Source organism: Cupressus sempervirens, chromosome 1, assembly GCF_028749045.1.
Source record: "Cupressus sempervirens isolate cs-2001-9-10 chromosome 1, ASM2874904v1, whole genome shotgun sequence".
Taxonomy (NCBI): domain Eukaryota; kingdom Viridiplantae; phylum Streptophyta; class Pinopsida; order Cupressales; family Cupressaceae; genus Cupressus; species Cupressus sempervirens.
This window is the reverse complement of record NC_143118.1, coordinates 172,914,105-173,058,283: the sequence shown is the minus strand read 5'-3', so window position 1 is coordinate 173,058,283 and position 144,179 is coordinate 172,914,105. Positions and strand designations below refer to the sequence as shown.

The 144,179-nt window shown below is 36.1% G+C and overlaps 2 protein-coding genes across 3 annotated transcripts; one reads left to right on the top strand and one right to left on the bottom strand.

The window, feature by feature from the left end:
* Positions 1 to 34,297: 34,297 nt before the first annotated feature.
* LOC149576689 (PGR5-like A protein) lies at positions 34,298 to 136,400 on the bottom strand. Of its 2 annotated transcripts, none has more exons than XM_089819189.1 (7): positions 135,934 to 136,400; positions 68,025 to 68,087; positions 67,821 to 67,907; positions 67,447 to 67,684; positions 35,150 to 35,223; positions 34,862 to 34,960; positions 34,298 to 34,715 (listed from the first exon to the last, which is right to left on the bottom strand). In XM_089819189.1, the coding sequence occupies exons 1-7, from the start codon at positions 136,195 to 136,197 to the stop codon at positions 34,608 to 34,610; spliced, it is 933 nt and encodes a 310-aa protein (XP_089675315.1). In that variant the 5' UTR covers positions 136,198 to 136,400; the 3' UTR covers positions 34,298 to 34,607. The 2 variants fall into 2 exon arrangements, with proteins under 2 accessions (XP_089675315.1, XP_089675323.1); XM_089819197.1 differs by lacking the exon at positions 135,934 to 136,400 and adding an exon at positions 134,934 to 135,531.
* Positions 128,640 to 130,739, top strand: LOC149576690 (uncharacterized). The gene is made up of 3 exons (XM_089814874.1): positions 128,640 to 128,765; positions 129,521 to 130,225; positions 130,359 to 130,739. Exons 1-3 carry the CDS (start codon positions 128,640 to 128,642, stop codon positions 130,737 to 130,739), a joined length of 1,212 nt encoding a protein of 403 aa, XP_089671000.1.
* Positions 136,401 to 144,179: the final 7,779 nt, after the last annotated feature.

Here is a 144,179-nt window from a genome sequence, read left to right as displayed (position 1 = left end):
TCTCTAAGATACTTTCTTCCATAGCATCACTATGATCATCAATTTTCCTAGATTCCAATATTCTTAGAGGCATCTTCCAAAATTTTAGCAAACCCTAAGCAACAGATCCACCAATTAAGAAGATCAATCAGCCACAAGATCAACCATCTTTGCAAGTCTTGGTGTAAACTACCACAACTTTGGAGATCTATCCACACACTCTGGAAAACCTTCGCTTTGATACCATCTAATACTATATAAGGTAGGAGAATCACCAAAGGAGATGTTCAAACCCCCACCAAATTACTACACAGCAAAAACTCAACAATAAAATAACAATAATGCAAGATCTGATACCAAATCACAACTCTTTATTCATAAATATAACTGATTGCATGCAATATGCCCAATTGTAAAGCCTTTCGGGCTAGGGCCAAATACAAATAGCAATTACAAAATCAGTTCTGCAAGATCCAATAAGATCCATTTAAAAATTCAATCCTAGCTAGTCCAAATACACAAGTGGATAAGAACAGCAAGAAGGATCCACACTTGTACCCTCAAGTCCACCAAGCAATCCTCTATTTTTCACACCACAACCCTAGCTCTTTAAATTTCACATCTACCCTTCATCCCCTTCTCAAAGCTGGAATGATCACTACTACCTAAAGACTCCACAAAACCCCTTACTTATACCCAACTAACCCACAAGTCAACCCAACTCATTAAAAACTAAATTAAATCCCTTGCATTAAATATAGGTTGAGCCAAAAGTTGGCTAAAACACTAAATTAAATATCCATACATAAATTAAATGCCAAAATTTGACTTACAAAAAACTCAGCACCAACAGAAACCAAGACCAAGCTGAGTGTCAACAAAACAAAGCCAAGCACTAGTAAATTCCCAAGCATTGCCAAGCTCCATAGACCATGTTGAGCTGCCAGATCATATCGAGCTCCCAAACCATGTCGAGCTCCCAGTGTATGTTGAATACCAATTCTACCAAGCTCCACAACACTTAACCAAAAATCCCTCCAAACATGCAGGATTGCAAGCAAGCCTAGGATGCTCCTACATCAAGAAGTTTGTTCAAGACTAGATGTAAGATCGCTGGATAATGTTACAAAGTAATATTGATAGTGGAAGTTCTAATAATTTGGCATCTGAGGAGTTGATTAACAAATTACAGTTGCAAAGATTGAGACATCCTAAACCATACCATGTTGCTTGGATTTAGGAGGAGCACAATTTTCTTGTAAGTGAGAAATGTCTTGTAAGTTAAAAATTGGGAATTATCATGATGAAGTCTTGTGTGATATTATGACTATGGATTGTTATCATATTCTTTTGATAGACCTTGGTCATATGATAGAAAAGCTTTGTATGATGGTAGATTTCAAATCAGTATACTATTTAGGTTAATAGGAAGAAGCAAATTTTGTTACCTTTGGTAGAAACATCTAATGAGAACTATTGTACCATAGTTAGAGTACGTTTGGTTGAAGGAAAATAGTTTGCTAAGGATATGAAGGAATACAATGTTTGTTTGTTTTTTTTTTCTAGAAGGATTGAGAAACAAAATGAACTAGAAAATGCACCTAAGGTATCTTTGTTGGTGAAGTTTCAAGACATCATTTATGATAATGTGCTTTATAGTTTACCTCCTATAAAAAGCATAAGTCATTGTATGGATTTAATTCCTAGAGCTAGTTTTCCTAACAAAGCACCACATGGATTACACCTGTTGAAAATGTTGAATTGAACAAACAAGTGCAAGAATTCTTGAGAAAGGTTTGATTAGAGAAAGTTTGAGTCCTTGTGCAATACCTATTGTGTTATCTCGTAAGAGGAAGAGAATGGAGAAGGTGCACTAATTCCAGAGCTATTAATAAGATCACAATGAAGTATAGGTTTCCTTTGCCTAGGATGGATGGCATAATGGATTGTTTGAGTGGAGAAAGATATTTTACCAAGATTGATTTCAAAAGTGGCCACTATCACCATATCAAAATTAGAGAAGGATATGAGTGAAAAATGCTCTTACGACTAATGAAAGTTTATATCAATGGATGGTCATGCCTTTTGGTTTAGCCAACACACCTAGTACTTTCATGAGACCGGTGAATGAAGTTTTAAATAAATTCTTGGATAAACTTATGGTTGTATATCTTGATGACATTCTAATATTTAGTAAGACTAAAGAAGAACACCTTGAGCATATCAGAAAATTATTGCAAAGATTAAAGGAAGAGAAGTTGCTGATTAATTTGAAGAAATGTTCGTTCATGAAGGAGGAAATTGTGCATCTTGGTGTTGTCATTTCAGCTAATGGTCTGAAGATGGATCCTAAAAAGGTAAAAGTTATTCTTGATTGGCCTGCACCTGAGAATGTTAGAGAAGTAAGATCATTTCATGGATTGGCAAGTTTTTATAGGAAGTTTAGTAGAAATTTTACTTCTATTTGTAATGCTATGAGTAAGACTATGAGAGGGATAAAAATAATTTCAAGCAGACGCATGGAGAAAATAAAAATTTTGAGACATTGAAACGAAGAGTTATAGAATTACCTACACTTGATTTGCCTAATTTCAGTAAAGTGTTTCAAGTTGAATGTGATGCTAGTGGAAGTTTTATTGAAGATGTTGTTAGTCAAGAAGGAAGAACTATAGCTTTCTTTAGTGAGAATTTTAATGATGCTAAGAAAATATATTTAGTCTATGGTCAAGAATTCTATGTTGTTGTTTAAGATTCAAGAAGAAATGGAGACATTATTTTAAGCCTAAAGATTGTGTGCTATACATTGACCATAAAGCTTTGCAATATTTGGAAAGTCAAAACAAGTTGAATCAGAGACTTGTGAAGTAGGTTGAGTATTTGCAAAAATTTTCTTTTTCATTGAAGCATAAGAGTGGATAGTCAAAAAAATTGCTAATTCTTTGAGCCAAAGAAAGAATTTACTGACAGAAATGAGAGTTGAGGTACTTGATTTTAATGATTTGAAGTACTTGTATTCAAAACTTATCCTAATTTTCCTGAACATTAGAAATCTTGTAAAGATCAAATGGTAACAGATAAGTGGGCTCATTATTTCATTTAGGAAGATATGTTATTTAAAGGAATTCATTTGTGCATACCTAGAGGATCTATGAGAGGTAACGTCATGAAGGAGAAGCATAATGGAAAACTAGCTAGACACTTTCAGATTGATAAGACATTAAAATTGATTTCAGACAAGTACTATTGTCCCAAATTTATTAAGATGTGCAGAGGTTGGTTAGAGGTTATGAATTTGTCAAACAAAAATATGAACTAGACACAATTTGGGTTGTATTCACCATTGCCTATAATTAATAACCCCTAGGAAGATATCAGCATGGACTTTGTTCTTGGTTTTCTTAGAACTCAGAGAGGTAATGATTCTATATTGGTAGTGGTTGACAAATTCTTGAAGATGACTCATTTCATACCTTGTAAGAAGATATCTAATGTAGTATATGTGGTTGAATTATTCTTCAAGGAGATAGCGAGATTGCATGGTTTTCCTAAGACTATTTTTTCAGACAAATATACTAAGTTCATTGGTTATTTCTAGAGGAAACTTTGGAAGAAGCTATATATAGAGTTGAGGTTTAGTTCTATATTTCATCCACAAACACATGGACAAATTGAGGTTTTAAATAGAAGTTTGGGTAACTTGTTGAGATGTTTGGTTGGGGATAAGCTTGATAATTGGGATTTGATTCTACCATAAGAAGAGTTTGCATACAAAAACTTTGTTAATAGAAGCACCAAGAAGACACCTTTTGAGATTGTTAATGGCTTGAACCCTAAAGGGACTACTAAATTAAAGGATTTGGCTACTAAAGAAATAGAAGTGTTGAAGTTGAAGAATTTGCAAATTTCATGAAGACTTTACATGATGAAGTAAGAAATAATCTAGAGAATAGTAATCTTGGATATAAACAAGGAGAAGATAACGGGAGAAGACATAAATCTTTTAAGGTTGGAGATGAAGTGATGATCCATTTGAAGAAGAACATATTTCCTATTGGCACATGTAGTAAGCTAAAGTAAAATAACTTTGGTCCTTGTTAGATTTTGAGATTATTTGATAGTGGAAATACTTTTGAAGTTGAATTACCTAGAGACATGGATATTTTTCCTATCTTCAACATTGTAGACATCTTTTAGTAATTTGAAGTAGATGAGGAATTAAAAGATAAACTAGCTTATCCTAAGAAAAAGGCTAACATCATTGAGAAGATTTTGAATAGTAGAATACATAAAAGTACTTGAGGAAAAGACTATATGGAATACCTAGTTTAGTGGAAAGACAAATCAGTTGAAGAAAGTTCATGGATTAGACAAGTTGAGTTGGATCTTTATAATTTAGGTCTGAATATCAAGAATTCCTAATATGGACATTAATTCTTTATTAACCCCAGGTATCTGATGTAGGAGCATCTTGCTTCTTTGAGCAATCTTGCATCAACCAAAAATATTAGTCACAAATTAGTCATTGATGCTTTCAGTTTCATGATGTGCATGGTTGATATCATGTGGAGGACCTATTCTAGATCCTTTTCCTAAGTGCACATATTCTAATGTTTCATATTCTTCAAGTTTTGTCTTGTTCTTTATAGTCTATATTTCCTACATTTTTCATCCAGCAAGACGTGGTGTTTCTCTTGGTGCAGTTTCCCATGCAGATATGGTGACTTTTGTGATTGGGATCCAACTCCTAAATTATGTTTGGACCTATTACTAAGAGTGCATGATCTTATATTTTCCTTTTCTTGGGTTTTGTTTTACTCTTCCAAGACTAGGCCTATAATGTAATTAAATGCTTCACTAGCTGACTATATACGAAGCTTGGTTAGGTGTAGGAAATTAGAATCTTAGATATCTTAGAGGGAAGATAGAATATGTGATCTTGGACTCTGATTTTGAAATTTTCCTTATATATGGTTGCAACCTAGGAGGCATCACGGTTAGGCATATTGTCCCTTAAAATGTGAAGTGAAATAATTACACTATTGATCTGTTGCATATGGCTTTTACGTTCTCTATTGATCTTAATGAGTAAATCTTCCATGTAACTCTAAGAAAGGGTGTGAGTAGGTTTAAGTTGGGTTTATTTCTTCTTATCCCTCCTCCTTTGTGTCCAAATGACTCAACTATGTAATTAGTCTAGATATATAATCAAGTAATGAAATAATATCATGTAATTGTAAATCCAATATCTATGCAACTAACACATGCATGGAATTAGGCCTAAAAGATTTTTTCAATCATAAAAGAAAAGTAAACTATGGGTGGGCACTACACTTTCCTTAAAAACATATCCTCCTTCCTCTCCTTGTTGACTTGTAAGGGAGCTTATCTTCGCTTAGGTCATTTATTTGATAGATCCCTTATTAGGTACGCTTTCCTTAAGGGCATGTTCTTGATAGTTGATAGATTGACTAGCATGGCACACAAACATACTAGAACTTTCAACGTCATCTTTTGGTGTGCCTTGTTTGCATTTTTCATAATAAGATAGAGAATCCTATTGGAATAAGGTGAAAACACACTTTTATACATACATACATACATACATATATATAGAGAGAGAGAGAGAGTTGTCTCTCTTATCTTATTTTTGGATTTTATGAGGGCTTAAGTCATTTGAGAGATTGATGTTTCCTTGTCTCCTTGACCTTGATAAGATCATCTTATGTTTTTTATCTACTTTACAGTGAGCATGAGTTTTCCACGTACTCCAGCTAAAGTGGGGACTAAATATATTGTCCTACAAAGTTTGCACCTATTTATTTGAAATCTCTAAGATGTATTAGGCCTCATTTTAGCTATTTCTACAATAAGAATGTGTTTATACTTGATTTCACATTTTTATCTTCTTTCCCCAAACTCTTCTCAAACCCCAAGACCACTTTTGAAAATTAGCCTCTTTAAGCCTAGACCAAAGTTAATCTTGTCCTTGTGGAATATTTCTTAGTGGGGGGGAATATTTCTTAGTAGAGTCTAGTACCAATGTGGGGGTGTTTCATTTCTGATCTTACATGTAGGCTCCTCATTGTTACATCCACAATTATCAATCCACTCTTATTAAATTACATCCACATATTATGTGAGCAACTTTGGTGATTTTAAGTGCAGTCAAGCTCTTTTGGGTTCAAGATTTTAATGCAACCATCCAATTCAAGTTCTCCAAGTCTTATTTCAATTGAAGATCCATTTAAAGGTGATCTTTTCTCATTGATGCAAGTTTCTCTCTCTCATGGTGGTCAAGTAGAGGAATTCACAATCAACCCAGAAGTTTTTCATCCATCATTCTTTCATTTTCTTCTCCATTGACATGATCAAGCATAAATTTATTCAAGATCTAGTATTTGGGAACTATATATTCATTTTAGTTTTGAAGAAATTATTGATTCTACACATCTCAAGCAAGCATACATGTATATTCATGTAGTTATCAAATACTAGCATCCATCTATGAGGGTTTTACGAGTGATATGAATACTTATATTTTTATTATTCTACATGCTTTCATTATTTAATTTCATGTTTAATTCCTATATAGAGGATTGACTAAGTAAATCTCCTTTCTGCAACAATTTTCCCTTCTCTCTTGGTGTAGAAAAGGTGGCAAAGTTACAAATCCAAATTTTTCAGAACCAGGCATTAACCCACCACAGAATTTAGAAACATTTATTCTCTAATGACTAGGTTGAATCAGGTCCCTAATCAACATCCTCTTGAAGGTTTTCAAATTTCATAGTCAGGAGTTATAGGTCTCAACATTCCTTGTCCAGAATTGTTCCTGATTCTAATAAGTTTTTGATAGTCATGCCCATATCTAAAGTTCACTTGTCCTCTACTTTCCCTTAAGGTGAGTGCATAATTTGTGTTTCCTTTAGCATTTACTTTGATACATTAGATATATTATCATATCTTGTTGGCTATTATTTCCTTTATCATAGCATAAGCCTTTTAATTTATATCTCATATACATGTACATTTCTATCTATGTAAGGAATGCCCCAAAATCCCCTTGTATCTAGACCATGCATTAGCACACCTTCATCCTCTTGGTTTTCTTTAATCAAATTTGGCCTAAGGGTGGGTTTTGTTTTCCAATTTATATGGGAAGTGGGATCTACCCTTGATAATCATTTCCCATATCATAAGATGAAAGGTTAAGTATGGATTAGTTGCCTCATTGGGCGTGTGCATAGAGTTGTAGTTGTAAAGAAACTTGCAACAAAGAATATAACAATTTTCACATAACCCATAATAGATATGAAATAAATACGAAATTAAAATCAACATGCAAAAGAATAGACAACATACCCACAAAATTGTGACACAAGATATACCCTGGGAAACCCTCATTGAGGGAAAAAATCAGCCTCCAAAAGCATCCATCACCATGTATTATTCAGCAAAAATACTATTGCAATACAACCATGGAAGCCTTCAAAGCCATAGCCACTACCAAGCAATCTATGTGAACAAGCATGAATCCACATATCCCATGCCATGCTTCAAACCTTCATAAATGCTCCCTTGGCTAACCTATCAAGCCTTGTCCCGCTTGACTCTTGTCTTTTGTCTTCTCTTTATTACTACCAACAAATACCCTTGTGGTTGCTTATATAATAGCAAGTCCTACAAAATCGTCAAGTGGTATTACATAAATCGTGTGCTAAAACCATGTGCTATCTAACCCACTGACCTCACATTTAATATTGAAAATTTAATTCTTTTCTCTAATATTAAATAATTACATGAAATATTATCACAATGTTACAATACAACTCATCAAATATATCCTATGGGAATCTTTCCATGTTGCACATCCATCTAGGTACAACATTACATAATAAAATAAAATAATACAATATAACAACATTATGCAATGTGTGCAACACCCATTAGCTCAACAATCTCCCACTTGTTGTATCATTGCATAGGGTCAATCTATAGCCACATAAATGAACAAGGGAATAATCCCTCCCAGCACATCCACCATCATGGATCAAAGTATCTAGCATCTCAAACATGATCAATCTCACCTCATATTATGCCACTGCCACTAGACATACATAGAAGCCATCCAAAGAGAAAGCCACCCAACATGTCGCATTAGAAGATCATAAAATCCTATACCAACTAAAATTTCAAGCACAAAAACTTGATCCAAAGGTAATCATAAGTATATGTGGTTGTCAAAATATCCATAGCTGAAATGGCACCCACAACAAGTGCCAAATCCATCCAACTATCCACACCTCCAAAGGTATATACCAAGTGAATCTCACATCATCAACATATCCAATCTGCAACCTGCAATCACAAGCCTCAAGAGCAATACCTGCCACATATATACCAAGAAGCTCCCACTGCAAAAGATAATGTCAAATCTATAACCAATCCACTCACAACATCTCAAAGAAGTGAGTCCAAGAAGTCTCAAGGACATCCACAACACATAAACTAATAACCTACAATAACTCTCATAACAAGTCTCCAACACTCTCTCAAGCTCTCGACAACAAACAGAGGAAAGAGATAAAGGAATAGCCATGTCATCTCTCACATGACATACATGAGCATAAACCAGTGATCACAATCTCTAACCAATCTCAAATCCAATGTAAGTGAAACTAAACCTCCAAGAAGATAACCAAAACCAAAGAAACCATGCAAATCATACCTTGTATCATGCCCTTCCACACACACCTCTAGATGTAAACTATGCAAGTATGATCTCCTCCCAAAAACCCCAACAAGAAGCTTCAACAACACCCAAACCATACCACATAACTAATCATGGATGTAAGCCACTCACAAGAAGATCAAACTCATAAACCATTCCTAAACCAAGGAATATGCCCAATATAAAACCATCTCCCAAACTCAAACTCAACTAGTATGACAACATATGCAAATGGAGATAACCAATGCTAAACCATCTCTCAAATGAACCCTCAAAAACTAACTCATGTACCATAGCTCAAGATCCATATCCATGAAAGACAAGCATAAATATAATGCACTTGAGAAAAATTATGGGCTATACCTCTCAAGTAGAAAAACTACTGAGTAGACCAAGAGTGGGTGGGGAATGAGAATTCTCATCAAGATATCCAAGTCTCCAACCAAGACTCATCTAAGAACAATCTCCTCTCAAGTCCATATCAGGTGACTACCCCTCAAACTTCCTGTTGAAACCAAACAACTATCCCAACAAATACTTCTCTAATCCAAGAGAAACTAGCATCACCACTGTCTCTACATATCCATGAGCACCTGTAACCAATCAATCCATGCCAACTCCAAATGCAAAATAAAAATATCATGAAGTATCCATCTTATGATCAATGTACTAAATACCAAGAAACTAAACCAAGATCAATGTCAAATTTCCAACTATGGCCTCAAGAACATAAACATGACAACATGATCTTACCATCTCAACCAAAGAGATAACATGCTTCATATGAACATACTATAACATGTCACAACTCTAAATGTGTATCAAGAGTATACCATGACATAAAAATAAAAACCATCCTTACACCAAAGATAACATGCCAAATAAAATCATAAACTACACATTTACCAAGAACCCCATTAGTCCTCAAGATGCAACCATCTCCACACACCATGAAGAAAACCATCTCCAAATACCATGAAGAACAATCTCCACACACCATGAAGATAACCAAGAACTCCATGAGTCCTCAAGATCTAACCATCTTCACACACCATAAAGATAACAAGTGCACCATGAAAATGTCAAAGATGCTTCTGCAGCAACAGGATCTAAGACAAACCTCCAACTTCTGCAAACACTCAATAAATACATCAATACCAAAAACTCTCACTCAACTGTGGTACCAACTCACCTATGGCACATAAAATCCATCTGCTACATGAAGATCATGTAAGTCTACACTTACACAACCAAAGTGTCAGCACCAAATGAAACCAAGATCTCCAAACCAAGAAGATACAAACCAAACCAAGAAATAACCTTGCACTGTCACAAGCTCCCACTAAGCCATGTATCCAAGCTATCCATGAAATCGTGATGAAAAACCATCCTCTAACCATGAGAATCAACTAAGGCATCAAACTATCAAAGAAATCAAATTGTAGATTATGAGCTTCTCAAAAGAAACCAGATAACCATGATCCTCAACCAAGAAGATATACCATCAGGAATCCAGGCCAATGAACATCAAGGATGTACCTATCTATCTAATCATGTCATACCAAAATCCATGACACAATGATTACATCCATGAACCGAGCATCTGACTCTCAAAAGTGTCCAACCTATCAGCATAAAATAGTCAACCACAATCATCCACCATGATTATACCTAATAAGAATATCTCATCCCTTCTACATGAAGAAAAATCAGCAAATAATGTGACTTAGGGCATAGACAACCCAAATCTAAGCCACCAATATGAATATACATCAATAATGAAAGATCAATGGGCAAAGAAAACCCATATCCAAGCCATAAATGCAACTTGTAAGTATAGATCGCTTACAAAACTACACAACTTGTAGATCAACAAGTCATCATACATATCCAAATCAAACATTGATAACCATATCATCATGAGACCAATTTGGCATATGAACTGAGTATACAATGACATCAAATCTTAAATCTCCAAAATATACAATGTCATAAACTCACAATGCTACCATAGTCAATATATATCATAAACTATTTAGATCAATATATCACCAAATAAATCATGCCAAACCTATACTAAATCTAAGCTAACGTGTAGATCTTTCCAAGAGCTTTCCGTTGACTACTCAAAGTGATGCAGGAGCATCCAGAGGTATAAGGGCAATCCTGTGTCACCCAAAAAAAATGTACTTAGACTTAGTTTCTGTTTTATGTGTTTTTATTTTTGGATACCCATTTGGGTCAAATAAAGCTTCCAACTCTCATAGTTCCACTATCAGTGTTCTAGGATAGAGTATTTGAACACCTTGGGATACGTGTAAATGCCAAAAAAATAGGAGTATGTAGTTGGGCCATCATTTTGGTAAACTAGAAGGTGTAAATTGGCCAGATGAATGTAATTGTAATTTAGAGCATTCCAGAAAAAGAATCAGGTCAAAAGGCCCCACGGTTTGAAAGTTACTGCAATTTTTCGAGTTTTGGAAACCTCCTAAGAATGCTTCAAAGTTAGGTTAGGGGCATTAAATGACTTCAAAAAGGGCCAAAAAATGGGTACAAGCAAAGCTCGTCCATAGGGCTATAAAGCGCTTCGAGAGCTCTCTGAAAATGTAAACGGCTCGTCAATCGGAGCTACGGTTCAAAAGTTATGCCTCCCAGAAGTTTGATTACCATTTTTGGATTCTTCTAAATTTGCGTCGACTTCTAACGCAGCTTTTGGAGCCTTCTATTTAGTCGATGGATGCCTACTAGCACTTTCTAGAATGTATTCCTAGTCCTTAACCCTCTAGGGTCTATTTAAGGAGATTTCTGGCATTGTAAAACGCAATTCGGAGTGGAGTTTGAGAAGAGGTACTGAAAGGAGAAATTATCTCCAGGTTTATGCTATTGTAAGCCCTTAGGGCATGTGTTGAAATTTATTTTCTCTGTACTGTATGTACTAGCTTATTTTCCCAGTTAATACAATTTTCCCTTTTCTGTTGTGTCCATTCTCACCTTGGGTTGTGTCCCCATCAAGTGGTATTAGAGCTGGCTTTCCTGAGTGTGTAGATAGAGCGCTGACTGTGAGGCAGTTTGCACCAGGACTGTGTGGTTGTGGGTTCAAGTTAGAAAATGCCTCCATGAAGAGAGCGTGGCGAAAGGGATAGAGGTATTAATCCTAAGGAGGTTGGAGCCCTCCAAAGGCAGGTACAAGCATTGCAGGAAGAGCTTCGTAGAGGAACAAATGTGGCCACAGGTGATGAAAGTGAGGATGACAATGAAGAAGACGAAATTGGATCAGAAGGGGAACTTGATGGGGAAGTTCTAAATCAGGCAGAGGAAAGGCTTTTTAGGGCCATTACTAAGTTTGGGAAAAGACCTACAATTGAAGTGGGTATATTTTCAGGAAATCTGAAACCAGATGAGTTGATCGATTGGATCAACGAAATGGAAGAATACTTTGAGTATGAGGATATCAAGGACCCAGATAGGGTTAAGTTTGCAAAGGCCATGCCAAAATCTGGTGGCAAGAGGTTCAATTGGAAAGAAATAGAAGAGGAAAGGAGAAGATCACAAGATGGGATCGCATGGTGGACAAATTGAAGAAGCAGTTCATTCCTGTGGACTACGAGCTTGATCTGTTTAAGAAGATGCATGGGTTAAAGCAAGCAGGAAGATTAGTCCAAGAATATACAGAGGAGTTTTTCCGACTCTTGATTAGAGCGGGGCATGCAGAAGCAAATAAGGAGAAGGTTGCTCGTTATATCAATGGGTTGCGACCTAGCATCCAGGAGGAATTAAGTCTGGTAAGAATGACCAGCGTTGAAGTGGCATACCAGTTTGCCCTACGAGTTGAAGAGAAGTTGAATAAAAGGTTTGAAGGAAGACAAAGAGGGCGCGGTCAAGGAGGAAGGGGAAGCGGTAGATCATCTGGAGGCTGCAATGAAACCCAAAGAAAAAATGAAGATGTGGGTACTAGCAAGAACCAGAGGAATGAGGGTTTCAACCGCTCCCATGATCAAGACTTTGGAAATCAAAGAGGAAGAGGTAGAGGACGTGGACAAGGAAGAGGAGGCTTCTGTGGTACCTGTTTCCATTGCAATGAAGAAGGTCATCGTGCCTTTGAATGCCCTCAACAACAAGGAAGGACAGATAGGAGGGTTGAGGGTCAAGCTAGGGTTGCTCATGTGGATGAGGATGCACAATCATCACATTCAAAAGATGCAGAAAGAGGAGAGACCTTGGTAAATGAAAGGGTCCTACTAAGTGGTGAGATAGAACTTGGACAAAGGAGGAGTTTGTTTCGTACTAGATGCAAGTGTGAGGATAAATGTTGTGACGTGATCATTGATGGTGGTAGCACAGATAACTTGGTGTCAGAGGAGATGGTCTCTAAGCTGAAGCTCAAGAGGGAGAGACATCCCTAGCCCTATTGGACTGCTTGGGTGAAATATGATCATAAAGTCTTGGTAAGTGAACAATGTTTAGTGAAATTCAAAATTGGGGTTTACCATGATGAAGTTCTCTGTGATGTTATTCCAATGGATGTTTGCCATCTATTGTTGGGTAGACCGTGGCAATTTGATAGGCATGCAATGCATGATGGTCATGCAAACACATACTCTCTAACAAAGGATGGAGTTCGCCACAAACTAAAGCCCATGAAAAAGGAAGGTGAAAAGGTATGTAGCAGTGCTAGGATTTGTCTTGTTGATGGAAGAAAGTTTTTAGATGGCATGAAACACTAGCGTATGTGCTATGCTTTGATTCTTAGGAAAGATAAAGAAGGTAGTAGTGAAATACCACTTGAAGTTTCAGATTTACTAGGTGAGTTTGGAGATATTATCTCTGATAATGTTTCAAAAGGATTGCCACTAATAAGGCAAATTAGTCATCAGATAGATCTGATTCCAGGAGCTAGTTTTCCTAACAAGGCTTCTCACAGGATGACTCCTACTGAAACAGAGGAGCTAAATAGACAGGTTCAGGAGCTATTGAGGAAGGGCTTGATTCGGGAGAGCCTAAGTCCATGTGCAGTACCTGCAGTACTCGCACCAAAGAAGGATGGAGAGTCGAGGATGTGTACAGACTCTCGAGCTATAAATAGGATAACTATCAAGTACCGGTTTCCTTTGCCAAGAATGGATGATCTTATAAACTGCTTGAGTGGAGCTCAGTACTTCACAAAGATAGATCTCAAGAGTGGTTATCACCAGATATGGATTCGAGAAGGAGATGAGTGGAAAACAGCCTTCAAGACCAAGGAGGGTCTTTATGAGTGGTTAGTCATGCCCTTTGGATTGACAAATGCCCCAAGCACCTTCATGCGGCTCATGAATGAGGTACTTAAGAAGTTCTTGGGAAATTTTGTTATTGTCTATTTGGATGATATTTTAATTTTCAGCAAGACTTTGGAAGAACATTTATTGCATATTCGCAGTGTCCTTGAAAGGCTAAGGGAAGAGAAACTATTAATTAATTTGAAGAAGTGTATCTTTGCAAAAAGGGAGTTAGTCTATTTGGGGTTTGTTATATCACCTGAAGGTCTCAAAATGGATCCAGAGAAGGTAAAAGCCATCTTGGAATGGCCTACTCCAAGGTCTGCTACTGAGGTAAGATCATTTCATGGTCTGGTAAGTTTTTACAGAAAGTTTATTAAGAATTTCAGTGGCATATGTGCACCCCTAACTGATACAATAAAAGAGGATAGAAAAGAGTTCAAATGGACTGCAGCAGCTGCGAGAAGTTTTGAATTGTTGAAGAAGAAGGTGACAGAACAGCCTGTGTTGGCACTTCTAGATTTTAGAAAAGTGTTCCAAGTGGATTGTGATGCTAGTGGTAGTGCTATTGGGGCTGTATTAAGCCAAGAAGGTAAGCCTATTGCATATTTTAGTAAAAAATTGAATGATGCAAAGAAGAAGTATTATGTTTATGATCAAGAGTTCTATGCAATAGTTCAGGCCTTAAAGAAATGGAGGCATTATTTATTGCCAAAGGAATTTGTTTTGTATACTGATCATCAGGCATTACAGGACCTAAATAGCCAAGGTAAATTGAATCAAAGGCATATGAAGTGGGTAGAGTTCTTGTAGAGCTATACATTTGTGTTGAAGCATAGAAGCGAAAAATCTAAAAGGGTTGCAGATGCACTAAGTAGGAGACAGTTGTTGCTTATAGTAATGCAGGTTGAAGTAGTTGGGTTTGATGAACTCAAGAATCTATATCCTGAAGATCCTGATTTTGCTGAAGCATGGAAAGCTTGTAAAGAGCCCGTTGCTGTAGATAGAACTAAGTGGTTAGACTATCTGATTCAGGATGGTATGTTATTCAAGGGCAGTCAATTGTGCATTCCAAGGAGATCCATGAGGGAAAATCTGATTAAAGAGAAACACAGTGGAGGGATGGCAGGCCATTTTGGTCGAGATAAAACCATTGCCATTCTTAGAGAACATTATTTTTGACCTCAGATTTCACAGGATGTGAAGAAGTATGTATAGAGTTGCCAGGTTTGTCAAGTTGCCAAGGGATTTAGCCACAATACTGGACTATATCAACCATTGCCTGTTCCATCAAAGCCATGGGAGGACATAAGTATGGATTTTTTTCTTGGATTGTCGAGGACACAAAGGGATAATGACTCAGTATTTGTGGTGGTTGATAGGTTCTCCAAAATGGCACATTTCATTCCATGCCACAAAACTCATGATGTTGTCCAAATTGCAGACTTGTTTTTCAGAGAAGTGGTGAGACTACATGGTCTCCCAAGGAGTATAGTTTCTAACAGAGCTACTAAATTTGTGGAGTATTTCTGGAGGACATTGTGGAAGAAATTGAAAATAAACTTGAAATTCAGTTCCACACATCACCTGCAGACTGACGGCCAAACAGAAGTGGTAAACAGAAGTCTGGGCAATTTGTTGAGATGTTTAGTTGGGGATAAGCCCAAGGGATGGGATTTGATTCTACCACAGGCAGAGTTTGCTTATAATAACTCTGTAAATAGGAGTACTAGAAAATCATCATTCCTTATTGTATATGGAAGTAGCCCAAGGACTGCACCAGAATTGAGGAAGATAGAACAAGAAGGGAGGACAAGTGTTGAAGCTGAAGAATTTTCTGAACATATCAAGCGTCTACATGAGGAGGTTCAAGCACACATTACCAAGATGAATCAAGAGTATAGAACTAGGGCTGATCAAAGGAGAAGATATAAGGAATTCCAAGCAAGGGATCTAGTCATGGTACACTTACGAAAAGAAAGATTTACAGCCAGTACTTACAACAAGCTGAAAATGAAAAAATTTGGCCCCTGCAAAATTTTGAAGAAACATGACTCAGAAAATGCATATGAGGTGGAGCTACCAGATGGTATTCACATTTCTCCTATTTTCAACATTGCAGATTTAACAAAGTATCATGATGATGGTGCAGATGAGGAGTTGGTGTTAGAGCCATGTCCAATTCCTGCTTCTAAGAAAGAGGAGATAGAAGACATTCTAGATCATCGTGTGGGTAGGAGTACCAGAAATAGGCAATATGAAGAGTATTTGGTCAAGTGGAAAGGACGACCGATAGAGGACTCAACTTGGATTTCAGCAGCTGAGGTTTCCCATTTGGGATTTCCTCTACCATTCATAAAGTGACAAGGTCACTTTTCAATCTACCCTGGGTGTCTGATGCAGGAGCATCCAGAGGTATAAGGGCAATCTTGTGTCACCCAAAAAAAATGTACTTAGACTTAGTTTTTGTTTCATGTGTTTTCATTTTTGGATACCCATTTGGGTCAAATAAAGGTTCCAACTCTCACAGTTCCACTATCAGTGTTCTAGGATAGAGTATTTGAACACCTTGGGATATGTGTAAATGTTGAAAAAATAGGAGTATGTAATTGGTAGATAATTTTGGTAAACTAGAAGGTGTAAATTGGTCAGATGAATGTAATTGTAATTTAGAGCATTCCAAAAAAAGAATCAGGTCAAAAGCCCCCACGGTTTGAAAGTTATTGCAATTTTTCGAGTTTTGGAGATCTCTTAAGAATGCTTCAAAGTCAGGTTAGGGGCATTAAATGACCTTGAAAAGGGCCAAAAAATGGAGGATGAGCAAATCTCGTCCATAGGGCTATAAAGCGCTTCGAGAGCTTTCCGAAAATGTAAACGATTCATCAATCGAAGCTACGGTTCAAAAGTTATGCCTCTCGAAAGTTTGGTTACCGTTTATAGATTCTTCTAGATTTGCGTCGACTTCTAATGCAGCTTTTGGAGCCTTCTATTTTGTCGGTGGATGCCTACTAGCACTTTCTAGAATGTATTCCTAGTCCTTAACCCTCCGAGGTCTATTTAAGGAGATTTCTGGCATTGTAAAAGGCAGTTCGGAGTGGAGTTTGAGAAAAGGTACTGAAAGGATAAATTATCTCCAGGTTTATGCTATTGTAAGCCCTTAGGGCATGTTTTGAAGTTTATTTTCTCTGTACTGTATGTACTAGCTTATTTTCCCAGTTAATACAATTTCCCCTTTTCTGTTGTGTCCATTCTCACCTTGGGTTGTGTCCCCATCACGAAGTCCAAAATCTGACTCTGTATGCCCAAGTTATGCCCTAATCTGTGCTCAAAATAAATAACATCTAACTTTTGGGCTCTTGATATCTAACAAAATGTCAAAATAATAGAACCAAACCTACACCAAGTTTTAGTGCTCTGAATTAGCTTTCCAACACCTATAAGAAGTCTAAAATTTGATATCTTGAGATAAAGTTATGTTTGTTTTACTAAGACAATCTTTTTACCATTTTCCCTGCGATTTTATTTTTTTTGTGAAGAAAATTTTGATGGGATTAATTTTGACGGCCATCACAAGCTAAAACTAAAAAACTCTTTCATTTTCTCTAAACATGGCTAAACTAGGGCATATTATATATCAAAATTCATAGAAACATCAACCCAGATCCAATGGTGAGATCTTTTTTTACCTAGGAGGTCATTTCTACAAGCTACCCCCTAAAAACCTTCAATTAAATGAAACATCCAAAAAACCCTTTTGTCAAAAAAAATTCACATGCCCAAAATCTACCAACATCCCATCATAACAACAAACCCAAAACCCTCAGATTTGCAATATCACTCATATATCTTGCCCTTTCTTTTATCCTCTCATGCATTCCCATGGATTCAATCTAGGGTTACAATAATAAAACCATAGCTCTGATACCACTTGTAAGGAAACTTGCAACAAAGAATATAATCGTTTCGACATGACCCATAATAGATCTAAAATAAACACGGAATTAAAATCCATATGCAAGAGAACAGAAAACATACCAACAAAATTGTGACACAAGATATACCCTAGGAAACCCTCATTGAGAGAAAAACCTAGCCTCCAAAAGCATCCATCACCGTGTATTATTCAAAAAAAATACCATTGCAATACAACTATGGAAGCCTTCAAAGTCATAGCCACTACCAAGAAATCTATGTGAACAAGGATGAATCCACACATTCCATGTCATGCTTCCAACCTTCACAAATGCTCCCTTAGCTAACTTGTCAAGCCTTGTCCTACTCGACTCTTGCCTTTTGTCTTCTCCTTATCACTACCAACAACTACCCTTGTGGCTACTTATATAGTAGCAAGTCCCACAAAACCACCAAGTGGTATTACATAAACCATGTGATGAAACCATGTGCTACCTAACCCATTGACCCCACATTTAATATTGGAAATTTAATTTTTTTTCCAATATTAAATAATTACATGAAATATTATTACAATGTTACAATACAACACATCAAGTATATCCCATGGAAATCTTTCCATGTTGCACATCCATCTAGGTACAACATTACATAACAAAATAAAATAAGACAATATAACAATATTATACAATGTGTACAACGCCCATTATCTCAACAGTAGTCACATTTGTGAGTGTTATATATGTTTGGATGCATAATCATTCTAAGATTCGCTTGCATATTAAAGTGGAGGAAAATATAATGCTAAAATTCTCATGCCCATGTCCTTCTCCATCTAGTACTGTGCCTTTTGAGAGTTCTATAGTGCATAGACACATTGACAAATAGCATAATATTGTGCAGTCAATTGATTCATATACTACTCACCATTTTACTATTTGTATTTCCGCGTTCTTATCCCATACTCCAATTATATGTTAACGCATTCACATACATTTTTGTACATTACATCCTCATACTTCCATATTCCATTATTCTATCTATTTTTATGTTCATGAGTGTCTCTACAATCATAGTTTGAACCATACAATCATAAAACTTGACCCTCAAATTTGGCTAGCTCTACCATTCTTTTTAAGGTCCAATTAATTTTTTTAAATGCATAGTTTATATCATTTATTTGTAATTAATGAGATTTAATGCAATCATTTTCATCATATTTTAATCCAATATTTTTTCACATGACAACACCTCAATTGGTAGAATCAAAGGAATTTAGATCTCCAGTATCCTCAAAGGAGCATATATAAATGAATGATATATTTTATTTTTATTATTTCCTCACATCCTCAAAGGGTTGTAGAATGTCCTAGACCACTTGGAGGGGTAAATTGGTTGTAGATTAAATTTTTCTCACTTCCATAGATCTCGATCTAGTAAATCAAATCTTTAACCATTCACCAAAAAAAATGTAAACATGAAAGAGAATACACATGAACCGTATACAAAGAACATCATTCTTTTATGTGGGAACCTCAAGATGGGAATAGCCCATAGAGAAGATAATTCTCATCAATATTAGTACTGATTAAGGTGATTTTTACACAAGGTGTTTCACTGCCATAATGCTTGCTACGAGCAGACTAGCTAGCCTAATAAAGAAGAAAGAAAAAGGATATCCACCATTCAAGTATGATGACTAGAAGAAACTTTGGCTCGCCATCACTGGTGTCTAACAACATGCACAGGAACTTCTCATAACCCAACTTTGCAACTTCACATAGTATTTGACAAATCTTTCCAATCACTTCCCTTACCAATCCGTCATACACATCCTCTTATTTATCTTGATCTTTTAAAATATCTAGTCATTGAGTCTTAAAAAAACCATAGGTCAAAACTAAACATTAATGTGGTAGGAAGAAATTAAAAGTAGACCACATCACACACACTACCTTGACCAAACCACATGTTATCCATATGTCACACATGTCAAAGCCCAAGAAGAAATGATATTGTTAGCAACCATGCCTCTAGACCACATGGACACAACCCAAACATTGAATATTGCAAATTAAAGTTGTAAAAGATATGAAACCAAGCAAACAATACCATATTTGAAATAATAGAGTTGTGGACTAGTCAAACACACACATCACCAAAAACCTCATTGGAACACATTTTTTTAAAGCACCAACCTCTAAAAGAATGGACCCACAAACTTAAATCTGTAATAAACAAACCAACTATCAATTAAATAATATGTTTCCATCAATGAAAAGCATTATAAAATCAATAATTTCAATTATTAAGCAACATCAATAACTCTTCACCAATAAGTCTGCAAGCAACACCATCATCTCTACAACAATAACAATAACAACCATATTGATAAGTATAACAACATCAACAACTTTGCAACAAGGGTTGTCCTAGGAGATCATGCCCCTTTGCATGATAAGTATCCTCAAGAATTATTATGTAGATAATATCATTTGATGTCTAAATATTTAACTTGTGTGCATATTTCTAAGTATTACATACTTTTCAATGAACAATTATTTTAAGAATTTCACGCATCTTAAAGTGGAGACAAAATATAATGGTGTGATTTATATATACATACAGTGCTTTCTCTGGGTTGTGTATATTTTTAGAATTCCTTGACATATAAAGAGTTGTAAAATTTATATAATATCAAGTTTCCCTATGTCACTTGCTTTTACATTACATGTACCCTTATGCATTAATCACTCAATATTCAAATGTTCACACATTATCAATTGGCCTTATCTATCATTTATGACATATATGTAGTCTCGTACTTTTTAACTCCCCCATACTTCTAAATACCCACTATCACTGCTAATTTAGACCGTTTTGCATCTATGAATGTCTTTATGATCAAAAATTAGTCTATGAAAATGAAATTGACTCTTTCAAGTTCAAAGTTTAGCTAGTTATTGCATATAACTTTCTTGCCAATGGATGACTAAAAAGAAAATTGAACAATTCATTTGTCTTTGTATTGAAAGGCATCCAACTACATTCATTTTGATCATCTCCTAATCTAATATTTACAACACTTTTTATAACTATAATATAATGCATCTAGATCTACATTAGTATCATAAGAGCATCTACATAATTAAAACATGTTTTTTTTATGTCCTAAATTTTTCCTAAGGGTTGATCTAAGAGAACATTTCCCCTTGTTACCACTAGTGACAATCATGCCAAGTATTCTTAAATAATGACAACATCTTTTGATGTTTGAGCTACTTACATGAATACTTATGAGTGACATACTTTTAGATGGATGGTCATTTTAAAATTCGCCTATACCTTAAAGTGGAGGGATTACGTAACAATGATATTTGCATATCTATGGCATTTACCATCTAGTTTTGCACCTATTTTCAAAATCTTAAAACATCGATTAGCAAATGATCTATTTTTTTACAAAGTCAATGTTCTATATGCCACTTTTTTATTTATTTTTACATGTTTCCCTAAACACTTATTTCTTATATTTGTGTATGTTCACATATTCCCTTATGTTTTCCTTACTACACATTTGTTACATGCATTAAATACACATGCTTATGTATTCCATTGTCCACTCTAGTCTAACCTTTTTATGCTAGCAATCATTTATGTAATCAAGGAGTTAACCAACCATCATGAAATTGACCCTTTTGAATTACCAAATCTTGACTACACTTTCTTGAAAAAGGCTAACTAGATGTTAATTTATAACATTTTATAGTCACTTCCTTCATCTCCTAATTTGATATTCATTAACATTATAATACTTTGATTGATAAACTAAAAGGAATCTAGATCTACATTGTCATTATTGTTGCATTCTATGACCAAAGGTTTTCCAATCATTCCTCCTAACTTTCTAAGGATATATTCGAGAAATATATTCTTCCAAGATATTCTAAAATATCAATTATATATCCTTCCAAAATATTATTAAATACCAACTATACATATCCTTCCAAAATATTCTTAAATGCCAATTTATCTTTTGATGTCTTAATACCATACATCCATTTGCTCTTTACCCCATTCATATATTCACTCTTTTCTATGCAGTTTCCTTATCCACACATTTATTACAAATATTACATGTATATATTTCCATATGCCCACTATCTATCACAATCTAACCCTTACTTTATGTCCAACATCATCTCTATTTATTGTGTGGTCATAAAAATGGTGATATTTTTTCATTTGCTCAATATTTTTAAGGGCTGGCCTGAAAGAACAACACATCTAGCCTGCAATTTAATGGGTGTAATGGTTGTTTTTGCACTTTTAGACCATATATGATAACTAAAAATTTATTAAGATTGTATAGATTGATATGCAGTATTTTTCTAAAACCATAAATATGACACTTTAAAATATTAGTAAACGTCAAAGGGCCCTTGGTCTACTAGTGAAGTTCAAAGGCTCACAAACAGCCCACCAGGGATCAAGTCTTGATGAGTGCAAGACCCTATCATCTAAAAGGGATGAGGCCGCAATAGTGCCTCGGACGAATTTGGCAGAATGGATACCCCTCAATCCTTGGTTCTTAACCAAAGAGACTAGGCAAAAAAAGTTAAATGTCCATCAGAATATATATATTAATAAACAGTAAAAATTCATTATAAACAATATAGTATTTTAATTTATAATATAAATATATATTATACTAAAATATTTATGATCGAAAAATAAATTTATTTAGATATTTCAAAATGATAGATAGAAATGTTTTTAAATTTGTAATGTATATATTTCTATTGTTTATTGTAATATATATATATATATATAAAGTAAATTAGACACATATTACTAATTTTACTATGTAATATATTATTTCTATTTATTTATTATATATTATATTAATATATAATCTACATTTAAATTTAGCAATTCCTTTAGTTGATTTGTAAATTTAGTAACTTGTTTGGTTGATTTAAGATTTTTGTATGCACTACTAATTTCAAAGTATTTTTCCATTCTTGACAATCATTATTTCATATAAAATAATAAAATTGTGAAGTTCGCTAAAAGTGCAAACTGAGAAAGAACATAATAGCAATAAAGAGGGGAAAAAAAACACATGATTTTATCATGGTTCACCACAAATTGTGGCTACGTCCAGACTACAAGGACGATCTCTTATTAATGTTAAAAACTGAACTTTACATCATAGTTGTAGCTTCAGCTCTTTGAATACAATATAAAAATAATGAACCTCCAATACGCAGATTTATAGAGTCTCAAGAGAAATGAAGAGACAAACAATTGGAGTGAAAACAATAATAAATTGTGAATAATAAATGGAAGATTGTTGGGCTTCACATATACACCCAACAAACCCCCACTTGAAGTCCAACTACTATAATGTATGAGTCTCCCCGAATTCCCCTACTATTATTTCTTTACAATACCATGAGAAGCTCGGCAGAACTCGAGCTTCTCTCGTGGAACAACCTTTGTAAGTGCATCAGCTAGATTCTCCTTGGTGTTAATCTTCAAGACCTGAAGTTTGCCCTCCTCAAGTTTACTTCGAATGAAATGATAATGTACCTCAATATGCTTAGTTCTGCTATGAAACATTGTATTTTTAGCTAAATCAATGGCACTTTTACTATCACAATACAAGGTTGTTCCTTTTTGAGGGAAATCAAAATCACCAAATAGATGTTGCAACAAAATAAACTCTTTTTCTCCTTCAGTGAGAGCAATGTATTCAGCCTCAGTAGTAGAAAGTGAGACTAGTTGTTACAACTTCGATGCCCAATTGGTCGCTACTCCAACAAAGGTAAATATATAACCAGTAGTAGATTTTCTATTATCTAAATTTCCAACCATATCTGAATTACTTATAACCTCTGAGTGAAGTGTCTTTGTCACCAATTCATTATACAAAATCAGGAGTGCCCTTAAGATATCTTAAGATCTACTTAACTGCATCCCAATGTTGTTTACCCGAATTACTCATAAATCTGCTGACAACCCCCATTGCTTGGGCAATATCTGGACGAGTGCAAACCATTGCATACATAAGACTACCCAGTGCTGAAGAATATGGGATTTTTTCTTCATGTAGTTTTGTTCTTCTTGTGTCTTGGGACACATGGCTAAAGATAATCTGAAATGATCAGCAAGAGGAGTGCTGACTAGTTTAGCATCTGCTATGCCAAATCTTTCTAATACCTTGAGAACATAGTGTTCTTGAGAAAGCTTTATTTCCCTCTTGTGTCTATCATAGATGATGCCCATGCCAAGCATTTGTTTCCTTGCCCCTAAGTCTTTCATGGCAAACCTTTTTGACATTTTCTCTTTCAATTATGAAATCAGCTTCATAGATGAACCAATAACTAGCATGTCATCAACATAGAGCAATAAAAGAACAAAGGAACCATCAGGTAACTTCTTGTAGTAGACACATGGATCAAATTCACACCAAATGAAGCTATTTTCAGTCATGAATCGATCAAACTCGAGGTACCACTACCTTGAAGCTTGCTTGAGACCATACAAACTCTTCCTCAATCTGCAATATAAGTTTTCTTTACCACATTTAATAAATCCCACGAGTTGCATCATGTAGATTTCTTCATTCAGATCACCATGGAGAAATGTCATTTTGACATCTAGTTGCTCAAGTTCAAGATCATGAGCAGCAACTAAACCAAGAATAGGTTGGATTGTAGTCATCTTGACCATGGGTGAGAAGATTTCATTGAAATCTCTACCCTTTTGCTAATCGAAACCTTTAACAACCAACCTGGCTTTATACCGCTTCTGATTTTTGCCTTCATCTTTCAACTGATAAATCCATCGATTTTTGAGTGCTTTCCAATTTGGTGGCAAAAGAACCAAATCCCAAGTTTTGTTTTGCAACAAAGAATCCATCTCTTCCTGCATCTTTGCCTCCCATTTATGCGAATCTGATGCTTTGCAAGCTTCTTTGAAGCTTGTTGGTTCAACTTGGTTTGAAAGCAAACATTCTAGCTTTGTTTCTTTGGAATGTAATAGTTCATAATCAGAGAATCTGATAGGAAGCCTTCTCTGTCTTGTAGATTTTATCAGCCCTTAAAAATTATCCCCATTATGTGCATCTAGATTTCCACTGTTATCAGCACTGTTGGTGTTTGCCCAAGAACTGAATTTTTGTAATTCATATGGGCTGCCCCTTGGCAAAGTGCGAATATTCCTAATTCTTACATCCATGTGAGATTTTTGTAAGTTTGAATTGAACTCTCTATTTCTATGATCAAAACTCATATGGTTATTGGTGAACATGTCATGATTTTGAACATGTTGAACTGCATTATCCCTATCAAAGACACTCCCTCTGCAATTTCCACTATGTGGTTCAAGCGGCTTGGATTGATTATCGGGCTCTGTGTGGAGACCATGCTGGCAGTAGTGACCAGGCTCGATGTGAGAAAGGAAGGGGATCCGAGTTGGAAACTCATTGGCGTGTGTCTGAGATTGCACTTCAGCTGTGTGTGTGAGAGACTCATGAACCTGTGGTTAAGTGTATTCAAGTTGTCCATGTGAATTGTCATCAATTTCAAGTCTATTTCCACAGTGATGTCATGTGTCTCCATTTGTAGGTAGGCGCAGTTCAATTCTTTGATCATGCTGGTAACCTAAGTCAATGTTTTGTTGTCCTCTAGTTTGACGGCAAGTGAGCTCCTCATGTGGTGGTCTGACCAAGTGTGAAGGTGAAGATACTTCATCATGGTGAAAGATGGAGTCATGCTTGTGATCCTCTGCAGTGTCCTAATGCCAAGTGTCAAGCCTATCATGGTCTTTGACAGTTTGAACCTCATGCTTAATGCGGTGTAGGGAAGACCACGGGTGAGGCTCCTGTGTGGAGTCCACCTCACCCATGAGTGACATGTGCTTTGTATTAACATGCTCGTGACTAAGTGCATCAGTAGGGAGAGGAACTTCATCAGCATAATTTCCATTTTCTTTGTACTCAGATAGAGGATTATCATCTATGTTCTAATTTAAATTTGAAACTAAAGTTTCATGAATATGACTACCTAATTCATCAATACTCTCTTCACCAGTAGTATTGGAATGACTCCACATGCTAGTGGATGAAGTGGAAAAAGGGGTAGGAGCTAGAACTGAATTGGGAGATAAAATACTAGAGGAAACATTGTTCTGATCTCTGTCACCATTAGAGTTATTATCAAAATTAGAGAAAGGGGCATATTCACATACTGTATTTTCTTCCTTGTGTAATGCTAGAAATACCTTCTCATTGAAGATGACATCTCTACTTCTAATAATTTTCTTCCCAACCAGATCGCAAATTCTGAAACCGAACTGGTCTTCACCATAGCCCACAAATATGTCTTTTGTGATTCTGGATCAAGCTTGCTTCTTTTCTCCTTCGAAACATGTACATAAGCTTCACATCCAAACACCTGGATGTGAGAATATGAGAGTTTCTTTCCCAATCATTCTTCCTTTGGTATGCCAAAGTCCAACCGAGAAGAGTGACTTCGGTTGATTAAGTATACTATTGTATTACATGCCTCTACCCAAAACTCCTTGCCTAAATTGGCATTAGAAAGCATACAACGAGATTTCTCAAGAAGTGTTCTGTTCATCCTCTCCGCTGCTTCATTTTCTTGTGGGGTGAATGGAACAATCTTAATTCTACGGATGTCATTATATCCGCAAAATGAATCAAACTCTAATGAGAAAAATTCTCCACCATTGTCCATTTGCAAGCACTTTATTTTGTGGCCAATCTGATTCTCAATTAAAACCTTAAAGATTTTAAACTTGTTGAAAACATCAAATTTCTTATGCAATATGTAAATCCATACCTTTCTTGTGCAATCATCAAGGAAAGTGAGGAGAAGTTTGCTCTTCCAATAAATCTTTCCTTGGTGGGTTTGAACACATCGAAATAGACAAGTGCCAAAGGAGTGTCTTTCTTTTCGTGTCCGATCCTTAAGAAGCTAACCACTTTTTTTTTCCATAGAGACAATGTTCACAAAATTGTAAATCAACTGATTTCAACCCCGATAATTGCTCCCTTTTATGCATAACAGCAAGCCCCTTTTTACTCATGTGACCGAGCCTTTGATGCCACAATACTAAATTGCTATCTTCAACTGTCATAGCAGCCCCCACTTTACCAATATTTTCTACAATATATAAACTCCCAATCTTGTCTCCTTTTGTGATTTTCCATGAATTAGTTAGAGAAGTGACAAAACCTTATGCATATAGTTGACTTATGGAAATCAAATTTCTCCTTAGTTTTGGAACATGATGCACATCTTTTAATAGTCATTTAACACCTTCTTCCAAAGATAATAAAATATCTCATTTGCCTACTATTTCACATGTTTTATTATCACCCAAGTATACTTCACCGAACTTACTTTCTTGATAATTCGAAAAGTATTCCATACATGAAGAGGCATGAAATGATTTGCCAGAATCCAAAACCCATTAGGCTGAAGTAGTTCCCATTGTAAATAAAATCAACACTATCATCTTTGTCATAGACTGTGTTGGTTTGACTTTCTCGCACTCGTTATTGTGCTCTTTTATAACCTCTACAATCCTTTTTTACTTGACCACTTTTGCCACAAAACCAGCAATCTCATCATTTCCTTTCCCTTGACTTCGAGCACTTAGCTGATTTTGATCTTCTATGATGATTGTTTCTTCCTCTATTTTGGCTTCTTCCTCTATTTTCGATGTTGACCACCATCAAGGCTTCACCGGATGAGGATTCCTTGTTGCTTCTTTGCATATCCTCACTAAGTAGAGTTGCCATAACTTCATCATAGACCAGCTTGCTCTTTGAGGAATTAGAAGTACTAACTACTGTAACAACAAGATCCCAACTATCAAGTAATGAACACAAGAAGACGATAGCTTTAGATTCATCATCTTTTGTCATGCCAACCAAGGTTGCTTGACATAATAAAGCATTCAAATCAGTGTTACGGGACTCGTCGAGTCAGACCAGGACTCTGTGAGTCTGAGGCAGTCTCAATTTTTGAGGCAATCTGCCTCTGGACTTAGACTCGGCCGAGTCTTGGCAAAGTCCACTTGGACTCGCCAAATCCAAGGACTTGCCAGACTTGCCGAGTCCCGAGCCATGGACTCTCACCGGCGGCCAAGAAGGAAAAAGGCAAAAAGAAAATTAAAATGTTTTGTTTTATGTTTACTTTTTTGGTTCTTATAACATGTTATTGACCTAAAAAGGTCATTCCACCATTTTCTTGTGCTCACAAGAGAGAAGAAAGAGTTAGAGAAGAATATTGAGGTTTTGAGAGAGAAATCAACAAATTGGTTGGCTCTCCCGTATTGATTGCTAATGGTATGTGCATCTTTGCAACTCTCATTAAAGCATTGAGAGGAGCTTAAGGGAGCATTTGGAGGAGGTTTCTACAAACTTGCATTTCCATTGTTTGACTTTGTGCAAATTTGAAGAGGTAAGCTACAAGTAGCATTTCTTTGTGTTATTTTGTAATATGTTTTAAACTTTTACATTCGTATTTTTTAGTATTTTTACTTCTCATTTTGTTTAAATTTGTTTGGTCTCTACTACTATCTACTACTATCTACTATTTTTTTACTTTTCATTTTGTTTACATTCATATTGCAGCAGGCTAGCAGCAAACATATTGAAATTTGACATAATGTCTTAAGGTGAGGGAAGTGGAACTAGGCCTCCATTTAACTCTAATGCAGACCCAAGTGCAATAGCAAGGGATAGGGCTTGGAAACACGCCATCTCGAGGCACAAAAAGAGAGTTGTTACATGTTGGCATTGTGGTGTAGTATATAATGGGGGATGAATAAATAGGTTGAAGTATCACCTAGCACATATACACGTGATGCTAAAAAATGCAAAGATATACCCCAAGATGTTATGTGAGACATGCAAACTATTGTAGAGAAAAAAATGGAGAAAAGAGAATTGAAAAAGAAGCAACATGAAGAAATGGCACAACTAGCCAGAGCCCAACAAGGATCTTTTAGTTTTCTCTCTCCATTATCCCCTACACCTACGGATGCCACTACTTCTACAAGTGTGACCATTGGGCCTCGCATTCGTAAAAAAAGATTGACACTTGATTCCATGTTTGCTCCACACACGGCTCCAGGTGCACAACCATCACTTGAGGGCATGGATTGGAACAAGGATAAACATGATTATGCAAAATTGGCACTTGGGGACTTTTTCATCTACAACAACATTTCATTCAATGCAGCAAGGTACTTATTTATTGAAATTTAAATTTATGTCTTCTTTTGCTTTCAAAGTATGAACTTTCAAGAGACAATAATATGCTTATTTTGTTTATTTTAATTTGTATTTTGTTTTCAAATTTATTTATAATATACTAATTTGTTTAACTTTAAATTTTATTCTATTTGTTTTAGGTCCCCTTATTGGCAATTGGAATTGATGTTGTTGTTGTTTGTGGTCCGAGGTTCAAAGCCCCTAGTGTTGAAGAGCTAGGAGGTCCTATTTTGAATCAAATGGTGGCTAATGTGGAAGTTGAAATCAAAGAACAACGTGAGGTGTGGAAGAGGAATGGTTGCACCATCATGACTGATGATTGGACTGATAGGAGTAGAACACTCCTCAACTTTATTGTCTCCTCATCAAGTAAACTGTAAGTGTACTTAGAGTTTTAGACATTAAAAATTTAGAAATAGAACTTGTACTTACATGATTAAGTTTATAAATTATGAATTTATAAATTATGATTCATCATTTAATCATTATGCTAATTTGTTTCTTTTTTTTCAAGTGCCACGATTTTTTGAAATCAATTGATGCCTTAGGAAAAACAAAGAATGTTGAATATATTTGTGGGATAATGGATGAAGTGATAAAAGACGTGGATTAGGAGAATGTGGTGCAGATAATTACAAATAATGCAGCAAATTATGTTGTTGTAGGAAAGTTTCTTATGGACAGACGCCCTCACTTATTTTGGAGCCCTTGCGCTGCTCACTACATTAACCTCATGTTAGAGAATCTTGGTAAAATCCTTTGAATAAAAATAGTTATAGAGCGAAGAAGGAGTGTATGCAAATTCATATATAATCATACATGGGTCCTCAACCTCATGAGGAAACACAATGAGCAAAAGGAGTTGTCTCGTCCAAGGGTCACAAGATTTGCAACCAATTTTTTCATATTGAAATCTTTGTTTAATTCAAAGGGAGGTTTAAGACGCATATTTGTTGGTGAGGAGTGGATTGCATCATCATATGCAAAGACCACTATGGGGATTGCTGTAGCTGATCATGTTTTTGATGAGGCCTCTTTTTGGACACCGATTGCTGATGTTGTGATGGTAATTTTCTTTTTTGTCCTTATTTCAACTTTATTTTGTTTATAAAATTATATTATAAATTATTGTTCATTTTTTAAAGAAAAAACTTAAAATTGATTATTTCTTTTCCAACTTCCATAATGATTGCAGTTTGTAAAGCCACTTCTTGTTCTCCTACGAACTGTTGATGGAGAGAAACCCTCAATGGGCTACATTTATGAGGGCATGGATAGGGTGAAGGAGGTCATTCGTTCTTTTTTTGCAGGGAATCGAGATAGGTATGGGCCTATATGGGATGTCATTGATAGACATTGGCACAATCTACATGCAACGGCCTATACATGCAAAGGCCTACTTCCTTAATCCAGCATACCAATTCAGCGCACATTTCAATGTTGATGAAATGTGGAGTGGCCTCTACGATCTTGTAGAGAGAATGTCACCTGATTCAGCAATTGGAACAATTATAGTCTGTGAGATTGAGTTGTTGAAGAAAGCTCGAGGGGACTTATTTACACGAGAGTTGTGCAAGAAAAATAGGACAGAATTGATGCCTGGTAAATATTAAAAATCTTTGATTCTACATCCTAATTTCTAATAGTAATTCTATTACAGTATTACCATTTCAATTTGATAAATTCAAAGTTATTGATATGATTCAAAAAAAAATTGTTTAAGATGCACGGTAGGAGATGTTTGGCACAAAAGTGCCAAATTTACAGAGGATTACGATTCACATCTTGAGCTAGCCATCCAGTGCATTAGGATGTGAATGTAATTGAAGCCTATTTCAACACATACACTCAAAGAAGCACAATAGGTTGGTAGTGAAAAAATTAAATGATCTTGTTTTTGTTCACTACAACCTTCGCCTTCACTATAGACAGATCTTTGGCACCGATACATCACCGATTGTATTAGAGAATGTTGATCCTCATGCAGAGTGGAACACAAAGATGGTTGATACTATCTTCAGTGATGAAGATGTGGAGTGGGTAGATCAGGTGGATCGGGACTGAAGATGTGGAGTGGGTAGATCAGGTGGATCGGGAGGCTAAGGCAGTAGCAATGGCAGTTGAGGAGGCTAAAGCGTGAGGAGCCAGAGTGCAGGACCCTGAGGCTAGGAGTGATGGATCTCAATCTGATGACGAGGATTATGTGGGTGAGGATGAGGTTCAGGCTTAGCCTCAAACACAGAGAGAGATGATGGCTCTAAAGTCTTCCATGACTTATCTTAGGCGCACTCATAGGAGGACATAGCCTACTATGAGCCTTAGTCTTCTAGTTGTTATTTTGATATATGTTTTGAACTTTTGAATTTGATACCATGGATTTTGTAATCCATGAATATTGTAGACATGAGTCTTTGACACTGGAGTGACACTATGTTTATTATTTTATAATTTATAATTTATATTGTGTTATTCACCTTTTTCCTTCAAAAATTCGCTTTTATACTTCTGTGATCTATGCAAAATTGTGTGTATTAAGTAACTTCTATTTATCTCAATTATTATGTATTTGATGTTAATTGGCTAAAAGATGCATAAAAAAATCTTAAAATCTTTGAATTTCATGGGTTTTTCAATTTTCCAAGTCCGGTCGCCGAGTCCAACTTCGAGTCGAATTTTGACTTTTCAAGTCAGAGGCGAGTTTGAGTCCCATAACACTAGTTCAAATCATTTATATGATTTGACATCACAGTCTCATCCTTCATTTTCAGCTTGTAGAGCTTCTTCATAATGAATATTTTGTTTGCAACTGAGGTCGTTTCGTACATACTTTGAAGTTTATCCCAAACTTCCTTGGTCGTAGATTTATTGTGAACATTGAATAAAACATTTTGTGATAAAAAAAATTAAAAAAAAAGATTGTCGCCTTTGTCTTCTTATCAGTTTTATCCCAGTCTTCATCCTTCATTGCAGCCGATTTCTTTACTTTTCCATCAATTGCTACTGCCTAGTCTTGCTTGACTAGCAACGAACACATCTAAACTTTCCACAAACTGAAATTCTGTCTTGGAAATTTTTACACTTGTAAATCTTCTATTACTCCGAATTTTCAAACACCGAAATCGATTCAAACGACTATGCCAAGCTCTGATACCAATTGTGGAATTCGCTGAAAGTGCAAACTGAGAAAGAACATAACAGCAATAAAGAGGAAAAAATCAAACACACGATTTTATCGTGGTTCACCACAAATTGTGGCTACATGCACAGTGCAGGGAAGATCTCTTATTAATGTTAAAGACTGAACTTTACGTCACAGCTATAGTTTCAGCTCTTCAAATACAATATAAAATAATGAACCTCCAATACACACATACAGTGTCAAGAGAACTGAAGAGACAAACAATTGGAGGGAAAACAATAATAAATTGTGAATAATAAATGGAAGACTGTTAGGCTTCACTTATACACCCAACAAAAATGACATCCATTCAAATGACCAAACCATCAAATAATAAAATGACCACCAAACCATCACATAAAAATCATGTGACGTCAAATTCCAGGTCTGACAGACAAACAAATAGAAATGAATTGGATAGAACCAAAAAAAACAAAATTCTACAAATTATCGAATCCTCAACTACAAGACATTTTTGCCAACTCTGGACTTGACCTAGATCCCTGGACTTCCCGCTAGATAGGGTATACAGATTATTCTGTAAACAAATAACTAACTATCATATCCTGTTTCTAATCTCAAGATACCATAAATTCTAAAATCTTCATTTGGATTGATCTTTCTTCAATTATAGAGCTGAATACCCTCATTTGTTACAACTTTATTTCTTACCCTCATTAATTGCATTTACATTTCCTAAAATAGCTGTTGCAATTAATCTAATTTATCAGTCCCAACTCCCATCATTTAATGTCAGATGATTTTTGCTTTACTGTTGCTTTAATTAAATTAGCCTAGGCAACGATGGTCAGAATGAGGAGTCCTGCTTGATACAGAGGTGGTCATTCTTACAAAAGGGAAATTCGTTAATAAATAAAGATAGAACAGATCAACGAGTTAATCCGACTACACAAGGAGGTGCTGGAAACAGTAGCAAAAGCAAACCAGCCATATCGAAATGTTTGTGTTTTCTAAGATGTCAACAATATAATCAGTGATACTACTCATTAGAAAAATGTGTTTGTCATGCAAACGAAAGCAGGTCTTCAAGATGCTTCTCTATCCTTGTAATTGTAATAATGATTCTCGAATCTTGATCATTTGACTGATGCAATTACAAAATCACTCTGCCTTTTCATAACATTATATTCAACAAACTGGCTCTTGATTTTAACAGATTTCGGAATGCTTACAAAAAATGGAGAAAGCAAGAAGGTTTGATATACATTGATGTCTCATTGTCTTACCTTTAAAAATTGGCTGCCCAATATAAAAAGATGCAATGGAATTCATGACCTGCCTTGCTTACTGGCATTAAATGCAAAAAGTTTTATGATTGCCTTAACATTTTATCTTTGTACTTCAGTTGGATCACCTATTCATTTTGCAAACTATAATGTTGCACATTACTTGTGGACTGTCTTTTAAAACATTTTTTCTCCTTAATCTGAAAGCAAATAGTAGAGACTCATGTGGGTGCTTCCTTGCATGGTTTGTGCTCCTATTTGATGAAACTCTCATTAGTCATAACGTTCGTCCATAAATCCAAAGTTCAAATTTTGTTGTGCCATATGCAACCATCCAAATGAGTTCTTTCGTTCACAATATTAGGGGTGTCACAAGGGCAAGTCGTCTTTATTTAATTTACTGAATTTGTCACATCTATTAAAAATGACCAACCATTGAGAGCCTAGTATTTTGCTCCACTGTACACTCGTCAGAAGAAAATAAGTGTCATGTATGACTTGATTGTCAAATCGACAAACGAGCATTCCTTGTGCAATATAATTTCATTACCAGATCTCACCCCACAAAGCCTTACTTGTTAAGCATTCTAAAGATAAAGCTAGCACAAATCTCATTTTCTGGATGTCTTCAATGCTCATCTCCAATTAAGGCACTAGATGCTTGATGATAAAAACTGTGTGTGCAAACAAAATAACTGTAATCATGCTTTCTTGAAATGTGAACAATTGTTTACATTAAGTTTAAATTAAATTTTCCATTCTTGAAAGAATGTTTACAGCTCATCTTTAAGCTAGCTATGTTGTTAAGATGGATCCCATTATATACTCCAGAAGCAAGCTCCCCCTCTAAATTAAATTTGTTTAGTTCTCAAGTGAAACTAGACCTAGTGATGCATTGATAAATATTTTTCAACATTTGTTGGAAAACTTCACAACAGTGAAGTGAACCAAGTAAGCCTGATCAATCAATTGCGACCAAGGTTATGGAGCTCTAATCAGTTAACCTTTGTCGAGAGCTTTGAGGACTCAAATCTTTGAGTCGTGCAACCAGGTAGACACGTCCATGTACCCATCGACTGCCAGGATTTGACATTGAATTCTGCAATAAAGATAACTATCCATTACCATGGCAAAAATTCCCATATTTAAATCCTTGAAAAGATCAACAAACAACAACTTAATTAAAAGCATGGCCATCATTACAACTGGAACAGGTGCAAATGCTAATGCCTATGAGCAGCTCACCTCCACCTTTGCATGGAAAACAAGAGGGCGTTCGCAGACATGGCATTCTGTTTTATGTCTAGGACGCACAGACTCATCTGCCCTGACAAATGCAAATACCTGCATCTCGAAGTTAAATCATCTCACACAATAATTCACTAAGTCGTGAAAAATGATCCAACAGGAGTCGCAATACCAATGCAGTAAAAGATAATTTCTAATATGGATTTGGACTTGGAAGTTTGATACTTGAGATGACAATGGAAAAAGAACTTCCAAACAAACAAATATCGAGGCAAGGCTTTGCACCTCTTCTCCGCAGCCAGGACATGAACCCTTCAGTGCCACCAAGTCATTCCTCCAGAGGCGTTGCAGCGCTCTAACTAGTAAATGGAACATACAGAAATGTCAGTCATTTTAAGTTGACATCTAAAAGTAATTAGTAATTACTATTACAATCCCCAGATACAATCTAACCAACAGATTTTTTAGTTAGATGAAAAGGTTACATTAAATCTTCCAATGAATCTAACCTTTTCTTTTACATGATAGAACGAGTTAAAGAAAAACAAATAAGTATGCATTTACAAACAGATCTAATCCACACACCTCTGCCCTTCATTGTTCTAAGAAGAGGTTCATTTACATATGAGTACAATGATCATTACATCATTTACTACAACAAATGCATGGAAGTTTCTCTTCAATGTATAAGCGAAAGCATATTGAATTTCTGCACATTTTAGAACAACCTAAGGAGCACAAACAGTATTTATTGAAGCAAAAAGAAACACCACAAATTATCAAATTCGGAATTGTCAGCTCATTTCTCTTGTTTTGATTAACCTGAACACCACCATTTCGAGAAGCAGTTTCCTTCCAATACAATTGAAGCAGGAGCAACATGCATAGGGTTACCCTTACAATCTTAGGTCAATTATATAATTTAATGTTATTATACTCATTTAAGTGCCGAATCTTGAAATGTCGATGCATAAGTTTTTGCTCACTATCAACTCTACCATGTCTATAACCAGGTGATGAAAACAGTAAATCAGGATATTACATTTCATTCATTTCCCAGTCATCTAGTTCAGAATAGTTTATTTGTTTATGAAAACGTGCTCTTAGAACTTAAATCATTTTATGGAGAAATTTTACTTATGGCTATGATCTGAGGAATATAATATGATTTAACCCTCAGCAGAATAGAAGACTCCATGTTCGGTGAAAACAATTTGGCTATGTTATCCCATGATTCGGGGAAAGGGTAGAGTGAGAACAAGGGACATGTTTCTGGGATGGCGCATGTGATGGTCATTTTTTAGGGGACATCTATCAAAATATAGAAAAATTCAAATATTGATATTAAGTCCTGCACACTCACAAAGAGACAAAGACTAAGGGCAGTGTATTTTCTATATTTGAAATTAAAATTTACGGAAATTTTCAAATATTCAAATATTTTCTTTTGTCAAAATGTAAAAGCCCCATCCTATCCCGTCCTGTCCCATCCCTGCATCCCCGTAAAATTTTCAGGATAGGGGCACCCACATTTTGGTTTTGCTAGCTCTTTCTAGGACCCCTTTGTTAATGTTTTGTAGCTTCTATCGGATCAAACTTATATATATATAAGTTATTATCGACTAGGTGAAAAGGAATTCTCAAAAACGAGCTCTGCAACTCGTACACCAGCCAGACACTTATGTGCCTTGGCTTCCATACCCTACTACGACATGTTCTTTGCAACTTTTTCTTCTTTTGTGCCCTGGTTTTCATTGCTTTTCTTGTTTTTGGCTCTTGTTTCTTCATTGCGGGTGTTCTTTACTAAGTATCTTTCATGTTTTTTTGGGTGACGTTTGGGATTCCATGTTTGTGATTGCTAATTCTTACCCCATCCTGCCATCATTTTCCCACCCTAGATCACTCATGAGGAATTAAGGGCCCGTTTGGTTGGAGGAATATGATTTTAGAATTGGCATCCGGAATCCTTGATTTGGGATTCGGGAACTTGAAATCCAGATTTCGGTTTTGGGAATTCAATTTGGGCCTGTTTGGTTCACCAAGAATTCAATATAAGAATACACATTTCCTCCATTTGGTTGCACATTTACGAATTGGAATTGGAATACCCACATGAACAAGTTATTTTTTTAAAGATGAATGAAATATATTTTTAATACATCATTTTAATGTGATTACATATCATATGATTTTAAAGCCATTTAATATATTTATTGTCATCAAAATTGTGGAAAATACTTACCAAAAGGTGTTAACAATTCATGTCTCAAAAAAAGTAGTACTTGTCATTGCACAACAAATATTGCCAGGTGTAAATAATGTAATTTGCGTTGATAATATTTAATTTAAAATGGATAATTTTAACTTATATGTAAAATTCAAAAGTACCAATTTTTTTGCAGTCTATATAATATGTGAATTTAGTGCTAAATATAAATAATAGTACTAATTTTTAATAATTATAACTAATTATTTTGAAGAAAATTGTAGAATCTAAAACCAATGAAATCTCAGACTTTATCTAAATTTTGTATTGTGAAATTTAATATAAAATAGAAAACGCAACTATGCTTCTAATAATACAAATATATAAAATGTAAGGTTCAAAAAAATAGATATAAATATAATATAACATTTGTGAAATATAAAATATCCTTTAATTTAACTAGAACAATTTAAGTACTAAGAAACAAATATAAAAATATTGTGCAATATTTAAACAAAATAATATTTACAATGAGTCAGAATATATAAGAATTGTTGAACATCTTATATTTATCTATATTTTTCAAATATTTTTGACACAACATAAGATACATTTTATTTATAATTTCTCATATTTCATTGTCTTGAGATTGTTAATTTTGGAAAAGAAAGTCTAATAATTTCAAAATTAAAACTAAGAACTCCAAGATACACACAAATGTTAAAAACCCTAGGTGGTTTTCTTGCATACCTCAAAGAATCATCAGAAGGAAACACTATCGGTGCAGACAAAAGACACTCGGCAGTGTCAAGCAGCACACACAGTGGGTAGACTGAAACTTCGACAACGTCAAGCAAGAACAGCGACAACAAAAGAGAACGGGCTGAGGAGTGAAAATGGCGACAACGAAAGATGAGCACGCGGGCAAATAGGTTTCGCGGATGCGACACAGGGAGTGAAAACGAACATAATCGCACTTCCCGCTTTCCCAAAAAAAGAATTAAAATGCGCATACCTCGAATTCCACCTATTTCGGTGGAAGACCGTATCCTCAATTCAGGGGGCAAATGAGGATACGGGATTCTTTTTTTTTTTTAATCCCCATTCGCATTTGGCAGGCCCAAACAGTGGATACGCATGTTTTAGGAGTGCGCTATCCTAATTCCTGCTGAAATCCACGGTCCAAACGGGCCCTAAGGGATGGTAATCATGGTCGATGGTGGAGGAGAGGCGTCTAGAGATATGATGAAAGTTGATTAGGTTTGCACCAATGAACATAATAAATCTAATGTCTAGCAGAAGGAAGTTTCAGAGAAATTGTCATATAACGCAATGGTGGAAGAGTCTTCAACTTCTTGCCTGCTAACTGCTTTCTTCTCTAGTAAAATTTGTAGGGTCATTCCAGATGGAATTTGAAGTGACAGAGACGGAGCCGCAACCAATGGAGATAGACTCGGGGATGGAGGCAATTCCGATTCTGGAGTCGGTGGAGTAAAAGAGGAAGGTAAGATCCCACCCCATGAACTGAAGACCCTTTCTCTTTCGCCGAATGAGGATATGGTAAGAGTTATTAAATCAGAGCAATCTTGATTAAAAAATGTTGTAGTATTCTTTGCATGTTTAGATAAAGAGTTCTTACCCTCTTGGAAATTTTTTGATGAATGGGTGGTCAATGTTTGGGGTAAGAAACTTGGGATTCATGTGACCTTCTATACAATGGTTCAAAGAGGGCTTTTTTTTGTATTTGTCAAGATTCGTAGTATGCAAGAAAGAATACTTAATAAGAAGTTTTGGAATGTGGGTAAATCTCTTTCCAGAGCCTTCCCATGGTCGTCGACTAGGAATGTAGAAGAAGTGTCTACTAGGGCTTCATCGAATTGGGTGAAGTTGAAAATTTGAATGTTGAATTTTGGCCCTTTATCCATCAGCTTTTGAAGCCTATTGGCTTGGTTCTGCAAATTGAGCAATCTAAGACCACCCTCCCACATTTAAATGCTAGGGTTATGGTTGCTCTCGAACTTGGACTTGTATTCCCTAATAATATCTCTCTTAATATTGATGCTGAAGCGTTTTCATGGAAAGTCTCTCATCTTTGTAATTTAGGTGCTTGTTTTCACTACAAAAGGAATGGACATGCAAGAAAGGATTGTCCAGAGTTATTAAGACCCCAAACTGCTTTGAGATTTCAAAAAATAATGCTCATAAAGTTTCTAGTTCTAATAATGAGAATCCCTCGGCATCCTCCTCAAGTAAGGCTGAAAGCATCCTGAGGATAGAGGAGCCTGTGGAAGATGATACTAATAAAATTTCTAATGATGTTCTAGGAGAGGAATTTGAGACTATTGTCAATCCCTTGTATGACATTGAGCTAACTCCTACCTATGATCCCATTTCTAGTTCTAAGATCATCCCAAGTGGTTCTACCCGGTTAAAATCTATTATTTGCCCTAAAGATAGTGTTCTTGTTGTCCCTCTAGTAGAAACCCCCACCAAACTTAATGTTCAGCAACTTGCTCTTAATTCTCTAGCTGAGAGAGAAGAGCTGGTTAAGAATGCCAATCACATTTTGACTGATAAGAATATGCACTTGAATGGCTCGAAGTCTTCAAGGATGAAAATTTCTCTAGATAAGAATAAAACCGAGCCCCCTTTTGTTGATGTCACCAATAAAAGGAATAAGAAAAGAAAGGGCAATGAGAATAAAATATTAACCAACTCTAGTGGTTATAAAAGTAAACAGAGAGATATCACTGATTATTTTAATAGATTGTATAACAATGGCAAGTGTAACCCTAAAAATCATGAACATGATCAACATCCATAGCTGGAATGTTAGAGGGTTGGAGATGAATGATAGGAAGTACATTGTCAGAAGATGGTGCAGTAATCTTAAAACAAAAGATTCCGTTTGTTTACAAGAAATTAAAGTAGTTGGATTTCAGGCTTACACTATTCTAAAAATGCTTTGGGATCATGCTACTGCATTCTACTCCAACCATGAAAAGGGAAAGGGGGGAGTTGCTATTCTTGTGGGATCTAATTGGGTGGACTATATTGTGAATAGAGGTGTCTCTCCTTGTCATAGGACTCTATGGATTGTATTTTGTAAAGATGGTCAAAGCTTTGGATTGTGTAACTTTTATACAACTAATGATTATAGAGACCGAGCTGAATTGTATGAATGGGCTTCAAAAAACTTGCCTAACACCAAGTGGATTTTTATTGGTGATTTTAATATGGTGGAGCATAGGGAGGATAAAGTTGGTAGTAACTCTTTCAGTTGGAAAGGTAATGAATTATTCTTTTGGAACAAATTGAAAAGGAAATTTAATATTTTAGATCCTCTTGAGGATAGAAAATCAGGGTTTCAAGATATTTGGTATCCTTGGTGCAATAATCAAAAAGGTTCTCAAAGGGTTTACTGTAGGTTGGATAGAGTTTATGCAAATTCTGCTCTCCTTTTTTTTTCTCTGATCTTGGCCACTCACCTATCACAGTTACTCCTGCTTCTCTTTCTGACCATTCTCCTATCTCTGCAAGGATTGGGTTACAAGGTGAAACTCCGGTTTCTAGAGTTAAGATTAACAAGCCATTTAAACTTAATCTCTCTCCTTAAAGATCAAGATACTATTAGTACTCTCAGGCAAGTCACCGACATTGTTAAATTGGTTAGTGGTGATGTGTTACCAAGAGAAATGTGGGAAGGATTAGTTGATGTCTAGCAAAAGATTTTCAGATTATTGGTAAATAAAAAGTATGGATTTAAATATTGAAGAAACTAGGGCACAGACTAAACTCAATAAGATTGAGAAAGATTTGTAGATCAGAATTCAAGATTTGGAATCAAAAGTTGAGTTGGTGAAGACTAAACACTCTTTGAGGAAGATCCAAAACTATAAGATTCAAGGGCAGAGAACCAGATCCAAATTGAAATGGAATCTAGAAGGTGATAGGGGGTCTAAATATTTCGTCAACATTATTAAGGTAAATAATAAAAGAGAGTTCATTGAACACTTTAATGTTAATGCTGACAAATCATTGGATCCAGAACTAATCCAGTCAGCCTTCTTTGAATATTATTCTCAATTTTTTTCATCTAAAATGTTGGATGCTGATTATGAGGCACTTGATAAATGTCTGCAACTGATTCCCAGAAAAGTGTCTGAAGAAGATAGTAACAGACTAAGCACTCCTATTACTTTGGATGAAGTTAAATGGGCTATTAATTCTCTTGCCAATGATAAATCACCAAGATGTGATGGTCTTCCTGCTGAGTTCTATAAAACTAATATTTATTGAATTTCTAGTGATTTGTTAGCACTCTAGAGGATCCCTAGGCAAAAGCATTAATAAAGGCATGATCAAATTGATCCCAAAGGCTGGTGACAGAGCTGAAGTTAAAAATTGGAGGCCAATAACATTATTAAACATCTCCTATAAGATTATTGCTATATTGTTGGCTAAAAGAATTGAGAATATGCTCAATAGATTTATCTCAATTACACAAGCAACTTTCATTAAAGGATATATACTGAAAAATCTAATAACTAGTTGGGAAGCAATGCATTGGGCTAAGAAGAGTAAGTAGAATGTTGCTATCGTATTGCTTGATTTTGAAAAAGCCTATGATAGAATTGAATGGGTTTTTGCTATTGGGATGCTACAAGCTTTTGGATTTCCTGAGTTTTTTTTGCAAATGGATTAAGGTGTTGTTCAAGCATTCTTCTACTGTTATAGATGTGAATGGCAATCTCTCCAACTCTATTCCTCTAGGAAGATCAATTAGACAAGGTTGTCCCATCGCCCCTACCCTATTTGTCATTGTTGTTGATGCTTTATTCTATGTGCTTAGAGAGCCCTCCCTTGGTCCTCTTGTGAAAGGCCTCCTCCTTCCTAACAATGATACTCTTCTAATTTCTCAATTTGCTGATGACGCTTCTTTGTTTTTGGAACTTGAGGAACTTAATTTTCATAACACCTTGGATAGACTTGACTTTTTTTGCTTAGCCTCTGATGCCAAAATCGCTCATAAATCTTCAATTTTAAGTTGGTCTGATTCTCCTCCCAATTGGGTTCAGTCAATGTCTTGGCAATGGAAAGGCCCTAATGAGATTGTTAGATACCTTGGTATCCCTTTTGCTGTTAATCCTTCTACTAAAGCCATGTGGGAGTGGGTCTTTGATAAATTCAAAAGAAACATGTGAAATGGCAGACTTACTTTTTGTCTTTTGGCAGGATGGGTACAAGTTGTGCAAAAACTTTTGGCATAACATCATCTTTACTTTGCTTCTACTTGGTTAATGACTAACCATCAAATGGATAAAATTGAAAAAAAAATTGAGAGATTTTCTGTGGTTTGATGGAATGGAAAATAAAAAGAGACACTATGTGAATTGGTAGTGGTGTTGTAAACACAAGCAATATGGTGGATTGGGCTTGAAGTACCTAAAAAAGTATGCTACTCCTCTTGCCTCTAAATGGATTCTTAAAGCCATTTATGGTAATGAACCTTGGAAAGTTCTGATCAGAAACAACATTCAATGCTCTATAGTTCCCAAAAGCAAAAGCTGGATGTACATACTATTTTGTGATTTTCTTTTAGGAGATTTTAAGATTAGGGTATTTGGTTCTAATGTTTTTAGTACTCTCTAGAAGGCTTGGACCCACTCAAGGATACTCTTACCAGTTAGAGGTGTTGTTGGCTCTTCTTCATCTTTTGTTGTCACGATAGATCAATTTGGTGGAGGCTATACCTAAATGGAAAACCTTTGGCACTTAAACAAAGTTGCTCAGCAAAACACTAGAATGTGATGGAAATCTATTTAATTAGTGACTTAGTGATTGATAATCGGATGGGTACTTGGCATGATCTTAGAGCTAGATATGAATCCCACAGACTCAAAAAAAACATATACTTTAATTTGCAAGGCACTTGGTTCATGTAACTTCTCCAAAACCATTGACTCGGATAGTTTTTTCAAACAACTGATGTGGAAAGATGGAACAGTATTTAATGAAGTATCAGTTAAGCAGTTATATTCTATGCTTGTTTCTGATGCTGTAATTTTTCAAACGGTGATGCAAGGATGGGATTTGTGTTCTCCCTTTTTTGAATGGTCTTTCTTTTTTCAGTACTTGTGGCAAGCTAAAGTGGAACCCAAAATAGTTTGTTTTAAATGGCTCTTGTTGCTTAAAAAATTTGCTTTAGGACCTAACTTGGAGTCTTTAGGTCTTTCCTTTGGCTGTTGTAAAATTTGTGATGCAGTTGAGTCTTTTGAGCATGTTTTCTTTCAATGTGATTTTTCTGTTATGATATGGTCATTTTTTTTGGGCAATCCTATTGTATGGAACTCAAAGCCAGATCTCTCATGGAGTGAAATTTTAGCTAGATATGATGAAGCTTTTGACTGTAAGCTTAATTCTTTTTGATCTGCTCTTACATGTGAAATCTTGTGGTTCCTTTGGAAAGCGAGGAACGAAGAGGTTTTTCAGCAGAAGGATAGAGGACTTACTAAGTTCACTCGTAAGCTCACATATTTTTCCATTATGTCACAGGTTTCACTCTCTTTGGAAATCTCTATGGTTCAATTTATGACACAAGTCAGGGATGGTATGTTACTTATTCACAAAGATGAAATCAAGGCTTTCAAATACTTTGATCAATTTAAGGATATGATGGACCCGGATGACATAAAACAAATTGTTAAAATGATGGAGGATCTGCACATTTCCCCTAGCACCCAACAATCTGCTTCACCAGTTTCTACTAGTGAAAAGGTTCAGCTAGCAAGTGATTTTGTTCTAGCAGGATGGAATGATGAGTTGTTTGATTATGCTTTTCTACAACCTCTAGATTCTAATGATGGATGGGGCCCGAATGTTAATCAATAGCATGTTTAAGTTTGATAATCAGTAATATATACAGCTCTTGATTATCAGTAAGATGTTACTCAACACCATAGTTTAAAAACTCGGTATCGGCAATATCTCGGCCGGCCCAAATATTTTGAAAAACTCGGAATCGGCAAAAACCCGGCGAAAAAATCAGCAATAAATCGGTACTTTTATCGAACATTTGAAAATATAATTTTTTTAAAAATAAACTTGATACACCAAATTTGAAGAACATATACGAGATTTCACTATATAATAATCAAAGTTTAGAGTTAAATACATATCAACACGAATATAGCAAATTAATACTCATAGTTGTGACTCCTGATGTTAGCTAGTTATTATTTACATTTTAAATTTAAGCAATAAATATATTTTAATTTTATATACAAATATTTATTATCTAAATATATTATCTATTAATGTTAATTTTTCAAATATGTGTAAATTTATGTGTTAGATAATATAAAGTATAAACAAATATTTAAGTCTATTGGTTAAAAACCCTTGTCAAATTTATTCTATAAATTTAGCTATACAAGAATAAGAGTTTTACTAAATGAATTTATAATAATTTAAATATAAATTTATAATAATTCAAATATAAATTTAATAAGAATTTAATTATAAATCTATAAATTTGTAAAACAAAATTTAAGAAGACTTTTCAATATTATCACAATTTATAAACTCATTACTAAACACCACAAATTAAGGTATAACTTTCATAATTAAAACTATATAAAAAATAAATCTAAATACCCTAATTTATAATGCCATAAAGATGCAGTATAAAATATACACCATAGTATTTTTAAAATCAATGTCGTCAGGTGCAATCTTCGCAACCTGCAGGTTCCATCGCAAGTGCCGACGAATTCAACAAGCCAACATCGCGATTTCTCGCAAGATTTTCTGCAAAACCATGCCACGCTATTTGGAAAAAATCGTCGCCGATATTTTCAGCGTTTTAATCGGCAGTTGGTTTGACCTGCGATATATCGCGATTATAGCGATATACCGCCGTTTTTTTGAACTATGCTCAACACTTGGTAAAACTTTTTGGTTATTCAGACTAACTTTGATACTGTTTTGATTTGTTGTAAAGTGAAACATATGTGCTGACTACCCTGTAAGCCATGCTTAGTAGTGATATGGTAGTCTTAAAAGTTTGTTATTATGGTAGCTTATGCTGAACAGTTCATTATGAACCTGATGTAATCAGTTTTTATTCTATTCTAATATAAAGTTATTATCACATTCTTAATCATAGTAAACAAATATTATTGATAACTAATGGAGACATGCCTCTTAAATGTCATATACATATGCATTGAGACTGTAATTAGGAAAACACAGAAATTACAAACAGTGTTAGTACATTTACATCCTCCAGGAAAATCCACATGGTATCAGAGCCATGATCCTTTTATAAAACTTACACAGCTTGAAGGTAGATCTACTATATTGCAACTTTGTTGAATGCAAACAGAACAATCCTCGACAATGAAGGAAAGGACTGAATGGAGATTGGAGGATTCACTACATACCAGTGAGATGAACAGAGATAAAAGAAAAGACAGGCGACAAATAAGACCATTGAAAGAAAATGAACATTACAATCTGACAAATCTTAACAGCCTGGACGGACAACAATGTACAGGAGAGGATAAAATAAAATATAATTACCAAAAGCCAGAAAAGAAACTGACAGCAATAAGAAACAAAAAGAGACTGGCATTGATAAGAAGGGGCACAGAAGTATTGTTAGAAGCCATTGCCAACTGGACCCAAAGACACATAACCTGTAAGAAGTATGACAAAACACAGTACACCTGTATATGATGTAGCCACGTGAATTTCTTGTGCAATCTTTGACTGTACCAACTAAGCAGCAGGCTTGAAAAATCTCAAGTCAAACATCAAGCAATATCTATCAATGATAGTCTTCATCCTTGCAAAATGTAAAAGACATTGTTTACTTTTCTTTGACCACATGTATGCACCCCCACGCTATAGCTGTTACTTTCTATGGTGATTCCACCAGCGGAGTCGTTCATCCACCGTCGTTGCCCGATTGTTGTGGAAATTCTCCACTTGCAAGCAACCTTTAAACCCTTATTCATGGTGGACAAGGATTCAAAACAATTGATTAAACGCAATTATAAACAACCACATAAGCTGAAAATGTTTTAAATAATGCAACACATAATATGGTTGATATATTATCAAATGCTAGAGAAGTGCCATCAGGAGTTTTGGAAAGCCGGCCAATGATGAAGTGCACTGATTAAATGATTAATGTCAAATGCCATCAGGAGTCTCCTAGCTTCGAATGCCCAACGTATCTAGTGTATTTGGTATCAAGACAAGCAAGGATCAGTTTGGATGTGCACCACCAACATCCGATTGGTTATATCATGTTCATGCCTTGATTCGTTACTGCCACGATCGATAAGTTAATTGTCAACAGAAAAATCACATATATTAAATTGTCATAGTATATAATTCAGCTAACATAGCCGATTAGTTTCTTATTTTGAAGGGACGTTTCTGTTGGGATATAACCACATGTCTCTTTGTTCAGATATATATATCCACCGACAGTATTAACAAGTGATTTTTTCTTTTGTAACTTGGAATATCAGAAAAGAGTCCTAATATACAATGAAATGGGTACAATCAACTCTTCAGGATTGATAAAGTATTCTTCCATTGTTCAATAGAAGCACAAAGATTATTTGAATGCAAGACTATTGCTTTGTATCCATCAAAGAGTAAAAGGTGAAAGGGGTAAAACAATAGTAAGAAGATCCCTTACATTAAAAGAAGAAAATATATGCAATTTACATTTTGGAAGGAAGAGAGATATAATTCACATAAAAGGATATAAGAGGTAAGTTCATGAATTATTTCATTTTTGTATAAATTTATGTTAACTTACATAGAGATGTAAATGTTCATACATAATTTTAAAAGGATAATATATATATATATATATATATATTCTAAATAATTTCTTATAAATATAAGTGAATATAAATTGAGATATTTATCATCTTAGAAAATAATATGTTGGAAATATAGGTCCCTCTCTTATTTATATTTCGAATATGTACTATAAGAGCTATGTGACTTCATATTTTCCTCTAAGATTCTTATTGTAGGGGAAGGGGGACTGATATTAGATTCAAAGGGAGTCTGACACATCCGTCTGAAGGAGCAGATATAGGATAAGCTTCAATTGATCCTTGAAGATTTTGATCACATCAGAATCACAAGTAAACCATGTTGAGATGGATTCTCCTATGATCAACAAATTGTAGCAATCAAGAAGACTGTGATTCATGGATATACATGATGACTATGTGATTTTAATGGGCCTACCCCTTGTGTACATCATGAGGAAATGACAACTTCCAAATGATGTCACTTGTATTTGCAAAAGTTATTGAAAGGTGGCTATCTTACAATAACTTGATTTTCTATTATGATGGATATCTTACAATGTCTATGCAGATCATGATAGACTATACTTTGCATGGTGGATGTTTATATGGTAAGCATTATGAGAATGCATGTGCACATACCTTATAAACGTTTTTTTTGGAGTTCGTGGTGAATGTTATGCAAATTGATGTTTTTTAAGTACATGGTGAATGTTATGCAAATTGATGTTCTGAAGGGCCATTATATAGAGTACTTGGTGAATATCATGTGACTTGATGTTCTGGAAGGCCATTACTCACAATACTTGGTGAATATCTTGTATCTCAACATTCTGGAAGGCCATTACTCAAAGAGTATTTGGTGAATATCATTCATTTTTTGGGAAACGAATACTCATGATATTAGATGTAATATCAAATATTTTTGAATAATTGGTGAATATCATGTATTCTAGGAGACCAATACTCATGATATCAGATTTGATATCAAATTTTTTGAGTAATTGGTGAATATCATATATTCTGGGAGACCAATACTCATGATATCAAACATGATATCAAAACTTTTTGAGTACTTGGTGAATATCAAATGTCGATATTCTAGGAGACCAATACTCGTGATATCAGATGTGATTTCAAACCTTATTTTAAGTACTTGGTGAATATCGATATTTGGGGAGACCAATACCCTTGATATCAAATGTGATATCAAAATGGTTAAGATCTTTTGATTCAAAGATGTCCTTAAAATTTGTCACTTCCTTATATTACCAATGGTGTAATATCTGTCTTGTGTTTATCCTCCCTAGCTAAGAGGGAGTGTTAATGTTTTGTAGCTTCTATAGGATAAAACTTATTTATATATATGAAAGTTATTATCACATTCTTAATCATAATAAACAAATGTTATTGATAACTAATGAGAGTTAAGGGGCATGTCTCTATGGAGATATATCTCTTAAATGTCATATACATATGCATTGAGAATGTAATTTGGAAAACGCAGAAATTACAAATAGTGTTAGTACATTTACATCCTCCAAGAAAATCAACACCTTTTTCCCAAACAATTCCTCTGCAACTGCTACCTATTGTGCCTTTTCAACGAGCATGCAACATTTGGCTTTTAGCAAACAAAGAACCTACTTTTTAGCTTAGATTTTAGCCCGCCTTGCTGTACTGGTACATTCCCCAAGGTCCTATAAAATTTTCAAAGTTCAGTCATCTCAATGGCCTAAAATTTCATAATAGGCAGAAAGAGAACTAAAAAATAAACCACATTCTTTTGAAAGCTTGTCAAAATTCCTTGAAACAATCAAGTTATTTGCTTGTGGATTTTACCTTCCTAACTGGCCCAAAATCATGACCTTTTCCTACATGATCGGGTGAGTTAAAAATTCCCATAGACAACCTTTTTGTGGAAAACCAGTTTGCAAGTAAGTTACATGCATTCATAGTAGTTAAGTTTCGGTGCACTTAAGCTTCCCGGCAGTCCAGAATCCATACATTGCATTTAATTTCTTAACAAAAATTTAAACTTCTTCTGGACTGTAACTGCTAACATTGATGTTCCATTTCAGCAAGGTTTCCCAAAATGGATTATTATATAGCCAATTTAATCCTATGGAAGAAGGAAACTTGTTTGAACCTGCCCAATGAATATTTGTCCAAAGATCCAATTCACTTGAAACCATCCACATGTTGTACATAAAGTCACCATGACACCATCCACCCTCAGCAAAGAATCATTGATATCGCTTCATGATGATATCACCCATTTGACCCTAATCCTTGACTCATGATGGCATTATGACGATGTTATTTTTCTAAGATGATGTCAGCATTGGTGTTATTCATCTGAAGCAAATCTTAAACCACAAATATTGTGGGTTCACTAAGATTTTCCCCCACCAAATGATAAGAAGAAATTCCACATTTGTGGAGAAATTATGCCCATCTGAACTAGATTTTTAAATATGAATCAAGCCACCAATTCATTTCAAAATTCCTGCACATGAATATTACAATGTATAAACAAAACCGTGTGAGGGAGGTCAGTAGCCAACCAAATGTGATATTTTGAACATTGAAAGGAAAAGGTGCAGTACCAACACAATTCTTGCAAAACAATATTCCTGACACTGCATTAATTGATAATGCTCACCTAACAATTTTGACATTGAATGCATCCTACTTTTATGGATTTTCAATACTTTAAAGCATTTCTTACCACTTTATTTCCTCAACAAAAGCGATCAAAGTGCGGAAAGAAAAATCTCAAGCAATTCTAATTTTCCAAGCATTCATTGTGCAAAGATGTCAAAGAAGTTGCTGATTGATAACTAGGAGATAATTTCCACAGCAAGTCAAATTCTGATATTGCTATCAGGATTTAACTATGTGATTTTTGAGTCAAGCTCATTGACCCATGTTTCATGAGTAGTGATTCAACATGAATCCATCTCTCATGAGAATAAATGGAACCCTTAGGACTCATTGGATCTAGGTGATGCTCACAAGGGTGAAGCACTAGGACTTCTCAGGAGGTCACCCATCCTAGTACTACTCCAGCTTGAGCACGCTTAACTATGGAGTTTCCTCCATGGTTAAACCCAAAGCTTGCAACCCCATTTGCAAAACCTTCACCAAGTGTTGTGCCTTATGAACCAGACATTAGAAAGCCCCTTAAGCTCCTCAATTCATAAGTTGCTGATGTTCACCGCTAACTCCAAGGAAGAATGATAACAAACGATAGTAAAAATTTCTTACAAAGCTTAAAACATTTGATCCTTTTGGAAAATCGTACATATGTATCCCATAGAACCTAGAGCAAAATAGATAGACATTTAACCAAGGTTGCATAGGTGCGGGGGTACTTGGGTACTTTGGGTAAGGATACGACTATTTTTTAAAAAGAGGGGATGGGGGTACTTTGGTGTGCCGAAATTTGTTTTTAAATATAATTTTGATATTTAGTAGAAAATCTGAAAATATGAGTCATGAGTCATAATACATATGCTGAATATTTAAACTTTAGATGGATAACAAAGAAGGCAAACTTAGAATATGAACACGAAGGTCATAAATCTTATAACGACATATTGCAAATAATAAACTTCTATTTCTCACTTGAACAGTGAAAATCAGAAAAATGTTAGTAGTCTACTGCTGATCAATATTGTATCAAAGTTTCAAAGTTCAAACAGATTACTATTACGATAATAATTAGCTTCTATTATTATTTAATAGTTATCTATTTGTAATCTATTGTAAATACTAGAATGGTTCTAATATTTAGTTAGTTGTTACTTAACTGTTAGCTAGAATAAAATGTTTCTATTCTTTATGATCATTTCATAAGAAACATCATTTATTCATTTGTATATATTGATCGATTGGTCACTATTAATAACAAGCATTTATTTTACCAATTACTTTGTAATTATTACATATTGAATTAACCATGATAAACAGAAAGCTGGTATGCAAATGAAAAAGTGAAACAAAAATTAGACGTAGTAATCTACGTGGCACTTTTTTTTAACATTTTGCATGAGGGAAAAAAAATTGCGAGCTGACGTGGTGTTTCTGGTTGCAGGGTACATACCCAATATGGGATACGCATACCACGGGTTTGGGTGAGCGTACCTGTGCAACCTTGTATTTAATGATTTTTTTATATTTGAACTTGAATCTCATCTTATGAATAGTTCAAAGTAAATCAGTTTGTAAAAATTTACAGTAGTCTTAACTATCAAAATATAAGAAACCCTAGTCGAAAGAATGTTAAACAAAGTAAAGCATGGTTTACTAATTTATTCACTATGATTGACTCTATTTAGCATTCGATAGTATCCTTTGCAATGGAAGATAGTACCCTAGCTTTTCATTTAATTTTTGATAGTACACCATAGTAGCTTCATTTGATAAGGAAAGGGCACCACAGGACTTCAATGTTGAGAGGAAAAGTGGTTTACTCTTTTAACATTCTTTCAACTAAAAAGAAAGCTAGGGTACTATCTTCCAACACATGGGATGCAACTAGGTCTAAAATTGCCCAAATTGCAATGCATGTTATGTAAAAGGACAAAATAGCCAAGGCCCTTTCCAAGGTAGGTTGGTGGAAACGCCCCAATTATTCACAACTAGAAAAATTGGGTCACCCCTATAAAATTGTTGCCTTGATGATTAGACACTGACAATCAACCTTCGACATTCTACAATAAAGCAACATATTGTGGAGTAAAAGGGCAACATTGATATAGAAAGAGCTTGAATGGAGAAAGATGAGAACAAGAAACAAGAACTAAAAAGGCAAGTCAACGAGATTTTGCAATACCTTAAGCAACCAATAAGTCCAATCCAAATTGTGTTACAATTTCTCACAATCATATCATCCTATCTCAAGATGAGATATTGAAATGTATCAAAATATAGCAGAAAATTGGATGAAGGTGGAATCAAAGGGAGGGGAGACTCTCATTATTGGTGTCAAGAGATGGAACAAAACACTGCACAAGGAAAATAAATTTATTCAAGAAAATTGTGCAAAATGATTTGAGCAAAATGAAATACAGTTGGAAAGATTGTTGGCCATTGAAAAATTTATTGGTAACGTATTCTTCAAAGAAAATGTATTGAAAAGTGAGACCATATCTAAAATAAGGACATGTATTTAACCATATTTTGGGCAAAGACTCCCAATTACACAAAAAAACTTAATGCATTTAGACAACAACAAAAACCTAATTTGACGATCCATTTATCATAGTTCAAATATTATATGTCATGTGCTCCTCAAACTCTCCAAAAAATCAAAAAAATATTTTTTTGACTTGAAACTTTGCCTAGGTACATTTCTCTACAAGTTGAGAGCTTGAGCTTGGGGCTTGGGAGTCCACACTTGAGACTCAAAGAGTTCTCAATATAGACTCAGCTCAAAAAATTGGTCCACTCGTCTCAACCTGCCAAAAGAATTGTAATTTTGGTGAGTTTTGTCAAGTTCTTAGCGAGTATACAAACTATGGATTGGACAACTAAGATTTCAAAAGCAATTGGTCAAAGAAAGTATTGATAAAATGCACAAGCTCAAGTAAAAGGTTATAGATTTAAAATTTAAAGACTTAACCATCATTGAAAAGATTATAGGTCCTTTTTGTGATCCTAACAACATTGAGGATGATGAGGCCTTGTAAGGTAGAGTTTCAAAAGGTGTTCAACACTATCCTTGATGCTCAATTATCTAATTTTAATGAAGACATAATGGATAGAGCTATGGACCAAATGCATTAATAAAAGATTAATTGGCTTAATTGAGTACAAGAGAAAAGAATCTGCCACAGAGGGTAGGTGTATCATTAAGAATGATAGTGAAGTGGATGCTCGAGGCCCCTTCATATATCACATGAACTCAATGTTGAAAACTATTCAAATACTTAGATTCTAATTAAAATATTTTGCCAATTGTATTTTAAAGGTCCAAATCATCGGAACACTAGGCAGCACATGTAACACCCTGCTCGGGAACCCAAGAGAAATAAACCTAACATGTTACAATGTTTACTGAACTATTTTTTTTTTTTTGTTTAAATAATATCAAATAACAATGCTGAAGCAATATACACATACACATCAAGTACACAAGAAATTACAAACCCGGTTTCGTTCCTCAATCCTTCACGCTGAGTCGCGTTTAAGGAGTTTATAATAATTAGTTTAAGTCTTCAGTACATGTTCATGAATCATAAGGAAATAACAGATACATTATCTTATAAGCAAATGCATAAGTACAAATACATCCAATGAATAACATCCACTACACATGTCGCAGGGTATGCGAGAATATATACAAGTACTTTAGAATACAAGATACATGATAACATACATACATCAAATGAATATAAGTCTCCCAGATAAGAATAAGAATGATAATGGTACAACTGCATCCATGAACATCCTAATAGCCAAAACTACCTCAAAGGTAACACAAACTACTCAAGAAGAAGAGATAATCAAAATCGAAAGGACACTCATTCCAATACCAACATCACACACCAAATCAACATCCAGATACCAAATGCAATACCGTATTAAATCACGATAAAGTCAATGAAAGATATCCATTTTAAGTAAAAGCCACATGTCCAAGAACAATAATCAACAAATGATAACCGTCATCAATAAAAGTAAACCACCAACAATAAGAACATCCAACAATAAGTACACCATCAAAAGTAATATCCCACAAGTACACCACTAGAGGCAAATATTAAAAAAACCATGAAGGAGACTCAAGTTACATACTAAGGAGTGTCATCACATGGTCAAACTACTTGAGTTACCCTGGATTAGCCACTCTCGACCTCGAACCCTCAACGTGACACATGCGGAGCCAGAATACCCTCTCATGAAGACAAGGAAAACTATTCATACCTCTCACTAGGTATCATCTAATTCCCATCCTTAGCATATACAAGCGCTCAAGGCATGGGCGAGGCAATATTTCTAACTTATCTTTTTAATGTGTGTCTAAATATTCTAAATTACTAAATTATCATTTGTTACACAACTTACAATGAGTTACCCTGGCAGCCATTTTGAGCCCCAACCCCCATTGCAAGTCACTCTGATAGACATGCACCTAGACTACCTTCCCAAAACTCACAAACCACATTTGTGTTCCATACCACAAAAGTAATATTGAACGAATTCGGTTCCTTAATAGGCAACCCGAAAATAACATTGGTTCTCAAAACACAAGTTCTCATAAATGCTCATCAAAAGATATCTCATAAAATAAATGTCAATTGGAATCATAAAATACATCATGACATCCAATCAAATAATTATAAAAGAAATCTCAAAAATGCCTCTGGCGCACATCCTAACTTGGCCAACTAAACAACCCACAAAGAAAACCATTACGAAAATAAACATCACAAGACTATAAATAGAATATAAGAAAACATAGTTTTCAGCCACATGATTTACTTTCATCAATTTCTCTTGTTAAGTTTAGGTCATAAGGATGTGCTTAGAAATAAAGTAAGAGTATACATTTTACTATAAATTTTTATGTTAATATACTTATTTAAATCAATAAGTATTTAAATGTCAAAGCTCTTTGTGCATATAAAATATCATGCAATATTATCATGTTATTAATTTAAATAATCTTAAAACATAAATGATCTAATTAATAACATAAATGTCTATTATAGATTAAATATTAATACCAATTTCATTTCTAAAATATTAATTTGACTTCTATTTAAGTCCAATATTAATATTTACTTTTCCTTTAATTCATGATGCAACTAGAGATAACTCAAACTTAAAATTTTAATTTTAATTATCTATAATTTCTCTCATAAATATTCATAACTTCTCTTAAAATATAACTAAATCACAATTATATATTTATTAATTTGTAACTCCACTTGCACTAATAAATATATAATATGTTATACCTCACAAAGAGTTTTAAAAGTAAATTATATTTAAAACCCACTTATAAGAAAATAAATAGTATTTATTTATTTAATTTGATGTTAGGGGTCAAACAAAATTTGGTTATTCCTTAAGGGGGAGTGTTAAAATAATGAATAACCAGCTGCACATGTGGCAACTCAAATTTGAGTTGTTGGCAGCAAGACTTTAGTTTAATTGTAGTTGTGTCACAAGGTTCTAGTTTGAAAAAATGACTAACTGTAGATCTTTATCTTAAATCTAGTTAGCTGTCTAGAGTAGTCCACTTGTCCATTACTCTTGTTGTGGTATCAAATCCTCTTAGTGTCTTGTCAAACTCTTAAAAGTTTGTTGTCAATCTGCTTTGCAATATCTTAGGTATGTAGGTTGTTCATTCAGTTGTATAAATAGGTTTCCATTATTCAATAATAAAAAGTCGCTAGTTCTTCTTCTCTTGTCTATTTTCTTCTTGAGTATTGCTTCTCTATTTTTTCAATATACAGTAAGTTGCAAACCTCTCATCTAGGAGGTCTAAGGTTCGAGTCTACTTGGGCTCCATGTTGATCTTGGCACTAGCCTATTATCAATCAAAAAAAGGGGTGCAAATCATTCAAGAGATTATGTTTCTATTCGAGTTAAAAGATGTTGATTCACAAAGGATATTTCATCATTCGAAGTTCATAAATGTTGATGCCTTTAAATATATTTTCGCACTTTTGAGTTTTGACCACTCATTGTCTTGATGTAGTCTTCACCATCAACCATATAATTTCGGCACCTTTTTGTTTATAAAAGGGCCATTGTTAGATTTGGAAGGGGACTAGAAATTTTTTATAATAGTGGGGCAAATAATTGAAGAACTATCATGGTTTCCTCTCAATAGACCAATGAATTGATTGTCTATACTTGTAAGGATTCTGAAATTGATACCAATTAAGGTCATATGCATTGTAAATCATCAGGGGCTTAATTGCTTGTCAATTTTTTGGAAATATCAAAGTGTTATGCAAATATTTGGGTGGATTTTGATCCCTTTTTGAATTTTGATTTTCCATCTAAAGATTTGTGCAGTTTATGTGTAACTATGAATAATTCTAACAATAGATAGAATGGTTTGAGGTGTATTCAGATGAAATCACTAAGAAATTGGAATTTCTTATCCTTTCCCTTTTCTTGTCTTTTTCATTTCTTTAAATTTGTTGGCCAAGTTTTAGAAGAATTAATAAAAGTTATTTGCAATTTCTATAAATCTTTAAAAAACTCATGATTATTTAAATCCTCTCATCCTAGACTCCAAAGAGTGTGAACAAGTATGCAAGTCCCTCATGAAAACAACCTATAATGAACTTTAAGTGAAAACTAGTGCACGATGACCTTACTGTCAAAGCCTTCCGATAGTAAAATTCTGTCTCAAGATTTAGATATATTTTAGGAGAGAAAATTATAGTGGATTTTGTCTATGTTGTGTGCACATATAAAACACATCAACACTATGCACAAAGGAAAGTATAAATTTATTTAGTACTAAATCATATTGACTAAAACTTGTTTACTATTAGATTCTAATCCTATTACTAATTGAGTACTTAATCATTTTGACTAGGGTTTAATTGTTGAATGATATGTCTAATTAAATCACATATTCCTCAAATTTTCAATATACATGAATAGAATAAGGTAATAAACATATATCTCTTGAGTAAATTTTCTTTAGTTCTCTATTTTGAAAAAATATAAAATTAATAATAGCTTACTTTTATTTTTTCAACATTAGACTAACATTAGTTATTTGAAGAAAAAATATTTAAAATTATTATTAAAATACTTTATGTAGAAATTGCATAAAGAATCTAAGTTTAAAACCACAACTAAAACTTATGAAATTATTCAAAAATAAAATAGTTAACATAGTGTTAGTATAGGTTTATATCATAGTTGCATGGAGACTCATCTCCAACCACGTAGGTGCATCCCAGTATCAAAGACCTTGCTTGAGACTTGTCTTGTTAGCTTGCATTGACTCTATGCCATGGTAGCAGCGAGATGGCTTCTACACAAAGTCAGGGGCATTTGTGGGGAGACAAGACCTCGATGATGTTGTCTATGCATAGAGTACAACACCAACACAACAAAGAAACAACAAATCCCCTCATCAAAGGATGTACTCGAGAATTTGAGAGTTTGTAGCAAGGTCAAATAAGGATGATGGTTCTTCATTCATCTTATATCATTGCCAAAGAAACTTTCAAAGGGAGGAAATTTGAAACGATAACATCTAGGCATCCATTTGAAAGATAAGAACGAACCATGTGGTCTCCTATAGAGTCAAAAAATCTGCCATTAAATGTAATATCCACACAAGGGCATTGGTTATCCCATGAAGGGGATTGTGCCAAGAATTTAATGATTCACCATCAAGCTCCAATTATGCCCACCAGCACTGAGACAAGGAGAAAAAGTCATCCATTAAAGCAATATTTCTAGCAAAATTTGTAAATATTTGAAATTATCCATTACTGTGATGTTTCATGTTGCCAAGGAATGAGCAAAGGCACTTCAAAATGAATAAAATCTTTTGATACCTATTTGAATTTGCACTCCATGGGCCACAAATTGGTACTCTGGGTCAAATTTCAAAGATAATGAAGGTTTATAGGCAATGATCCACTGGTCTTGAAAACACCCAATGCCAAATGTGTCATAGGAAATGTTCAAAGGAAATAAGGACCTCTACATGTTCATTGAAATATCCTCACGTCATAGAAAGGTCTTGAAATCTAAGACTGATATGCAAGCCCTTGACTACACAAAGTAATCTCAACGAAAAGTCGTGTGCACTTCCTAGCATCATCTCTCCATATTTGAGGATTGTTCATGATTGCAACTGAAGGTGACACAACTAAGACAACAAAATTAGGTTGTAGATAATCCAGAGGTTCTCATAGGCTGAACTTCAATGGCTTTAAGTGGGCGATAATGCCTCCAGAAGTTTTTCCAACCCCTTAAAGTTCATCTGACATCTCATGGCCTCAAATAGATCAAGGATGATCAAAAGTGTGCTCAAAAAATTGCGAAGTATTCTTAAAGATTTTGTTAAGCATTATAAATAAGTTTTTAGTACCAAGAAAATTCTCCTAAATGAGACCTTGCCCTTCAAGAATGCCTCTATGTTGTTGATTGTCAATTTTCTTCCTCACTGTTGGTTCCCAAAACCGCAGATTGGAAATTCAAGAGCCTGCCACTTCTCCGATAGGACTTCTCAATCAATTCTGGCCAATGAACGAGAATACTTCTCGATTCCCCTACACTTCAAGCTCCGCTACACCCAAGCGGGTAAACCTCTACCTCAAACGTTGACTATTTGTTTCAAGGCTTTTCTATAGCGAAATTAAACTTCTGGAGTTTTCCAATTGGCAAAGTCCTCAAACTCGATCATAATGAAATTGGATGTTGGATAATAGTTATATGCTTTGCATAAGGTTTTAAAAATGGATTTGATGCTTGTAGGAAAGAATATATAGATTTTCTGACTTCAATAATAAAAAACCAGTGCCTTTGCTCATCCGGGCAATAGAGTCAACTTAGTGAATTTTCATGTACAACTTCATAATGTTTTATGCACTTATAACTATCAACAATTAAATGATCAAGATGCGACAAATCAAATGTATATGCAATTTTAAATTAGTCCAGATTGAATTTTAACTCCTCTGGCAGGGAGACAAACTAGACACGGATGCGGAAACAAATATTTATTTCACAATATCTATGATGATCAAATTTAAATGATAGATGACCATGTCCACTTATCTGACATTTAAATTGTATAGAGAATTCCAAAAATAATAATAATTACAAAGGATGATTCGCCTGCAATTTAAATCTCCACACCTTTAATAATAAGCAAAAACATTTTATTTTATTATAAAAATAAAATAATGGAATTTGTATTACAAAATCATAATATAGCCCTTATCCCTCCGTACAAATAAAAATAAAAAAAATACTCCTTAGAGTGTATAAAATGTTCCAATATCTCTTTTTCATTTCATTATGTCCTCTTTTTATATCCTTATCAAGGATGTGACTTTTCAAAGTAAAGGGACATATTACTTGAAAATAATTACACCCTTTCAATTAATAATTCCTTAACCGCACCCTTTATTTCTATATTCTTGGTGATGATAATATTATTCAATACCGTTTGTATATTAAATAACATTACAAAACGAATGTAGATAAAAATCTTATCGGCATCTTTTATATCTTTCCTGTCAAGACGCGAAAATCATTCTCAGTTGAACTGACTTGCATCTTTTAATTAAATCTTTAATTGTATTTCAATGCGTCATGGCATTCATTTAATTGTGGGATATAGAGCTTAGATATAATATTTTGCCATCACTTTAACCTTCAGACCTTCGAATAACATGCCTGCCCATTCTCTAGGCGCGTTGGATTATTAAATTTCACAAATGCTTCATACTGCGCGTCTCTGTTCAAAGACTTCTACATGTGTCGTGTCATGTGTTCAACCTGATTAACAACATGAAGTCGCCCTATATCAATTCTTCAAACATCTGTTGGCATCACATACATTGTTGTTGCCTAGAGAATTAAAAAATTCACAAGTCAATTCATTTGATTCATATTTGTGCGCTATCGTGTTGTGTAATATTTCTTTATTTGCATTTTTATTGTACATTCATCTGTATTTCTGAACTGTGTGTTGCCCTGTCAATTTGTTATTCTGGGCTCCTTCCAAACTGATACGTGTGTGTAGAAATTGCATACTCTTTTGGTTTCTAAATCAACTGACACAATCTGTGCATAAAGTTTGTTGCTAATGGAATCCAATACTTCAAAAGATAAATTTGTTATCGGGATTTTGACTTCACTGCACTATTTTGGCTGACTGTAACTATACATTATTTGTTGTATTCATATATTCATCAGTTTATCTGCTGTAGATTACACATTCGCTTGTTATCCGGTGAGGCCCTTTCATATGTATTTCTAAATACAAATTCTCATGTATCAACCTCATAGAGAATCACTGATGTACCTGTATAGTTTGATGAACATTCTGATTATAGTGTTGTTTAGTCTACAGCCAGATGTGGTTGTTTCAGTTATATCATTCCTTTGTTCTGAAATATTCTTTTGGCTTCTTGTATAATGGTTTGGAAGCTCTTCATGACATGCTTGACAGGCAACTCTGTACATTTTTGTAATGCATGCCTACGTATATATAAACCAGCTTTCTCATACAACAATGCTATACAAGGGCTATCACAGTGACTGAAAACTCTTTTTGCCAAGAAGATTATCTTATGCTAGAGCAACTATTTCGTAATCATACTCTTCAAAAAAACAGAAATGGTTATGGAGGCTTTGATTTATGAAAATTAAAGTTTCATCAGTGGCTCTCTCTGGCGACGTATGCTCCCTATGAGCATAGCGAGATCTCAGTTATCTCTGGAGGAGCAGACCAAGCATCTAGGCTTAACGTGATGCAGGTGAAATTTGGATGGCCTCGGGCCCCCCAAAAGTGAACATCAATTCTTTCCTCTATCAAACACTTGATTCTGATCATGTAACAAATCCCTTCTTCTAGTCATGATAAGCTTTCCTTTCATCATTTCGATCTTCTGCCCATATGTCAAACTTGTATCAGGTGCATTGTAGTTTTTGCTTCTTCAAGAATTCTTTTGCATTTGATCAGTTATAACAGCATCTATATTAATTCCTTTTGTATGGATATCTCCTTGTACACAACCTGCCCTATCCCCACACTCAAGATAGTGTTTCTCCTCACAAGAAAGTTTCAAAGATGGTTCATATTCAGGAGATGCTACCTTTCTCTCATCAAGAATTCCATCAGATGTGACACTAAGAAAATTTTCAGAACTATTCAACACATCCTCCCCATTAGGCGTGGATAATTCCACCTCACCTTTGAATGTCTGATGTACTTCCTGCTGATGGGATGAGCTGAAAGGTATCTCATCTTCTATATGCATATCATGAGTTTCATCAACTTCAAAATCAGCCCTATTATCTTCATCATGATGCTAATGGACTTGATTGCAAATAAAATCCTCCTCAAACAACGGATTTGAGAATATAGTGAATTCAAATTTATCTTCTATTACTTCTTCAAACAATGGGTTTAGGAACATAGAATATTCAGGTATACCTTCATGAGAGCTTACATCAACAAATGGTGTCCTAATTTCATCCTTCTAGGAATCATCATCTTCTTGACTGGTAAGATAGATATCTTCATCAACAATATATCCTAAGACTTCTTCATGTTCATGTGCCATATGCAATTCCATATCATCTTCACTATACGATTCTTTAGAATGATCATCTCTTTCATCAAGTACCTCCTGAGTGTGCACTGATCCATCAACTTACGCATCATGGTGATTTGAGAAAAAATTTGGACCATTTTTCTCAACATGCTTCTGATATTCTAAATCTAACAAGGCTGAAATCTCCTCCACACTAAGAGAATCCTCTTTCTCATTTTCACATTCACCGTCATCTACAGGCATATATGTATCATCATGGGCTGATTCTTCTTCATAATGTTCAAAATTTTCATCTCCATTTGAATCTGAAACTTCATTTGACTCATATGTTATTTCAGTCTTACATTCATTCTCCTCTGCAACTAGCTCATTATCCATAAGTTTGAAAAAATTAATAAATTGATGATCATACAAGAGGCCTAATTCCCGCATCCTGTAGAGAAGATCAAATGATGGAGGTTTGTATTCTGAAGGTATTTCTTGATAAGCATTAAACATTCTCATGAAGAATTCTGTTGCAGATTCACCTTCTTGCTTTTCTAAATCCAAATATGCATCCAAAGGAGATATATAACTCGGACTTTCATCCAATATTTGGAAGAGAAGCATCAAATCAAGATCTTTTGTCGAGATTCCCAACTCACTAAACTTTCTTATCAATTCCTTGCATGAAGGCATGATGTTTGAAGGTACTTCCTAAAAAAATCCACCATCCTTATAAACAAATGTGCTGATGTCTCACCTTCATATCTTTCCAAATTAAAAAACGCATCTAAAGGGTGTATGTATTCTTCCTCCATGGTGTAACATAGATCCACCTCCTGGTCATAGTATACTTTCTCCATGTTAGGTAATCAAATCATTTCCTTCGAGTCTTCTCCCTCAGCAAAGTTACCAACTGAAACTTTATTCAATAGAGTCACCACCTCTTTCGAGGAATGTACTGATCTTCCGGGTTCTTACTTCTAGCAAAGTACACTTCCAATCAAATTGATACAACTTTTGATACTGATCTACGAACTTAGAAATTCTAGGTAACTTCGCAATATGTATTGCGAGCAACTCTCCCCAGTAGAGTCGCCAATCTGTTGGTTTCCAAAACCACAGATTGGAAATCCAAGAGCTTGCCACTTCTCCGATAGGACTTCTCAATCAGTTCTGGCCAACAAACAGGAATACTTCTCAATTCCCCTGCACTTCAGGCTCCGCTACACCCAAGCAGGTTAACCTTCACCTCGAACGCCAACTGTCTGGTTCAAGGTTTTTCTATAGCGAATTTAAACTTCTAGAGTTCTCCGATAGGCAAAGTCCTCAAACTCGATCAAAATCAAATTGGATGCTAAATAATAGTTGAATGTTTTGTATAAGGTTTTAAATAATTGATTTGATGTTTGCAGGAAGGAAATTATAGATTTTCTGACTTCGATAAAAAGACCAGTGCCTCTGCTCATCCAGGCAATAGAGTCAACTTCAGTGAATTATCACATACAACTTTATAATGTTTTACACACTTTACTGCCAACAATTAAATAATCGAGATGCAACAAATCAAATATTATGCCATCTTAAATTAGTCTAGATTGAATTTTAACTCCTCTGGCAGGGAGACAAACTAGACACAGATGCGAAAACAATTATTTATTTCACAATATCTATGATGATCAAACTTAAAATGCTAATGACCATGTCTACTTATCCGACATTTAAATTGATGCAAAATTCCAAAAAAAAAAAATTACAAAGGATGATTCACCTGCAGTTTAAATCTCCATGCCATTTAAAAATAAACAAAAGACTATTTATTTTATTATAAAAATAAAATAATAGAATTTTTATTACAATTTGCCTGCTACATGCCATTTAAAAATAAACAAAAGTCTATTTATTTTATTATAAAAATAAAATAATAGAATTTTTATTACAAAGTCATAATAAACTCCTTATCCCTCCATACAATAAAATAAATATAAAATACTCCTTTCAAGTGTCTATGTGAATGTTTGGATCTGTCCATTTACAAATAATTCATTTATCTTTTATATCCTCCTCTAATAGAGCGTGACTTTTCAAATGTAATAACTTATGTCTCTTCAGATATAAATTGCACTGATTAATTCCATTGGGTGCCTTTGTATTAGACTTTACATGATTTTAGACTAATATCTTCAAACTTTAAAACATTAACTTTGAAATCCTATAGTGTAATTGTTCTTAGTTTTTATCGCCTTAATAGAATTGGTTTTTATTCAACTCCATCCTTTCACTGCGTGGCAAATCTTGGTCACTTCATTCTGTGGGTAATGCCCAACTATTTCTGATTAAGGATACGTGATTCTTCTGAAATCTGGGTGCCGTATTTCCTCAGACATTTGATTGCAATCATAAAAATGTACACACGTCTACTTATTACCACTTCACCGTTGCCATGACTTGATATCCATTTGTATATCCTTTGAACAGTGCGTCAGTAGAGATGAGATGAACACATTTTGCAGGAATGAGTTTTCATTTACACTGTCGCAACAGGTATATGAAACGTTGGGTATCGAATTTAGGGTTGCTTGGTGTCTATTAACTCTGCATATACGGGTGACTGGCTGGAGGGCTCAAATTGCACACTGAAGGGCCAATATTGATGTGCGGCTGGATGATTTTGCTATATTCTATTTTGTTTAACACAAGATAGATCACATATTGAACCCTATCAGGTGCATGATTAATTCACCATAGTTGGACAAATATTATCTCTGTGACTGGGCGTCTTGACTTCAGCATCCCTGGTATCAATATTCTGATTAATCTCCATGATTGCGCTGCAATATTTTCCGCAACTTCAAGCCATTCGAGCCTGCTCCCTGGATGATGCTTGTCTATTCTCTGATGGGATTGCATGTTCGTTGCCACTGTTTCTATTCATGCTTTCAAGGATTCAGGAATACAATAGGCAGACTTTTAGTTTCGAATCTGGAGATGGATAGGTTTCATTCATTCAACTTCAGCGAAGCTGCAAGTGTAGCTAGATACATCAAAGAGTTACCCTGTCAAAATCTGACTAAAGGTGGACGATGGAATATGGAAGAAAGTGTTGAATAATGAGAATATCTCATGTTATTGTAGAACATGTTCTTGAGTGGGTCATATTGTATTAGAATTTAGAATGCAAATCTGGAAACCCTCATTCAACAAGCAACAGGGTGGAAATGAATTCAGAGTCTAATACAACTATAATAATTGCTTCAATACTGTATCCTGACAACAGTAATTTTCAGTGGACAATAAGCATTGCCTTTTATTGCTCACTTGTGTTGAATTTTGTTGTTCCAATCTGAACTTACTGTTTTTATTTCTATTTATTAACTGCTTGATATTCCCCATCTTTGTTTATCAATAACAAAACTTCATCAACTCTCAAAATTTATTCTTCAAGTGGAGGCTCTAATTGTTGTAAAAAAGTAGGGCTCCATCACTCACAACAAATCTTTTGTGATCAAATGCTATCCATTGTTAGTCTCAAGGAGACTATTCACACCAAAGATCCCAAAATCGCCGCGATGTTGGTGATTCTGGCAATACGAGCAAAAGCCAGGCGATTTTTTCTAACTCAGTAACTTGTCTCTGCGATTATTTCTCAGAAATCACCCAACTCGGCAATTTGGTCAAAAAAACACCAAAAATCGATCCCAAAAATTGGCAATTTGGTAAAAAATCACCGAAAAAATTATGTATGTTAGGCTTTAGCTTCTATTTGATGATGTTATAGTGTGTTTAAGTTATATTCAATAATAGGTGCATGAAATAAGTTTTAAATCATTAAAATCTCTAAATTTCAAGGGTTTTTTCACTTTGTCGATTCATGGCTGATTCATGGCCGATTCATGAGTCAAGTCAGCCTTGCGATTCCAATCCAATTCTGAGCTTTGGTTCTTTAATTCACAGCATGGCTAATGATAAAGCTCCTAGTTGTGATGCTTTTCCTTGAGAGTTTTCTATGGTTTTCTAGAATTGCATGAGGGAGAACCTACATAAGTATATCTAAATGCCTCCCAATCCAGATCTTTTGGAAATGTTATTTAGTATATCAAGCTCATACCCAAGGCTGACAATCCTAAGGACATTTGCAATTAAAGGCATATCACTTTTCTTAATATTTTTGAAAAGGTCATTCATTCCCAAATCTCTTCTTTGAAGGTGTGTCAACTCCCCTAGTAGGTAGTTTTTCCTAAGCAAATCAATTTCATCAAGCCCGTATATAATCAAGAAAAAATCATTTTTCTTTGGGAAGATACAAAATGGGCTCGATGCTCCAAACAAAAGGATCATTTCTAAAGATTTTTGGCCAAGTCCTACAATCATACTGAAATGTCATTAATTCTTCCAATGCTTAATGTTCTCAAAAATCAACCTCACATCATTCAATTGATCAAAATGCTTTCTGCTGATGTTTTTTCTTGCATAAGCATTAATGACCATCAATCAAATATCTTTGGTCTCTTTTTCTCTATTTGCCAAGGTTATCCTCTTGCCCTCACATTCTATGTCACCGTTGCTAGAGGGTTTGGCCAACTTTGAGCCCATTCGACTTCCCAAGAGTTGGTCAAGGGCATTGTCTTGCCTAGTTCATTAACTCAGCTTGTCCATGGCCATCTCAAAGATGACTTGTATCTCACTCTCATTAAAAAGTTGACTAGTTTCTCACTCAATGGGACAAGACCTGGTGCTACAAAAGGTGTCTTGTCTAATTCATTAATTAACTCAGCTTGTCCATGGCCATCTAAAAGATGACTTGTTTCTCACTCTCATTAAAAAGGATAAACCAACAAGGAATGCCCTCAAATGCTTGAACTGTCTATCAATCTTCCAGCTCAGCCATTCATTGGCACAAGACTCAGTGCTACAAAAATAAACTTTCTTCAGTCACCTCCTTAGCATCATGCTTACAACTGAAAATGGATTGGTCTTGGAAAAATATTCAATTTTTTTGGCTATCTCTTTGCATTCAAGGATTATCAAGTCGTTTTTTGGCAAGCGGTTCTTCTGAAAATTGAAATAGGCTTCTCTATTAGATTATGAAGCCCCTTTCTCGAAATGTATCTACTAGTGACCAATTATAGTTTCTTGTTATGATTTTCAACTTTCTTTCTTGTTAGCTAGGGGAAAGCATCTAACATTTGAACAATTTACAATAGTTGTTATAGCATTTGTTCATTTAATGCCGGATATTTTTAACAATACAACACCAACATTTGTGACTTTAACAATGCCACATGAACACATTAAATGAAGCATGACTTAGTGCACAATTACCAGTCTATTTTTTGAGACCTTGTTGGACATTTCAACAAAAACCATGCCAGTTTGACATTATATGTGACAATGGAGCCCTTAAACCTTAGTTATAAGTAGGGGATTTCTCAGGTAAGCTTCTGTAAAACAAATTGAGTGGTACGAAATTTTCATGTGGGGTTTTCAGAGGCAATAAGTTAGGATGAGCAACTACTGGGTCCTCTCACCTACATAGTTACTTGAGAAGATGACCTTCACAACACTAAGCATGTATGCATCCATTCTTTTCGTGCATTATGCTTAGTAATTTTTGCTTATGCAGGCCCAAGGTGTACCATACTTGTCTATCATAAATGAATGCAATTTTACTTCTATTGGCCTATCTTATAGTAATTTTCATAAAATGCCAATAGAAAATATCAGTGTTCATGACCTGATTCAGTCTTTAAGAGTTGAGAATGCAAAATTGGTGAATTTTTGTCTTTTCTGCCTTGTTGTATGCCCAAACAAGCACTCTATGTGTTTCCCTGTCATGTCTATGACAGCATATACATGAGATGGCTACTAAAGTTTGTCAATAGAATGCATCTCTCCTAGTTGAAAATCACTTTGTCAAATAACCATCACAACGCAGAATCTAGGAGATCCTAAGACAAATCTCACCCCTTCAAGGAAACAATGAGAAAAAAGAACCTGAGCTATAAGTTTTGCTTTAAGGTTCTCTGTTCCTTGTAGCCCTCTTCTTTAGGACAATAACATTTTTCTTTCTTGTTTGAAAAAGTTCAAAAGCTATTGATAAAAATAATCAAAAACCATAATATGTTTGATATGAGGAGATATTTTTATGCTATTTTAAATTCATAAGGTGCATTCTAGATGCATGCCTATTCAAGAATATGCTTCCCCTTCATCACAAAAACTGCATAAAAGGAAAACAGAAAGAGAATTGGAACCAGGTCATACCGGCAGCCATAGTAATAGGATATCCAATTGAGGAGCCTAGTGCTATTGCAAGAATCCCATTTGCTGATGTGATTGACTTGGATGAAATCATAGATGATTGAGAAGTCAATTGCATATTTACTGCATCTTGACAGATTACACTCACTGTACAGACAGGTGGAACAACTAAGGCTACAGTGCCAATTACAAGCAGAGATGCCCATATACCAGCCAATGCCCAAGTCTGAGAGTGATCAACCTGTTCCCCCTCCCTCCAGAGGCAAACACCAAGTCACATACTTAGCAATAAATATAAAAGTCAGAAATATAAAGCAGCTCCACTTATGGTATGGGATTCAATCCCAATCTCTTAGGCAACTGAAAAAAAAGCCTACCTCGGCATCAGAATATGTAGACTGACGCTTTAGGCTGCAGCGAGGATATTTTACAACTGACTTTGATCCATACCATCGGAGTTTTAGCTGCATTTAATTCCAGTTATTGAAAATGAAATCAGAATGTGATCAAACATCAAGAACTATTACATATATAGGTCATAAGATTTCCGAAATAAAAAGTGTGACTGTAATTTCTCTCACCTCCACTTTATCAAACATGTCATCAAGAATCAGGGGACGACCACTGTAATAAGAGTCCCGTGCCTGCAGGTGAATATAAAGGAGCTTGTAAATGGGGATTCCTAACCACAGTAGCATTATATTTACACGGTATTTTGACATGGTGTGGCAAAAGTGTAAATGGAATTCAATTACCAAGACTTAAAATGGGAAAAATCGTGATAATAACTCAGGTAAATAAGAAACTAATATTATTTTGAATTTTGATAGAAAAAGAAAAAAATGATTTGTTAATTCATGAAAAATAGTCCATAGAACATAGAGATTAGAAATAGACAAAAATATATTTTAAAAGATCCAAACAAGGAAAGGAAAATGTTCAGATTTTTGAAAACAAATATTTTACTTTTTACTAAGAATATAGGTTGCTCTAAGATATTAAGGCAAGTGATATTCTCATTGAACACAAGTGACACAACTATGAGTAACCCAAAGGTTTAGATCAAACTCTCATTAGGATATCATTACAGAAAACCACTTACAGTGTTTTAAATTTTAACTCAAAAAATAATTGATTCAAAGTTAAACTTGAAAAGTTAGAATGTTAAAGCCTTAACACTAAACTAAAAATATCCAATCTTTTTATGCTTTTATTTCTCTTCTTCAAAGTGTAAAATAAAATGAGCCAAAAAGGAAAGATGTATCGTAAAAAAGTCAGAACCCTGTTACAAGAAATAATATGGCAAATGAAGCAAGCAATGATTACTTTGGTTGCATGGGGTACTTCTTCTATCTGGTTCTCCGTATAGGTCCTTTTCACGCCTGGTTGAGTTTATTCACAGAATGTTTCCCTTTCTCCCATATTGTTGTGTTGTTAATTTCTCAAGGGATTATCTTATATACACCCACGTATTATTTTCATATGAGTATCTCGTTTTAGTCTTGCTTTTGCTTTCCTATTGAATGGAATACAGTTTATTCTAATGTTTTTCAATTTATGTTATTGCGTTCCTTTTTGCATTTTAGTCATTTGCATTCTCTGGCGGCTTCACAAACAAATCTTAGAATTACTCAGTTAATTTCAAGTGTTTGGAATACCATGTTACTATGCTCCATATTTGTAAAAAATCATTAAAAAAATATTCCATAATTAGTAGGTGTATGATTGCAAAAGTCACTTAAGAGTGTTTTTTTCTATTTTTTTTAGTTACTTATTTTTTGTGTTCAGTAAGTTGTCATTTTGCAGAGTTTCATCCTTCATTCTCTGTAAAAGGAGATTAAACTCTTTGTAACTGTATTCCATTATTTAATAGAGTAATAAAAAATTCTGTTCCATGAATTTTTTTAATATGGACTTAAGGTCACATGAATTTACCAGTTGCAGAAAAAAGGTTTTCCCTGGTAAATAGAAGGTCTATATTTTATTAAGAAAATCACAAGGGTTTTCTGTAGTTTCTCTGTTAAAATCACATTCTATGCAAGGGTCCCACAGATTTACCAAAAATCACGAGGTTGTTTTTTTCATCATTGTGTTGTTTTACTAGAAATCATGCTACCCCTTTAGAGCTTACATAAATTTAATGTTCTTTGGACTAGTTCTAGGACACTTTTAAAGTACTTCAAATGCCTTCATTATTGCCACATGATACTATATTATATAGTCATTGACCAATTCCAGATATCTATTGTCTCTCTACATTTTTAACAGCACCCCTAGATTCAAGCAGGTCTGATCTTTCTCACTGATGTTCTTTGGTATTTCCACAGATGAGCTTCTGTTCTTTCTTCAATTTATGCTCTTTGGTATTTACACAAATGAGCTTGAATCCTTTCTTCATTTCATCAGACTTGGGTGCTCATAGAGACACTCCCAAGAACACCTTGCTTCCTTCAAATGTGCACTCAATACCCCTCATAAAATTGTACTTTGTATTGGCCCTCTTGTAGTAGTGGATGCTGTCTTCAGTTGCTTTGGCCCACTTTGTATGGATGTTTGACAATGCCAATTTCTAGTCCAGGTCTCCAACTTTGTCCTTCTAAGCTCTTTCATTACAGTTACTTGAAAGTGGCGTCACTCATTCAACATTTAGTCTTTGTACATAGATCTTATATTTGGGATGCATTACTCTAAATCTACACCATCTAATCATGTTTCTTTAGTGTTTGGTAACAATCTAGAGCCAAGGTTTCTGTTCATCTTAGTGTACTTCCCCTTTATTAATTTTACCTTTGACCAACTTCAGCCATTTGCATAATTATGAATTCCTTTTTCTTTCCAAAACTAAACAACCACTTCATAGTGTACTTCCCCTTTATTAATTTTACCTTTGAGTTCCATTGACCAACTTCAGCCATTTGCATTATTATGAATTCCATTTTCTTTCCAAATCTAAACAACCACTTAAGAGGAGAATTTTAGGAAATGACTATAATATTCTTCATGTTAATAATGCAAGCCATATTACAAAACTATCCTCTAATCCTATGGTTATCTCCAAAGTTACCAGGCCCTTCAGATTGTGGACTCATTGCTAAGCTAGATGGGACAGCTGAGCGTGTAGCTGTGGGTGTGGGAGTGAGAACAGTGAAAGGGAAGTGAAACATTCCCATAGTGTACCCAATATGGCAAGGCTACACCCATTTATTCTTTAAAAAATACATAAAATCTTTTTTTAAAGGCCACCCAAGGCATTTCATGAAAGAGGGTAAACAAACATTGAAGATGTTACATCCCAAATTTTGCTACATTTGAAAATAATTTTCTAGCCATTGGAAATTCATGTGAAGTTAGTTGTTCGGTAAATTTGTTGAAATAATTGTTCATGTGAAAAATCGATCTACCAGAAAAGTTGTTGAGATATTTTGATTCTTGTAAAATGGAATTCCAATTATTAGTTATCACTTCATGTGACATGTTAGTTAGCCGTTATGAAGGGAATCAAAAAATGAATATCTTAGAAATTGAAAACGATTATGTGATATTTTCTTATTATTTCACATATGTGGAAATATGTTATTACCTAGAACCATTTCCATTTTGCAAAAGCACGATGAAGGGGGGAAAAGTGTTGCCAAAATGGGAGTTAGGAAGGGGACATCCAAATCCACTATTAACCATTAGGTATGTAATCTAACCACCTGGACCAAGGATGAAATGGCTCGACAAGCAAAAAAAGTACAAAGGATGACCATGAGCTAACCAGTTAAATTAAGAACATCATGAAAACTCAAATAAGAAATATTACCTTCATGGTTAAACCCACTCTACTTACAACCCCATTTGCAAAACCTTGACCAAGTGTTGTGCCTTATGAACCATTCATCAGAAAACCCCTTAAGCTCATCAATTGATAAGTAGGACATATTTTTCCACAGCAAGTCAATTTGTGATATTGCTATCAGGATTTAACTGTGTAGTTTTTTGAGACAAACTCATTGGCCCATGTTTCATGAGTAGTGATTCACATGAAACAATCTCTCATGAGAATAAATGGAACACTAAGCACTAATTGGATCTAGGAAATATGTTATTACCTAGAACCATTTCCATTTTGCAGGAGCACAATGAAGGGGGGGAAGTGTTGCCAAAATGGGAGTTAGGAAGGGGACATCCAGATCTCTACCCACCTAGACCAAGGATGAAACGGCTCGACAAGAAAGAAAAGTACAAAGGATGACCATGAGCTAACTAGTTAAATTAAAAACATTATAAAAACTCAAATAAGAAATATCACCTTCATAGTTAAACCCACTCTGCTTGCAACCCCATTTGCAAAACCTTCACCAAGTGTTGTGCCTTATGAACCATTCATCAGAAAGCCCCTTAAGCTCGTCAATTGATAAGTAGGACATATTTTTCCACAGCAAGTCAAATTGTGATATTGCTATCAGGATTTAACTGTGTAGTTTTTTGAGTTAAACTCATTGATCCATGTTTCATGAGTAGTGATTCACATGAACCAATCTCTCATGAGAATAAATGGAACATGTAGCACTCATTGGATCTAGGTGTGCTCACATAGGTTAAGCACCGAGACTTCCTAGGAGGTCGCCCATCCCAATACTACTCCAACTCGAGCACGCTTAACTACGAAGTTTCCTCCCTGGTTAAACCAACCCTGCTTGCAACCCCATTTACAAAACCTTTACCAAGTGTTGTATCTTATGAACCATTCATCAGAAAGCCCCTTAAGCTCATCAATTGATAAGTAGGATGAGTGACCTCCTGAGAAGTCCTGGTGCTTCACCTCTGTGAGCATCACCTAGATCCAATGAGTGCTAAGTGTTCCATTTATTCTCATGAGAGATTGATTCATGTGAATCACTGCATATGAAACACGGGTCAATAAGTTTGACTCAAAAAACTATATAGTTAAATCCAAAGTTGGAACAATTGTCGGGTATTTGGCGAGTTTCCAACACTCGCCAAGTTTTTGAGCTCGGCAAAGTTGATTAATCGCCGAGTTTTTTTAAAACTCATGGAGGCAACAAGTAACAACTGCCCACGCAGTGGCCCAGCAATATAGGGCAAAAAGTTTGTTCTTTTACAATGCTAGTTGCATGTGTGGGTTCTAGAGGCTTGAGGTGTGGAAAGAAGAGGGTGCAGAGGCATTCTTAAGTGATTGCAAGTGATTCAAGGCGGATTTGAGTGGATTTGTAGAGGATTCTCACCGGTTTTAAAAGACAAATCTCTTTCCAAGTAGATTTGCTGAGACTGTTTTTATCATAGTTGGAAAACTTTTTATTCTATTGTTTCATTGTTGCTTGTAAATGAATTCAAATCATTTAAAAGCATTTTAACTATTATGTTTGAATCATTTGAAAGCCATTCAGCTGTATGTCTGATAAATTGTTTTGAAGAATATGTAAGATTTTCTGAAAACAAACCCTAGTTGTTTGTTTAGTTTGCTTAGTTCATACTCATAGATCTAACTTCTAAGTTCTAAGTTCTAACTTTGTTTATTTATTTTTCTATAAATTTATGTGTAGGGCAGCAGTTAAGCATTAAAAAAGCATGACAAATCTGCACAAAGAGTGGCCACAAACACCATGCTCATCTAGATATATAGGCACTCGTCCTAGAAATGCAAGAGATAAGGCATGGCGGTTTGCCTATGAAGCTCCAAATGATGTTGGGAAGGTTATATGCATTCCATGTGAAAAACTTATTTTTGGAGGCATAAAGTGCTTCAAATACCACCTTTCAGACATAAAGAAACATGATTCAAATCCTTGTCTCAAGGTAACTGAAGAAGAAAAAAGATTCATCAATGCCCTACTTGTAGTTGCTGAAGAGAAAAAAATCGAATAGGGAGAGGGCGACATTAGCTATGAGGGCAGCCATAGCTAAATCTCAAGGAGCTCCTTTTGATATGCAAGAAGAAAAAGAAGCACTCGAGAGCATACCGGGATCTCTTCGTGGTCCACGGATCCGCAAACAAAGTGCCTCTTTTGCCGGTTCCACTTCTTCTACATTTCCTAGTTCTTCATCACCATTTGCATCAAGGATGGGGAGTTATTTTGTGTCCAGGAACACAACCATCATTAGAGGGCATTGGATGGAACAAGGAGGTGCATGAGCAAATTGATATTGTAGTAGCTGATTTTTGGTTTTTCAACAATCTCTCAATGAATGTGGCTAATAGTCCCTATTGGTTGAATTTGGTGAACACAATTTCAATATCGGGCAAAGGGTACAAGCCGCCTTCTCGCAAGGATTTGAGTGGAAAGTTAGTATTTTACTATTTAATAATTGTAAATAATTGTGATTCACTTCAGTTCATTGTTATATTTTAAATCTTAATAGTTATTTCCTATTTTTTACTAACACTTTATTACACCTAAATTTTGTAGGTTGCTTGACAATGCGGTTGATAGAGCAAGAGTATTGATAGAAGATCAAAAGAAAGAGTGGAAGAAATATGGCTGCACCATTTTATCTGATGGGTGGATAGATGGAAGAAGTAGAACCATTATTAATTTCTTGGTTGCTTCCAAAGATGATGTGGTGTTTTGGAAATCTGTTGATGCCTCCAACAAAGTGAAAAATGCACAAACATTGGCTTTAATGTCGGAGAATGTTGTCGTAGAGGTGGGAGTAGAGAATGTGGTGCAAATCGTCACAAATAATGCAGCGGCATATGTGGCAACTAGTAAATTTAATTTTTTATGTTCAATATGAATCATGAATGTAATACTATGTTATTATTCAATTTAGATTTGATGTAAATAGGAAAAAGTTTGTAACTGATTACTGATTTTTTTACTAATCTTTTAGGTAGAATCCTCCAAGAGAGGCATCTGACACTTTTTTGGTCACCTTTTGCAACACGTCCTTGACCTTCTTTTGGAGGACATAGGAAAGTTTGATTGGGTGAGTCCAGTTGTAGAAGATGCTAGGTGAGTCACCAAATATATCCATAATCACCCATGGGTTCTCAGTTTGATGAGAAAGACCACTAAAGGCGGAGATTTAGTGAGATCCGCTATGACAAGGTTTGCAACGGTGTTCATGACGTCGCAAAGTATTCTTGACCTCATATTGGCTCTGAAACAAATATTTGTGTGCTGATTGGGTTGCTTCACCTTAGTCAAAGAAGCCCGAAGGAGAGGCTGTGGCACGGATAGTCTTTGATGATAAGTTTTTTTTGCAAAGGCTAAGGAGATTGTGGAGGTAGCTTGAAGAATCAAAACATTATTTTTTTAGTTGACTCAAGTTTCATTATCAATCTGTAACTTACTATGTTATTAACTAATTTGTATTTTTCAAATTTCAAATGTAAATGTTTATGCCCTGGTTAGAGTCTTGCGCATATGTGATGGGCGATAATCCCTAATTGGAGATCTTTATGAGGCCATGGATAAGGCCAAAGAGGCGGTTAGAAATTACTATCATGCAAGCAGACTAAAATTTGACCCCATTTGGGAAATAATTGATAGGAGGTGGTACAATATGCTCCACCAATTCATTCATGCAATAGGCTACTTCCTCAACCCCAAATTCAAGTACCATGGTTGTCCTTGAGTTTTTACTAAGACTTCATTTTACTTTACTTTTTAAGGTTGTGTGGTAAGACTTCATATCATTTTCTATTCGTTTTAGGGCTGATGATTCCTACTTAGATCCTAACAGAGAGGTCATGGAAGGTCTCTCTAAATGCATTGAGAGAATGATATCCAATGAAGCGGAGACAGACCTTGTTGTGACCAAACAAGTCTATGTGGAATTGAGGCGTAATTTGTTCTCGTCTATGCTTGCAAAGAGAGCAAGAGCTACCCAAGCACCACGTAAAGCGTCCAACTTCAAAACTTTTGCAAATTGATAAGTTGTTTTTGTAGTTATCTTTTTTCATTGCTTTATAACTTATTATTTTTTGTTTTGCAAATGGTTGGTGGGCAAGTTGGGGTGGCACTACCCCCAATTTAAAGAATTTTGCTCTCAGAGTCCTATGCCAACCTTGTAGCGCATCCCATTGTGAGCGCAATTGGAGCTTATTTGAGTCCATCCACACAAAGAAAAGAAATAGAATAACTCAAAGACAGCTTAATGACCTTGTTTATATGCACTGTAATCTTAAGTTGCACATAAAAAGGGCACAGAGTTTAGCACTACCTGGTCCACTTGATCTGGAAGAGAGATCTTTATTTTGATTGGACAGCACAGGAGCCAGGTCCATTGTTTTCAGCGGATGAGATCACTAATTTGGAAAGGTAGGCCATGGAGGGGGATGCTAGAACAAATTTTCATTTCACAATGGATGACATTGAGGACAAGGACGATGATGATTCGAACTCGAAGGAGGAGGCATTACCAATGCCACATATAGAAGGAGATACATCCTCTTCCAGATCTGTGAGCCAATTAGTAGGGATGTCGAGCGAGTAGGCATAGTCACACAACTCACACCCAATCCCAGTGAGGGGCACTTCTTCAAGGACTAGACCCCCTCACTTTCCTGCTAGTACAATTGGAAAGAGGAAGATGTGATTGTATTGATGTATTTAGTATTTACTTCTAGTTTGACAAATTGAAACTATTTACTATTTTGCTTCCCGCCATCAGCATTCTACATGAGAATGTGATTTTATACCCACTATGCATTTATATATATCTAAAATCTACTTGTTTCTTTTGTGTTCTCTTTAATTAACTTAATAGATGCATCTTCTCATTAAATTTTGCAAAAAAAATGTATTTTTAATTAAATTTCAGCAATTCTTTTTAGGTTCTCGAGTTTTCCCGACTTTTTTTTTAAATGGTCGAGTTTTTCCCGATTAAACTTTTGGGGGGCTTGGCGAGTTGTTGTCGAGTCCGAGTTTTCCAACTATGGTTAAATCCTAATAGCAATATCATAATTTGACTTGTTGTGGAAAAATATGTCCTACTTATCGATTGATGAGCTTAAGGGACTTCTTGATGAATGGTTCATAAGGCACAACACTTGGTGAAAGTTTTGCAAATGGGGTTGCCAACAAAGTGGGTTTAACAATAGAGGAAACTCTATAGTTAAGTGCACTCAAGTTGGAGTAGTACTAGACTGGGTGACCTCTTGAGAAGTCCTGGTGCTTACCTTTGTGAGCATCACCTAGATCTAATGAGTGCTAAGTGTTCCATTTATTCTCATGAGAGACTGGGTGACCTCTTGGGAAGTCCTAGTGCTTCACCTCTGTGAGCATCACCTAGATCTAATGAGTGCTAAGTGTTCCATTTATTCTCATGAGAGATTGATTCATGCGAACCACTACTCATAGGGGTCAACTTATTAATTGATGAACTTAAGGGGCTTTCTTATGAATGGTTCATAAGACACAAGACTTGGTAAAGGTTTTACAAATGGGGTTGCAAGCAGAGTGGCTTTAACCATGGAGGAAACTCCGTAGCTAAGCGCGCTCAAGATGGAGTAGTACTGGGATGGGTGACATCCTGAGAAGTCCCAATGCTTCACCTCTGTGACCATCACCTAGATTCAATGAGTGCTAAGTGTTCCCTTTATTCTCATGAGAGATCGATTCATGCGAATCACTACTCATGAAACATCGGTCAATGAGTTTGACTCAAAAAACTACATAGTTAAATCTTGATAGCAATATCACAATTTGATTTGTTGTGGAAACATGTCCTACTTATCAACTGATGAGCTTAAGGGGCTTTCTGATGAATGGTTCATAAGGTACGACATTTGGTGAAGGTTTTGCAAATGGGGTTGTAAGCACAGTGGGTTTAACCATGGAGGAAACTTCGTAGTTAAGCGTGCTCAAGTTGGAGTAGTACTAGGATGGGTGACTGACACAAGGAGATACAGAGATTCAAGAACAACATTTGGAATAAACTCAACTTAAAGCATTCAATACTCCTTGCTCAGAGAGCACACAAGCTACACATAAATCAATGAAACCAAAGAGAACACAAGTGTTACATCCCAAATTTTGACCTAATTTGAAATATAGCCGTTGAGGTTCACATGAAGTCAGTTGGCACTTTAATTTGTTATAATCTGGCGAAATGGTAAGATAGTTAGTCGTTATGATTTCAAGTGGAGATAACATGCTAGTTGATTGTTAATCACAAATTCATGAGATGAAGGTTAACCGTCATGATTATTTATGATTAAATAATTTATAATTTAACTATGGAGAATTTCCTTGCAGGAAACACATCGAAGGGGTAGAAGCATTGTCAAAAAAGAATTAGGTAGGGCCATCACCATCACTGAGCAAATGGGTTAAGGACCTCACGACTTGAAATAGGATACATCTGCAAGACCTACATGAGTTATTTAAACAAATAATTTAAATAAAATAATTGAGTTAAAATATAAAATGTATCTCAAAGGATTATAATTTATCTTTCATCATATTATTTTAATAAATATTTATAAATGTGCATATAATATAAAAATAATTTGGCACCATTATAATTTAATAATTAATAAAGTGATGTTACATGTACATATAAGATTATAATAATGATCGAATTATAATAAAATTTGAATTATTATAATTTTTGAATTATAATCTTCCAATTCTATTCTTTCTTTTTAATATTTTTTGTTTTTAATTGATTAAAACTTGGCATGATTAATTGATTTTATATTTAGCAATTCGAATTGTCTTAATCTTTCCAACTTCTCTTCCAATCTTTTTTTTAATTATCTTTTCCCTTTATTTCTCTCCTTTTTCAATTCAAATTTATGATGTATTCGAATGGGCAATAGTCTTTTTGATAACAGATGGAAGCCAAAGGGTCATAGCTGACCATTAAAAGAGCATATCATGAATCGATTGGAGACCTCTTCTTCTTTTTGTGTTTTTTCTCGATTCTTCTTCCAAATTTGCTACACTTATTCCCGAGCCTTGTGAATCACATTCTCAATTTAAAAATCCTTCCTAACATCATAAAACATTCCTATGTTTTCTCTAAAGCCAACCGTGATAGAACTCGGAACAAGGCAACACACAGCGGAGTTCAAGAATACCAGTTGGCAGAAGGAGAAACCCGAATTGGAAATCAGGTCATGTGTTTCATTGTTATCAAACAGCCTTCATAATCTTTCAATCTAAATATTATCAATACCTTTGTTGAATAATCAATTGTCAATCAATACCTTGTTGCTGACGATTTATTTTGAACAATGAAATGAAATAGAAAGTGTCGTTAGAATCGTATCTCACAACCACAATCGGTTTCATAAATAGTCTAATATTCTGCTTCTTAATGCACATTTGATTAACCACGAGAATACTCAATTTTGGATTTGGAGGACAAATTTTTTTCAATTGAGTAGTTTAAAACAATATATATGCACATGTATTTTCCATCCATTATTTATTTCTACTTTCTCAATCTGATTCGAAATGATCTCCTCAGTCGGTTAAGACTGAGTTAATAGATATAATCCATTAAGCTATCAGCTGAAATCTTAAGTGTTTATGATTTTCAATTAATAAAATGATCCTGAGTTCACACTAATTAAACAACCCATTGAACCTGAGGTAATCATGATTATTGGAATGAATCCATATGTACGCAATGCTTTAATGTATTAGCAAGCATGAATTTAGAATATTTTGAGGACACCGAGGAATTCACCTGGCTATGAAGCCATAGCAATGGTGAAGAGGTGTGAAACCAAATCAAAATCATGAGGACACCAAGGAATTCACCTAGCAGAGAGGCCAATCAATGGTGAAGAGGTGTAAATTTAACCTACAAACAAAATCAAGAAATCAAATTGGAATAAATAATTAAATAGCTAATGCATAATCCTATTATGTAATATCCTGCTGCCAAGTTGTATGGTGTGTTAATTACCAAGATGCCCAGTGTATGGCAAGATGACCCCTGGCTATTCTGGGTAGGGAGGGTCTTTCTCATTAGAGATCATGTGGGGATAAGATTTTGGTCTGAGGTTGAGTAGTTAAGCCCCTGACAATGTTTCACCTCTCCATAAGTTGTCGGACGTGAGTCAAACAAAGATAAGCTATGCATCCAATTGTTTATATCGGAACAAGTAAATTTACTTTTATGATTAATATGCAAGAAGGTAAAAATAATTGAGTTATTTCATCATTACACCTAGATGCAAGAGATAGATTTATGGATTGTTTTTCATTTATATGAATATTGAATATAAGTATATTTCTAATCTTGAGTTATTGTCACAGTTAAGTAATAGGAAGGAAAGGAATCTGAAGCTCTAATTGATTGAGTGATGACTGGAACCCTAAATGATACAGTGGTATCGAGAGCCCTAACTGAATCCGTGGTATTAGAAGCCCTAATTAAATCTGTGGTATCAGAAGCCCTATTTGAATCAGTGGTATCAAAAGCCCTAAAAGATTTCAATGGTAATCGATGCCCTAATGATTACAGCAGTAAGTGATGCCCAAACTTTATATAGTGGTATTTAATGATAATCATAATTTGATTTTGATTTAACAATATTGGATAGAAGTCGTTTCGTGATATTGTTATAGAGGTATTCGTGGACTAACTCGAGTGGTTGCAGAAGCATCCCTAGTTTTGATTTCAACCTCAGTTTCTATGGTAAGTGGATTTCAATTTTTGTAGTAATTTCATTTGATGGTGTTTCAAATTTTTAGTTAAGAAATTTTGTTTAACTATTTTTAATCATCAATCTCTTTTATATGAACGAAATTGATTTAACTGTCTTCCTATGAAAATGAAAAAAATATAACTGTATGTTAGTTGCTAATTAAGACCTGGGAAATCGGGATGTTACAACAAAGCTAGATGCAACATATTTGTAGGTGTATTATTTAACTCCACATATAAAGAAACCACAACATGCCTGGCTATGAGGCCTTCTGGGTTGCGACCTTATACAAAACAAGAATTTTACAATCTCAGAGCCTTAGCTCGCATCTTCTATCTTCTTTTCTCTAAGAATGCTTCCTTCATTATTGATTACTACTTTCCTACATCTAACCAATCTTATTTTATAGCCAGCTAAGCCACAAGTCGGCTTAGTCAAGCATTTAATTACAATATAGGTCCATACTTGGAATAGTAAACCAAAATCCGCACAACGACAATATGAAATGATGCGCACTTAAAGATAGGTCCACACATGTGTTAAGAGTCGGCTCCTAACTATGCAAGATGCAACGTAATCAACAGAAATCGCACCAATTAGAACAACACGGTATGCAAGATGAAAATGATAGGAAAGCAAGACTGCAAAGAACGACACAGAACTCAAGAACTACAAAACATAAGAATTTGCGCACTTAGGACAAGGATCTAGGATAGGTCCTCACCATGAGTGTAACAACCTCTTTTCCCGGGTCTTAACTAACAACTAGCATATCAAAGAAATACAATTAATACTTCATATTCATAGGAAGATAGTTGTAACAAATACGTTCATGTGAATAAGATTAATGGTTACAATTAGTTAAACGAAAATTTCATAACATTTGAAGACACCATCAATGGATTTAAAAAGGAATTTAAAATCTACATACCGTAGAATTCAAAATCGAAATCCGTCTAAAAATGCTTTTGTAAAACCCAAGTTAGTCCATAAATACCGCTTAAGGAACAAATAGCTATACCACTTTATCGTAATGACAAATACCAATATATCATCTAGGGCATCAAATACCACTATATCATTTTAGGCATCAAATACCACTGTATCATTTAGGGCATTAAATACTATTTTATCATTTAGGGCATCAAATACCATTGTATCATTTAGGGCGTCAAATACCGCTATATAATACTTTTTCATTCTATTGTTAGCTATGGCAATAACATACATTTAGTAAGGTACGCTCATATTCATTATTCAAATAAATGAAGACAGAAATAACAATCCATCAGATAAACCTATCTCTCGCATATAGTTATATTTCATATTCATTTGAAAGATCAATAGATCTAATCGGTTACCAATTACATTGATGAAGAGTTGCTTTCATTAAAGAAATAATTGAATCAATGATATAAATCAATCCATCATATCTTCTACTCGTATAAACATCCCTGTTTCTGACAAATGTTTGAATGCATAACTTATCTTTGTCTGGTGCATGTCCTGACATCTTGTAAAGAGGGGAAACATTGTCAAGGGTTTAACCTCCCAACCACGGACCCTTAAAATATCCCCATATAATCTCATTCGAGAAAGGCCCTCCCTACCCAAAACATGGAGCACCTTAACCAACCACAGAGCATACTGGTACTTAATTCCACCACTCCACTTGAAAACTTAGTATACTTGGACAATCACGAGCTAACTTGGATTTTAAGGATTTCTTTTAAGATGTTCATGAAATTGAGGATGTGATCTTAGTTTGTTTTTTGTTCTTCCTTACAAGATTCCTCTCCTCTCCACCCTTTCACACCGGCTTCACTATCCTTGGGTGCATCCCAGTAGACTACTATTAATAATGAGGTCTTTTATCACAGGGTTTCCCTTGAATACCTTCCTGATTCTTACCTCAACCGATATACAACAAATATCAATAAGTCAGAATATCATAACATAGGATTCACATTTGTACAAGATTACTTCATGCTTAATACAGCAAAGAACATGTGATGGGGACTATGATTCGCCCCTATTTATTTATCATGCAGAGATTAAAAGAAAAAGAACAAAGCTTATATACTTTTCGGGTTCAATTATTATGGTGACCCGTGGTTGCAAACCATGGTTTTGGCAGATTCTATTCATGAATCATCATTCGTTTGATAACAACAGAACTTGGTACTTATTGTAGACTAAAAACATGACTATTCTCTACCAATAGCAATAGATAATTATCTGTACTAGAAGAAAGAATCAAAAAAGAAATAATTGTGATTGATCCATGACCTGCAAAACAATATCGATCAGCCTTTGTGGAGATAAATCTTGGGATATGCTGTACTCACGTTACTCGATGCTCAGTCCAAGGTGTCGATAAAAGGAAGAAAGAATAGGGAGAAGATAGAAAGGAAAACATTGAACTCTTCTTTTAGAGATTGCCGCTCGATAACAAAAATGATTGTGCTATCCCTGGTTACCTGCAACCGCGGGTGATTTATGATTTCACAATGCTTGGTTACAAGGAACATCTACAGTTTCGCAAATTTGAAAAGTTAGAAGGTGAATGCCAACTTGAAGGTGGTCACCGCTCATCAATATGGAGTTATAAAGATTATATTTCCATGGCATAAAACAAGAAGCATTTATATACATATTTAAATACAATTATTGTGTCATCATGCTATTGTGTTTTATCTATAATTGTACCTACATATATATATATATATATATATATATATATATATATATACGTGTGCAATTTTGAGAATACATATAATTTATTATACTCTCTCTATATATGCACGTGTATATATATAATTCATAGATATCGACAGAGTATCATGGTGACATCATATATATTTCTATATGTGAAATTTATAATGTTGATCACTTCTGAAGTCTCAAAATAAGAGAGGTAATAGTTCTTTTCATGATATTAATGTTTAATGTTATAAAAGTTGACCCCAAGTAGCTCATGGTATTGTCCAAAGTACTCTCTTGCCTAGTCGTTTATCCTAAACCATGGTAATTCAATATCCCTACCTATTTGCCCAGTAATGGTGGTGCCCTCATCCCCAATTCTTTTCTAACAATGCTTCCACCCCTTCGATGTGCTCCTATAGCAAATTCTCCATGATTATATCATATTCCTCAATATAATAATAGTTTACCATAACAAGTTATTATTCATAAACCATCATAACAGCTAACCGCCGTTCTACTTCCCATGATAGAATAACCAACTTTCCAAGATTTCAAGATAATCATATAATAGCATCATAACGATTAACTAACATGTCATCTTCATATGAAATTATAATGATTAACCATCTTACCATTTCACATGATCATAACAAATTTTAATTGTCAACTGACTTCACATAAAACCTCAACGGCTATATGAACATTTTTAATTGGGTCAAAAATTAGGATGTAACATGAGTACAACTGCACATAACATGAAAAGAAAAGCAGCAATGGTTGCTTCACGAATAATAGAGTTGTACAGAAAACAAGAAATATTTTTGGTTGATGCAAAATTGCTCAAAGACCCAAGATGTTCTTGCATCAGACACCTGGGGTTAATAAAGAACTAATGTCCACATCAGGCATGGCTGACATTCTAACCTGAATCATAAAGATCCAACTTAGCTTGCGTAATCCACGAACTGTCTTCAACTGGTTTGTCTGTCCACTGAACTAGATATTCCATGTAGTCTTCTCTGGTGCTTTTACTTATTTTCTTACACAAGATCTTCTCAATGATATCTGCTTTCTTCTTATGATAATCCAAGTTACCTTTCAGCTTATCATCCGATTCAAAATACTAAAAGATATCTGCAATGTTGAATATAGGCGAAATATCCATGTCTTTTGGTAATTCAACTTCAAAAGCATTTCCACTATCAAAGTTCCTTAGAATCTTCTAAGGACCAAACTTCTTCATCTTTAGCTTATTGTAGGTACCAACTAGAAATTTGTTGTTCTTCAAGTGAAACATTACCTCAGCAACAAAAGATTTATATCTCCTCTTATCATCTCTCTGTGTATATTCCAAATTAGTATCTTCTAGATTCATTTTAACTTCCTCATGTAAAGCCTTCATGAAATTTGCAACATCTTCAGCTTCGGCACTTCTCTTTGTCTCAAAGTTCAGATCTCTCAATTTAATTGTTCCCTTAGGATTTATTCTAGTAACAATCCCAAAAGGTGTCTTCTTAGTGCTCATATTCACAGAATTATTGTATGTGAACTCTACTTGTGCCAAAATCAAGTCCCAATTAGTAGGCTTATCTCAAACTGAACATCTCAACAAGTTACCAAAACTTCTATTCACAACCTCAATTTGTCCATCTGTTTGTGGATGAAATGTAGAACTAAACTTTAACTCTGTATTTTGCTTCTTCCAAAGTGTCCTCCAAAAATAACCTGTAAATTTAGTATCTCTGTCTGAAACAATAGTTTTTGGCAATGCATGCAATCTTACGACTTCCTTAAAGAATAATTCAGCCACATGTACAACATCAGATATCTTCTTACAAAGTATGAAATGAGTCATCTTTGAAAATCTGTCAACTACCACCAAAATAGAATCATTACCTCTCTGAGTTTTAGGCAAACCAAGAACAAAATCCATATTGGTATCTTCCCAAGGCCTATCAGGTATAGGCAATGATGAATATAATCTCAAATTCTGACTAGTTCCTTTTGTTGTTTGACAAATTCTGCAACTTCTTACCATCTTTTGCACATCCTTATAAATTTGTAGCCAAATGTAGCTATCTGAAATCAACTTCATTGTTTTATCAATCCCAAAATGTCCATCAAGTCCACCACTATGCTTCTCCTTTATGATGTTCTCTCTCATAGATCCTCTAGGTATACATAACTGAGTTCATTTAAACAACATGTCTTCCTAAATGAAATAATCAATCCACTTATCTCTCACCATCTGTTCCTTACAAGCTTTACAAGGTTGTGCAAAATCAGGACCAATTTCATAAAAATACTTCAAATCATTAAAACCAAGTACCTCAACTCTCATTTTTGTCAACAAATTCCTTCTTCTGCTCAAAGCATCAACAACCGTGTTTGACTGTCCACTCTTATGTTTCAAAGAAAAGGAAAAGTTCTACAAAAACTCAACCCACTTCATGTCTCTAATTTAACTTATTCTAACTTCCCAAATACTGTTAAGTTTTATGGTCAGTATACAACACAAAATCCTTAGGCATCAAATAATGTCTTCATTTCTTCAAAGCTTGAACAATAGCACAGAATTCTTGATCATAAATTCAATATTTTCTCTTAGCATCATTCAATTTCTCACTAAAGAAAGCTACAGGTCTTCCTTTTGACTCAAAACAGCTCCAATGGCACTTCCACAGGCATCACATTCAACTTGAAAAACTTAACTCAAATCAGGCAAAGCAAGTGTAGGCAATTCTGTAATCTTTTGTTTCCATGTTTGTAAACTCTTTTGTGCTCCATGTATCCACTTGAAATCTTTTTTATCTCCTCTCATAATCTCAGTCATAGCATTACAAATAGAACTGAAATTTTTTATGAACTTCCTATAAATACTTATCCATGAAATGATCTTCCCTCTCCAACATTCTCAGGTGTAGGGCAATCAAAAATAACTTTCACCTTCTCAAGATCCATCTTCATAACATCTGCTGAAATAACAAAACCAAGATACATAATTTCTTCAGGTTAATCAACAATTTCTCTTCTTTCAATCTTTACAATACTTGTTTGACATGCTCAAGATGCTCTTCTTTAGTCTTACTAAATATCAAAATGTCATCTAGATACACAATCACAAATTAACCCAAGAATCTTTTTTAAAACTTCATTCATCAACCTCATAAAAGTATTAGGCACATTAGTTAAAAAAAAGGCATAACCAACCACTCATACAAACCTTTATTAGTCTTAAAAGTAATTTTCCATGTATCTCCTTCTCTAATTCTAATCTGATGATAGCCACTTTTCAACTCAATCTTGATAAAATACTTCACTCCACTCAAACTATCCATTATGTCATCCATCTTAGGGAAAGGAAATCTATATTTCACTGTTATCTTGTTTATAGCTCTAGAATCAATGCACAATATCCACTCTATTCTTTTTAGTTGCTAACACAACAGGTATTGCACAAAGACTCAAACTTTCCCTAATCAAACCCTTCTCAAGCAACTCTTGCACTTGTCTATTTGATTTAGCCTTTTCATCAAGTGTCAATCTATGCGATGCTTTATTAGGCAAACTAGCTCTTGGTATCAAATCCATACAATGACTTATGCTTCTCACAGGTGGTAAACCATCAGGTACATTATCAAAAATAATGTTTTGAAACATTGGTAACAAGGATTCAATCTCAGGTGCATGCTCTAACTCATGTTGTTTCTCAGTAGTTCTAGGAATCAAAGCAAAACAAACATTTTGTTCCTTCACATCTCTAGTAAATTGATTACCTTCAACCAAACATACTCTGACTATGATACAATGATTCTCCTCAAGTTTCTCTACCAAGGGCAAACAATATTTGTTTCTTTCCATCTACCCAAATAGTATACTGATGCAATCTACCATCATGCAAAGCTTGTCTATCATACTATCAAGGTCTACCCTAAAGAATATGACAACAATCCATAGGCATAATGTCACCCAAGACTTTATCATGGTAATTCCAAATTTTGAATTTTAACAAGGCATTGCTCACTTACAAGTAATTTATGCTCCCTCTAGATCCAAGCAACATGATAAGGCTTAGGATGTCTCAATCTCTATCACTGCAATTTGTTAACCAGATCCTCAAATGCCAAATTATCAAAACTTCCACCATCAATGATTACCTTGCAGCATTTTCCAGCTATCCTACACCTTGTTTTGAACAAACTTCTCAAAACAAGTTCTCCATCAACTTCTTTATTCCACAAGATCCTCTTTAACATCAAGTTCTCACCATTTTCAAGTTAACTAGCCATTTCAGCAACTTCCTCACAAGCCAAAGTGCTTTTATTGTTACCTTCAATCTTTTTTCTAGAGTTAGTACATTCAAAAGCTCTATGTCCTTCTCCACATTTGTAACAAGTATCTTTAAACCAAGATCTTTCTTCCCTTTTCCCATCATTATTATTCCTAGTGTAACCAATATAGCTACTTCTAGTGTAGTTACCTCTTCTACCAACATGTTCTTCCTTTCATTCTAATTTTCCTTTATCTAGCATTGCGCTATCAAATCTGCTACCTTCTCCATATGTTCTTCCTCTACTTCTCTGAAATTTGCCACCTCTTCCTCTCTATTTCTGATCATGTTTCTTCACTAATCTCTCTTCAGCCTTCAAGGCATACTGGTATGCTTCTTCTACACTGTCCATCTTAAGATAGCTTATCTCATCTTGAATTGATGTCCTCAAACCATTCAGGTATCTTGCCACCTTCTCAACTTCATCATCTACATGTCCAGATCTGATATCCAATTAGTAGAATTCCTTAGTATATTCGTTCACACTCACATCCTCTTGTCTTAAATTTTGCATCATTCTCAACAAATTAACTTGGAAATCAGCAAGGTGAAATTTCTTCTTCGTCTTGACCCCTGTCTTGATCTTTTCTTTTCCCCTTTTTTGTCTCTCAGTTTGCAACTAATCCCACCAAAGTGAAGCATAATCCTTCAACTTTGTAACTGCTACCTTAACCTTTTTATTACTAAGAGTACCTTCATACTCAAAGTATTTATCCATCTCGGCAATCCAATCTAATACAACATTAGTCTGAAGTCTTCGATCATAGCAAGCAACCTCAATAGCAGGTATAGCATTTTCCCTAGACAAAAACTCTCAGAAGCCTTTCCTCATCTTGTTCAACCTCAGGTTCAGACTAAGATTCAGTGTTGCTTCTTCATCATTGCTAACATTTTCATGATGTACACCTCTTCTCTGCATTGTCTCCACAACTTCAAGTCTCGTTGCAATCTGCCTCAACATGTTCATAATAGCACTATCAACATTTCCTCTACCGCGAACCATCTTGACAATAGTTCCTGCAAGATTGTAACCTTCTATAAGTTGTAGGTCACAACCAAATTCAACAAGGTTCTCCACAATCCAAGCCTCAAGAAAGAACTCGATGCGATACCAACTAACACAGGGAGATACAAAGATTCAAGAACAACATGTGGAATAAATTCAACTTAAAGCATTCAACACTCCCCGCTCAAAGATGCACACGGAAGCTACAAATAAATCAATGAAACCAAAGAGAACACAAGGCCAAATGCAGCATATTTGTAGGTATAATTAATTAACTTCACATATAAAGAAACCACATCATGCCTGGCTATGAGGCCTTCCAAGTTGCGGCCTTATACAAAACAAGAATTTTACAATCTCAGAGCCTTAGCTCGCATCTTCTATCTTCTTTCCTCTAAGAATGCTTCCTTCATTACTGATTGATACTTTCCTACACCTAACCAAGCTTGTTTTATAGCCAACTAAAAAACAAGTCGGCTAGTCAAGCATTTAATTAAAATATAGGTCCATACTCGGAAGAGTAAACCAAAATCTGTGCAAACGACAATATGAAATGATGCGCACTTAAAGATAAGTCCAAACATGTGTTAGGAGTCGGCTCCTAACTACGCAAGACACCATGTAATCAACGAAAATCGCATCAATCAAAAAAACACGATACACAAGATGAAAATAGAAGGAAAATAGGACTACAAAGAACGGAAAAGAACTCGAGAAATACAGAACTTAAGAATTTGTGCACTTAGGACAAGGATCTAGGATAGCTCCTCGACATGAGTACAATTACGAATAACATGAAAACAAAAGCAAGAGCAGCTACTTCACGAACAATAGACTGGTACAGAAAACAAAAAATATTTTTGGTTAATGCAAGATCGCTCAAAGACCCAAGATGCTCCTACATTAGTGACTTTCTGGGAAGTCCCAAAGCTTCACCTCTATGAGCATCCTCTAGATCCAATAAATGCTAAGTGCTCCATTTATTCCAATGAGAGATTGATTCATGCGAATCACCACTCATTAAACATGGAACACTAAGTTTGACTCAAAAAATTACACAGTTAAATCTTGATAGCAATATCACAATTTGATTTGTTGTGGAAAAATATGTCCTACTTATCAATTGATGAGCTTAAGGGGCTTTTTGATGAATGGTTCATAAGGAAAAACATTTGGTGAAGGTTTTGCAAAGGGGGTTGCAATTAGAGTGGGTTTAACCATGGAGGAAACTCCGTAGTTAAGCACACTCAAGCTGGACTAGTATTGGGATGGGTGACCTCCCAGGAAGTTTGAGTGCTTCACCTCTGTGAGCATCACCTAGATCCAATGAGTGCTAAGTGTTCCATTTATTATCATGAGAGATTATTTCATGTAAATCACTACTCATGAAACATGGGTCAATGAGTTTGACTCGAAAAACTACACAGTTAAATCCTAATAGCAATATCAAAATTTGACTTGCTATGCAAAAATGTCCTATTTATCAATTGATGATGGCACAACACTTGGTGAAGGTTTTGCAAATGGGGATGCAAGCAAAGAAGGTTTAACCATGGAGGAAACTCCATATTAAAGCGCACTCAAGCTAAAGTAGTATTGGGATGGGTGACCTCCCAGAAAGTCCCGATGCTTCACCTCTGTGAGCTTCACCTAGATCTAATGTGTGCTAAATGTTCCATTTATTCTCATGAGAGATTGATTCATGGGAACCACTACTCATGAAACAGGGGTTAAAGAGTTTAACTCAAAAAACTACACAGTTAAATCCTGATGGTAATATCACAATTTGACTTGCTATGGAAAAATATGTCCTACTTATCAATTGATGAATGGTTCATAAGGCACAACACTTGAAGGTTTTGCAAATGGAGTTGCAAGCAAGGTAGGTTTAACCATGGAGGAAACTCTGTAGTTAAGTGCGCTCAAGCTGGAGTACTACTGCGATGAGTGACCTCCTGGGAAGTCTCGGTGCTTCACCTCTGTGAGGATCACCTAGATCCAATGAGTGTGAAGTGTTCCATTTATTCTCATAAGAGATAGATTCATGCGAATCACTACTCATGAAACATGGGTCAACGACTTTGACTCAAAAAACTACATAGTTAAATCCTAATAGCAATATCACAATTTGACTTGTTGTGGAGAACTATGTCCTACTTATCAATTAATGAGCTTAAGGGGCTTTCTGATGAATGGCTCATAAGGCACAACACTTGGTGAAGGTTTTGTAAATGGGCTTGCAAGCAAGGTGGGTTTAACCATGGAGGGAACTCTGTAGTTAAGCGCACTCAAGTTGTACTAGTATTGGGATGAGTGACCTCACAAGAAGTCTCGATGCTTCACCTCTGTGAGCATCGCCTAGATCCAATAAGTGCTAAGTGTTCCATTTATTCTCATGAGAGATTATTTCATGCGAATCACTACTCATGAAACATGGGTCAATGATTTTGACTCAAAAAAAAAAGTTAAATCCTAACAGCAATATCACAATTTGACACATTGTCAAAAAATATGTCCTACTTATCAATTGATGAACTTAAGGGACTATCTCATGACTGGTTCATAAGGCACAACACTTGGTGAAGGTTTTGCAAATGGCGTTGCAAGCAGAGTGGGTTTGACCATGGTAGAAACTCCGCAATTAAGCACACTCAAGCTAGAGTAGTGCTGGGATGGGTGACCTCCTGGGAAGTCTCGGTGCTTCACCTGTGTGAGCATCACCTAGATCCAATGAGTGCTAAGTGTTTCGTTTATTCTCATGAGATATTGATACATGCGAATCACTACTCATGAAACAGGGGTCAATGAGTTTGACTCAAAAAACTACACAGTTAAATCCTAATAGCAATATCACAATTTGGCTATTGTGGAAAAATGTTTCCAACTTATCTCTATTAGTTTTAGGTAGCTTGGGCAGTTGTTCGTCCACATGTGATTAATTGGCAAATAATTGTTAAGAGTTACGGTAATTATTTGTTAATTATTGACTCCTACAAGCTACTAGTAACCTATTGTTTAGGTTGTTTTAATCGAAAAGCCACTAGAAACTTCTTTGTTAGGAAGCAACTAGAAACTTCTTGGTTGAGTTGTCTTGATCAAGAAGCAACTAGAAACCTCTTGGTTAAGTAGTATAAAACGGGGTCAAGGGAGGCATTTGGAGAACAAAACAAAACAAAGAATAACAAGAGTTGTAGAAGCATTTACAGTGTTAGCAAATGAGTTTGCAGTGATAGCAAATGAGTTTGCAGTGATAGCAAATAGTCTTGCTGTGTTAGCAAGGGCACAATGATAGCGTTGGGGATAGCAGGGGAATATCAGTAGGAGAAATTAGGAGGTTGTCTGAATTCTACTAGTGAGAGGCAAAGGTTTTGTATCTCTTGATTTGCTAAAGTTAATATATTTTCCATCTGCAGAACTGGTTTTCCCTTAGGGGTTTTTCCAAGGATGATTTGTCTGAAAACATTGTGTTCTTTGTGTTCTGAATTCCTTTCCGTATTTTTATTGGTGAAGTTGCAGTTGTATTATTTTTTGATATTAGCTGGGAATTTATTTTCAGCAGTTTAATAATCGTTTACGATAGGAGATTAATAATCAGTCATTGCAATACTGTTAATTTTCACATGGTATCAGAGCAATGTTGAGGGTAGAAAAGTTTTGCCCTGGGAAAGAAATTGTGATCTCTTTAGAATTATTATTGCTTTAATCCCTTGAGATGGCTTCACTTGGTTTGAGAGGTCAGGACAGATTGGCTAGTGCCTCGAATTTTGGTGTTTGGAAGGCCAAAATTTCTTTATTGTTGGAAGAGAATAGTATCAAGGATTATGTTCCCAATGTTGTACCTATACCAACAAGTACGACACAACTTGCAGCATATAAGAAGGAAGATGCCAAGGCGAGGAGGATTATCCTTGACAGTGTCAAGGATTGTACTGTTCCACATATCACAAAGCTAGATACAACGAAAAAGATGTGGGACACCATTCTGAATCTTTACTAGAACGCTACCACCAACAAGAAGATGATTCTCAGAGAGAAGCTAAAGAATACCCGGAGGAACCAGGGAGAAGACGTTACAAGTTACCTCACCAGGCTTAGACTTGTCAAGGACGAGTTAGCAGTTGTTGGATATAGTCCCAATGATGACGAGCTAGTGAGAATAGCCCTAAATGGTTTTTCTAAATAGTTGAATGTCTTTGTTCAAGCTGTCAGTGGATGAGATACCTTACCGAGTTGGGATCGACTATGGACTAATTTCACTCAGGAGGAGTTTAGACTAAGTCTTGTCAATGGGGCCAACAAGAGTCAGAAAAGTGAGGTGGAACAGGAGAACATTGCCCTAGCAAGGAAAGGGAAAGCAAAGAAGGGATCTAGCAAAGGATCGAACTCACAAAGTAAGAAGAAGAAGGACCTTTCCAAGGTCAAGTGCTTTGGATGTCACAAGTATGTGCCCAGAAAGGAAGAATGCAAAGAAGCAGGTGGCAGCTTCAGCAAGTGTTGATGAACTCTCCAGTAGAATGGAAGATGAGTTTGCACTTATAGCTTGTATGGTGAACTCAACCTCACAAACTATTTGGTATATAGATAGTGGGGCGTCATTTCATATGACAGGAGTTAGAGAGTACTTCTCCAGTTATAAGGAGGAGAACACCAATATCCAGATTTCTATGGGAAACTTATCCAAACTCAACCCGATTGGGAAAGGGATTGTTCAATTTCAGAGGGAGAATGGAAAGATAATTCCAGTTCATGATGTGTTGCATGTTTCAGGATTAGGTATGAATTTGATTTCTGTATCTGTTCTTCAGGATAGGGGGTAAACGTACTCTTTAGAGGGACACATGTTGATTAGCACAACGATTGGAAATCACCCATAACTATTGGAGTTAGGAGTGGTCACCTTTGTAGGTTGTAGTTTGACACTCCTAAAGCACTCATGAGCATCTATAATCCTAGAGATCTTGGAGAGCTATGGCATAGGAGGATGGGCCATATTCATCACGGAGCACTCAAATTGCTTCGTGAGACGATGACAAGTGTTCCAGAGGTGAGCACAAAGCATGATGATGTATGTAAAGGATGCGTGTTGGGGAAGTTTGCGAAAGCACCTTTTCCAAGGAGTGAGACCAGATCTGAAGGTGTTCTTGATCTAGTGCATTCAGATGTATGTGGACCGATGTCGACAAAGTCTATCAAAGGATATGACTACTATCTTACTTTTATCGATGATTTATCCAGGAAGACCTAGATATACTTCTTGAAGACCAAGGGTGAGGTTTTCAGTCGATTCCAAGAGTTCAAGGCTCTAGTGGAGAACTCAACAAGAAAGAAGATAAAGGTTCTTCGGTCAAACAATGGAGGCAAGTACGAAGGAAACAACTTCCAGGAGTTTTGTACAAAGGAAGGAATCAATAGAGTGGATTGTTCCTTACAATCCACAGCAGAATGGAGTTGCTAAGAGGAAGAACCGTTCTATATCAAAGGCGGCAAGAGCTATGCTACATGACCAAGATATGCCCCGCTACTTATGGGCAAAACCGTGTAGTACAGTAGTCTACATTCAGAACAGGGTTCCACACAAGGTGCTAGGGAGGATGACACCAAAGCAAGCTTTCACAAGTAAGAAGCCTGATGTTAGCCATTTCAAAATATTTAGGAGTTTGGCATATTGTCATATTCCAGGTGATACACGTACCAAGTTAGATCAAACTGTAGAGAGGGGGTACTTTGTTCGGTGCAGTGAAACCTCAAAGGCATATAGGATTTTTATCCCAAAAACCAGAAGAATTATTATCAGATGTGATGTCAAGTTCATGGAGGACGAGGCATTTAGAAAGTATAGAGATTTGCCAGAAAATGATCGAAGTGAGCAGCCAACAGAAGCTCCAAGGCCTAGTCAAGGGCAGCAAAGCACAAGTACAATTACCAGTACAAGTGTAGGCTCAGGTGGTGAAGTTTCATAGAGCATGGAGCAGCAGGTGCAAAAGGAAATGCATCTAGAAGACTTAGAGGTTGATATCTCATCCTCTACAGTTGGCAGCAGGAACCGTGAGGTTCAAGAGACACAAAAGGATACTAAGGAGTTTGAGGGAGCTCCTAGGAAGAGTACTAGACAGCAGAGACAACCATCCAAGTTCAATGACTATGTTGCATTAGTTAGTCAGTAGATAGTGAACCTTCTAGCTATCTGGAGGTTGCAGAGCATCAGGTATGGCAGGATGCTATGGTTGAGGAGAATAACTCAATAATGCAGAATGATGTGTGGGAGGTAGTTCCTAGACCAACAAATAGAGCAGTAGTTGGATCACGCTGAATCTATAAGATAAATTACAGTGCAAATGGTAACATCGAGAAATACAAGGCAAGGTTCGTGGCCAAGGGGTTCTCTCAGAAGGAGGGAATAGACTACGAGGAGACATTTGCTCTAGTGGTCAAGGATACTTCTATACGAGCTATGATCTCGTTTGCAGCACAGATGGGATGGCAAATCCATCATATGGATGTCAAGTCAATGTTCCTTAACGGTGAGTAAAAGAAGGTATACATAGAGCAACCAAAAGGCTTTGTAGCACACAGGAAAGGGACCCACGTGTGCAAATTGAAGAGAGCATTGTACGAACACAAGCAAGCTCCCAGAGCGTGGTATGAACACATTGACACATACTTGCAGGAAATGGGCTTTGTAAAGAGTGAAGCAGATGCTAACCTCTACTACTTGGTGGTTGGGGGTGAGATTCTCATTCTTGTTCTTTATGTGGACGACTTGTTTCTTACAGGTTCACTAGGGCTCATAGAAGACTGCAAGAGGGACCTTGCAAAAGAGTTTGAGATGGACTTAAGACTCGTGCACTACTTTCTAGGCATGGAGGTGTGGCAAACAGATGGAGAGATTTTCCTTAGTCAAGGGAAATATTGCATTGAAATCTTGAAGAGATTCGGGATGGAGGATTGCAAAGCCATGTCTACAACCATGATCACGAATTGGAGGAAGGTAGATACATCTAAGGAGAAGGATGTAGATCCCACCCTATATAGATAGTTGATTGGTTCGCTTATGTATTTGGTCAACACTAGGCCAGATATATCATTTGCAGTAAACTCTCTAAGTCAGTTCGTGGTTGAACCAAAGAGAATGCATTGAACAGTGGCCAAGCATGTATTGTGTTACTTGCGTGGTACAATTATGGCATCAGATATGTCCAAGGTGAAGGTATCAGGTTGATGGGCTATACTGATGCAGATTGGGCAGGAAGTACAACAGACAAATGGAGCACTTCAGGGTGTTGTTTCAGTTTGGGATCAAGAGTTGTATCTTGGTTCAGTAGGAAGCAGAAAATGGTGGCTCTGAGTTCAACAAAAGTAGAATACATAGCAGCTAGCATGGCGACATGTGAAGCTATATGGCTTCGGAAGTTGTTAGTAGCCTTGTTTGGTCAGAAGGTTGAGACTACTGTGATACACTATGACAATTAGAGTTGCATCAAGTTATCTAAGAATCTAGTATTTGACAATAGGTCTAAACATATAGACATCTGATATCACTTCATCGAAGATTGTGTACAATGGGAGCTTGTTCAACTACAGTACATATCTACAAAGGAGCAAGTAGCAGACATTCTGACAAAGGCATTGGGGAAGGCGAAATTCATCTTCTTCAGAGATAAGTTAGGTGTCATGCAGAACAGCTTCCTCGCTAAGAGGGAGTGTTAGTTTTAGGTAGCTTGGACAACTGTTCGTCCACATGTGATTAATTGGCAAATAATTGTTAAGAGTTACGATAATTATTTGTTAATTAATTGACTCCTTCTAGAAGCTACTAGTAACCTATTGGTTAGGTTGTTTTAATCGAGAAGTCAATAGAAACTTCTTGGTTAGGAAGCAACTAGAAACTTCTTAATTGAGTTGTCTTGATCAAGATGCAACTAGAAACCTCTTGGTTAAGTAGTATAAAATGGGGCCAAGGGAGGCATTTGGAGAACAGAACAAAACAAAGAACAACAAGAGTTGTAGAAGCATTTGCAGTGTTAGCAAATGAGTTTGTAGTGATAGCAAACAGTCTTGCAATGTTAGCAAGGGTGCAGTGATAGCATTTGGGATAGCACTGGGAAATATCAGCAAGAGAAATTAAGAGGTTGTTTGAATTCTGCCAGTGAGAGGCAAGGAATTTTGTATCTCTTGATTTGTTAAAGTTAATATATTTTCCATCTAGAAAACTGGTTTTCCCTTAGGGGTTTTTCCAGGGACAATTTGTCTGAAAACATTGTGTTCATTGTGTTCTAAATTTCTTACCGTATTTTTATTGGGGAAGTTGCAGTTGTGTTATTTTTCGATATTAGCTAGGAATTTATTTTCAGTAGTTTAATAATCATTTATGATAGGAGGTTAATAATCAGTGACTGCAATAGTGTTAATTTTCACAATCTCTTGATGAGCTTAAGGGGCTTCCTGAGGAATGGTTCATAAGGCACAACAATTGGTGAAGGTTTTGCAAATGGGGTTGCAAGCAAAGTAGGTTTAACCATGGAGGAAACTCCATAGTTAAGTGTGCTCAAGTTGGAGTAGCATTGGAATGGGTGACCTCTTAGGAAGTCTTGGTGCTTCACCTCTATAAGCATCACCTAGATCCAATGAGTGCTAAGTCTTCCATTTATTCTCATAAGAGATAGATTCATGCGAATCACTACTCATGAAACATGGGTCAATGATTTTGACTCAAAAAACTACACAGTTAAATCCTGATAGCAATATCACAATTTGACTTATTGTGAAAAGTTATGTCCTACTTATCAATATTACCTTCATTATATGAATGAATCTTAATGTACTTTGTTATGCGATCAGATCTTAGTATAATGATATCATGTCTATACTCATACTTGTGTGGGTATAAAATGTGTACGTACATACACACACACACATATGTATGTATGCAAATCTCAATATTTGCCATATACAAATATATATATATATATATCATGCAAATCTCAATAACATTTTTAAAGAAAAAATCGATATTGAAGAGAGACTAAAGGAATTGAATTTAGAAGTAATTAATAAAGGTATGAATAATGACAGCTATTTGTTAGAAAAAGAATTACTTGCTAAACAAGAGGATATGTTATCCAAAGAGGAAATTTTTTGGAGACAAAAATAGAGAGAAAGATGGTTAGATGAAGGGGATTGGAACACGAAATTTTTCCACAATTCCACACTATATAACAAAACTAAGAGTAAAATATCCAGTAATAAAAATCATCTGGGCGTCTCAACTGACAAACCAAGTGAAATTGCAGAAATTTTTGTGGATCATTTCCAGAAAATTTTAAATAACTTTGAGGAATCAAACAGAGGAGCTCAAGCTAATTTGCTCAAAGTAATCCCCAAAACTGTCACAACCAAAGATAATAAGGTTTTAAATTAACCTAATACTTTGGAAGAGGTCAAGTCAGTGGTCTTTAATATGAACCCTGATAAATCTCTAGGTCCAGATGGTTTCCAGGCCTTCTTTTTCCAGAAATGTTGGGATATTATTGGTCTAGACCTCTGGAAAGCTATTGAAGCTTCAAGGAATAGTGGAGCTTTTCTATCTGAAATCAACTATTCCTTTCTCACTCTGATTCCCAAAAAGGCGGAGCCTAAGACTCCAAGAGACTTTAGACCTATCACGTTATGTAACACTATTTACAAAAAAAATTCTAAGATTCTAGCCAATAGATTAAAGGGTATCCTCCCAAAAATCATATTTGAGGAGCAAACAAGATTTGTTCCAGGTAGATCCATTATTGATGCAATACTCACCATCCAAGAAACAATTCATTCTGCCTACAAAAACAAAGAGACGTGCATGTTCATGAAACTAGATATACAAAAAGCCTATGATATGGTTGATTGGCAATTCCTTTGTAAGATCCTAGAAGCTTTCAGTTTCTCTCGTCAATGGATTAACCTCATTTTTAAGTTCATATCTTCTACCAACATTTCAGTGCTTATTAACAGGACTCCCGAAGGTTTATTTGAAACTTCTAGAGGTATTAGACAAGGAGATCCACTATCTCCTTCCCTTTATATCATTATGGTTGAAGCCTTTGGGAGAGCTGTTACTGATGCTCATAATAATCAGAAGATTACAGGCATTACTGTCACAAGGAATATGCCTAACATCATGCATCAGCAATATGCAGATGATACTATTCTGCCTAGCAAAAGCTCAGTTAAAGAGGCGCTTGGCCTGAAATCCATCATAGAATTATATATGAAAGCTTCTGGACAAAAAGTAAATGATCTTAAATCTGAGATTTATTTTATGAATACGAAACCTGAAGTGGAAAGTCAGATATGTCATATATCATGGGATACAAAAAAGGTTTGTTTCCTTGTAAATATTTGGGCATTGATTTAGAGAAAGGTGTGAAGTCCAATAAGGTTTGGAACAACACCCTGGAGAAACTGGACACTAGGATTGGTAGTTGGAAAGATAAATGGTTTACAAAAGCTGGAAAGAGTATCAAGATAAGATCTGTTTTGTCTGCCATTCCAACCTACCCACTTTCCTGTCTTCCTCTATCCAAGCGCCTTCTCCTCAAATTTGAGGCAAAACTCAGAAATTTTCTTTGGAATGATTGTGAGGAAGATAAAAAATTGGCTCTCATAAAATGGGAGAACATTTGTAAACCTAAGGATATGGGTGGGTTAGGAATTAAGAATTTACAATGGCAAAATGAAGCATTAGGTGCTAAATTAATATGGCATCTCTTTAAGGAAAGAGAACATAAGTGGGCTAAGATTATGTATAATAAGTATCTTAATGCGGATGATCCTCTATCGATTTTTAGAATGAAGACCCTTTCTCGAGGGTCAAAGAGTTGGAATTTTATAATTAAGTGTCGTCATCTCGTTAGCAAGTACCTAACCTTGGATGTTGGTAAGGGTGATGAGGCCCTTTTCTGAGAGGATTCTTGGGATGGGCATCCTCCATTAGATACTAGCCACATCCCTGCGGATCTCAAAGGAAAATTAGTCTATATATGGGGAAGTAAAGTCAGTAACTATAAGACAAAGATCACTTCGGAAGGTATATCTAGATGGATTTGGAAACCTTTGGAGAGTATAGAATTGGATCCAACTTATATAAAGTCATATGAAGAGATAATACTAGATAGAAAAGTTAAGCAACTCGAGAGAAATGGCGAACTCCTCTAGGCAGCATCGAATGACGGTAAGTATAGCGTGAAAACTAGATACAAAGCACTGATACATTCACAAAATTGGGATGAAGTGGAAATTCCACTTAAACTCTGCTAGGACTCTGCCTGTCTACCAAAGGCAAGATTTTTCTTATGGCTGGCATTTCAAAATAGGATTCTGACGACAGACAAATTTCGTAAATTAGGCTTCGAAGGCCCTTATATGTGTGTGTTATGTAAACAGAACAGTGAGGATCCGGATCATCTATTATATAGATGTCCTTTTTCCCAAGCATGTTGGAAGTGGCTCAAACATATGTTAGGGTGGTCTTCGCCTTTTGCCGAAATCATTTATTGACCTCCTCAAAAGTTGGCCTACCAACCTGGTTAAGGGCATTTATAATCAACTCTGGAACATCTGTCCTTCCATCTTGGTGTGGGAAATATGGAAAGAAAGGAATAGACGAATTTTCCATGACTCAGAATGGAAGCCAGAAGAGTTAATATTAAAAATTGAAGCTAGCATAGTTAAAACAGCCAATTTCCATCTTAGAAACTCTAGAAAAGAAGAAGGCTCCTCCTCTATTTGGGATGGTCAAATGAAAAAGAATTGGATAAACTTGATTAATCCTCCACTTGTCTATTTCAAGAAAAGCAAGGAGGCTAGGGAACGGTGTAAATGGTCTCCCCCTCCGAAAGGTTGGGCTAAACTTAATTTTGACAGCGCAGCTAGAGGCAACCCAGGAACGGCAGGTATTGGCTATATCATTAATGATGATACAGGCAAATGGATAGCCAAAAAAGCCATGTCTATTCAGCCAACTTCCAACAACCTGGCAAAGCTAGAAGCACTGGACAAAGCTCTACAACTTTGTCATAAGTTAGGATTATCAAGAATCATCATTGAGGGTGATTCACAAATTATTTTAAATGCGATTAGGAAACGTGCAACCCCCAACTGGGTCCTTTAACCTAGAAGAAGTTCTTGGATTTCTAGACCGGTTTGCAGAAACCCGGATATGTCACATTTTCCGAGAAGGTAACTAGAAGGCGGATTATTTAGCAAACAAGGGAGTTGATGGTGTAAACTCCTTGGTTATCAAAGATGTGTCATAAATACTTCTACCATAGTTATTATTTAGTTCTTAGCTTATCCTAGAAGGTTTAGATCTTTTAAATACGATTTAGTCATTATTATGAATAGTTTAGGGTGAATCTCTACCTAAAGAAGAAAAGGAATGTAAGCATAGTATATTGTATATAATAAGTCCCCAATTGATGTTATATAAGCTAGACTAGCGAATGTAGATTTAGGTTATTTTCTCTGTAACATATCCTTTGGGATATCTTTATTAGATTTCGGCTTCATAATGCATTTTATGCTAGGTTTTTAGTATGACCTGCCACTTCATTAGCAAGTGTGGTTTGGGCGCCTCATTATTCCTTTACTAATAGGCTTTTTCGAGGACTAGCCACAGCATTATAATCTTTTAAGTGACGTCAAGCCCTAAGAAAGTGGCGGAAGGTTCGATGTGTTTCTAGAGTCTTCGTATCTATTTCAGCCCTTTTGTAGAAGCATTGTCACGATTTGTCTCTCTGCTTGAAATCGTTGAAATGGATACTTTCATCTGTCTCTTTCACACCACAGAGACACACTATGGCACTATGGCACCTTTATTAGCAATTTTGGTCTTATAACTTTTAGTACTGTGTGGATAGTAGCCCTATAGCTTAGATCTGATAGCTCCTTGCTTTTCAAGGGATTAGTTGCAATAGTTTGGTTTTTATTATGCCCTCTGTAAGAGGAGGATTTAAGTAATGGTCTTTTGATATAAAACAATTTTGTTTCATGTATTTACCCCAATTATGAATATATAAGTGATACTTATAGTAATTATGGCAATCCTGGGTTAAATGTTATGCTGAATGGTCTTCTTATTTGTTCATAGTTACTTTTTAAAGGTTTTCATTCGCCTTTGATTTCAGCATTGGAAGATGTTTAGTTATGTCTGAATGATATTGCTATGTTAACTTAAGCAACACTCGATATCTTAGCAGAATAATTTATTATGTTAAAATTTCTCAACAATCGTGGCTCATCTTTCTCAGTTTACATGGCCGGTTTCAGCTAGGAACTTTGTTCCAATTTTGTTTGACATTTGATTCCCTCTGTTGAGATTATGCAAGTTAATCGATTCGTATATGTAGAGTATAAAGGATGGTAATCTCCATAGTGTGAATGGGGCAATTCTCAGTTTAATCTCAGTGTTTGTAGATCTTTAAGATTATCTTTGAAGGATATACTTTGTTTTCCTACTACCAAATCTTGTCATGGTATGCTCGGGCTGGCAGTTTGGTTCAGTTGTTTGTTGATTCTTTTTAAGGTTTTATTGCCGTCCTTTTGGTAGCTTGGGTGGTTTTGAGCATTTGATGTTTTTCAATAATATAGTTGGGTTTAATTCTATCCTTGGCTGACTGTAGAGCTCAATGCAACTTGAGGATTAATTAGTTATTTTTTCGAGTCTTAAAGTTAAGAACAATCTCAATATTGTGGCTAAGTTATGCAAGGATATTATACCAACGTTGGCCTATCAACATGAGTATCTTTGGAGATAACTGGGATTTAATTTCTGCTTTCGGTCTCTTCAAGAATTAATCAGAACTTAGTATTACAATATTGCCTAGTATATTAGGTTAGAATCAGGACAGTGCTTTCAATTACTATTTATATAATTCTCTGATAGGGATTAAATTCTAATAGTTTTAATGATAAGTCTGTAATTATCAAAAAAAGGGATTACAACTAGACTGATGATTCGGAAAGCGCAAATGTTAAGCCAAAAGGTATGAATAACAATTTATTCGATTCAAGGTAGTTTTTATGTTTTAAAGATTATTCAGAATTATTATTTAACCAGTCTAATTGTCAAGATAGCTAGGTAGGGATGAGTGTATCTTTCAACAATGGAAAGACGCAAAGAGAAGCGGATGGAATGGTTTTCTATAGGTTTCAATTGTAATTATGAATTATCTGATCATATTTACTCATTGTAATAAGATCCGTCTATTGTAATAATAGCAATGATGATAATCTAACTGGGGTATGCCCCATTTATGATGTAATAATAAAGAACCATGGTCCTGGGCTAGACTAGAGGTTTTCTTCCCCGTTCTTTCCTACCAGTGCCCGTTTGAACTGTGGTATGCTATTGTAATTAAATTTTTATTAATAAAAATTATCAAGGCCTTGGCCGTTTACCGATCAAAAAAAAAATCTCAATATTTGTCGTATATATATATATATATATATATATATATATATATATATATATATATATATATATATATTTGCCATAATATATACATATTAAAGCTACTCAAACAAGCATGATTATAAAAGGGGTGACATTATTATACTAAGGCATGAACGATAATGTTGTTGCCACCCTTGTTCTTTTATTTCAAACTTTGGCTATGATTCTTTCTCATTGATTTAATTGCCTTGAGCGTCCACCCTTATTTCCTTGTCATCTTTTTGACATAGGGCTATAGTCTTTTTCTTTATTAAAAAAATAATGAATTTTAAGGACTCTGCAAACATTTTCCTTGCCACCTCAGTCTTTGCGTAACTGAGGATGCACGTGGGTGATTCTTGCCTATCTTGCCCACTCTCTTCGGTGCGTTATATACTCTATATGATAAAGTAGATCTGGCAGTTGAATGGTTGTTAGTTTCTAATTTTTTGGAAATGTAAATTACAGTTATCTCGTATTTTCCCTTCATGTGAAAGAGTAGAATAACTGATCTAACTGTATCTCTTTTCATTCGGTTAAGATAGATGACTTTTCCTTTAAGTTAATCGGTTAATTAGAAACAAAAGAGGTTAATGATGCAGGGAAAATCAATAAAGTATGCTAGCGCTATCACTTTGAAAGTAACCACACCCAAAGGGTGTCGAATAATTAAAAAAGATGACACAGCTTAGACATGTTTGATTTTACACTGCAAGATCTGTAGATCTCAAGCAACCAGAAGACAAATAGATGATGGTGTGTGCGCTTTATTTTTAGTTGCTTTTATATTTCCAAATAGGAAATAGGAAGGTTTGCTTTTAGGTGTGACATGGCTGTTAACTTTTTTTTGTGGGGTTATACAAATAAATTAATAGAATATAATAAATATTCTATGACCCATAAATAAGTAGCCACACTCATTTATATAATAAATATATTTGTCTGAAATGATTATCACACACACACAGTATGGGCCAACACCAGTAAACCCAAGCCCCAATTCTGTACTTGACCGCATTTGGCTTATCTTGATTACTAGCATATAGTGTTTGGTTCTTACTGTTTTTTTAACAGCTATCCCCATGGTAAAAAGCTCAACACATGATGTGCCTACAATCCTGTCACATCTAATCTAATATTGAGAAAAGAAGGATTGAAAGGAGGTGCCTATCCTAGAAACTGCCACCTTAGCAGTGTAGGAGTCTATTTAAACAAGTGGAGGCTAGCAAAAGCATTTGTTCAGTTCATATTTCTTCATGTCCTCATTTTGAACACTTGTTCATCCCATCCAAAAGACAAAATCCCTATAATAACATCTAAGATAAAAACAGAGGACAAAAACCCTTGAATTTCTACAGGTAACTCCAGATCCAAAATTACTCAACACTTCAGGAATGTCAATAGGTAACATAGCCATCAGAATTAGCATCATTCCAGTTGCAACAGAGCGATTTCACAAAATTTATGGCCTGCAATGCTTCAGTCTACAGAAGACTGCTCATTCAACTCCATTTTTTCTAGAAACAGTGTCATGTAAGGGGTTTTCAGTTTACCAATGTATTTCTGGTGAATATTAGCATATGTTTGTACTCAAAAAACACCTTGTCACTAGCTCTTATTGTCATTGGTCAACTATTATAGCTGTTATACAGGCAAATGTAGTTTATTGTGTTCCTAAACTGTGTTATCTAACAACCAATAAATTTGGGACAGCTCTTCCCTTAAGAACATATTTGCTCAAATCTGATCTAATTGTAATTTCTAATTGGATCCTAAACCGATATTGAGTGTTGGCTGCCCCTTTCTGGTGAAATAATAAAACTTTGGCTGCCCCTTTCTTAAATGTTTAGTCATAATTATCAACAATAATCAGGCAGGCATAGGACAAGGTGGGTCTGTCCTCCAGAAGCCTCCTAATGACCATATAAAGTACCAATCTAAATCTACAACTTTTACATGTTTATAATCCAAATATCTTTATGAAAGAAAGAAATAATATTAATATCCAGGAAGCCCAACTGTAGCTCAAAATGACTTGAAAATGCAGAGAGTTAGGATAGCTGAATAGGAATGCTAAGAAGAACACAACTACTAATAAAAAAATCTGTAATTATTACTTAAATTCAGCTTAGCTAAAGTTGCTCCTAACCTTGTGAATGTCAAGTTTCAAAAGATTTACCCACCTTTTACTTTTTCTGTACACCCACTTGCAACTTATAGAATCCTTGGACTTTGATAATTCTCTTGCCTCCATGTTTTGCTCTTCACCATAAAATTAACTTCATTTTGTGCTGCATCCTTCCTTTCTAAATGCCTTAATTTCTTTTAGCGTAACCAGCTAGCACAGACTTATTGAGTGCGAACACCAGAATATAACTTACATGTTGAGACTATGCACTGAATCACTGATGATGGAAATCTACATTTCCTTACTGTCTACAATTCTTGTTATCTGCAAATGCCATGCCATCAACGCCAATAAGGATATTCTGAAATTCTCTAGTGTGATCACCTAGAGATTCTAGACAAAAATTATTATATCCAGAGTGTTTTCCAGGAAACAATTCCAGATTCAATTTGTTTCCTACATCTACAATCTACACTCTGGAAAAAATGGAATTGCGGAAACACTATAACCAATGAAGAAAATTCTGAAACCAATTTTAGTGGGAAGAATATAATGTAATAATTATCAGGCGATTGCACAAAAACAAAAAGGCATCCATACGGTCAAGTTCAACAGGTTAAAAATGAGTTCTTAATGTGGAGACCCAAGTTTGAATCCCAATGGAACATTTTATATAGAGTTCTCAGTTGTGATCCTTGGTCTTCCATAGTTCTAGTTGTTGAGTTTTGAACCAGGATAGCATAAAATAGAACAAGACAAAAAATCAAATAACACAGAACACCAAAGTTCTCCTGGGAAAACCCTCCAACTTGAGGGGAAAAACCCAGCCAGATCAGAGATAAAAGACTTGAGAGAACCCTTAGAAACCACTTATCAGGATTATTACATCTTTGAAGATGGGGGAGATTGGAGAAAGATTGAAGGAATCTTTTGAAGAAGGATATCCATATCTTAGAAATTTTTAGGACGTATTTCCAGAGGAAGTTCCCGTCCTACCCACTTCTAGGGTATTTGATTTCACCATAGACCTGGTACCTGGGGCAAAGTCCATATCAAGAGCACCATATCACATGACTACAACAGAATTGTTGGAATTACAGGTTCAATTGCAAGATTTTCTAGACAAAAAACTCATCCGACCGAGTGTTTCACCTTGGGGAGCCCAAATGTTATTTGTTAAGAAAAAGGACAACACCATGAGGTTGTGTATTGATTATAGAATGCTTAACAAAGTCACCATCAAAAATAGGTACCCACTCCCCAGGATAGATGATTCATTTGATCAAATGAGGTGGGCAACAGCATTTTCCAAAATTGATCTAAGATTGGGTCATCATCAGCTTCGAATCAAAGAGGACAATATTCATAAAACTGCCTTTATAACTCGCTACGGGCACTATGAGTTCACAGTCTTACCCTTCGAGTAACACCCTTGCTGCTTTTATGAACCTCATGATATTCCAAGACAGTTTAGACAAGTTTGTGCTAGTTTTTATCGATGATTTTCTCACCTACTCCCGAAATGGGGAAGAGCATCAAAAACACCTTGAGATAGTATTTTACAAAAAGCTATCTAAGTGTTCCTTTTACCAGAAAGAAATCTAGTATTTAGGGCATATTATATCAGTCAAGGGAATAGTAGTAGACCCCACCAAGATCAAGGCAATCAAGGAATGGCCAGCACCAAGGAATGTGTCAAAAGTCAGAAGCATCACAGGTTTCGCAAGTTTCTAAAGGAAGTTTGTTAGGGATTTCTCTAGGATAGCACATCCCATCACCACCCTACAAAGAAAAGGGAGAAATTTATGTGGTCTGAAAAATGTCAAGCAGCCTTTGAATATTTAAAGGATGGGCATCTTTGCACCGATACTTAGGTTACCAGATCCTGAGGCCTATTTTTGTGGTTATAACACATGCATTAGAGGAAGGACTAGGGGGTGTCTAGATGCACAAAGACCATGTCATTGCTTATGAATCTAGAAAGTTGAAAAACTATGAACAAAATTGTGCACCACACGACTTGGAGCTAGCAGCTATTGTCCATACTCTATAGATGTGGAGACATTACCTAATCGGGAAACCATTTGAACTCAGATCAAATCATCATGGATTGAAGTATCTATTCACCCAACCCAACCTTAATGCTCGTCAAAGAAGGTGGGTAGAATTGTTAGCAAATTATGATTTTGAGATTACTTATATCAAGGGTAAAGAGAATAAAGTAGTGGATGCCTTGAGTCGACGAAGGCATATTTTTGCCATGGTAGCAATAAATACTGGACTTAGAGAGCAGGTACTACAGTGTCTGCCAAAAGATGACTTTTACAATGAGGTTCGCCAAGCACTCCTTAGGGATCCTCATGATCCCTGGCACATAGGATACCAACTAGAAAGAGATGGACTCCTAAGATATAAGAGTAGGATGTATATACCCAAGGATCCAGAGATATGAAAAATGATTTTGGGAGAGACATATGCTGCTCATTACTTGGGACACCTGGGAGTAACCAAGATGTTGGCTGATATAAAACCTTTGTACTTTTGGAAGGGCGTGAAGAAGGAAACAACGGAATATGTGGGAGGATGCCTCAAATGCCAAGGGTTAGGGCAAAGCATCAATACCCAACCGAATTATTACAACCAAACGAAGTTCCTCAATGAAAATGGAAAATAATCACAATAGATTTTATTCAAGGGCTACCCATGACACGAAATAGGCATAATACCATTCTAATATTGTGGATCAACTAACCAAGGTAGCACATTTCATCCCCGAAAATTTAATAGATGGAGCGCCAAAAATAGTGTAATGTCCCCACTTTAGCAGTCGACCAAGTGTGTGTGTGTTAGCCTAGTTCTACATGGTCCCAAGGGTTAACGAAGGGTTTAAAGGGATCTTAGAGTGTTTTGGCCTAGTCATCTCCAATTTGGGATGCTCAATCTCAGGCATACTATTTTTAGTAAGTCAGCAGGACACAAGGGAAGCTAGTTTTGGTGATTGAATTTGATAATCCATGGTGAGAGCTTTCTGACGAGCTATCACCCGTGCCATTCGGAGTCCAATAACTAAGATATTTTTATACCCGAAGTATTATCAAAGTAACAATTAATTTAGTTGTAAAATATTATAGTGTTACTTTAATATTAAATTTTATGGGAATGTGTGTAAATCAAAAAGGACACCTAGGGAGACATAAGTGATTATTTTAATATGTTTTATATTGCTCATCTTTTATCCCACATTGCTCAAGTGAGTGGAATGGACCCTTGGAGAAAGAATAAAAGGGAGCGTTAGTGGCTTCATTCGGCAGGTTGAATATGAGAAGAAATCAATGCATGAATTGCAGATCCATTTTTGGCATTAGAGGATGTCTATCCTCTCTTGTGATATTCTAAACGTCATTCCCTTAGGGTTTGGTCTTTGGAATTCATTGCTATCAGCTTTATATCAGGCAGATTGGGTGCATTGCCAGTTATAGCCAAGTTACTGTAGCAGAACTATAACTTTTGAGTTACTGTAGCAGCCAGATGTTGTAGCAACCATGTTCCTATAGCAGCACGTCACTGCAGCAGCCGCGTTACTGTAGCGGAGCCTCAATGTAGTAGTCGTGTCAATGTAGCAGCCACATCACTGTAGCAGCCGAGTTACTATAGCAAGTTACTGTAGCAATTACATATTGTTGCAGCAAGTCAATGCAAGAACCACGCCCTCAACTATTTGATGTAAACAATGTTTGTTCCAGTTAATTGCTGGGGTATTCAGTGAGTCAGCTTTGCACTTGTTTATTAATTTTGGAAATCAATATAAATAGTGTGTTGGTTATTTCTGCGATATATGTTATGCTTTTTCAATTCCTATATTAATGTTACTTGCCAAACACAACACAATACAGACAACCTAATTAGAGCCATAAGGGTTACGGCACATAACGAGAAATTAGAGATTGCAAGCTAAGTGTTTGAAAAAATTACCATATAGATTTCAATACTTGTAAGCAGATTTTGGGGGTATCCATTACAGTGGTATCAAAGCTTTAAGTCCTGCCATCCTATAGAAGCCTTACAGGGAATTTCGAATAGCCAGATAAAGGGAAAAGTGTTTAAAGAAATGTCAAAACACTAAAGTCAGAAATAAAATAGGTTTAGAATGTATGTTTGAGCATGCAATAGAGGTCATTAACTTTCGCCATACTAGAGCAAGAGAACAAAGATTCAAACTCACAGAGCGAGCAATCTAGTTCATTCGTGCAGGTGGACATAGAATCCAATCATACAGACATAGAGGAGATATTTTTTGAACAAGATAGCAGTATGGGTGACCGAGATGACAAGAATACAGGACTAGGCGGAGGCAGGAATGTTGGTCCAAATCAAGAAGAGGTAATGTTCAAACGATTACTGGGTACATTAGAGGAGGGGCAGCGTATGCAAGAGGAGCAGAATAGACAAATGGATATGATGTTGTAGCTTATGGCTAGACAGACGGGCGTCAATATTAATCCAAGTGATGCAAACAATGGAAATAGGGGCAATGATAATAATGGAAGCTGAGGCAACAATAATGGTCCTGAGAATAACATTAACGGTAATAATAATGGACATGGCAACAATGGGAATGAGACTGATAACTTTAGACATGTAGCACACCCAGCTTTGATAGCGAGCTCGAGGCCTCTTCCACCTACCTTCCCACCCAGAGATCTGGTTCAACCAGTAAACGAACTGCAAATTATCGAGTCACAGGATCAGTTCAGGAGGGATTGGGAGGCTAGTGGACCAAAGTTTCAAGCAGATATTTCCCTCAGAGATTATATGGACTTAAGGATGAGACAGATGCCTAGAGCAAGAGGCAAAAATCAAAACTTTGAGCTGAGAAAGAAAGTTGGAAAACTTTCTTTACCTTATTATGATGCCTCAAGGAAGATGACTGCACGAGCTTGGGTGCAAAAGGTACATACATACTCCCAGCTGAATTCGATGCCTAAGGAGGAGGCTATCAAGTATGGGGCTATTCATTTGGATGGCCCAGAACGAGTGGTGGCACCATGGCATGGTAATCTTGGGGCATAATCAGATCACATCTTACGATGAGTTCACTAAGAGACTCGTAGAGAGATTTGATACCAAAGATCTTGAGTTACAATTTAAAGAGTTGGCACAACTCAAGCAGTGGGGATCAGTTGAGACATACATCAATGAATTTCAGAGGTTAGTTGTGTTGGTTACAGATATTTTAGAGAGGAGATTAGTAATGTTATTTATTGACGGACTCTCAGATCCCTTGAGGAGTTGGGTCAAGGGACATGACCCGGCTACATTACAGGAGGCCACTAAGAAGGCTCGTGACTTAGCGCCCTCTTTTAAGAATAGATTTCAGCCTAGGGATTCACATACGAAGAAGGATAAGGAAGGACAAAAAACCTTTTTACCATGATGTACAACCAAAAGGAGATAATAGGAAGTTGGATAATGACACCCTGAATGAGTTGAGGAGGAAGTTGTGTTTTCATTGTAGAAAGCCTTGGGACTTATCTCATAAGTGCCCTCTCAAGGCTAAGGCGAATCAAATGGACTACTTTTCAGCAGAGGAGTCACAGTCAAAGCATGACGATCAGCACTCTAATTCAAATGAGAGTAGCACTCCAGAGGAGAACATCATTCCTAAGGATGATAGGTCGTTGGCACAATTGACAGGGGCTCAAAAGGTGATCACATTTAGGGTCAGGGGTACTATCCAAGGACAGAGAGTGATCTCTCTCATTGACAGGGGCTATACATAACTTCATAGATGCACAGATGAGAGGTTTACAAACTAAGGAGCATGTTGGGTTTAGAGTCATGGTAGCTAATAGTGACAAATTATTACGCACTCGAAAGATATCTAATCTTCACATCAGATTTGGAGATGGCTATGAGTTGGAGGATGAGTTCTATGTAGTAGACATGGGAGACTATGATGTCATCCCCAGCATGACATTGATGGCCTCGCTAGTTGAGTTCACACTCAACCTAGCAAAACTAGAGATGAGATTCCAACATGAGGGAAGAACTCTTGTACTCAGAGGACTTTCGGATGGGAGTTGCAAAGTAGTCTCCCTAAGGAGAATGCAGAGACTTTTTCGGCATAATGACAAAGTGGGCAGCAGAGTTTTTCATTATGCCAACTCCACAGGAGCCACAGGTAAAGAGTCATCCACCAGATATCTAGGAGATACTTGACAGGCATGCCAGAGTATTTGGTGATATTTCACACGGGGTTCCTCCAAATAGGGGAATAGAGCATGTTATTGAGCTCGAGGAGGGAGCCAAACCGGTCATGATTACCCCCTATCGTCATCTTAAAAAACATAAGGATGAGATAGAGAAGGCAATTAAGGAGCTATTGGAGATGGCGCACATTAGGTCTAGCAAAAGCCCTTTTGCTTCAGCAGTAATTCTAGTGAAGAAGGAGGATGGGACAATGCGCATGTGCATCGATTACAGGGCACTAAATAAGAAAACAATTGAAAATAGGTATCCCATTCCTAGTGCACGCTTCTTCACCAAAATCGATTTACGATCCGGATGCCACCAGATCAAGATGAGAGCAGAGAACATCAAGAAGACAGCCTTCCGATGTCACTATGGCCACTTCAAGTTTATGTTTATGCCATTTGAGCTAACCAATGCACCTGCCACATTTCAAAGTTGTATGAAACAAGTGTTCAAGGGGCAATTGAGGAGATTCATCTTGGTATTCCTTGATGACATCTTGGTCTTCACTAAGACCTGGGAGGAGCATTTGCAGCATTTGGAGGATGTGTTCTCTATTCTGGATAGAAAGTCATTGTATGCCAAGGAATCAAAATGCGAGTTTGGCATGACCGAGCTCTTTTACCTTGGGCATATCATTAGTGTCGATGTTGTTCGGGTTGATCTCGAAAAGATTAGAGCTATTGCGGATTGGCCTACTCCCACAAACCTCACACAGCTTAAGCGGTTCTTTGGTTTAGGTGGTTTTTACAAGGAGGTTAGGGGATTCTCACAGATTGTCATACCTTTGACAAATCTTACCAAGAAAGGAGCCTTCCCATGGACAGAGGCAGCACAAAGATGTTTTGAACACTTCAAATAAGTGATATCATCTTGTCCAGTTCTAGCTCTACTTGATTTCACAAAGCCATTTGAGCTTCAATGTGATGCTTCAGGAGGGGATAAGAGCAGTATTGATAGAGGAGAGACACCCCATTGCATTTGAGAGTAGGAAGCTCCGAGGAGTTGAGAGGATTTATTCTATCTACGGCACGGAAACGTTGGCCATAATGCATGCATTGGCAAAATTTCCATCATATTTGGTAGGTGGGTGTTTTGTGATCAAACTAATCACAATAGTATTAAATACTTCATGAGCTAGTGTGATTTGAATGATCGGCAACAAAAATGGGCTACTAAATTGCAAGCTTATAACTTTGATATAGAGTTTGTCAAAAGTAAGAAAAATGTGGTGGCTGATGCTTTATCTTGGAGACCTCACTTATGTGCTCTGGCAGAGGTTTCAGGAGATTGGAGAGATTGAATTGCAGCGGACTATGCAGGAGATGATTGGGCTACTGGGATAGTTACAAGCACCATTCAGGATGACAGGTATGCAGTGTTGGATGAGTTGATCAAATTTTAGGATAGGGTTTATTTGATCCCTACATCACAGTTTAGAGAGAAAATTATGAGGGCATTTCATGATGCACCTACAATTGGGCATCCAGGGGTCTTCAAGACCTATAGGCAGATCCGAGAGTGGTTCTCATAGAGAGGGCTCAAGGATGATGTTCAGAAGTATGTTAGGGAGTGTGCAATTTGTCAGCAGAATAAGGGAGAGCACACATTTCCTGCAGGTTTACTATAGCCCTTGCCCATTCTGGACAGGAAATGGAAAAGTATTTCTATGGATTCACTGGTTTACCACGAGTGCAGGGAAGAGATTGTATTTATGTGGTGATAGACAGATTAACAAAGTTCGCTTACTTCTTTGCTATTCCTTCTACTTATACAACAGCACAGGTTGTAGATTTATTCTTCAGAGAGATCTTTAGGTTGCATGGGATACCAAGATTTATTATTAGTGACAGGGATAGCAAGTTCATGAGTGCTTTTTGGCAAGAGTTGTTCAGGCTGTGTGGTACAAATCTTACACCTAGTACGAGTTACCACACTCAGACAGATGGGCAGACGAAAGTAGTAAATAAATGGGTGGAAGGCTATTTATGGAACTATGTAACTGCGGAGCAAAGAGCATGGGTCAAGTGGTTATACATGGGGGAGTATTGTTACAATACCACATATCACATGACCATCAGGATGACTCCATTTATGGCATTGTATGGGTATGAAGCACCCAACTTCATGGATTTAGTTTTGGGGAATAGCTGAGTGCCCAAAGCCAAAGACTTGTTGCAGGATAGTCAAGATATCCTAAGAACACTCAAGGAGAACATACAACAGGGTCAAAATCAGCAGAAGTTGTATGTTGATTAGCATAGGGTAGAGTGCAATTTCGAGGTAAGGGATATGATGTATTTGAGGCTACAGCCATGTAGGCAATCATCCCTCAAGAGGAGCGGAGCAGAGAAATTGAAGCCTAGATTTTATGGTCCCTACAGAGTGATTCGCAGAGTAGGAGAAGTCACCTATGAGCTTGAGCTTCCAGAGGGCAGTCGAGTGCACAATGTATTGCATGTGTCGAGGCTTAAGAAAGTCATTGGTCAGAGTGTAGTTCCTTCTACAGATTTACCCCATTTGGATGAGGAGAGGAAGCTCGTGTTAGTACCTGAGGCTATTCTCGACACCCGTGAGAGGAAACTTAGAACCGAGATAATGAAGGAGTATTTGGTCAAATGGAAAGACCTATCAGAGGAGGATGCTACATGGGAGAGTGAGCAATTTATTTAGCAGGTTGGACTGAGATTGCTTGAGGACAAGAAATTTCAAGGGGGGTGGACTGTAATGTCCCCACTTTAGCAATCGACCAAGTGTGTGTGTGTTAGCCTAGTTCTTCATCGTCCCGAAGGCTAACGAAGGGTTTAAAGGGATCTTAGAATGTTTTTGTAATGTCCCCATCATAAAATAAATGTATTTAATTAAACTTTATAACAAGCCGATTGATTTAATTTATCTCGGACCCATTTTATTTTGTCTTCGTAGTTTGTGTTGTCGTCGGCTATCTTTATACACCCTCGGAATGGTTTCCCGACGAGTATTTAAGCACGACTGTAGGTAGTCTATAGGTATGCTTTGGATTATATTTTCTCTCTACTGCGGATTCTTGTTGGAGTTTGGAATTGTTCGCCATTTCGGAAGTGAAAGATCTTTCCTATTTGGCTCGTGCGGTTTCGGTGGGATTCAACCCTCACCCTATTCCGTTGTTGCATGTATTACTTGGATCAGATCTGGCAAGTTGGAGTATCTTTGGTAATTATTATTTGCATCTAAGCCTCTGTTATTGTGGATTTTTCTATGGTGTACTGTGTATGAACCACGATTACATTATGTGTTGGATTTTGGTTCCTATTCCCCTTTCTCCTTGCTGTCCTTCCTCACAGCTTTCACCATACATGCACCTCGACTTACCCATCATTTCATACTGAGATACATCTTTGCATCATCGTATGGCCCTACTACAATCACTGTACGGTCTACTTCAAGACATCGTACGGCCATCTCTAATCCACCGTACGGCTTGCTCTAATTCAACTATACGACCTTCCTGGCACAATGTATGACATTCTAAATTTCAGCTATACGAATTTGTTTCACTCCTCCAATTCAGGCCACACAGCACGGGCAGTAGTCGCGCAGCACGGGCAATGGCCGCATAGCACGAGTAGTAGTCGCACAGCACAGGAGCATCTCCGGATTTGTTCGAGAAAGTGGCCGCGCAGCATAGGTAGTGGCCGCACAGCATGGGTAGCAGTCACGCAACACGGGTAGTGGCCGTGCAGCACGGGTTGTGACCGCGATGCACGGGAGCATCTCCGAAACCGTTAGGGAAAGTGGCCGCGTAGCACGAGTAGCGGCCGCGCAACACGGGTAGTAGTCGCGCAGCATGAGAAAGTGATCACGCAGCACGGGAGCATCTCCGAAACTATTCGAGAACATTACAGTGGTATTAGAGCCTTTGATCTTGCCTGCCTATGGAAGTGAATGCAAGTTTATACTCAGAGAAGACGAAATAACCCTATTGATATAATAGCAAATCAGGATCCTACAACAGAACTCATGGATCTTTTAAGAGAGCTGAACAGAAATCAAAGGCAAATCAATGAAACCCAAAGGCCTATGCAGGAAACTCTACAAAAATTGGCCGAGGGAAAGACAACAGGAGAACAAAATGGGCATAGCGACGATTCTATTTCGGAAGGACAAACTTTCAACCCTCTCGCTCTCGACCCTCGATACCCATCTTCCTTCCAAGGACAGAGGCACTACACAAAGGAAGAGAGCCCACTTTTGAGGAAATGAAAGAAAAACTTCGAGAAGATTGGCGGAACGCAAATATGGAAGGTGATATCTCTTGCAAAGACTATGTTGATCTAAGAATGAGATATTCTGGTGGAGGAAATCGCAGTTATTTTAATGATGATCTCAAGAGAAAGATCGAAAAGTAAACTTATCGCCATTTGATGGATCTGGAGTCATTACCGCACAATCGTGGATCTTGAAGGCAAATACCTATTTCCAACTCAATCCAATGACCGAAGAGGAAACAATCAAGTTCGCATCACTTCATTTGGAAGGAGTGGCGCACGAGTGGTGGCATCATGGACTAGTCGCTCTCGGACACAACCAAGTGACCTCTTATATCGAGTTCACTAAGAGACTCATTGATCGTTTCAACGGGAAGGATCCTGAGCTAAACTTCAAAGCTCTGGCTCAGCTGAAGCAAATGGGCACAGTAGATAACTACATCACTGAGTTCCAAAGGCTATCAGTTTTAGTCACAGACATCTCTAAAAGACGTCAGATTGTGTTATTCATGAATGGGCTGAAAGAGCCTTTGAGAGGCTAGATCAAAGGGTTCAACCCATGTACACTCAATGAAGCTATTAAGAAGGTACGTGACATGGCCGCATCTTCCTCCAAAACTCAAGTAGTTACACCAACGCCATCCCCACAAGAAGACAAAGACAAAGAGCCAATTCAAAACAAATCTCAGTCTGATGAAGATTCTCGGCAAGAGCTCAGGAGGAAAAAGCTTTGTTTCACATGCAAAGAACCATGGGGTCTTGGTCATCGCTGCCTCGGGAAGGGAAAGATTCACTACATTGAGGTGATGCCTGATGACGACAAAGATCAAACACTTGCAGCGACTAACAAAAAAATTTCTCAACAGAAGAGACTAAATGCCCTGATACAAAAAGGGGGTTTCATTGCTACCCTCACTACACTGACTGGAGGTGGTATCTTCAGAGTTCGCAGCACACTTTACAGAAAACGAGTCCCAATCATGATTGATAGTGGTGCCACGCTCAATTTCATCAATTCATCTTTGGTCACTAGTAAGGGCTTGCGTACAGTTGAGCATGGAGGACTTGAGGTTAAGGTTGCAGGAGGAACCTTGTTACCTTGCACTCATGTGATTCCACGGCTACAAATTTCCATGTGAAACTATACCCTCACAGATGATTTCTTTGTCATAGATTTGGTTGATACTGATATCATTTTGGGCATCCAGTGGTTGGAAACTCTTAACCAGTACACTCAAAGTTTCAAAAGGATGGACTTTTCCTTTGAGATGGATGGCAAGGTGTTGCTAAGAGGAATGTCAAACAAAGGATCGAGGAAAGTCACAATCAAGAAAATGGAGGCAATTTTTAAACAGGATTTGGCCCCAAACGCTGCAAGTAAAAACCAAATAGTCAACACCTCTCTACATCCCATGGATAATTGGTCAGCCCATCTATTGGCCGAGTATTCCAAGAACACTTTTGCATGCGAGTTGATGGATGGTTGTGTATACGAGGAAAGATACAAAGTTATTGATGGTATCATTTACTTCGACGGGAAGATCTACTTAGTACCTGACTCGGAATTGAAGGAGCTTATTACGGAAGTTTTAGAACCGGGTTTGCATTTGCTTGAGGACAAGCAAATTTTGGGACGGGAGGACTGTAATGTCCCCGTCATAAAATAAATGTATTTAATTAAGCTTTGTAACAGGCCGATTGATTTAATTTATCTCGGACCCATTTTATTTTGTCTTCGTAGTTTGTGTCGCCGTCGGCTATCTTTGTACACCCTCGGAATGGTTTCCCGACGGGTATTTAAGCACAGTTGTAGGTAGTCTGTAAGTATGCTTTGGATTATAAATTCTCTATACTGCGGATTCCTATTGGAGTTCGAAATTGTTCGCCATTTCAGAAGTGAAAGATCTTCCTTATTTGACTCGTGCAGTTTCAATGGGATTCAACCCTCACCCTATTCCGTTGTTGCATATATTACTTGGATTGGATCTGGCAAGTTGGAGCATCTTTGGTAATTATTATTCGCATCTAAGTCTCTGTTATTGTGGATTTTTCTATGGTGTACTGTGTATGAACCACGATTACATTCTGTTTTGGATTTTGGTTCCTATCCCCCTTTCTTCGTACTGTCCTTCCTCACAGCTTTCACTGTACATACACCTCAGCTTACCCATCATTCCGTACTGAGATACGTCTTTGCATCACCGTACGGCCCTACTACAGTCGTCGTATGGTCTACTTCAAGACACCATATGGCCATCTCTAATCCACCATACGGCTTGCTCTAATTCAACCGTACGACCTTCCTAGCACAATGTACAACATTCTAAATTTCACCTGTACGACTTTGTTTCACTCCAATTCAAGCCACGCAGCACGAGTAGTGGCCGCGTAGCACAGGCAGTAGTCGCGCAACATAGTGGTCGCGCAACACGGGTAGTCGCGCAGCACGGGCTGTGGCCGCGCAGCACGGGAGCATTCCTAGAACTGTTCGAGGAAGTGGTCGCGCAACACGGGTAGTGGCCACGTAGCACAGGCAATAGTCACGCAGCACAGGTAATGGTCGCACAGCACGAGCTATGACCGCGCAGCATGGAAGCATCTCGAAACCGTTTGAGAAAGTGGCCGCACAGCACGGGTAGTGGCCACGCAGCATGAGAAAGTGACCATGCAACACGGGAGCATCTCCGAAACTATTCAGGAACATTACAATTTTGGCCTAGTCATCTCCAATTTGGGCCAAAATGGAGTTGATTTACTTAGTCTCAGGCATAATTACAATTTTTAGTAAGTCAACAGGACACAAGGGAGGCTAGTTTTGGTGATTGAATTTGATACTCCGCAGCGAGAGCTTTCCGATGAGCTATCACTTGTGCTATTCGAAGTCCGATAGCTAATATATTTTTATGCCTGAAGTATTACTAAAGTAACAATTAATTTAGTTGTAAAATATTAAAGTGTTACTTTAATATTAAATTTTACGGGAATGTGTGCAAATCAAACAGGGCACCTAAGGGAGACAAGTAATTATTTTAATATGTTTTATATTGCACATCTTTTATCCCACATTGCTCATGTTAGTGGTATTCGAAGTTCGATAGCTAATATATTTTTATGCCTGAAGTATTACTAAAGTAACAATTAATTTAGTTGTGAAATATTAAAGTGTTACTTTAATATTAAATTTTATGGGAATGTGTGCAAATCAAACAAAGCGCCTAAGGGAGACAAGTAATTATTTTAATATGTTTTATATTGCACATCTTTTATCCCACATTGCTCATGTGAGTGGAATGGACCCTTGGAGAAACAATAAAAGAGAACGTTAGTGGCTTCATTCAGTAGGTTGAATATGAGAAAAAATCAATGCATGAGTTGCAAATCCATTTTTGGCATTAGAGGACGTCTATCCTCTCTTGTGACATTCTAGACGTCATTCCCTTGGGGTTTGGCCTTTCGAATTCATTGCTATCAACTTTATATCAAGCAGATTGGATGCATTTCCAACTACAGCCGAGTTACTGTAGCAGATTATTGTGGCTGCCGAGTTACTGTAGCAGCCGCATTACTATAGCAACGCGTCACTGTAGCAGCCACATTATTGTAGCAGTTGCATCACTGTAGCAAATTATTATAGCAATTACATATTGTTGCAGCAGGTCAATGCAAGAACCATGCCCTCAACTATTTGATGTAAACAATATTTGTTCCAATTATTTGTTGGAGTATTCAGTGAGTCAGCTTTGCACTTGTTTATTAATTTTGGAAATCAATATAAATATAGTGTGCTAGTTATTTCTGCAATATATGTTATGCTTTTTCAATTCTTATATTTATGTTACATGCCAAACACAACACAATACAGACAACCTTTTTAAAGCCATAAGGGTTGTAGCACATAATGGGAAATTAGAGACTGCAAGTGTTTGATAAAATTATCATATAGCTGTGAATACATGTAAGAAAATTTTGGGGGTATCCATTACAAATAGCTCACAAGTTTGTGAGATAGATTTTTCGACTTTAGGGAGTTCTAGAAAAGATCATTCTATCAGAGATGCTAGGATGACATCCAAATTTTGGCAAACATTAATTTCAGCTTTAAGAACAAAGCTAGACGTTAGTTCAGCCTACCACTTAGAGACGGATGGTTAGGTAGAAAAGATAAACCAAGTGTTAGAGGATCTTTTAAGAGTATATTGTATGGATCGACAGTATCAGTAAGAGACGTATCTTCCCGTGGTCAAATTTGCCTATAACAACTCATATCAAGATGGCACTGTTTGAGGCCCAATACGGGGGTAAATGTGGAACCCATGTAAGTTGGAATAGAATTGAGGACCGAATCATTGTAGGGCCCAAAATGCTTCTAGAGATAGAGGAACGGGTAGTTTAGCTCTGTCAAAGGCTGAAGGAGGTGAATGATTGGTAGAAAAGTTATGCAGATGCAAATAGGATCCCTAGGGAATTCTCAATGGGAAAAAAGGTTCTCATGAAGGTTAAACCCCAGAAAAGCACTATCAAGTTTGGTAGGAATACCAAATTAGCCCCAAGATGTGAGATCCTTTGAGGTGTTGGAAGTCGTAAACCCTGTAGCCTATAGAATTGCTCTATCTCCAACCCTTGCTATGCATAAGGTATTTCACATTTCTCATCTTAAGAAATATGTAAACAGCCATGAACATGTTATTGACTGGAATCTCTTGCAAGTGCAAGAGCCAAAGGTGATGGAAATAGAGCCACTCAGAATACTCGAGGTGCGTAACCTTGCTTGCAAAATCAAGATATCACTTACCGCAAGGTCCAATGGGACTAGTATACTAAAGAAAATGCTACTTGGGAAGACTATGATGAAATCTTCCAAGAGTTTCCACATTTCTTTTCAAATACTTGAATTATGAACAGATTTTTATTCAAAAAAATAATATAATAATAAATATGATGTAAATAGGGTAAGTTTGTTTATTCTCTTTTGTGCAATTCATCAAAGACGATGGATCGCAAGGGGGAGGATATGTTACATCCCAATTTTTGCCTAATTTTAAATTGCTCATAAAGTCATCGAATTTTCATGTGAAGTCAGTTGACTGTTAAAATTAGTTATGATTATGTGAAATGGTACAATGGTTAATTGTTATGATTTCATGTGAAGCTAACATGTTAGTTAATCATTATGATGTTATTATATTGTTATCTTGAAATATTGGAAAGTTGGTTATTCATGGGAAGTGAAATGGTAGTTAGTCGTTATGATGTATTATGATTTATAACTTGTAGTAATTAATTTGAGGAATTGAATATTATCGTGGAGAATTTCTTCTTGCAGGAGCACGTCGAAGGAGGGGAAGTGTTGCCAAGAAAGGAATTGGGCAAGGGGCACCACTTCACCTATGAGTCGACAGGTATGAATTCTAACCACCAAGGCTAAGGGTTAACATGGCTAGGCAAGCAAGGGTATGCTAGGGACTACCATAAGCTACCCGGCCTATGAACATGCATTATTAAAGATCATTGAACATTTAATTAAAATATCTTACCTTATTAATTTGATGATCTTAGAGCTTCATGTGATATTGCCATGCCTTACAACAATAGTGTCATATTATCTATGTATGCTTGCATGTGTGTGTGTGTGTGTGTGTGTGTGAATTTGAATAAGACATGTATACGTCCACATTATATAAGACATATACGTTAAATATGTTGTTATAATATCACGCATATATATAAATATAGATATAAGTATAGGTAGTTGGTGTATGATATTATTATACAAAGGCAAGCAGCATGGGTAGATATTATTCCTTTGCAATAGTTTATCATTCATCTTGAATGGCTATATTTCTATATTTCATTCAATCAGCCTTATATTATTTTTTGTTTCAGTGGCCACGTTAATATTTTTTGCCACATTGAACCGATGGCCTTGTATCTTGTAACTCCTTGCCACCTTTGCAATCTTGCTCGTAATTGAGCATGCAGCTGAGAAGGCTAAGCCTTTGGTGCAAAAGCTCAATTTGATATAACATTCTCATCTCTAGCAAAAACTATACCACCATGAACAAAATTACTTCGTTCTCTCGCTCTCATTCTTGCTTCACAATTATCCCTATGAGCTTTATACATACCTTCTATAGGCATTGAATCAATCATACTCAATATTATGGTGCCTAATCAAAGCGGCAATAGCCGATTGTTGCTTCCTTGCTTTCATAGCTTTCGGTGGTTGGGCATTTTGAGCATCATTCAAGTATTGTCCAGACCATGCAAGGACGGCCACCATTCAGGTCATGATATCACCACTGTTTGCTTATGTTTATTTTCAAATGATATAGTGACGCTTAGCTAAAGCCACTTGGAAAGTTTATGTAATGCTGATTAGAGTTGATCATGATATGAACTGATGTTCTCTCTTTATGCACACATCGTAAGAATGTTCCAGAACTGTGGCATTTCTTATATAAGAAATTCTCTTTCAAAAATCATAAATAACTGGAGTGCAACTTATAAAGGGATATTTGAAATTTATTCCTTGAAATAAGAAAATACACCTTGTGAATCAAGAATAGTATTTGTTTCTAAATTTAATTACCTTTTTGTAATGATAGAGCCAAAATGGCAGAGGTAATGGCTGCAAATATAAATTCGTAGACATTCAAAGCAATCTTTTGAAATGCCAACGCCGGAATGGCAAATGTATTGGTTGTGTATATAAATGCTTTAACATTCAGATTTCTTTTATAATGCCAACGCCAGAATAGCAAATATATTGGTTGTGCATATAAATGCTTTTAACATTCAAATTTCCTTTATAATGCCAAGGCCAGTTCGACAAATACATTGGCTGTGATTAGAAATTGTTCATGCATCCCCCCAGTGAATCATCTAGGAAGAACAGCATGATCGGTATGAATGGTGTGAAATGGCAATAATTGAACTATGGTTTATTATTGTATGATAAAAAGAAAATAACCATCAATAACTCAAGAAAGTAATATGATTTGTTTAAAAACCCGTATCATCTCGTGATAGTCCTTGGTGTAGTCTTAAAGTCAAGTTGAGCGGTGGGTGATCGAGTACATAGTGCCCTCACAAATCCTTAGCCAAGGTAGGTTAGTGGCATGCTTGCTACTGTAATCACTAGAGGTCAAGGTTGCTAACAGTTGGCAGATAGGTGCATGGAAGGTATCCTAAGTCTAGTTGGTTGTTTGGTCAACGCTCTAACACTAGGATGCTCAGTAGCTGGACAGTGGTTCCCGAAGCCTAATTCCCAAAGTAGGGAGGGCCTTTCTCAGTAGAGATTACTTGGGGATACTTAAGGGTCCACGGTTGGGAGGTTAAGCCCATGGCTATGCTTCTCCTCTCCTCTAATATCCAAGACTTGCACAACTCAAAGTCAAGGTTTATTTGCAAACACTTGAAATTCAGGTACCTTATTTTATATTTAAGTTCTGCATTTTCAATGAAGTATTATAGTCATATGATATGGTTAGTTTCTCTTAATTTGGATTAAAAGCAATTAATTCAGTGATTCTTTACATGTTTATGTATAAATGGAAAGGAAACGATAATACATGCATAGGTAGTTATAACTATATTTCATGTTACCTTGAAAGGAAATGTTATTTTTAGATATTTTCAATTCATTAATTCAATATGGAATTTTAGCTCGTTACAGAATAAATATCTTTTCCAAATTGTCAAGTCATTAACTCTCTCAACATAATAGTCACAATAGTTACACCCATCGTGATTGAAATCAAAATTTGTCACAAATTCTTACAACATGATACCATCATGGAGTCATGATGTTCCCCATGACTACTCCCATGAATGGAAAGAGAAAAAAGGGTTTTTAGCTCAAATTTCTCTTTCTCTAAGGGCATTATAAGGGCTTTCACCTCAAATTTCTCCATCTCAAAGAAAAATGCATTACAAGGGCTTGCACCTCAAATTTCTCCCTCTTAGAGAAAAATGCATTACAAGGGCTTTCACCTCAAGTTTCTCCCTCTTAGAGGAAAATGCACTACAAGGGCTTTCACCTCAAATTTCTTTCTCTTAAAGAAAAATGCATTAGAAGTGTGTTTTTACCCCAAATTTCTGTGTCTCAAAGAAAAATGCATTACAAAGGTTTTCACCTCAAATTTCTTTGTCTCAAAGAAAAATGGATTAAGCTCATGACAAGAACAACTAAATGTTGAGACTCCCAAACAGAAACACCCTCTCAACAATGGAAGCACTCTCACAGCTTTGTTTTTTACAATAAATTGCAATTGGCTCCAATGTTTGACCAAACAATGACCAAGCCAAACTACTTCTTGAGCTTGTTGATCCTCTGCAAAGAATTTGACACTTACCTTCTAGCACTCGAGCTCCCTCTGAATCTTCAAGCATTTGTATTTAACCACTTGTAGTTAACCACCTAACTTGCTCGTTCAAGATTCCCTGCAATACTTGCCTTGGAGGAAAAAATTTCAACACACACCTCTGATACTTCTCACATGCTATTATTCAAGACTGTCCTCTTCAACCTCATCCTAGATCACCCTATTCTAAATAAGTTTGTGGAGCTACTAAAGTCAAATGCAGATTAACTGTGCAATTCTATTCTAGCTCAAAAGACTTGCAAAAGGACTGCTTCTCAAGCTTGTTGATCCTCTGCAAAGAATTTGACACTTACCCTCTAGCACTCAAGCTCCCTCTAAATCTTCAAGCATTTGTATTAACCACCTAACTTGCTCGTTCAAGATTCCCTGCAATGCTTGCCTTGGAGAAACAGTTTTCAACACACACCTCTGAAACTTCTGACATGCTAGAGTTCAAGACTGTACTCTTCAACCTCATCCCAGATCACCCTATTCTAAATAAGTTTGCAGAGCTACCAAAGTCAAATCCAGATTAACTGTGCAATTCTATACCAAGCAGCTCAAAAGATTTGCAAAAGGACTTTACCACCTAGCCTTACAACACTACAACTCACTTGTCTGACATCTTCACTTCTTCATAAAACGCCCTCTTGATCTTAGAATCTTAATGCTCTCGACTTGAGCCTTGAATCCTCAGAATTTAACTCTCTATGAATGTCATTTTTTCCTCTCGGAAGAAACTGATCATAAGTCAAGTTGTGTCTCCATTCTTCAGCCTATATGACTTCCTGACAGGTTGCATCAAGTTCTTCCTCCCTTGAATGTAATCTCTCATCATCCTTATGCTCCTCAATCTGTCCTGTCCTAGATCATAGAATTGAGCTATCATGAAGGGGGGAGAACAATACTAGAAGCATACATGATTCACTATTCTAATGTATGAATTAATAACTACATAAAGATTCATGAACATTATTCAAGAGTACGAAATACTTATCTCTTTATCGTCTAATAGTCCTCTCAATCCACTTGTTGGCCTTTTCACGGCGCCCCTGTATAGCTCCTAAATGAATACCAGAAGCCTCCAATGTTGCCGTTAAGCTCTGAAACACCATGGCATGATTAGGAATCCATCGATCTACAAAACCAAGTTAGCAGCTTCTGTATGTGTTGGCACCTCCAACCATTTCTAAACACCCACACAGATATGGACCAAGGTCTTTTCTCTTTCACAGTTTAGATGTTAATCAACCATTATATGTACAATCTAATTGACAGTTTTCCAACATTGCAATATCCCTTAATGGATCTGAGGTAAACTTTCACCTTTGTACTCTTGTAAATTCAAACAGTTTGGATAAATGCATATTTACAGATTTGAGATCAAATGCATCAACACCTAAACATTTATTAATCTAGTTACTACTGTTCTAAATCAAAGCTACAATAGTTCCATGCACTGAGAATTTTGGAATAGATCAACTGCTACAGGTATTTGAATGGTGTACGCCAAGCTCAGGGAAGAAGCCAGATATTTCCTGTTCCCAACATCTGTAATTTTTACCCTCACTTCTCACAATAACTAGAAAACAACCTACGTAGAAGTTAAGCAGTCAGAGTCAGCATGGTTTGATGAACACAAGTAGGGCTTATTCCCATGAGACAAGTTGATACCAACTTCATTAAAGACAACATATAGCAATAACAGAAATAGCAATTCACTCTTCCATTGCTCAGTCTTTTGCATTCCTAGTGCCAAAAATGTCACACAAATTTTAAGTGTATCATAAAAGTTATCACATCAACATGCAGAACCAAATAAAGAAACTTTGTCTTCTTAGAAATCTCTCTAGTGAAATAAACAGCATATAGATATATTTTTCTCGGTGAAACAGCCAAGCACAAATACATCAGCTACTGGAATTGATGCTGACATAGGCTCGACACCATGCTCTGGCTCAGAACACATGTGGCATTTACTGCATAGAAAAACACCTGTGATAATTGCAGAAGTAACATGCAAAATATCATAGAAGTGAAATATAACAGATATTACCCAAGAATAACTGAAGGTGAAAAATGAAGACAAAAAGAAACCTTTCAATTATCGCACATGACAAAAGGACAATATCCATACAAGAATAATCCCTGAATGACATAAAAGACTGACTCTTCAATGTAGTCTGCTCAAAGAATAACTGCCAAAACCAAAGGTCGAGCAAAGAGAAATTGCCAAAACCCAAGGACAAGGCTCTCCATGCACAGGAGTGACAAGGTGACACCAAATGGCAAATTCTTCAGAGCATCAACGGCATGCTCTTCACAACATTGTTTCTTCAACTCCAGCTACTCTGCAAACTATCTTCAACTCCCATTGCTTTCCTCCTATCTCCAAGAGTACAAAGGAATGCAGGGAGTGATGAAGGCTGGATTCCACTTAACAAGGCCAGTGCAGCAAATAAAAATAACCCCAAATGACATTACCTCCCCCAACATGCAGTCCAAATCAAAATACAATAATCTTCTCATTTGCAAAGAGAAGCAATCATGGATCCTTTCCTATCACATGCAGACCACATCCCTTGCTCTCTCTTCCAGCACAATAGCTTTTCCTCCTCCCCTTGAAGGATTTCTGATCTTCCCATTTCTCAACAACATAACTAAATGATAAATTGCACTCTCTAAAAGAAACACAAAAATAAAGAACCTGAACAACGCTGCATGAATGAATCTGGTTCTAGATATTTCTTAAAACCACACTGATACCATGTTACGTTTTGTACCAGAATAGCCTAAGATAGGACAAGACGAAAAAACAGGTAACACAGAACACCATTGTAATCCTAGGTACACCCTCCAACTTGAGGGGAAAAACCCAGCCACACCAAAATTAATAAGTTATTAAAATAATCAGAGTCTGAAGACAAAGCTTCACAAGCTTTCAAGTCCGCACACAGAACTCCCTTTACAAAAAACTGAAAGAAGTACAGAATATAACAAAGAACACACCCTGCTATCTCCTTCAAAAAATACAGAATATCAAAGAAAAACAACACTGATCAACAATACTGATATCTCAATACAATCCTACAGTAACAAACATTACACACTGATTTGATAATACTGTCTTAACAGAAAATACAAAAAAATCTCTCTACTCACAGAAGAACGGCACTGGCTGATTATACTTATATTATTCCACGAAAGATATCAAGAGAACCAAGAAAAACGATGCTACAGGAGGTTGTTGCAATGCGATGAAACCTCGTTTTCTTGAATAACTCAATAGTCACAAACATGTGACTCTATGATAATAAACCATCACAATACATCAGACCCTTTGATTTCCACGAGCCATGTCAGGATAAAGCTCTTCAATACTCAATGCCAACATAAAGAATGGAAACCGCTTATCTACCTGACTGCCACAGCATACAACTAGATGACAGTTACAAAACAGAATGACGATACCAAGGACGGAAATTCACACATAGATGAACCGCTCCTTATAAAAAACATCAGCAGCCATGACATAACCATTACCATAAAGAAGACACTAGATATGATATGCCCAACTGAACAACCACATATACATATGGCTCTTCAATTTCCAACAGTCACACAACATACGGCTCTTTGAATGCCAACAGCCATGTGCGCATATGGCTCCCAAAAACATGACTCTTTGATCATTCCATTTGATAATCAAACAGATTGAATTATGTCCTCCAGCCAGTGAACATATGAACCATCAAATACTGAGAAGTAAGTCTTCCAGTCAATGAACATATGAACCATCAAATACTGAGAAGTACGTCTTCCAGCCAGCGAGCATAGGAACCATCAAATATTGAGCAAGATGACAAATTTAGATAGAGACAACCATCAAAGGGATAGTAGATAGCTCCTGTAGCTACCAAACTCCAACACTAGTGTGGTTTCTTGAAAGGAGCTAATATTAGTCCCAATTATTGTGCTCAAAAGAGATTGTATTGGTCTTAATCTCTGATACCGATTCGTGGCCCTGCTCCCTGGCTTCCGCATCCGATACAGACGGATGCGGGAAGCCTCCGGATGCCTGCGGGTGGCTTCCGGGCAGCATCCACAGGGAATCCGGGAGCATCCGGACGCATCCGCGGGAGTTAGGCGGAAAACTAATAAAATAAAGTATATTTTAACTTAAAACAATGAAACAACATGTGACTAAAAGCATTTTTTAAAGCATTTTTTCACAATAAAACCCTAAAACGACCCTAGAAGACAACATAGAAGCATTCACAAGAGTCATTTTAGAGTTTTGTTTGCACCTACAGCCACTCCTTCATTGTGAAGCTAAGTTCAGCATTTTCGAAGAGGATCGATCGAAGAGGGAGAGATAGCTTTCTCAAAGAAGTTTAAACCATTCAAGGTAAGTGATCAATCCTTTTCTTTAGTATTTAGATGAATTTTTTTGAGTTTTTGATGATTTTTTTAAGTTCTTGAAGATTTTTTTAAAGTTTTTTTTCAATTTTTTTTTTTTGAAAGATATGTAGAAGCAACTTTGGGTATCTATTTTAGTAGTTTTTCTCACTTCTTTCCACTTGTATGCATGATCATTGATGTTCATCGTTGTTAGGAACTAATTAAAATTTATTTATTTTCTTATAAAATAGGTTGCAAAAAACTAGACAAGAATGGATACCGGTGGTAGTGCTAGTCAAAGTTCAGTGGGGGGCCAAGGAGGGGAAGGGACTGATAATTTCAAAATTGATGTAGGTTCTCCTTTGTGGAGACATACAACACGGATATCACAGGTTTCAGGAGGTGGCTCATACTATTGGAAGTGCAATTATTGTCAAAGTAACAAAGGAAAACCTTTCAATAGCTCATATTCTCGAGTGAAGCTTCATTTTATGGGCCCTGCTGGCAAAGGATTTGGAATGTGCAAAGGCAAAAATGGTACTGGGATGACTAGCGCGGAAATACTTTCATTTGTAAGAGAACAAGAAGCTGCTGATGCATTGATCAATAGATCAAAAAAAAGCTACTATCAAGGTCCTTCCTCAAAGAGCAAGCCAAAGACACCCACTGAACCAATGGCATCCTCCCAACACCCATTCTTGCAGGTACCTGTGCCAGAAGAGGATGAGGAAGAAGTGGAAATTTCAACCCGTAAAAGAGGCCCATTGGACACCGCATTTAAAATGGGGGCAAGAGACCGCGTTGATGAAGCTATTGCACGTTGCCTCTATGCGAATGGGCTTTCTTTCAACTTGGTGAGATCACCATATTGGAAGGAAATGGTGGCAGCAATCAAAGAATCACCAGCTGACTACACAAGCCCGGGCTATGAAAAGGTGCGTACAACTTTATTGCAACAAAAGAGGGCACATAAAGAGAGAGACCTTCAACCAATCAAAAAATCTTGGAAAACTTCGGGTCTAACTATTGTGTCAGATGGTTGGAAGGATACAAGAAACCGGCCACTGATTAATGTGACTGCAATTTCCCCCAAAGGGGCAATGTTTTTGAAGGCCATTGATTGTGAAGGGCAAGTGAAGGATTCGGAATTCATTTCTAGAATTCTCATTGAGGCCATTGAGATGGTGGGTAGTGAGAATGTGGTACAGGTGGTCACTGACAATGCCAAAAATTGCAGGGGTGCAGGTGCTTTAGTTGAGAGTCGGTATGACCATATTTTTTGGACTCCATGCACTGTTCACTCCCTTAACTTGATCATGCAGAGGATTGGCACTGAAGTAGATTGGGTGAAGAAAATATATGAAGAGGGGGAGGACATACAGATGTTTGTGACCAACCACCACATGTCACAATCCATTTTTAGAACATACTCCAAATTGGAGTTACTGAAGGTAAATTAATTTTTTTAAATTACTAAGTTTCATGGTTTTGTAATTTAGTTAAAAATTAAAATTTATAATTATATTGTCAATTGACATATTGTTAACTTGCTTAGGTTGCTGAGACTCGTTTTGCATCTCATACAATCGTTATGAGACGACTCCTCAAGGTAAAAGATGCATTAAGTCAAATGGTCATCGGTCATCAATGGGGTGTATGGAAGATCTCAAATTCAGAAAGAGCACAAAGGATCAGGAATTTGATCTTGAATGAGAGTTGGTGGGCTCGTGTGGCATATGTATTGGATTTCACCGAGCCCATCATGACTATGCTCCGTTTTGCTGATACAGATACACCTTGCTTAGGGGATGTGTATGATGGCATGGACACCATGGTTGAGAAGGTAAAACATTCTATACAAGCACATGAGAGTGACCCCACACAATGTGAAGCCTTATGCAAACAAGTGCAAGCAATTATCAACCATCGCTGGAATAAGATGACTACCCCATTGCACCTCCTTGCATATGCCTTATCTCCTAGGTACTATAGTGAGGAGATAGCTGGTATGCCGGATAGAGTTGCACCATTTGCGGATGAGGAGGTTGCTGAGGGGTGCCACAAAGCCCTTTCAAGACTCTTCCCACTGGAAGAAATGCATGAAAAAGTAAGGGAAGAATTTGGGTTGTTTGCTTCGGGGTTAAAGCATTCTCCATTTGCACTAAAGGACCAAAATAGAATGGGAGCTATCACATGGTGGTACATGTATGGTCAACCTTTCAAGCATCTTCAACCTCTTGCAATCAAAGTCCTATCACAAGTAAGTTTTTTATTTTGTTTTGTAAATTTGTTTTAAAATTTTATGTTTACACTTGCATTGTAGAATTTGGTGTTTCACACATTCTATAAAATTAATTTGCTTTTCATTTGTATGTTTTGTGACAACTATATAGGTTGCTAGTTCTTCTGCTGCTGAAAGGAATTGGAGTACATACTCCTTTATCCATTCGGTGAAGCGCAACCGGTTAGGCTCCAAGAAAGCTGAGGACTTGGTCTTTGTCCACACCAACTTGCGTCTTTTGTCACGTAAGAATGATCATTACAAGGAAGGGGCAACAAAGCTTTGGGATGTAGCCCCTGAGTGTGCAGATTTGGATGCAACACTTCATGATCTTGTTACAGTTGGAGACGGTGATGATGTTAGTGTGGCACGTGGTGCATCTAGCATAAGTGGAACCATGCTTGGTTCAAATGATCTTTCAGCAGTTGGAGATGACAATAAGAATGTGGATTTTCTTGCAAATCCCTATGATTCAGAGCCAGACTCTGATTGATTGAATCTTCAGACTTCAATCATTTACCGTGTTTTTAAATTTTATTTTGTTGGAATCTTGAACATGACCTATTTGAACTTATTGTTTAAGAGTCAAGACTAAATGCTAATGTTGGACAAGCACCTATTGATATTGATATATGAATATCATATGAATTTTGAAATATCTTGAATTTTGTTTAAGGGTTCAATTAACTGTTAAGTATCATAGATTCATAGTCATATTATGCTTTATCAAATGATTTGTTTTTGTATCTTTCTTGCATTTCGTTGCATATGTTAATATTATAATATATATATATATATATATATATATATATATATATATATATATACGTTTCCTCCCGCATCCGCATCCAAAAAAAAAAAAAAATCCCCGCATCCCGTATCTGCTTCCGGAATCCGCATCCGAATCAGTAACTTAGGTCTTAATTGATAATCATATGGGCAAAATATTATTAAAAAGAAAATAGTGCAAAGAACTGGGAAATTGTGGGATGAAGAGAGATTGGATTGTCAATTGGGGATTAATAAGTTATATGTAGGATGTTCCTTCATTCAGAGGATTGGCTCAATCCAGGAAATGTGGTATAACAGAGTTTAATTACCAACCATTCGGATAGATAGGGTAACAGTCAAATTCCTTCTTTTAGAAGAAAAACTTAAAACTATGGTAGTATTCTTAACACTTCCTAAAGTGGAAAATGCCAAACCAAAGACACAAGTGTGTGATCTTTAGAATTAGGCACAAATAGGAGATGCTACTAGAGTTAAGGGATAGAGTGGGGTGAGCACCAAATAGTACAGCAAAATTAAAGGTATAATCAAAGGCCTAAAATGAACCTGAATTTTTGATATCCAAGAATCAAACAGAAAAGTAAAAAGGTTTGGGACTGGTTATGTGAAGACCCAAAAGAAGGAAGAAAGTGCAGTAATTAAACAATTTATATGGATACAAATAACTTCAAAAACAAATATGAGTGCCGTCAGATCTCTCAGAAAGTCCTGTAGAATACAAGAAGCAAAATCAATTAATCTATGTCATTAAAAACTCCAAATTAGGTTCAACTACACTGTGCTATCAGATCTTTGACACAGTCCTGCAGAATACAAAATCCCAAATTTCTGTAGTCTAGATTGCTAGAAATTCCAAATTAATCCAAATACACAGAATTAAAGTTCATCAAAGAAAAGCTTCTAGAAATCTTATTATGTTGAAGTGAAGCAAAGTATGTGGATGGGTATGTTGCACAGGTGGTTTGATGAGGGTCACAGACCTAGTCAGACCTGCCAATCAATCAGATATTTGGATCAGGTTTCCGTTATTCATCATTGTATTGTTATAGAACAAAAGTGAGAAAGTGAGTTTGTAATCTCTAACATAACTTCAAAACTTGCTCATTGCACTGTTGCAGGCCACTCTGCTATAATTCTAGTTAGTAGTAATTTCCTTTTTTAGTTCTTATTAGTTCGAAATTCAATATTGAACAACTTCTATTAGTAATTTTTAAAAACAAAACTGTTAACAAATCAGGCCATATGGCTTTGATGATAGACTATTTTTCCCTTACATATTTCACACAGTTTAAGATAGTTGGGATTCAAATTATGTTGTAAAAAGTTGCACCTAGAAAGACGTTCAGACATCATACCGATCATTTTATAAAACAATTGGTCTTGTACCTAATGTTCTACATTTAAAAATCTGAGATTGGAGGGAAATCAGAATGCACAACATCAGTTCATTAGGAATGTTTGAATCTGTATTCATCCCTTCTTCATACCTTCAATCTCATGTGGACCATTAGAATTAATCTATTTGGAAGAATTGTGGAAAGACTGAGTTTCCAAAGAGTTCAAGTTGTTGCAAGTAACCTCCCTCAAAACAGAAACCAAGTCAGAGCAGAAAAATAAAATACAAAACCAATCATCCCAAATCTAGATTGAAGATGCTGCAAAATGGATAATGGTTTTACATATTCTACATTATTAAAATTCTTCAGTGGGATAATGATATTGATGAGTATGTTATGTAGAGCGATGATATAAGGTTGGTCAGGAAAGAGTATGAAGCATGCACATTGCTGCAAAACTATAACAATTAGAGAAAATTGTTCCAAGGATTTTCCCCCTTTGGTAGTCATTGTCAGTATCTACTAAGATGAGACATTAAGTTTTTGAGCAACAAGCACGTAAATGGGTAAATGATCTCCTATATGCATCTTTTGACATGACAATGCAATTAAGGACTACGGAAAAACAATATGACATGAGAAATTTCAGGAGTCGTGAAAATTTGGACGAGAAAAAATATCCATGTCCGATTCCCAAATATCAGCATGCTTAAAAAAGGATGATAGTGGGAATTCTACAAGAGAAGGATGAAGATGTGATCTCTTGTTGGCACAAGGCACAGATACAGGATATAGAAATATTGGTAGATTTGGAAGGATAGAGGATAAATAAGATGAAAGCACAGCTTACAGAAGAAAGTCCCCTTCTAAAAAAGAAGAAAACCCACATTGCAGTCAAGAGAATTATGTGTTAAACTATCTTACCAGATTCATGCATCCCCCCTATCTTCGGATGCGGGTGTGTCGGGGCATGGATGTGGAGGTGGGATGCGCCCGGATGTACATTGGGAGCGCATCCACCCCCTGTATTGAGAGAATGCCTGAAAGGGTGAACATCATTTCTGAGATTGGCGATCCCCAGCTGTGCAACAGTGTGCTTAGAGTGGTGGTGGTGGTACAAGTTCATGATTGTTCTCTGCGGGCTATTGTTGACTCCCAAAGAAAAAGTAGCTTTGATGGGAATTTTCATCGATACAATGGCACTCTATATATTTCCCATCGTCACTGGGGGTGGGAGTGTCGACAAGAGTGGGAAATGAGCTTGGTACAAACAGACCAGGCAAGGCTTGCATGGCAATGCATTGGTTTCTGTACTGAGCTTTGTACCGATGGGCTTTATGCTAATCGTGTCACTCGTGGCGTAGAATGTTCACCAAAGGTGAGCACATTCTGTTGTTGGTCTTGTCTGCAGTGCTGACAGTGGGTCTCTGTGAGCTGGCAAGTTGGACGCAAATGACGGCATGCAGAGTCATCTGAGGCAGCGCATGGCCAGCCATTGGAGCTAAAATAAATATGGGTTCTTTCTAAATAATATATATATCCTGATGACAGTTCTGATGCCGTGAACTGATATATGTACACACAGACGTGCCCAAACGCATCCAAAATCCCCTCAAAAAAATTGTGAGCGCGTACCAGGTTCTCATACCCGCAGCTGCATCCGGATTGGAATGTGTAACTTAGGACTGGTAAATGTAAAGTTAGAAAATAAATAGTGCTCAATGGCTCTTGAATCCAGTAGCAAGAGAAAATAATTCAATTCATTTAGCTTTCTTGCCTATGATTTCTGGAAACCATTTCCAGGGGTCTCCTAGTTCTGGTTGACAGATCACATTCCCGGTGCTCTTTTCAAAGCCAGGAGTAGATGGCGAAACTTTTTACATCTCAAAGGTAATGTTATCTGTTCTGTTTATATTGTTAACGTAATTGCCTTGTCTCTTTATTTGCTTTTGCGGTTTTACCTGAAATTTCACTGTTTTCTACTATTATATTACAAAGTCTGGGTTCATAATTTTTGCTCTACTTCTAGAGTTTTCAAATATCCCTTTCCAATCCTGAAAGCAACACAATTTTTTGATTAAATTGGGGAAAGAAACGTCATATAAAACCATAAAACATGAGTAGTAGTGAGATGGGATGAAGTATATTTCTAGTGACAGTTTATGCATTACTCGTGAAGAACGATCACTGTTCTAAAATATTCTATGAATGCCTACATTAATAGTTTAGGAAAACCACAGAACGTGACAGCAGCGCAGCCTCTAAGGGAAGCATCAACCACCGATCTTTTTGCAGGAATTGAAAGTTACAGAATTGTTTCGAATAAAACAAGAAAGAGTGACAGACATTTCCCTTAAGCACCACTAAAAAAACACAGATAACACTAAAACGTGTCCTTTAAGGTTGTATTATGCTGGGCAGATGCTAGCGCAAACTTTAATTGTATCTTGAAAGAACTTTTGCACTAGAACTGTTGGCGACGATCAACTTCTCCACTTAAACTGAGTGAAGTGATCTCCCAAAAGACATTCAAATGAAAAGAAATGAAACTATTTTATTACCATCAATAAGACCCCTGTAGCCCATGGAACTCCGAAGCTAAAGCCGTGTTCTTATGGAAGGGCGCAACGAGTAAAAATGGAGGGCAGTGAGATCGACTTTGTGGCACTGCAGTCTACTTCTAAATTTTGATTAAACGTCTTTCTTGTCTGAGTCTTGCATCTTCGACAATGGAGAAAATTGAATCAACCTTTAAGGAATTCATATGCTGGGTCTAGACATCGTGTAGACGAGGCAATCCTTGATATCTCTAACACCCACATACAGCAAAGTACAGAATCTATTTTCACATCTTCTGTACGTGTCATCCACCTACGCATTTCCTATAAGATTTGACGTAAACTAATCGTTACATGAACATATTTTCATTCAATTTGATTCTCCCCAGATATTGGTTTAAGGTCTAGGGTGGTTGCTTCTTCCGAATTTTATTTGCATACAACTAAATTTCTTGATTAATATTTGCCTCTTCTGGCATCGTGCTAGTTAATACACTCTTCTTCCTGTGCGATCTAAAATGTCAGTTGAAAGATTGTTGAATCCAAAGTAATCTTATCCAATTTGGAGATTCTTTATAGTATATGCTATAATGGCAATCGCATAAGTCAATACCTCACCTATTCAATCTATTCAAGTAATATTTGGGCATTTCAATATTTAGGCGTTTTTTCCCTAATCTTCAAAAATAAATGACATACAGTCATTCGCAAATTAATGCCACAAAAGTTCTATTTAATAGTAGGGCATTCTGGTAAGCCAAATACTATTCAGGCAATATTGAAAGTTAAATATCCCAAATACTTATCCACTTTGTTGTTCTGTTTCTTCCAAGGGCCTTTTCTTTTACTCAAATCGAATCATACAGTGACTTGTAAACACTATATTGAGGCAATATGGGTCCAAGCAGAAGAGTGTATTTGGGCATTTAGGACTTACGCCCATCTCCACCAAAATAAAACCAAAAAGAAAGAGGAGGTAAAGAAATACGAAAGATTAGCTCACCTGGTGATAGAGAGCTTCAAGCATATCTTTTCTAGCAGTTTCGAGAGGTCCAACAAATATACAGGACGGGCCCTCCTGCACTTCGTATTTCGCAGAAGATGAACAACAACAAACAAGATTCAATTTGACATGAAAACTATTATAATTGGATATCTTTGTAAGTTCCACGGTATGTCCCAGGGCTATCGCTCTTAAATTTAGACCTGTTCTATTTAAATTAGTATAGAGCACTGACGAATGGGAACGAAACGCAAGCGAATCCATCAAATTTCCTCAGCAACAGGCCGTTCAGGAGGATGTGCAACATGATAGTACCCAATTGAGGGGAGGAGTACAAATCACCCACCATTTAAATCTCTTTTAACCACATGTTATGCCACAAGGTCCACCACACGCTTGGCAGTTGTTTGGGAGAATGAAGCGTGGCCTCCAATGCCGAAGTATTTATACTAGCAATTGCGCCCGTTGAAGAAGAAGCGTGGATGTTCAATTTAGTAAAATTTCTGCTGCTTCTTTTCCTTTTTTTGTACTTTAATGAAGTACATAGATCAAATGATGGTATGTAAAATACATTGTTGAAGTATCTCTATGAACGCTTTCTCCTCCTCACTCTCTATATATGTATAGTAGGTGTATCATGTTAGCATAATTTATGTGTATCATGTTGGCATAATTAATGTTGTGATGGCAGGTTATGTTAGCGATGCTATGTTAAAAATTTTGTTACATGAGATCAGTTATTATATTATCATTGATGTCAAATATTGACCAAGTGTTTCTAGTCTGTTGCCAAGCATAAACATGATGAACAAGGTGTTGCAAAGAGTTTGAAAGGTAGTGATCCTTATGAGAGTACTCGAGATGTCTCTAAGGGCTCGTTTGGCAGCGGGAATTAGGCTGGAATAGGCATACGTAAATACTTAAAATTTCTAATCTTTCGTTTGGGTGCACCAAATTAGAATTGAGAATAGGAATGTGTATTCCAATTTTGGCTCAAAATGAGCATTTGCAATTCCATCTATTTAGGTAGAATTGGAATACGTATTCCTATTCCAATTTTACTTTTTCAAATTAAAAACCTAGTGCATGAGAATAATTGGTGCTCATTTCTATTTCAAGGGCTATGAAGCAGAGAATGGACCATTGGAATCAGACAGAATGTTATTCTTTTGTTCTCCTTGCGATGGAGAGGATCATGGAGTTCACAAAACCTCCATTACAAGGGGAGCATTGGTAGATAATGCAAATGCTTGTGGTTTGGGAAGACGCACCGCAAGGGGAGGTGCTCATGTTGCCATTCACAAAGCATGCTAGTTCATTCTTTGCACTGATGTTGATTTGCTTGCAGCTTTCAATGATGTCGTAGATGATGGAATTGATATCATCTCCCTGTTATTGGGCTCTAGTATTCCTATGTCACCCTTCTTTGAAGATGGTGTTTCCATTAGAGCTTTTTATGCATTCAGGAAAGGAATCCTCACTTCCATGTCCATTGGAAACGACAAGCTATCCTATTGCGCTCTATCCTACACCATTTCTGCTCTATAAGTTTATCATCTCATCTACCCTCAATGGAAAAGCAATTTTGCAATGGCTGGGTGTCTGGTTGAAGGAGCTATAGTGGGGGTTGTCTTTCAATAGACATATACATGAGGTGTGTGCAAATTTTCAAAGGTTTTGCTTGTAAGGAATTGGAAGAAGTCGTGAAGAATTTTTTGTCCATTGTCAAATAGATATTGCAGTGTCGACCCGTAATATACATTTTTGCTATCATTGTCGAACTCTTTTAGGCCAGTTTTATGTTTCATGATTGGTAGTATTGTTTGGAGATTATCAGATATTGTTTCAGATTAATTTGATATATTACGAGATTACTTGATACTCTATACTTTATGTATACATGATGATTATTACAGTGTTTTCAGTTATTGATGATTATTAGTTAGATGGATTATCATATGTGTTTTCTTATGGATACTTGACCCATACTGCATGTGCACGATGTGCATGTATGTTTTCTTTATGCATGGCATCTCTGATGTGGTTAAGGAAGGGAGTCGTAGTCACCTACGAGTCAGGATCTACATGATGCACCACTTCCTACCATTGCCTGTTTAGCTTATAATATTGTGTTTGTACATGCGTGAATTTTATGCAGGTTGTACGTACCAGGTATCGACTTCCCTGAATTGCCAAAATGAGCATACCCTATTGCATTATCTCAATGGTAAGAGAGGGGAGATAAGTTCTTAAGTCCAAATCCTAAACCCTTAAGCCATTTGTCCTAGAAAATTAGGATAAATATCTGAGTTGACTACCCTCTAAATGTGTCGAATGACATTAAATCGTGATTATAACCCTTTAGTTTGATTTTGTATGTGTTTTGCTATGATGGGTTTTCGTATTTTATTTTATGAGTCCTTGGTGAAATTTTCTATTAATTAAGTCTAATTAAAAGATTAAATTAATGATTTAATTTAATAGAAAATTATTAAGATATTTTAATATTATATTATATTTAATTGAAAAATTAATTTAAAAAATTAAATTTGAAGATGAAAGTTATAAGAATAAATTTAGAATGTGATAATATTTATTTTATTTAATAATAATATATTTAGAGCTCATTTTTAAATAAATGCTAAATAATATTATTATTTAAGTTAATAAATATTTTATCAATTAAACATTTGAAGATAATTTTTGAAGTGGGAAGAGAAATTAATTTATTTATAATTTCATGATTGCATGATGCATGCATGAAATTAAATTTAATAGATTAATTTTTTTTAAAGTCAAGTAAAAATTAAATAAAGTAATTTAATAATTCAATAAATGTGTTTGGGCAAGAAAAAGAAAAGATAAAGGAAAGATAAAGAAAAGTTAATTTAGAGTTGGAGTTCAGTGAGCAAGGAGTTCTCTGGAGTGAATGCACAATTAGTGCCCCGATTTTAGGGAGAGAAGTCCAAATCACAACTTGGGGGTTCATTTTTTAAGGACAACAAATTTTGGAGAAGGAATTTTCGGAAAGGAGAAGGTTCTGAGAGGAGGAATTTTCTCTAAAATTTTCTAGGGCATAGCGATTAGCATCAGTGTCCAGGTAGACGCTTGTGATTTTCGCATATTTTAATATCCTCTTTTCTTTCTTGTCTTCATCATGTCTGTTAAATGGTTATCTAGATAATTCTTGTGACAAATATATCATATTAAGAGTTTCTGGTACTTTTGTTAATTCTTCTCTACATGGGACATCTTTAATTAATCAATATTATCTTTCTTTCAATAGATTTAAAATTGAAAATTGAACGGAGATGATTTGGTAATAAATTCTAAGATTTCATTTGTGAATTTGACTGATCGATCGTGTTACCTCTATCAGATCAAAGTTGGGGTTTTCGTATAAAAAAAGGGGGTTTTAAATAAATTTGTTTTAATTAAATTGTGTTATAAAGTTTTATAACATAAATTAATTAAAATAAAATTATATTAAATAATAATAAAACATTTTTAATAAAAAATGTTATTATATAAAAAAAAACCTTAAATTTTTTTAATATAAATTAATGAGGGGAGGGAATTACCCCGTACCCCCCTTCTGCTACCGCGTGCGGACGAGTACCTATCATTGCAGGTACTGCGACGACAATGGTACTTTGTACCTCTATCGTCACAAGCCCTGTGATAGTAGGGTACTGCATGCAGTGGCTGCGCCCTTTTTATTAAGTCGACAGGCTCTAAACGTACTTTTTACATGTTATTTAAAAAAAAGGTTTTAATTTTATTAAAATTAATCTATTTAAGATTTTAAATATTATTTATTATAATTTCTTTTAATATTATTTTTATTGATAAATTTTTAATTTTTTTATTGGTAAACGGCCAAGGCCTTAATTATTTTATTAATATAAAAGATAAAAAGTACATCCAACTATCTCCATTCAAACGAGCATTGGTAGGAAAGAATGGAGAAGAAAACCTCCAATCTAGCCTGGGACAAACGTCCTTTATTATTACATCTTAAAAGGGGCATACCCCAGTCACCAATAATAATAATTAAAAATATCCAATTGTTATGCAGTAGAAGGGGAATGAACTCCAGATTAATTACATAATTTCATAGTTAATTGGAACATATGTTGTGTCAGGAGCCACTATGATACTTCAAAAAGGTGCACATTCGCCTTGTACTAACTTACTTCCCACTCAGATGCGAATAAACAGTCCTCTCTATAATCTACTCAATAAACATGGTTAGAGACAAATAATAACTTTAATAAAAATAACAATCTTTCATCATCAACAAATTATCCTAATCTGAAAACCTACCATAAACAAAACAATACCAGATTATTATCATGCCAAATAAAGAAAGAGGAATGTAAGATTATCTAACAACTAGAATAATTACTCTTCTGATCATAGCATTTAATCCACTATAATCAAGATAAGCAAATTAATATATGCTAAACATTTGCCTTGTAACCAAGAAATTAATATTATACAAGTCCCTGGCCAAGGAGAAACCCAACATGGTCACAAGCCTATTTAATTAAGTAGAGTAGATACACTTCAGATGCTTAATCAGATCAAAATAGGAGCACCAAAAACGATAATTACAATGTCGCATCCAGCTAACTTAACCTTTATCATGGTCATTGCATCTAATTACAACTCACCCAAACATTCATAAAGGCGTAATCACTAGGAACACACATCATCTCAGAGTCTCTGGCTTATTGAAATAATGAATACCCATATCAATCAGGCTAAATAGCTAAATTAAGAGCCTTAAAAAGTCATTCAATCAATAGACTTGGCCACAGAATGCTAGTCTGGAGCATCCCCAATCAACGAGGATGTCTCTGGCTCATTGAATTAAAATACCCATAACAATTAATCTGAATAGCTAAATTAAGAGTCACAATAGTTAATTCAAACAACAAACCCTATCTCAGAATGCTAATCTAGAACAACCCCAATCATCGAGTCAATAATTAGAGATAATGCAAGCCCACTTTCTGAGGTGAAATTTCCAACTAAGAGGCAAATAGTAAATTAACCAGTGAAGAACCTCCTCAAACAGTATAAGATTCAAAAGACTAAAACTATCAACATACAACCAACTATCATCTACAACTATCAAGCAGGAAAGCATCAAGATAAATCATCTTGAATTTATAGAATAGAACAAGGTGCCCGAACCGCAAAGATTAGATTAGCAGAGTTATTACCACTCATCCATATAAGCATTTAATAATATGTTATTAGTCTAATTAACCATCAACAGAAGTTATAAGAAACAAGAGCTAACAATAATCAAAATAGCCAACATCAGTTATCCACCTACCAAACCAACTAATCTCAACCAAGATAACCAAACAAATATAAGATATACACATACCATTAAATATTAAACAGAGCTATCTGTAAGAACCATATAACATATTATCCTTACATTGTCCGTTTAAAGAAAAGGAGCTAGTGTCTCCATACCGAGGTAAAGAGCTATATACAACCTATCACCTATTACCTACTACATACATAGACATAAACATACCAGTACAAACCAAAACTGAGCATAAAGCTATATAGAAAATGCCAACCCTAACAACATATCGGCCTGGCCATTACAAAATTTAAACATATTATCCAAATGAACCAGCAAAAATTCGTTATTTCCTGTATACCATTATGACATCAGAGATGTCATTAGGATTTTCTACTTGAAAATTAGGAGAAATTCGAAATCAAATTTAGCCCTACTTGTCTTTTCCACATTTGGAGTGCAAAAATTTATGGCTTATAGATCCTCAAAGGTAACCCCTAGCTGAATTTAAGCATTAAATGCTTTCAGATAATTGGTTAACCAAACTTTATTCTCCTCCTCCATGATGCCCCTCCAATGGAGAAGGAATTGGATATTGGCCTCCATTTTGGGCCATTCTCTGTAAAAGACATAATTTTCTCCAATAACTAAGGATGGACAGTGGAAAGCAACTCTCAGCTCTGGCGATCTCGGTGGGAGTTCCATGTACTTCTCTAGTAGTGGGATCCTCAGCTTTTCGTTAATACTGTAGACCGCTTGTTCTAACCCCTTCCTCCATGTAGGGTCAAAAATAGTACAACAAAGACAGATGATATCATTAGAATTCACCTTTGCCCTCGCCATACATCCAATGAAGGAACCAATTATGTCACTGTTAGTTCTCCATGTATACTTATAATCGAAGACACCCTCCCCAATTGCTCTGCTCATTGTGATTCTTGCCATGTCATCCATAGGATTCAGAATCCAATTCCAACGTTCAAGTTTGACATTGCCACAAAATGCCATGGTGCAGGATTCTAAAGTATGGAAAACATAGACATTTGAATCCATGTTCAACGATCTCAATCAAATAGAAAGTAGAGAAAATGACCCCAATAAAGACAACAAGAGAATCCTCTAGAAGCCCAACCTATCATGACCTCATCCGGCTAACGATTGCAAACCTAGTCATGGGGAAAATTCCATAATGCTATTACCAAAACCATGAAACCATATCATACAAATAAAAGACAAAAAGTAAGCCACCACTCCTAATGATAGGAGAAAAGGATATGATTAGCTCATATCCTAATCCCAAAACACTGACGTAGAAAGCATATGAGAACAAAACCAAGGAGGCACCTCCCCATACCAAGGCCAAATAACATAACTAAATTAAAAGAGAATAAAATAGGATATAATAAACCTAAAGAAGGATAGAGAAAACAAGACCTATGAGGATGAACTCGCTAGGATGAAATATGAACTATCCATCATTATAAATCTAAAAATTTACCCTGTCAACTCCTTTGTTTGTTAAACAATTCGCTTTCTGATTGCCTTCTTAGAAAATATGAAAGATTTGAATATCCTCGAATTGATCTAAAAGAACAAGAATCTCACCTAATTTTGAATTCAAGACCCAATTTGGGGTAATGCGCTTCCTAACCACATTTATGATTATCTAAGAGTCACATTCTATGATGACCCTAGTCAATCCTAATTCAAGACATAACTTCAAACCTTTGTCCAATGCTTCCAATTCTGCCAAGTTATTAGAGGTAGGCAGAATGGACATAGCTTTCTTTGCTACCCACTTACCAGCATCATTGTTAATGATACAACCTATTCTTGCCACACCAGGATTACCTCTAGCTGCTTCATCAAATTGAGTTTAAACCATCCATATGGGGGAGGTGCCCATCTACACCTATCCCTAGCCTCCTTGTTTTTCTTAAGGTATACAAGAGGTGGATTAATCAAGTTGGTCCAATTCTTCTTCATAATACCATCCCAAATAGAGAAAGATCCTTTCTCTTTCATGAATTTTTTGAGATGGGATTTCATCACTTCCACTATGCTAGCCTCAATCTTTAATAATAACTCTTCTAATTTCATTTCGATTTCACAAAAAATGCAACGGTCTCTCTCCTTCCAGATCTCCCATGCCACAATAGAGGGGCATATATTCCATAGTTTATTATATACTCCTTTTACCATGCTTGTAAGCCAATATTTAAGGAAATCTATGAAAGATTATAACATAGGTGTTGATCACCCTAACCTGAGTTTAAGCCAACTTTGAGAATGGACCAAAGCTTTGTATCCATTTTTCACACTATACTTTCCATCATTTGATGCAACCCAAATAAGGTCATCTTTCCTTTCTGATTGCTTAATCTTCCTATCTAACAAAATCTTCTCATAAGCCTCAATAGATAAAGGGTCTAACCCCAACCCTTCCAAAGATCTCCAAACCCATCAATAGGTACCTTCCGAATAGATTTTAGTCTTATAATTACTAACTTTATCACCCCATAATGAAACCAATTTATCTTTGAGATCCTTAGGGAAGGGACTAGAAGTAATCAGAGGGAGTCCATCCTAGCAGTCTTCCCAAAATAAGGCTTTATTACCCAGACCCACATCCCAGGTGAGAAACTTGCAGATTAAAAGACATTTTGTCATAAAATTCCAGCTTTCTAACCCTCTAGGGAGATTTATCATTCTGAATATTGACAAAGGATCATTGGGATCAAGATAATTGTTGTAAAATATCTTAACCTACTTATGTTCCCTTTCTTTATAAAGATGCCAAATTAATTTTGCACCTAAAGCTTCATTTTCCCATTGAAGTTTCTTACTCCCTAATCCCCCCATATCCTTAGGTTTACACATATTCTCCATTTGATGAGCACCAATTTTTTATCTTCTTCAC

What these genes read in the sequence shown, in the direction of transcription:
- LOC149576689 (XM_089819189.1), bottom strand. Translation starts at nt 136,197, where the DNA reads ATGGATTCGCTTGCGTTTCGTTCCCATTCGTCAGTGCTCTATACTAAT. An exon ending in TTGAAGCTCTCTATCACCAG is followed by an intron (nt 68,088 to 135,933) that starts GTGAGCTAATCT and finishes ATTCACCTGCAG; the next exon opens with GCACGGGACTCTTATTACAG. An exon ending in TTTTCCATGCAAAGGTGGAG is followed by an intron (nt 34,716 to 34,861) that starts GTGAGCTGCTCA and finishes TCTTTATTGCAG; the next exon opens with AATTCAATGTCAAATCCTGG.
- LOC149576690 (XM_089814874.1), top strand. Translation starts at nt 128,640, where the DNA reads ATGGCATCCTCCCAACACCCATTCTTGCAGGTACCTGTGCCAGAAGAG. An exon ending in AAATGGGGGCAAGAGACCGC is followed by an intron (nt 128,766 to 129,520) that starts GTTGATGAAGCT and finishes TAACTTGCTTAG; the next exon opens with GTTGCTGAGACTCGTTTTGC. An exon ending in CAATCAAAGTCCTATCACAA is followed by an intron (nt 130,226 to 130,358) that starts GTAAGTTTTTTA and finishes ACAACTATATAG; the next exon opens with GTTGCTAGTTCTTCTGCTGC.